At 37.5% G+C, this 135,203-nt stretch overlaps 5 protein-coding genes across 7 annotated transcripts; 2 read left to right on the forward strand and 3 right to left on the reverse strand.

The window, feature by feature from the left end:
* Positions 1 to 36,823: 36,823 nt before the first annotated feature.
* Positions 36,824 to 38,992, forward strand: LOC129249791 (RNA polymerase II-associated factor 1 homolog). Its single transcript, XM_054889433.1, has 3 exons — positions 36,824 to 37,038; positions 37,107 to 38,073; positions 38,138 to 38,992. Exons 1-3 carry the CDS (start codon positions 36,971 to 36,973, stop codon positions 38,867 to 38,869), a joined length of 1,767 nt encoding a protein of 588 aa, XP_054745408.1. The 5' UTR covers positions 36,824 to 36,970; the 3' UTR covers positions 38,870 to 38,992.
* On the reverse strand, positions 38,917 to 51,651 carry LOC129249785 (coiled-coil domain-containing protein 39). Its single transcript, XM_054889421.1, has 10 exons — positions 51,284 to 51,651; positions 51,072 to 51,219; positions 50,421 to 50,992; positions 50,020 to 50,349; positions 48,236 to 48,337; positions 47,926 to 48,153; positions 47,291 to 47,861; positions 39,592 to 39,757; positions 39,170 to 39,522; positions 38,917 to 39,104 (listed from the first exon to the last, which is right to left on the reverse strand). The coding sequence occupies exons 1-10, from the start codon at positions 51,530 to 51,532 to the stop codon at positions 39,010 to 39,012; spliced, it is 2,814 nt and encodes a 937-aa protein (XP_054745396.1). The 5' UTR covers positions 51,533 to 51,651; the 3' UTR covers positions 38,917 to 39,009.
* Positions 51,652 to 53,107: 1,456 nt separating this feature from the next.
* On the reverse strand, positions 53,108 to 60,807 carry LOC129235707 (zinc finger protein ZFP2). Of its 2 annotated transcripts, XM_054869700.1 has the most exons (5): positions 60,416 to 60,435; positions 60,281 to 60,364; positions 58,937 to 60,228; positions 53,898 to 54,095; positions 53,108 to 53,841 (listed from the first exon to the last, which is right to left on the reverse strand). In XM_054869700.1, exons 3-5 carry the CDS (start codon positions 60,222 to 60,224, stop codon positions 53,207 to 53,209), a joined length of 2,121 nt encoding a protein of 706 aa, XP_054725675.1. In that variant the 5' UTR covers positions 60,225 to 60,228; positions 60,281 to 60,364; positions 60,416 to 60,435; the 3' UTR covers positions 53,108 to 53,206. The 2 variants fall into 2 exon arrangements, with proteins under 2 accessions (XP_054725675.1, XP_054725674.1); XM_054869699.1 differs by having other exon boundaries at positions 58,937 to 60,807.
* On the forward strand, positions 56,727 to 58,863 carry LOC129235708 (Bardet-Biedl syndrome 5 protein homolog). The gene is made up of 5 exons (XM_054869701.1): positions 56,727 to 56,814; positions 56,882 to 57,030; positions 57,112 to 57,301; positions 57,364 to 57,601; positions 58,392 to 58,863. The coding sequence occupies exons 1-5, from the start codon at positions 56,750 to 56,752 to the stop codon at positions 58,839 to 58,841; spliced, it is 1,092 nt and encodes a 363-aa protein (XP_054725676.1). The 5' UTR covers positions 56,727 to 56,749; the 3' UTR covers positions 58,842 to 58,863.
* A 6,885-nt stretch (positions 60,808 to 67,692) lies between the features above and the next one.
* On the reverse strand, positions 67,693 to 113,028 carry LOC129236022 (uncharacterized). Of its 2 annotated transcripts, none has more exons than XM_054870187.1 (12): positions 112,752 to 113,028; positions 95,169 to 96,210; positions 93,199 to 94,824; positions 82,915 to 85,122; positions 79,753 to 79,836; positions 76,231 to 79,290; positions 75,264 to 76,162; positions 73,930 to 75,105; positions 73,086 to 73,862; positions 69,780 to 69,968; positions 69,500 to 69,701; positions 67,693 to 69,411 (listed from the first exon to the last, which is right to left on the reverse strand). In XM_054870187.1, exons 2-12 carry the CDS (start codon positions 95,815 to 95,817, stop codon positions 68,954 to 68,956), a joined length of 11,328 nt encoding a protein of 3,775 aa, XP_054726162.1. In that variant the 5' UTR covers positions 95,818 to 96,210; positions 112,752 to 113,028; the 3' UTR covers positions 67,693 to 68,953. The 2 variants fall into 2 exon arrangements, with proteins under 2 accessions (XP_054726162.1, XP_054726161.1); XM_054870186.1 differs by having other exon boundaries at positions 112,459 to 113,028.
* Between the last annotated feature and the right edge of the window lie 22,175 nt (positions 113,029 to 135,203).

The following is a 135,203-nucleotide window of genomic DNA, read 5'->3' on the forward strand; positions in this document are numbered from 1 at the left end:
GAAGCATCGACAGCACCGACTGATAAAAAAACGAACACGCGGACAAAACCACAGGACAAGCAAACATATGTATGTATATGCAGGAGAAAGAGACGGCGCACTTAAAACACAGTCGGACAAATGGACAAGACGTACGAGCAAGGATGAACTGAGGATGACTGAGTCAAGGTCTAGGATCAGGGTGCAGTTGCCTCCAAACTTATGAAGTGGCACGGTTTAGTGAGTTGGCACGGGACCATCTTCAAATGGCATTGGTAGATGAAACCTCTAACCGCGGAAAACCAGTGCTTGACAAGTGGTCAGAGATTGAGGCATGGTTGTCTCGCATAGTCGTTGACCATGTCATGGCGAATCCGGAGGGCCAAACACCAGGTTTCGACTCGGTCGAGGTAGTCCGTGGTTACCGTGTCATTGAATGCGATGACCAATTCTCACTGCATTTTCTGACAAACGTGATTGGTAAAATCCAGAACAGCTGGAAGGCTTGAAATTCAAGCTAATTCCGGCTAGCGAGATTCCACGAAGGCCGAGGGCTCGCATCTGGGTATCAAACACGGAGTTTGAAGCCAATCAATTAATCCCCTGTCCTCAGGCGCATAATCGCTCGGTGCCGATGATCGATTGGTCGATCATCAAAGCAGAGGCTCGGCAAAGGCATAGCATGTCTTTCCTCCTTCTAATTACAGAAGAGAGTATGGGACCACTGGAGTAAGTGGAAAACAAACTTCGATTTGGCATAAGGATGGCACAGCTGAAGATATTCCGTTCTGCGAACCCGGAAGAGCAGCGCGATGAGGTCGATGGTGCCAACGAACTGACTGGCATGCTGCTAGATGACATTGAGTCCGAAAAAGGAAACCAATAAACATGGGTTTAAAGGTTGTCCAAATTAATCTGCAGCATTTACAGACTGCAACGGACAACCTAACCGTTCTCCTGGCGGAAGAGGACGCGGAGCACCGATGTGAAAGGGTTCACTGGAAAAAACTACAATATCTACTATAAACGGATAGAAGGTAATCACAGAAGATGTATTGTAGCTAAAAAACACTTAAACACATTTTTAATTCCATTATACAGTTCACAGGATGTGACGGCTGTTGAGGTGGAAGCCACTAACGAAGTCAGAATAACACTTGCCTCTATATACATGGCACATGACAGACCAGCTCCGCCTGAAGAGGCCCGTAAACTTGTGTAGGAAAACCCAAACAGAACCCTGCTTTTCGGATGCGTATAGTACAGATGCCATCCAACGGGCGTTGATAGACTTAGAGGTGGGCAATTGCATCAGTAATTGGGCCATCTCTATACTAGAAACCAGGATCATCAAAGCTAATATGGGCATAACCAAGAAGGTTCACAAGGGCATCTCCACTTCTCTGCTTATGCGTTATTAGCAAAGTCTTAACAAAACTTAGTAGAGATGGGGTAAAAGCGTTGGCTTACGCTGATGATGTGGTGTTAATGGCGTCAATACTGTGTCCTAATACGATCAGTGGGATCATCCAAAGGAGCTTAATTATTGGGCCACAGGCTGTGGCCTAAGTTTGCACCCACGTAAAACAGAGCTTTTGCTTTTCACCACCAGATATAAGGTACCAACGTTTGCCCTACCAAGTATTAACGGACAAACTATCTCACTATCACCCAGCGCGAAATACTTAGGAGTAATTCTGGACTCCAAACTTAGCTGGAAATTAAATGTCGAAGAACGGGTAAGGAAGGCTGAAATTGCTTTATATGCTTGTAAACGTATGCTTGGAAGAAGATGGGGTCTTCGTAGTTTGGTGGAAAGCTCTAGGGAGAGGGTATAATACCACATTACTCGGCACAATGCAAAGATCAGCCTGTTCAATAACGGTCGGTGCAATCCGATCATGTCCTAGAGAAACTCTCAATGCACTGACACACGTTATTCCAATAGAACAACGCTAGAAAGAAAAAACTTATGGTCATGCTAGTCTATTATTGCGACAAACTCAGTTAATCTCGGTGACAACTGACTACATCGTCCCGACGGTAACATTCAATAGGAATTTTGCCACTCTCTTTTCATCTAAGGAAGAATGGAATAAGGGATTCTCTCTAAAAAACTTCGACACTACAGTCTATACGGATGGCAGTAAAATGGACTTCGGTGTTGGAGCTGATATATCTTCTCACATACTTAAAATTGAGAAATCTGTGCGTCTCCCTAATACCAGCAGTGTCTTCCAGGCGGAAGTACTGCCAATTGGGGAAGCCTGTAGGCTACTAGCCTCCCCACCTTGAGTGAAACCCATAAAGTTACCTTAATCTGGGTCCCGGGGCATCGGAACATTGAAGGTAATGAAAAAGCAGATGAACAGGCAAGAAGGGGATCTGCCATGAATAACGCTCTTGCAGAATCGGTATTCACACCATTGCACCAAAATTAGCAAAACGTTATGGCCCACCTATAACCTCAAGCAATCGTCGGCACTAATAAGAATGAAACGACGGGACGCCTGGAGACTAACGGCAGTCATAACTGGCTTTTGGTCTATCGGAAAACAAGCAGCCAAAATGGGTATCCCTCACAATACATACTGTCACAGTTGTAAACAACCGGAGAAAAAGGAAACAATCATCCATTTCCTATGTGAATGCCCTGCCCTATAGAAGGACAGAATGTTAACCCTGGGCAAACCGCCCAGTGATAGTTCTATTCTATGAAATTGACTTATGACCTTTTAAAACGGTCTTGAAAGCTGATTGCCAATTTTGCAGCTAATCTGAATCAGCAGAATTGGGATTGCTAAACCAGAAAGGCTTGTGAGTTTGATAAATCTCTCCCCTTCGTCGCTTTAAACTATCTACGAGCCACTAAAATTGTTCCATTAAAAATTTTAAATTCGATGTTTAAATCAACAAATCACTTTAATTAAAAATAGGGTGGATATTTGTATGTATTTTTATTTATATATATAATATATATATTATAATTGGCGCGTACCCCCTTTTTGGGTGTTTGGCCGAGCTCCTCCTGCTATTTGTGGTGTGCGTCTTGATGTTGTTCCACAAATGGAGGGACCTACAGTTTTAAGCCGTGTTAGAAATATCCTCGGAGATACTATTGCCTGCCGAGGGGTGACCGCTATTAGGAAAAAACTTTTTCTTAATTTTGGTGTTTCACCGTGATTCGAATCTACGTTGTCTCTGAATTTTACAATAAATGGTAGTCACGCACCAACCCATTCGGCTACGGCGCCCGTTTATTTGCACTCATAAAATATCTCACGCTTTAAATTTACATAGCCATTTACCACATTTATTCAGGTCAATCTACTGTTAAATATTTATGAATTCAAATATAAATGTATTACTGGTAATAATACAAACGTTAAAGACATTAAAAATCACGTATTATTTCCTCTTTAAAATATTTACTTTTATTTTTTGTTTTCCTTGCTTCCTCTTTAAAATTTAACCAAACTCAGTTTGAAACATACTTGTTCCTTCAACCAGATCAGGGTTTTATGTGCATACATACATATGTATGGTGGAACACTTGCGAAATATATCACCCTGCAGGAAATTCACTACTACCGAACTGGTTCCCTTTTAGCAATATGACTAGTTCCTACTGCTTCTCTTTTCCAGGTAGGCAACTAGCGAATTTTATTTTTAGATAGTCCATCGCTGAATGGTTTTTCCCAATAGTGGTACGAAATTCCACAGAAGAGATCTAGGATAAAATTGTTATTAATAAATTCATGGCGCCATGTTTTGGAAAACTTTCGTTGCGATCGGTTTTAGTTATTGCAAGTGGCAACGCATAAAACTATGGCAATGAAATAAAAGCTTCGTTGCCAATTAACAACACGGGATTTACCACGGCTTTTTCGAAAACGGTAATGTTGTGGAGTATCAAGAGCGAGTTATACAAAAACACAAATTTACACTTTTAAGGAGCATTTTTTCGTAATTGATGAATTTCTTCGACACCTCGATTCCTCAAGTTTGTGGGGTCGCTGAACTCAAATCTGAGACTGGAATTGTAAAACTGAAAATAGAGGACCCAATATGAAGGGCAAAATTTATTGAAATGGAACAAATCTCAATGGAAAGGTTTTAGGTTTTGTTTCGAACGAGCTTTAGGTATTACCGATATCAAATCTGACATCTAAATTATTCGTAATCTAAAATTTGTAATGATGGATCCAATAATTTAGACGAGAAAAGTTTACAACAAGACGCACTTTTCAGGTGTCCTTAAGTAAGTGTCCTTTTTTATAAGTATATTAAAACTTAATTTTATATTCTGACTACACTTATAATAATTCATAGGAAGTGTTTTACAAATATTTGAATTCTTTAAGAAAGTGGCATTTATTAAAGGCTTATTTCCTATGAAATATCCTTTCTAGTAAACAAATTTAACATTTTATAGGTCGCTGTTAGATGAACTGTATTGGTATTGTACTTTTCAACCTTAAAAAGACACGCAATGGTGACATGAGAGTAGAGGTCAGTTTATGTGGGTGCGATTGAAGACGATCTTGGTATTTACTGGTTAAATTTTTATTTCATCTTTTATTAAAGGGATTTTTTCCCGATGAATTTGATCATATATGTACATATTTAAATGTAAGCACATAATTCCAATCTCAGATTTGAGTTCAGTGACCCTATAAGCCAGGGGTGGGCAAATACTTTAAAGCGCGGGCCAAAATGAAATTTTCAAAATGTCTCCCGGGCCGGAGGACTATACCGCATATGCTTTGCACAAGCGGATGTTTTGGATGGAGTTTTTTCCCTGCCAATTTTTTTTTGACAAAAACACTAAGTATCATTTCAATTTGAATAAAATATGTCACGTAATTTTTAAAGAAATATTTTTATAAATAAATGCCTATTAGATAAACCAGTCAATGAAACATTTTATTTTGTTACTTATTTATGTCTTAATGATACAAATTATTTTATATTGACACATAGTTATTACAATTTAACATTTATATTGCATTTCGTAAATATAATAGTAAATAGAATTCAAAAAAGAAAAGAAAAACATCAAACGGTAAAATAAATATTTAAAGTTAATGCGAAACGTGAAATCTCGAATGTTCATCTGACATTATTTCTTCAAAATTGGGTTCCAAATCACTTGCAGCAATCCTTAATACCGAGTGTAGATTTTCGTCAGTAATTTATGATCGATATTTATTTTTCGTGGAAACCATTAAAGAAAAAGTTCTTTCACAAATATATGTCGAACCAAATAAAACAAGGTATTTTTGAACATAGTTCAAAAAATGTTTGAAATGTTCATCATTCAAAGCGCCATAGAAAGCACTCAATTCGTTTGAGTGAAAATTTTCTTTTAGTAAAATATTTGATTGTAAGTCAATTAGTTCTAGTTGAATTTCAACAGGGGCTTCTTGCACATCGAAATTGAAAGGTTGGCTAATTAATGATAAAGGTTTTTCAATAGCTTTGAAATCTTGAAATCTTCTTTGGAATTCAGAATGCAGGTCTTGTGTTATTGTACTATATTTAAAAAAATCTGTATTTTTCAATGATTCTCGCCGTGCTTGCAATGAGGGGAAATGATTTAATAATTTATTATTAAAGTTTTCAGCAAATAAACTTAGTTTTGTCATAAATGCTTTGACGTTTGAGTGCATATTGAAAGCGAATTGTTTTTTCCCTTGTAGATTTATATTTAGTTCATTCAAATATTTTACGATATCTACTAAAAATGAGAAATCGTTTAGCCAAGCTCTATTTTGCAATTCAGGAAAATCATGTAGTTTTTCTTTTATCGACAAAAAGGATACTATTTCATCAAGCAAATATTGAAATCTGTCCAAAACTTTACCAATGCTAAGCCATCTCACTTCAGTGTAATAAGGAATTTCATAGAAGTCACTTTCAATTTCTTTCAAAAATTCAACAAACTGTCGATGGTTTACGGCACGTCCTCGAATAAAATTCACAACTTTGGTCACAACAGTCACGACGTGATTCAGTTTTAAAACCTTTCTGCATAGCACTTCTTGATGAATAATGCAGTGCAAAAATAATATATCGTGTTCTGGTTGTAACTTTTTTACTTTGTCGCGAATTCGTGATTCGCAATGCTGATGTCAACAAAATCTCATAAAAGAGTTTAAAAAAATTTATGTGCGGAATTTTTCAACGGGCCGGATAAAATTAGCAAGAGGGCCGGATCCGGCCCGCGGGCCGGCTTTTGCCCACCCCTGCTATAAGCTTTAGGAAGCTATGAAAAAAATATGGCAATTACTATAAATGTTAATTGAAAGAGTTGTAGTTTTTCATCCGCCATGTTGACTTAAGCTGTTGAACCATAAATTTTAACAATGGCATCTACTTTCTACAGAAATTCCATACATATATCATTTAGCTCTCAAGTTCAGCCTGCAATAAGCAAATAATGCCAATACTGCCTCTCGCCCTAGACTGAGATGAACTTTTAAGTATTTTTTTTTAAATCACGCATTTTCCTTGTTAAGATAAAATCGCTCAACCAGTTCGGTTGAGTGTATTAAGTTTCGTGATTGCTAACGTACAATCTTTTGTTTTTACCGTTTCTCTTTCTGAAGACAAATACTGCTACTTGCTACATCAATAGCGAAGCGATTCACACTAGTTCGGAACCAGTAAATTATTTCACTGCTTCAAATTTTTCCTGTAGGGATTATACAAACTTGGGCGCTAATGAATGTACAGGAATTCGTAAACACGTTTCTCGTTGGTTAACCAGTTCTAATTTTAAAAGGGCGCGCTTTCTTCCGCTCGCTGTTGCTTCAATAAGAGTGTGCATCTTTTTTTCCCATATCTAAAAATCTCTTTAAACTTAAAACATAAACATCTAGCGAAACGCTAGGGTGATCCACAGATACTGAATATTTTTTATTATTTATTACTTTATTTTTTATTAATGTATCCATTATATACCTATAATTTTGGATATTTTTTTTTTTTTTTTTTGAATTTGCGTGAGCGAACCAAAAATGCTTTGCGCCGCTCTAAGCAGACACATAACTGCTCAACTCAATAATAGCAAGTTTTTCAATACTCCAATACTCCAATAAATGAGATGCCTATGACATTATTGAGTTCGCTCAAGCATCACGCAATTGATGTATTCATAACATAATTGAATTTGTCCGATTGTTCATGGAACATTTGAAAATTGCACAAGTTCTTGACAGCATTATCAATAAGTAGTCCTTTTTTCGAAAGATTTTACGCACGAAGGAACAGGATTTGCCTGTTTATTTAAGCAATTTTTGATTTAAAAAATATTCTTTGTTTTGACAAAGGTAAACATATCTCCCCCCCCCCCCCCCCCAATGAAAACATACACAAAGCCTCGGATGAGAACTTCCAACACTGATGACGACCCCTTCAAACGAACTAAGGACTATGATTTGAGGGCATGCACCTGGAATGTCCGGTCCCTTAATGGGGAAGGTGCCTCTCTCCGGCTGGTTGATGTCCACGTGAGAGTAAAGGCTGACATCACTGCCATTCAAGAAATGCGATGAACGGGACAAGGCAAGAAAAGTGTAGGACCTTGTGACGTCTATTACAGCTGCCATGTAAAGGAGCGCAAATTCAGTGTCGGATTTGTTGTGGGAGAGAGACTTCGTCGCCAAGTACCGTCGTTCACTCCGGTGGACGAGCGTCTCGCAACAATCCGCATCAAAGCCCGTTTCTTTAACATATCGCTTATTTGCGCCCACGCCCTGACGGAAGAGAAGGACGATGCGACCAAAGATTCCTTCTATGAGCGCTTGGAACGTTCCTATGAGCGATGCCCCTGCCATGTCAACGCCCGGGTGGGCAAGGAGGGAATTTTTGGTCCCACAGTCGGAAAATTCAGCCTGCACAACGAAACATCCGGTAAGAGACAGAGGCTGATCGACTTCGCCGGGGCCCGAAACATGGTAGTCTGCAGCACCAGATTCCAGCATAAGAAAATACACCAAGCAACGTGGCTGTCTCCTGATCGGAAAACGCGAAACCAAATCGATCATGTTGTGATAGATGGTAGACACGCTTCTAATGTTTTAGATGTACGTACGATCCGAGGACCCAACATCGACTCGGATCATTACCTTGTTGCAGCCAAACTACGCACACGCCTCAGTGCAGCGAAAAGCGTACATCTAACTACACAAAAAATGTTCGACATCGAAAAGCTGCAATCACAACAGACAGCCAGAAGATTCGCCACTCGACTCTCACTCCTGCTCTCAGAGAATACTGCCCAAGAAACCAGCATGCACGGACAACATTTCTCGTTCTCTACCTACCGTCGCCGAAGAAGAAATCGGATTCCGGGGAGCTCGGGGGCGCAACGCGAGCCATCTGGGATCGCTACAGAGAGCTAAGAAAGGAAGAGTGACGTATTATCCGACAGAAAAAATTAGAGGCCGAAATATGTGAGTGCGAGGAGCTTGAGATGCTGGCCAATAGGAACATCGCCCGAAAATTCTACCAGAAAGTTCGGCGGCTTACAGATAGTTTTAAGACCGGGCCGTTTTTCTGTAAGAACAAAGACGGCGATCTAGTGACTGACATCCAGAGCATTCTTAAATTATGGAGGGAGCACTTCTCGAACCTATTAAATAGTGACAGCTGCGCATGTCAAAGAGAATTTGAAGATCTCGATACCCCAATCGTTGACGACGGAATTGTCGTTTCGCTACCCGATCATGAGGAGAAAATAGCGATAACGCGTCTAAAGAACAACAAAGACGCGGGCGCCGACAGACTGCCGGCTGAGCTATTCAAACATGGCGGTGAGGAGCTGGTAAGGTTCATGCATCAGCTTCTATGCAAAATATGGTCGGATGAAAGCATGCCTGCCGATTGGAATTTAAGTGTGCTCTGCCCAATCCATAAGAAGGGCGATCCTGCAATCTGTGCCAATTATCGCGGGATTAGTCTTCTCAATATCGTCAATAGGGTTTTAGCGAGCGTATTATGTGAAAGGCTGAAGCCCACCGTCAACCAACTGATTGGACCTTATCAGTGTGGCTTTAGACCTGGAAAGTCTACCATCGACCAAATATTTACAATACGCCAAGTCTTGGAAAAGACCCGTGAAAAGAGAATCGACACACACCATCTTTTCGTCGATTTCAAAGCTGCATTCGACAGTACGGAAAGGAATTACTTGTATGCCGCGATGTCTGAATTTGGTATCCCCGCAAAACTAATACGGCTAAGCAAGATGACGTTGCTCTACACCAACAGCGCCGTCAGAATTGGGAAGGACCTCTCCGAGCCGTTTGATACCAAACGAGGTTTCAGACAGGGTGACTCGCTGTCGTGTGACTTCTTCAACCTGATGTTGAAGAGGATCGTACGAGCCGTAGAACTCAATCGCTCAGGCACAATTTTTTATAAAAGCGTACAATTGTTGGCGTATGCCGATGATATTGACATCATCGGCCTTAACAACCGCGCTGTTAGTTCTGCCTTCTCCAAACTGGATAAAGAGGCAAAGCGAATGGGTTTGGTGGTGAACGAGGACAAAACGAAGTACCTCCTGTCTTCAAACAAACAGTCGGCGCACTCGCGTATCGGCACCCACGTCACTGTTGACAGTTATAATTTTGAGGTTGTAAAGGACTTCGTATACTTAGGAACCAGCATTAACACCGATAACAATGTCAGCCTTGAAATCCAACGTAGAATCTCTCTTGCCAACAAGTGCTACTTTGGACTAAGTAGGCAATTGAGTAGTAAAGTCTCTCATCACGTCCGTCCTAACGTATGGCGCAGAAGCGTGGAGTGTTTAAGAGAAAGATTGTGCGTAAGATTTTTGGACCTTTGCACGTTGGCAACGGCGAATATCGCAGGCGATGGAACGATGAGCTGTATGAGCTTTACGACGACATAGACATAGCACAGCGAATAAAGAAGTAATTGAAAGTATTCGATGCGGTACCAGCTGGTGGTAGTAGAGGAAGAGGAAGGCCTCCTCTGCGTTGGAAAGATCAGGTGGAGAAGGGCTTGGCTGCACTTGGTGTGTCCGATTGGCGCCGGTTAGCACGAGAAAGAAGCGACTGGCGCGCTTTGTTGAACCGCGTAAGCGGTTATCGTGCAATATAAATACATTTTAATGGTTGACTTGGCGGACCCTGTAGAAGGACATCCTGTGAACCCAACATTGTACAACATTTTCGAAGGTTTCAGCAACTTTTTTCGGCGATAGAGCGAATAAAATTATGTGTTTGTGCCTGAATCATTTCTGAATATTCATCATCTAGAAGTCATCGATCTTTGATGACAACTTAAAAAAAGTTTAGCCTAGTACCCAAAGTTTTGGTTTTCGAAACTCATACTCAGAAGCAATACCTAAGCGGATATGCATTTGCCTTCATAAGTTAGTAAATTAAACCTTTCGAAAATTAAACTACCTTAGTCTTGTTCTCGAGAAAATGGAAATTGCATGGACTTAGTCTTCCAGCACTGAAAGGTGTGACGATCAGACTTTCTGACGAATTTAAATATCTAGAAGTAATCTTGGATAAGAAACTGACTTGGAAGACATAGGTATGTTTCGCTGAAAGTAGAACGCGCAGTACAGATTTTTCAGCAATACCGTAGAGCTTTTGGTAAAACCTGGGCTCCGAAAAGTGCATACAGCAGATTTCAGGCCAATCATCACTTATGCTTCTGTAGTTTTGTTTCAGCAGACCATGATTAAGTCACACTCGTACGGAACTATACAAACTGCAAGGATGTATATGTTTATGCATTACAAGTGCCATCAGTACAACCTCCGGCGATACCCTAAATACTATGCTTGATTTGCTCCCCTTGGATATTAAAATACAGCAGAAAACAATAAAAACGATATGTAGTGTTCATAAATATGATTTCTGGCACGAAAACGAAACTTCGAGACACAGGAAATCTTTAAGATACTATCTGAGCAGTATCCACTTTTTTGGCATCCAAGGATGATTTCAAATGCATTCCAAGAAATTTAATGGATATTTTATTTACCAATGAGTCCAAGAATAAAATAGGTTCTGCAGCCAGATGGTACTTAAACGATAGTAATAAGTATAATTACGCTATGGGAGGAATGGCAACTGTTTTCCAAACGAAAATTTTGGGCATTTTGAAAGAAACAGAATGGATAATTGAGAGGAAATGAAGCAGGAAACAGATTGAAGTCTTCAAAGGTTGTTCAAGAATGTAAGAAGAAACCCATTCTTACTTATATGAGAACCAGGACCCTGCGGTGTTCAATGAAATTAAATTGTCCATGAATTGGCCAACTGCAGATCAGCGGTTACCCCACAGAGACCAGAGCTAGTAATGGGAATAAGTTCTACAAGAATCATGAATTAAATCAGCGAGTAAGTATGTATGCAATTTACATAAAGATCGTTTGGTGTCAAATATTCTATCTTATCTCTTTCATTCTTCTCTTTGATACTGCTCTCCTTTCTTATCTTATCTACCCTTTAACTTTCCAGAGCTTTGAACACAAGGGAATTTTTAGTCCGAGTGTTTCAGGAGTTACCTATCTCTCGGGGCTTCTTGGCTAGCATTTTTCAAATTTCCAAACTTTTGTGTAAGCTAAAAGAGCCAGCAGATTTTCTTGGTTGAGTAGAAGGAAAGAACACAAAGATGAATGATGTTATCAACAATCATCCGAGCCTCTCGAACTTCCTTCTTTTTTCGTAATATTTTTCAAGCATAGAGTGATCCGCGTACCGCGAAGATACAAAACTGAGTTTATCATATACGAGTATCTTGCGTGGACAGTGGCCGCCAGTGTCAAATGATTTGAAGATAATCAAAATTTACTTACCGAAATAAGAAAAATACTTGCTTTAAAAGGCAAATACTAACACTCACTATCTCAAAATTGTTCAACAGCACTTTGTCCTTAAAAGATTTACTAAACTCATAAAAATCTGCTCAAATATCTTTCACGAAATTTTGCACAATTCCACACCGCGCCGTTGTGCAACACCAGTTTGAGACTGAACGCTTCCAACCCGTATCGTAACGATTAACTTAAGCTTAAAATTCAAACTAAATTGGAAAGCTGAAAAGCGCTTCCCTCACAGTTTCGCGCGGCTACATCTGCCAACAACAGATGTAATAACAACACAAACTTGACAACAGCAATTACTACTCCATCGTCAGCACATAAGAATACATAATAACAAACAACGGTAACGACAATGTTAACAAGAATAATAAAATACAACAACCACAGCCACAAACTGGTCGAAAAAAATACAACAAAACACAAAAATATGAACGTCGCAGATACTGGTAACAAGCGAAATATCCGTACAATGCGAGAAAACTCAAATTTTAAGCAAATCAAAACAATTGGCAAATAAAGGTGCGGGTGGGGAGCTGCAGCAGCTCAGTCGCATCATCGGAAGATCGGCACGACGCACTACCATACAATACCAAAGGTGGCAATGTCGTTCATTTCGACGTCCGTTGTTCGTTGTCGCCAATGTTTGTTTAATTTGTTCGCCAGTTGTTGTTAAAAAATTGCTTATCAATATTTTTGCTCAACGATTAGCGGGTGATTTCACGTTAGAGATAGCGGTAGTGTTGACAGGGAAGGATTGAAGGGATGTACATTGATTTCAGATAATAATATTAAATGCCACTGCAGCTTAAGCTCGTTCGACTTAATTCATAAAAACATGTTTAGCTGAGTGTATCGAAGATGACGAGGGGATGGTGTAACGTTCGTTAACTTATGCCCCGAAAAAAGCATGAATTCTGAAATAAATTTTTGGGTTATGTTCTCATAAGCCCAAATTGAATATGTAGAATGAATAAAATTAAGGTCAGAGATCCCGATCAGTTAGCTCTTGAATTTCGTACAAAGAATGATTTCTTATAGATATGAAATTTTTTCAGTTAAACCGGCAAAATAAAAATTTAAAACTAAATATTTGGATACCACTAAAGCATATTGATCCATTCCTAGTAAAAATTAAAAACAAATAAACAATATGACCAATATTTTGACTTAATAGCTTACAAATTGAATGGCACAACTGTGTGCCACCTAATCAACGTAACATTCCTTAATCGTATGTGTCGAATGGCGGCTTTTAAGGCATCCAGCTTAGCTGATTTAACCTACAGTAGACCAATGATTTGCTATATCATAGCCAGACGACCCATTTCTTGAGTTGATTCGGTCACCTAAAGGCTGTCCCGGAAAAGTAGTGGTTTTGTACGCTGCATAACACAATACACCACCCTCTGCAGCGTTCATCATTGAGGGTACTGCGTTTTCATGTGCAGTTTAAATGACGCAGGTGTATGATTATATTTGTATGTTTTAAATGAATTTGTGCAAAGGAATTTTAAGCGCTCGCTTTTTACTTGTTGGCTATTAAATTTACATACATAAATACGTACATTCGATGCCGACTACAGATGATACTTAATCATTCCATAATACGCATATGCTCGTATGTATGTTCATAAACACGCATTCCTACATAAATACCTTCAATTGATAATATTTGTTTCTCATGTTTACCTCTTTACAAATATTTTGCGCTCCGATTATATGCAACTGTTTTCCTCTCATCCTCGTGTGCGTTAACTTAATTATTCAAATTTAATTATATTTGAGTTATTTCGTTTACGAGTTTATGTATACTTATATACTTCAGGTTAATAACGCATTAAAACATATTTGATATGAAATGATCTTATTTTGGTGTTTTCAACAGCATTTTCGGAAAAAATTAGCTAATTATGCCACTACTACAAGATTCGAACCGAAGGGGGGTTTCGATCTCCAAATGCGGCAATTTTATTTTTTAACATTGCTGTCGAAATAACATTGCTCCTCACCGAAGAAGTTTACTTTTGGGTAATATTCCACATCCGATAGGAAACACTTTAAAATCTGAGCTTAAGTCCTGTTACTGAAGTGGATAGGCATTTAACTTCAATCGGCTACAATGTTGGGTTGCTGATATTTCTCTTACGTTTTTCCCTCCTCCAATTCGCGTAAAATTAACATACCAGGGATAAGGAACAATAGTCATACCTCCATCTTGAATGGATGTTGAACATAAAAGTAGTTACTATTACGGGAAGGCTGAGGATCTGACTTTTCAAAAATGAATATTGGAGCAGTTTCAGCATCTTCTGCCAGTAACTCTCACTGGGGTAAGCTTAGAAACATTCAAGCAACTTTTGTATTCTCAAATCGTGATCTGTATTATTGACATGGCAGCGAAACTCGTGAGCAATATAGACTTCTCTCCTTTAAAACTCGGCTTCTAAATAGACAGTAGTCAGTGCGTGGAAGAATTTCGGTCTAATGTCTTCGGCAACACAACGTAATAATATTATATATAGGTACACAAATGGATTAAAGCGGGACTACCATTCGAATCTCCATACATGAAACACCAAATAATAAAAAAAGTTTTTTCTAATAGCGGTCGCCCCTCGGCATTTGGGGTGTTCGTCTTGATGTTGTTCCACAAATGAAGGGACCTACTGTTTTACGCCGACTCCGAACGGCAAATGGTTTTTTCTGGCGAGGGTTTTTCACAGTAGAACTACTCACGGAGGTTTTGTCATTGCCTGTTAGGGGCGGCAGCTACTAGGAAAACCTTTTTTTCTGATTATTCGATGACTCATGCCCGCAGTGGTTGCCGAACCCATTTCCCAAAGGGTAGTCACGCACAAATCCAATCGACAACGACGGTCGCCAATCTATACTTAAATCTTGGAATTAATGATGTTCGCCGAAACAAGAGAGTATACATGAAGAGGATCTTAGGGGGATCAAGTCCAAGCATGGAAGTTTCTCCATATTTTCAGCCAGTAACAGTAGACTGACTGGGTTGGTTGTGCTAATATCGCTTATCACGAAAAATACAAGCTAATTTTCTACTTGCCAATATTTGAACAATAAACTCACGAAATTAGCACCAAATTTGTTATTAAATAGACGCTTATGAAAACGACTAATAGCAACAATAAATGTACTGAATAATAATTTGAAAATAATTAATTTGGCATATATTTTTGTAAATAATTAAAAAGGTGTATACTCGTATGAGTGCACACATCCAGTTTGCTCCGGGCTAAAAGAGATGTCAATGAAATTATAATAGCAGAAGTATTTGTTTTTGTATTATATTATATTATTTATGTGTGCAGTTGGGCACTCTTTTCTCTCTTCTTCCTCATTGGCGTAGTAACCACTTAAGCAAATTTCGCTGAATTCAACAGAATGTTCCAGACGGCAATTAAAGGCACCAAATGAGGCTTAGGTCTTCCTCATTTACTTTTGCTTCTTTCTCTTACACCAGATGGTACAAAGATGCTTCATGAATTACATAGTCCTGCGAGGGTGAGTTTCTAGAATGGCTGTACTTGTTTCTTGTAGTTTTTTATGCGCTGAAAACGAATCTGACTTTCAAAATGCTCCATCACGTCAGGATTTTTGGTAAATGAAGCCTAAAAGGTCAAAAAATGGACATTTTAGCCATTTTTGATAATTTTTTTTGGGATAGAAAATTTTTTTTTTTCAATTTTCGACGAAAGGGTTGCATAGTACAACTCTTTAGCTTTAAACCCCATTTTTTTAAATTATTGTACGATTTTTAAAAAAAAAGTTATGACATTTTGAAATTAACAGTTTCAGTTACGTATACGTTGGGTATAACGTCTATTGGCGTAACTGAAACTGTTAATTTCAAAATGTCATAACTTTTTTTTAAAAAATCGTACAATAATTTAAAAAAATTTTCTATTCCAAAAAAAATTATCAAAAATGGCTAAAATGGTCATTTTTTGACCTTTTAGGCTTCATTTACCAAAAATCCTGACGTGATGGAGCATTTTGAAGGTCAGATTCGTTTTCAGCGCATAAAAAACTACAAGAAACAAGTACAGCCATTCTAGAAACTGAAAAAAGTTAAATTTCGCAGGCCTGTGTTATCTTTTCCAACATCATATTGAAGAAATTACGTGATTTCGCAAATATCGTGCGATATCAAATGGCCAAAGAGAAGTTTTTCCCACAACCGAATAGCCACAAAATGCGGGGATACAAAATTTGTACTCTCATGGCATATAGAGTAGTAGTTTTTTTGTTGTCCAAAGTAGGTTTTTTCTAACATCTGGTGCATAGTGAATATCTGGCCCATGGAATACAAGGTACAAGCAAATAAACTGGTACTACAAAATAGTTATAGTTCACTTTCGACCATATTCTCAACAAAAGTTGATGCATACTGCTTACCAGATTCTCGCCGAGTGTTTGCATAGATCAATTTACATTCCAACAGTTCATGTGAATTTTTGTTTCTTAGCTGCGTTATTCGAATTCGCACTTTATTATGGTCAGTTAAGTAATCGTCGGCTCCACGGTCCCCAAATTGTGGTTTTGGGATCTTCACTATCGCTCAAGCTTTTCCCATTTACGCTTTTCTATCCCGCTCTCTAAAATTGCGCTCTGAGACCAACAGTGACTTAATGAATGAATGAATTATAGAATATGATACTACAGCCTACCGTATTTCAGCATTCGGCGAGCCGAAATTTTTCGATGGTTCGGTTTTACTTGTCCGCCCAAGCATTAAAATCGCCAAGCGCGGCTTTTATACCACCAAAAATGTGGTACTTATAAGTGCAGTCAAAAATGGGTGGAAATGAGGTAGACATTTAAGAATTTTCTCAAATGAGTTACATTTTCAACTCGTCGGCTACGTTAACTACAAAAATTGTTATATTTCGGGATAGGAAGCCCACCCGCGTTTATACGTTTTCTGTGAATGCCGTCATTTTGAAAGCTTAAATTTTCGAAAAGTTGACCACTGTACAGTGCGGCATAAAAGTTCCATAAAAATGTAAAAAGTTGTGTATTATAAAAAAATCAATTATTATCAATACCAACAATACCAGCATACCAAAGCCAAAAGCGAATTTGTTTAAAAGTGCTAAAACCACAACTTGGTTCTAAGCTACGCATTTCAATAGTTAACAATGAAAGAGATGCTTTTATGTTATGTGATATTTTTACCATAAACTTACAAATACGTTTTCACTTACGACTTTTTTCAGTAAGTTGAAAACTTCATCTCGTCTAAAAGATGGAATTAACTCGTGAAAATGTTCGTGCGATGATTTACTACGTTTTTAAACGTGGATTATCGAGGCAGGATTGCATGAATCAACTTACTTTGACTTCTGGCGTTGAAGCATCACAATTAGCCAACGTGAAACTCTGGTACAAGGAGTTCCAAAGGAGACGTCGATCCTTGCAGGGTGAATTTCGTGAAGGTAGTCCACGGTTTTCTTTTTTTTTAGTCCACGGTTGTTGTACTACAAACAAACGACGCTGTGCGTCAATCGATAACGTAAGATCGTCGTGTGACATATCGCCAGACAGAGGCATCGGTGGACATTAGTGGGCTCAGCATACAATTAATATTTGATGAACATTTGGTGGTTAGGAAGATTTGTTCGCGTTGGATACCGCATAACTTGACAAAAAAGGACTCGTGTCGGTAGGTATAAATAGATGTTAAAGAAATTCAGCCACAGTGGTTCAAAGCTTACGTGGGTTAACATCTTTACTGGTAATTAATCTTGGATCTATGCACATGAGCCGGAAACAAAACAGCAATCGCATAGTTTGGATGTTCCAAGATGAGCTTAATCCAACAAAACTTGTTCTTGGAAGAAGCACCTCAAAGCAAATGATCGCTTGTTTTTTCAAAAACTCTGGTCATGTCGCACTGTACCACTACAGAAAATTAAATTAGTCAATTTTTAGTGGTACACAACAATTTGTTTGCCAGAGTTTTCGTAGAATTAAGAGAAAGTAACCGGCAAATGCGAATCATCCTTCCCAAAACAATGCGTGCTCTCACACAAGAGAGGTTTTGAGCACTCAAATGATCGAGTTAATGGGTCATCCACCTTGCAGCCCTGATTTTGTACTTAATGATTTATTTTTGTTCAGCACACCAAAAAAACCTGCGGGGTCAAAGTCTTTCAACGCCTTAAAAAGCTGTTAAAGCCTTTAAACCACTAGCTTTGGAGGTATCTTTTATCTTCAGATGCAGAAGTGTACTGATTTCCAACTAGAATATTGGGAAAAAAATAAAGCCATTTTCATCAATGCAACTTGTTCATCAATGTATAACCATATGAACCAAACTGACCCTTCCCGATTAAGTTTTTTTCGTATTTCTTAACAGACTTTGCTCTTCTAAAAATGTTTTCTTTAGCTACAACTCGATTGTTTTTTCGACATCCCTTTAAAATCTTACTTGTAAGAACGATGTTTGTGGCTTCTGAAACGATAAAGCGTCTGTCTATGCGGCAAACAGCTGGGGATAGCTTCTGCGGTCAACGAAGTCTGAGAGCCTTATTTTTCCATAATTACTCGGCAAGAGATAACATTTCGTAAATCTTCCATTACTTTTTTCTTCAAATCCGTATATATTTTTTATTTCACCATAAAATAGCTTATATACTCTTTCTCTTTTCATCGGTAAACAATTAAATAGAATCATATACATACATATATTTACTTATTGGGTATGGGAATAAAGTTCCGACCTTTCTTAGCCAAAGTTAGTTATGTGAAGTATGTGTCTTTGGAAGCTACAACTTTCCTCCATCTTTCAGGCAGCATACGGATTCCTCTGACGAACCGCTCTCCAATAAGGGCTGACTGCATTGATCGGAACAGAAGGTAATCCGAAGGTGCAATGACTGCGGAATCAGTCTCTCTAAATATTTCTGGACCGATTTAGCAACGTGTGGCCTGGCAAAATCAGTTTGTAGTATCAGCAGCGAGTAGTATACGAGGGGCTGAAACTTATTCCCATACCCAATACATTCCGCGTAGTTGACTGAAAATTGAAATAAAGTATTGAAAAAAAAAAACGTGAAGCGGTCAGTGCTGTTTACACGTGCACAAAATGGGAAAACTGCTGTTAGTTTGAAAAAGAATTTCCAGATGATCGAATATAATATAATATATAATAGCGTTCACTAGACAAATGATGTCAGACAGTTTTTATGTGGATTAAATAATATGCAAATGTAAATTTCGTATATTTGTGAGCATATTCTCCCGTACTGTACCTAAGTGTTTTCATCCAAGTATTTTGTTTGTTTGTATTTGCTACTGAGAAACTGTAGCACAACACAATTAAATAGATCGCTAATTTAAAATGTAAATTCATTTATTTAATGCGATAACTCAATCGGCTGAATAAATATGTTACCGTAATACATATAAGTAGTATGAGGTGCACGGCTGGATCCCTCACCGAGCAAGGTGCGGTGGACCGGGGAAGGGACACTCGGAAGCGCTAAACAAGAATACTAGTATTTTTCAAGCGGAAGTCTACGCAATATAAACTTATGGTTTTTTGTGAAAACTTTCATAAACAAGGAAGAAATACGAAATAAATCAAAGAGGAGTTAAACAAATTAAATTAATTACGTTACGAATTGCTTCTGTTTTCTCCAGAATGGCTCCGTATTTCGAAATTTTCGACAAATGAAGATGTAAGTGATCTATTTTTTATAGAGTTTAAGAGAGAATATAGTATTTTTCGAAAGACATAAAAAATGAAAACGCTTTTGAAACACAAGATATGTACTTACTAGTCTACCATTAGTTACAGAGTAAGGAAGACTAAATTCGGTCCGGACCGAACTTTATATACTGGCTGTTCATTTTTGGAAGCAAATAAACTCATTGACAATGAGAGCTATAGTTTGTAACACAAAACGGACAGAAGTATAGTCTTGACATATAAAAAGTGAGTGTGGGTTTAGCCGATCACAACAATAATTATATTGGATCTAAATGAGGTAGGAAGCAATAGTTGTATCAAAATTTGAATAATTTTTCTTTATTTATAACAGAGATATCACGTTTTCTTTATTTTTTAATTACCGTTATATGGAAGGTGGAGAAATTATCCACCCATTTTTCAATACAATGTCTATCTACTTATATATCTACCTTCATTTCTTTATGCTATCATATAAAACCATTCTGCGAACAAAGTTATAATGACCTTGTGCACACACAAGTGCACGCCGGTATAAATATTAATATCGTTGATTTATATCTACATATGTATGTGCGTACTTATGCTTCATTGTAAATACCTAAAATTTTTATTATTATTTAACATTTTTTACTCCTAAATATTGCATATGCAGGGTCCTCCGAGTTCGAATTTAAACACATTCACTCCCTATTTATAGGCATAGGTATGTACGTAGTAGAAAATATACATACTTACTCCTGCCATAATGAAGTTAGTTTTATTTAATCATATAAATATAAAAAAAAAATACCAGTCTAACGGTTAGACGCGATAGAAGTGAAACCTTCCGTAAAACAAACTGAGAGAGAATGAGACGAAAGCAGCATTAGGAGCGGAATAATTATAGGTTCATTATAATATTGCTATAAAGTTCATATTTTATTTTCTTCATTTTATTATTATTCATCCTCAATGTTTTCAATTTCAACAAATGATACGAGTGGCTTATGATAGCTAAAATATGGTACAAATGCTTTGGTTTCGATGTTGTCAACATATCTTTGAAATACCGCGTCAATGGTTGTTTTTGATCGTATTGTCGATTCAGTGCGATTGTTACACATTTTTAAATTGAATGTTGTATTGAGAACGTCAATTAAAGGAACCGCTATGTCTAATGCAAAATTTACGTTAAAATCGCCACTTAAAATCATTGGAACTTTATTGTAATCTTTTCTAAGTATCCGCGATACTTCTGGTGTATACTTTATTAAATTTTCGTGAATGAATTCCGTGATGCTATTTATTGATTTTTTTTCTGTCGATATTCACGACACTTTTCTGCATTATTTTTCGGAATAATTGAGGTAAATATTTAAAAATGAAAATATTTACGAATATAAAAATACACACGCGGTTGCTATTATGAGCGTCCCCAGCAAAACCTGCGTGACCGAAACTCTAACACAATTACATTTTTTTGAATGTTACAAACACATATGCACGCAGGTTTTGCTGGGGCGTGACCGAAACTCTAACACAATTACACATATGCACTCGTATTTGTTTGAAAATCGACTTTTTTTCGGTTCTCCGTCACCTTTGGAAAATGTGTAAACAGTAAGCAAACTTTATTCATATATTTTTCCTCATTTTTGCATCAGTAAAATTAAACAAAGGCCGTAGCCGAATGGGTTGGTGCGTGACTACTATTCAGAATTCACAGAGAGAACGTCAGTTCGAATCTCGGTGAAAACACCAAAATTAAGGAAAACTATTTTTCTAATAGCGCTCACCCCTCAGCAGGCAATGGCAAAACACCGAGTGTATTTCTGCCATGAAAAAAAGCTCCTCATAACATATCATAAAATAAAATAAAATAACTGTATAAAAAAAAAATTTTTCTTGTGATTCGAACCAAGGATTTTGGATCGCAAGCTCACATTGCTAGCCGCTCGGCTATCGCGCCATGCTGTCGGCGCTGGCCTAAAAGTTATTTAGTTCGTCGCTACGTTTATATGTAATATTAGTAGCCAAGAGTGTCGCTTTTTTCGTTTCACTTTTTCTCAAATCACTCCCAACGATTCTAAAGAAGTTTTCACTTCAAAATTAACATTTTTATTCGAAATGGTCACCATACGATGATTGATAAATAATATTTTCCAAGTGTCTTCTACGTTCAGGCTTACAGATGTTGATTATTTTGGTGAAATTTCCGATGGCATTCACGCACTCACAAGGCTTTATCTCGAATTTTGCGCGGACTTTTATGTTTCAAAGTTTCATATACTTCTGTTTACACACATAGGTATGGTAAAATCTATCTTTGATGTGATTCTACAGAAAGTAGTCCAAAGGCGTTGAATTGGGTGAATTTTCCACCTAAAATACAACAGAATATGGGAAAATTTGCTACCCGGAAATTTTATTTGCAATAATTTGATTATTTCGTTGGTTAATGTGATATCAGCTCCATATATCCAACAGGAGAAAAAAATGTTAACATCCAGCGGTGACCACATACAGTGAAACCTCTCCTAACAGACACCTCTATTAGATGGGCATCTCCCTTGGAAGCAGATATTTTCCTATACCAAGTTTTAAGAATAAATTTCGGAGCAAACTACTCTCTCTTAAGCGGACACTCTCTTGGCCGCTCTGTTGAGCGGACGCGAATGCCTCATAGGCGGACAAAATATAAAAAATGTGAGTGAACAATTACTTGCATACATACTTACTAAAAGAGGAAAAAGAGGACTTCCCTGATAAGGTGTGATGATGCAGTGATTTATTAACGCTTGCGAAAAAATATTTCTCCATACCTTTATCCGTTAAAAAAACGCAAAGTTACTGTAAGCGAGTCAGTAGAAACTCTACCGTCATCACGGCAAGGCACTCAGTTTACCAGCGTATACTGAAAATATTATATTTACAGAGTGCTACATAAATGTCGTATAGAACAAATGTTCCATAGCATCAAAGTTTAGTGAAGGTCGCATAAAATCTTCGAGAAACTACTTATCTAAATATAGTTCCAGTGAAATCCAGCATTGTCAAAAGCTCAATATTGGGCCAGGGAATTATTGTCAAGAAAATGTACTTAGATTCAAACGATGTTTCGCAAATATATTTTTATAACCAACAGGGATTCATCCCTTGTTTATTTCCACTGGAAGTAATCTTTCAAAGGAATTTGTCCATTTGTTTAGCCCTTTGGGTAAAAAAAAATTGTTGTAAACTCTCGTCGAATGTGGCGAACTGAAGAGTTAAGCGTAAAAGATATTTCCCTTATAATATAACAATGATTATGATATAACTGATTAATACATGGACTGAAAAGTCCCTGGCCCATCAAAGAAAAGACTTGAATTGTTTTTTTTTTCAATTTTGTTTAAATTTTACTATAAAATATTACATTTTATTTACCTTTTCGGCATTTGGAAGTACAAAACCAAGAACAAAATACACACTGTTTGTAGTTTGTGGTTTTTGCTCGGCCGCAGTGACCCGTTTAATATGGCTTGCTGGGTTTTTTAAATTTTTTCTTCGCAACAAGTTTGCTCTGTTCTTTATATGTATTTTTTTATATTTTGTTTTTTTAATACATATGTAAAATACAGTAAACTCAACGAAAATTGTTGAGTTTATTGAAAACAAGCTAAAAGAATAGGTACGGAAACCAGGCGAAAAAGAAGACTTAATCACACCAGACCGCCAATATAATGGAAATTTTTGAAAATGCATTTCAACATCCTTTCGTCGATTTCACCATTGTAGGAGTGATATGCCACGAGAAATTGAGGACTGGAAGAAGAAGAAAAATGCCGTGAGCAAGCAATTAAAGTATATTAAAATTCATACCCATCCAACTACCCCATATATGGTATTCGTCCAAATATTATTCTTTTGCGATATTTTTCAATGGAATTAAATTTTTTTTCAATCTATGTATGTATCTATGTATATTTTGCTATGCATGTATATTTAATTATAATTGTATTAATTTAATTTTTTTATTTTCACCTCGTTTGATGATTTTGCCATAAAATTGTTTTATTTTTGCTAAACATTATATCCATTGGGGGGGAAATGGTCACATCACAAAAAGAGGCGTTGCATATTTAAGCAATTTTACTCAGGTATCCTTGCGGCTGCCGTAGCCGAATGGGTTGGTGCGTGACTACCATTCGGAATTCAGAGGGAGAACGTCGGTTCGAATCACGGCGAAACACCAAAATTAAGAAAAACATTTTTCTAATAGCGGTTGCCCCTCGGCAGGCAGTGGCAAGCCTCCGAGAGTATTTCTGCCATGAAAAAGCTCCTCATAAAAATATGTGCCGTTCGGAGTCGGCTTCAAACTCTAGGCCCCCCAATTTGTGGAACAACATCAAGGCGCACACCACAAATAGGAGGAGGAGCTCGGCCAAACACCCAAAAAGGGTGTACGCGCCAATTATACATGATGGAAAGAATAATGAGATGGTGCCTATCGTGGTCCCGTTACTTTGCGCTCAGCGAATTTGACAACTAGTTACGTGATTTTAGCTCCAGTATAGCCAGATTACCATTTTCGTTACTTGATTTAGCATTTTTTTTTTTGTTACAATATTTTTATTATTTTGTCTCGGAGTTTTAGTTCTTTCTTCATCACATTTTTCTAGCTGTTCTAATTAAAATGGCATGTTTATAATTTTGTAAAATATACATTTTTTAATAATTATTTAAATAATTCACTCAGTTTTATTTAGCTTTACTTTTTTTTAACATCTGGTGGCATTGCCCGCGATTGCAGGTGTTGTTGGTGTTCTTCTGCTTTCGGCAGTCAAATCTCTCTCTCGCTACTGCAGTGTTGCCTAGCTTTGGATATAAAAACGCACTAAAATGCCTATTTAAAGAAAATAAAACACCAAAGTTTTATTGAATTACTTAAAGAACTTTGTATGCGTGACAAATTGTCTTTAAAATGTGCGTTTTCTTAAATACAATAAATGTGTTATGCTTATGTACAATTTAATTTATGAGGTTTTTTTGTTAAGCGAAACTCTTTTGTTAAGGGAACGACTTTTTTGCTATATTTGAAGTTATGTAACTAGATAAGGTACTCTTTTTGTAAAAATGTCAGTATGGTTTCTTTAGTACTTTCTGGTATTTTCTTGTTTATTTTTACAATGAATATAACTCTTAATGTCCTATGTCTCACTAAGGATTGATGACCGGAAGCAACGATTACACCTCTATGGTTTTAATTCACATTCAATAAATTCAAAGGCTTTTTAAAATGTGTAAAAAGGTTTTCAATCTTAAGAAGAGTTGAGAGAGGGGCATTTAATAATTTTGCATAACCTTAAATGGAGCCAAAAATTAAATTTGCACTTTGAAATTATCAAATTTTATAAGAGTAATAAAATTTTCATTAGCACTAAAATCTTCTCAGAGTGACCTTTTTTAACCTTTTTTTGTTTAATAATATAGTTTGTTTTTTAACCTAAAGTTTCGGTAGCTTTAAATTAAAAAAAAGAAGCAAACACGAAACTTCGCATTTTCGGTATAAAAAAGCACTAAATTTATTGCGAAGAGCAAATGGTTGGCAATACTGCACAACTCAGCAAACGTGACGTCACGTACGTTCTGATGGGCGCAATCTTCTTTCTATCATTCTTGCCAATTATATATATCCTTGCACATATAATTTTGTTTTCTTTTTATTATTTTATTAAAAAGACTGTTTTTTCCTTTTTTATCTTTTGTTTGATTTTTTTTTAAGTACTTGCAAAATTATTTATTTATTGTAGCTGGTAGCTTAATTAAAATGAAGATGTCATAATGCCAGCAAAAGTCAAATGGGTAACACGGTAACCAATTCCTACCTATCAATCTCGCTTGCTTTTGATCAATCTAAAGTCTTTAGAAGTAAGTAGATCAGTCCTCTCGCTTTCATTTCATTGACTGTTCATTTCTTTTGGAAAGAATTAACTTTAATATACCCCAGTGTAAACTTCGTAGCTCTTTACCTTTCTATGGTTCTAAATGTAAAACGGAGTTTTCGCGTAATGCTTGTTCGAGCTGTAAGTGAATTTAATTCGATCTCGGATGCGATCCAACTGGATTTTTCCTCCGAAGAGTGTATTTTTAATTACTTTATACTCTCTTTTTTAGATATTTAAATCACGTTCAATATTTATTCTACTTATGGTTGTAATTAGTCTGCAAGAAGCTTGCGTTCATAAACTAAATAAATAAATAAAATCATTGAGTGGAACTACCTTTTATTTTTCCAATTTTTTTTAACATAATTTACTGCCTTTTTTGAAGCTCGCGATTATAGGCCTCTTATATTCACCATTTCCCCACTCGCTATCCCTATGCATGCGAAAGCAACAACAAAGCTATCGAGCATGATTCGCCGCTAGCGAGTATGGTTATACCTCATTAAACTGGTATAACTCACTGCCTTACAAGCACATGTAATATAAGGCAGCTCTATTCCAGCATTGCCAATATATATTCATTTATACCAGTTGTTTCATCTATTCGCCACTTGCTAACTTTTGGCAAAAAGAAGAGGCCTTATGTCGCTAAATTCAGATTTTCGTATTCAAAATGGCGGATATATTCCGCGAAGACCACGAAGAATCGTTTCGATTTTCTATTTCTGAAGCTTGATATTCACGTTTTATATCGGAAATGATTTTGAAATATTAAAAGAATTAATATTTACACATTAAGATATATATTTATTTATATGTACTTATATGCATGTACCTATATACGACGAATTGAATATTCGAAATTTACAATATATTGAATATTACTTTATTTGATATGTAATTGAGTATGTTCTTATGCACAGATGGTGTAAAATTATTACCAGAAACAATAATAAATAATATATTATGATTCATGAACTGATGGTAGCTCCTGTTACTAAGAACTATTTGAATCTGGTACTAAGAACTATTTAAATCACAAGGAATACGAGTGCAAATAAAAATTATTCTTGGATTTTTAACCACCTTCTTTTAATTTTAAGCCTCCGTGTGCTTGTATATGTAAGGGATTTCATTTCACAAACTATTTTCATACAATTTTCTTACCTTCTCAATCAAACGTCCAATAATTTCACCACCACACATAGTTGACTCCATATTTTTGTTCTTTCACTGCACGAGTTAAACCCCGTTAGCATTTGTATGTGAATAATAAATTCAGTTTAAGTCTATCTTTTTTCAAAATATTGGCTTCATGTAGTTTATTTCAATTTAAAAGAAACACTTCTTTCTTACTAAACACTCTATCCAACTCGATTGATGCCTAATACACTAATAGTGGACTTAACAATAAAGTGAAATTGAATCAGCTGATCATCTAATGGTGATTTTTCTAATATTTGCATATAAAAATTACATACTGACAAATTAACATAAATATCAAAACCACAGGCGAACATAAATCACGATTTCCTGAAAAAGCTGATTGATGTTATAATAATAATAATAATATAATATTATATTTGGGGCTTTCAGCCGTTGTTAGGTGTTGGGCTGAGCGGGGTCTCGAGCACCAACCCATTCGACTACGCCGGCCGACAGATATTATTATGGTCAATTAAATAAAATGTAAATATTTATATACATATATAAGTAATATGTATGTGCATATATATGTACAAGTATACTCGTATACTAGATGGGTAGGCCTAAAAATTGTCACATTGTTAGATGACATGGTGTAAATCTCAACTTCAACTGTGAAAGCTCTTTTTATACTATATTGAGTATTCATAAGGTTTTATATAAAACAAGTGAGCAAAGTTAAAACCTTTTTAACACACTTTTATTAGCTCGGGTTGTATGTATGTAACGGAATTTTTGAGCTTAATTTTCACTGGCTTCTAAAAATCTGATCGACTTGGAATTTTGCACACCTATCAAGGACCGATGACAATGCAATAATTTGATAAAAGTTTTCCATTATCCTTATTAGGATTGCCAAGATTAATATTTTCTTTTTTTTACTGTGGGCAAAAAGTAAGGTGAATTTGGTTGTAAAATGAAAAATCTTTATTTATTCTTGTAAATCACTTTCATCCCCTTCAAAATAATCCCCTCTCGATGAAATACACTTATGCCAACGATTTTTCCAATCCCCGAAACATGCCAAATAGTCCATTTCCGGTATAGCCATCAGCACCTTCTTCGATTCAGCTTTTATCTCCTCAATCGACTCGAAACGCGTTCCCCGGAGTGGTCTCTTGAGTTTTGGGAATAGCCAGAAGTCACACGGAGCCAAATCAGGCGAATACGGTGGTTGCGGAACGATATGCGTGGAATTTTTGGCGAAATGGTCACGAAGAACGAGTGCAGTGTGAGACGGTGCATTATCGTGATGCAAAAACCAAGAGTTGTTGGCCCATAATTCTGGTCTTTTTAGACGAATTGCTTCACGTAAACGAAGCATAACGCTCAAATAATATTCCTTATTAACAGTGTGGCCAGGTGGAAGGAATTCATAGTGCACCACACCACGAAAATCGAAAAAAACTGTAATCATGACCTTTATTTTTGAACGACTTTGACGTGCTCTTTTCGGTCTGGCCTCGCCTTTAGCACGATATTCGCTTGATTGGTCAGTTGTTTCAGGGTCGTTAGCATAAATCCAAGTCTCATCTCCCGTAATGATGCATTTGAGCTTGTCCTGATAGTCTAAAAGCATTGTTTCACACACATCAACGCGTGTGCTTCACTTTCATAACCTTCTGTACATAGGTAGTTGCCAATATTTACTATACCAACATCCCACGCTTTTAACTCTAATTTGAATTATTCTATTTGTACCTTAATTTTTGTTATAATTCTGTTCTGAGGTAGTTGACTATGACTGATCGTTCGATTTGCTATTACTTCATTATAGGTCTCTTTGTCATTAAAATTTATTTTCTACTTTTTAGTTCGATTAGCAATAAAAGCGTGTTTTTTAGTTTTTTTTAACTATTTTTTATTTTATTTATAATGTGCTTAAATCGGAAAAGTAGCTACATACATATGTACACTTAAGGGGACCTGGTGATCTAGAAATTTCAAAAAATCGATTTTTCGTTTTAATTATAGTATCTTAAGAATATAGTGTAAAATTTTCATACGGAAATTCCCAATATTATAGCTTCTACAGCCCATTAACTAGGTAAAGAGCGGTCCGCGCTCAAACTTTATCTTGAAATGACTTTTTTCGGCTTGATGTGGTAAAAAAACAAAACTATTAAACCGAATCGTCTGAAATTTTAATATCTTGTTCACAACATCAATCACTATAATCATATTATTTTTTCAATTATTTCGTATTTTTTTGGTTAAAAAACTGAAAACCCCCGATTTTTAGAGTGTCAAATTCAAAACTGCGCCATTTTTTCAATTTTTTGTTTTTATTCTGGTAGCGGGAAATGGCTACAGTCGTGCTGATTAATAATTTTTTTGGTTTTTGTGTTTCAGATGAATAGAAGAGCCAAAATAGAAACACCGTTGAGGTCCAATTTTTCGGGAGAGTCAACTTCAGCGCCATTTTTAAAATTATTAAAACTAAAAACATTTTTTTTTTCAGTTTTGTATGTAGAAGAAGTTAAATAAAAAATTTAAATATTGTTTTTCATTTATTTATTATTAAAAACAATTCTTGAAAATACCCTAAATTTTCGAGCTCTAGAACGCGGGAACCCTTCATCAAGGTACTCGCACAGTATCTTAATATAAAAAAAGAAAAATGTTGTTATGTGGCAGCAATGAAAACGTGTACGGCATAACGAACCGCTGTTTGTTTTATTAAAATTTATTATCTCGCTTGTGAAACTCATTGCATTTGGTAAGTTTTGCTAATGATTGCTAACAATTTTAAAGATATATTTCAGACTTAAAAATGGATATATAGGGTGGGTAAAATTTGCTTTTTGAATCGGCTAAAACTAATCAATATTTTTTCAAACTTTTTTTTTTATTTTGAAGATTGAACATTGTCATTTATGAATAAAAAATAATATCGTTCAAATTATCATCAACCCAATTTTTAAGCACATTTTCGATTGTTTGGGCTCCAATTTCATGAATGGCAACTTCGATTTCGTGTTTTAAAGCATCAATTGTCTCTGGATGGTTCGCATAGCATTTGTCCTTAACGGCTCCCCACAAAAAATAGTCCAACGGGCTTAAATCATAGCTCCGAGGCGGCCAATTGATATCGGAATTCAAAAACGGTAGCCAAAAGTTCGAGTGTAACTTTGGCAGTATGACAAGTTTCACCGTCCTGTTGAAACCAAATATCGTCCATGTCAGCCTCTTCAATTTTTGGAAACAAAAACTCGTTGGGTATGTCACGGTAACGCTCGCCATTCACTGTAACTGCGGAAGAAGAAGAAGATTCACCACTTTGGAAATAGGTTTTCAATATTTCCCAATTTTGTTCAAGCGTATAGCGTCCCATTTCGTAAATGTCAAACCTTGAAGTAAATTATGAACTCATTTGTCATGTCATTTGTGTTACCATTCTAAAAAAAAATTGGTGGCTCAAAAAGCAAACGCTATATGGCCCACCCTGTAGATGGAGTTTTGTTGGAGGAAGTACGCAGTCGTCTACTGAGAAATTATTTTTCCTCCCGAGTCATTTTAACAGGCCGTCCCTCCAATCTACGCTTGCTTCCATTGAGCTTATTCTACGCTTCGTATGTTGGGTTTGGTATATATGCAATTTATTAATCGTTGGTGCGAAATTGGTTACAGTTTATGTTCGTTCATGTTTAGTTTCTTCTTTTCCAAACATAAATGCTCGCCACATAAATTTTGAATTAATGAAATCCCACAACCTCCAAATAAGCTGTTTTGTTTGTAGCTACCGCTTGGAAAATATTTATAAAACTAACCTTAAGACGGCATTGCCGGAAGTGCGTAGGCTCGAATCTCCGCGCCTAAAACACCAAAATTATGGACAACATTTTTCTAACAGCATTCGTCCCTCGGCAGCCAATGGAAAACCTCCGAGTGTATTTCTGCCATGAAAAAGCCTCTCATAAAAAATATCTCCCGTTCGGTGTCGGCTTCAAACTGTGAATCCCTCCATTTGTAGAACAATGTCATAATGCACGCCACAAATTTATTTATTGTATTATAATTATAATTACGAGGGGTGCCTTTTATATGTCGGGATTTGGCAACCCTGGTGTTGCAATCTGGCAACTGACAGCTGTATAGCAAAGTTTGACATTTTTTGGCTTTTACGTACTCAGAACGTTTTGAAATACCAGCGCTATTTGTGTTGTTTACAGTAACTTAAAAGATTCATCTCGATCCAAAAATGGAATTAGATCGTGAACATTTTCGTGCGATTATTTTTTACAACTTTCGACGTGGATTAACTCAGCAACATTGCATGGATGAACTTAATTCATTTTTTGGCGATGAAGCTCCATCAAGGACCAGTGTTTATCGATGGTATGGTGGATTCAATCGTGGTCGTAGTTCACTCCAAGACGAATTTCGTGAAGGTCGTCCAAAATCAGCTGTTGTTCCGAAAACCATTGATGCTGTGCGCGAACTGATATTGCAAGATCGTCATGTGACCTATCGTGAGATTGAGACAATCTTAGGCATTAGTGGGACCAGCATACATTCAATATTGCATAAACATTTGACTGTCAAAAAAATTTGTTCGCATTGGATCCCACACAATTTGTTTATCGCTCAAAAAAAGGCTCGTGTCGATTGGTCGAAGGAAATGCTCAAAAAATACGATTGCGGGGCTTCGAAACACGTCTATGACATCGTGACAGGTGATGAATCATGGACTTACGCGTATGAACCCGAAAGTAAACAGCAGTCGACTGTATGGGTGTTTCAAGATGAGCCAAATCCAACAAAAGTTGTTCGCGCACGAAGCACTTCCAAGCAAATGGTCGCTTGTTTTTTCGGAAAAACTGGACATGTCGCAACCGTACCACTAGAACAACGCAAAACAGTAAATTCTGAGTGGTACACAACCATTTGTTTGCCAGTTGTCTTCCAAGAAATTAGGAAAACCAATCCACAGACGGATCACTCTTCACCAGGACAATACGAGCTCTCACACATCGGCTCAAACAACTGCATTTTTGAGCACCCAAAACATCGAATTAATGGGTCATCCGCCGTATAGTCCTGACTTGGCACCGAATGACTTCTTTTTATTCCCGTACGTAAAAAACAAACTGAGAGATCAACGTTTTTCGACACCTGAAGAAGCGGTTGCGGCATTCAGAATGCATGTTTTGGAGGTACCTCATTCAGAGTGGCAAAAGTGCTTCGACAATTGACTCAAACGCATGCAAAAGTGTATAGATCTTCATGAAGAATATTTTGAAAAACAATAAAGTGATGTTCGATGATTAAAATTTGTTTTTGTTCTCTAATCCCGACATATAAAACGCACCCCTCGTATTAGTGCTAGTCACAAGAGGTAACAATTTTCGTGGTAAAATTAACATGAGTTTCAAAGAAAACAAATCAAGTTAGCATTAATTATGAATTAAATACTTATGATTAAAATTAAAATTATATCTCTGAAGTTCGCATCTAAATGTGTTCATGTTACTTATAGATACTAAATTCCAAAGTCGAGTCACATGCACCAAGAACTGTCTTTCCAATATTCATGTTTTGTATCTAGCAGCAACAAGTTTTTAGTTTTTCACTGACTTCGTGGCAGTTATTCTGAGGGCGAGGTACACAGGTACTTCCGAGTATTCGATTTTGTGAAAAGTAAGAGGGATTTGAAGAAGAGAAAAAGCTTATCTCAGGACATGGAGAAACGTAGTTTCTTGGCTTGATCCCGAACACATAACGAGTAATATTATTAAACAATACATTAAGCTTGTTTTTACGCGCATAACCACAATTTATAAAGATTTCACAACCATACAATAAATAGGAGGAGGAGCTCGGCCAAACAGTCAAGAAGGGTGGTAACACTGGTGTGGATGTAGGCAGGCCAAACTTTCTCATTTTTCCGGATGGATATGCTTGTGTATAATCTACCCTTATTTACAAAACAACAGCTAAAACTGATGTCTACCTTCTTACAAGGGGAAATAAATAGTTAATAATAAAAAACCATTGAAATTGTAAACCGAACAGCTTCTTAGGGAATCTTAGGAACATAGCACTTAAAGTAAAAATATAGAACTAAACTATGTATTGAGCGCACAACTTGACCTAGACATAATTTTTATTCAGGCTTGCTCGGAAGCTCACCTGAAATATTATTTTTCGTATAAATGTTTGTAATTACTATTCTGTTATCTGTTTAAATATAACCCATTCTATAGAGTTATAATTTCATTCTGAAATTATTTGATTTCGTACATATTCATATTTTATTTGGCTCATCGTAATTTACCCCAAATACTTTTCCGTTTTTTATTGCTTAATTTGACATTTTTGTCAGGGACGAATGAGTTTTAACCTTTAATTATTTAGAAAAATCATCCCTGATACAATCCCACAATACATCCCTGATACTTTACACCCTGCTTGGACGAGTGGACGCTGATCCCATGCAAATCGAGACCATTCATCGCAGACCTAATGGGATAAATCGCAGAGCTTATGGCATGAGGTTTATCTCATACTATGAACTGACACTTTGACTTTTTGACAGCTATATTTTCTTTATACGAAATATTTTTATTGACAGCATTATAAAATCAGAGGAACATTTAAGGGGTTATATACCTTGTGTTTTTCAAAAAAATCAAAATAAATTTTATTTCTTTATCGTAAAGTACAATCCCTTGAGAACATTTTCCAAAAATTTCATAGAGATCTGAGCAATAGATCGAAAGTTACAGCGTTTTAAATTGTGCGTCGTCACGTCCTGAGCGTACGGCCTCATGCGGCGCTTGAAACTTTAAACGCGATTATCTCAAAAACGTGTTTTTCCAAAAATGCTTTTGCGGTGGACGCGATTGCAAAAAAAGTATTCAACCGATTTTTATAATTTTTTTTTTAAATTGTTCGTAATTGATGTCGCCTCTTAGTGAACGATCAACTTTTTATGTATAAATTTTTATTTTGCAGATATGAATTTTTTAATGCCAATTTTAGGACTGTAGAAGTGGAGTTTTTTAAAAACATGTTCCTATTTTCACAAAAATCAAAATATTTAATATATGATCGTTCACTAAGAAGATATAACCCTATACTAATGAAATCTTTTCGATTTTTTGATTTCAGTTGACTTGGTGGACTTGAATCGCGTCCACCGCAAGCCTCTTCCAAAAAAAGGGTCTTGGGGGAAAACGCCATAACTCCGCCATTTTTAAATATTTTTACACAAACAAAGCCTTTTTTTTCTTTAAACATTGTAATATCCAATAATAAAAACTTTTATACAGTAAAATTATTGCTACATATCTTTAAAAAAAACCCAACTTTCGCTAATTTCACCGGACCACAAGGTATATAACCCCTTAAGGAAGATGATGTGTCGTCTAATTCCATTAGATTATTTAATCTTTTCATCGTATAAAGGCAGCGAATAGATTGGTTTCCCGCATTTTTGAAGGGAAATTTCTTAGACGTCGATGGACGAGCGAGAATGGAGAGTAAAATTTCAAGGCAATCCAACGTTTTGGGCATTTTCGTTCCGTAAGAGAGACAAAAGATATAACGTAGAGGAAAAGGAGAGAGAGAGCTATACCTTACCATATATATATCTTATAATACGTTCACATATGCATTAATCATCTATAAATCCACCAAATTAATCTACCCGTTCACATATGGCAGATTACCTGCAAAATTGACAATTAGCTGCCAATACTGCTTTGAGAGGTTTTTCTGCATAGAAATTATTTTGGTGAAATATTCGGTGTTTTTGGTTTCTTTAATTATTATTAATGAAATGAAGAAAATTCAAGGAGAAGGAATAGCTAATTTAATTTCGCAATTGGCTGCTAATAATAAACAGTTGTTGGAGGAAATCCGTATGCGACGTTTACTGAGGTAGCAAAAAATTATGGCGGCAATGCGCATGGGATATTCTATATTACATTTTATAGTAAGTAATAAGAGGAAAAAACGTTTATGGACACACGTTTTTTTCTGTAAAATGAATCCATAATTAATAATATTTAACAAAAATGTTATTACAATTATATTTACCTGTTTTCTTTGCCGGCATCCATTTTATTCATTTAATTTTTATTCTGATGTTTCTCCTTACATTCGTAATAATAATTATCGATAACACAGAAAACACAGGGTTGTATGTGAAAACGTATCATTATTATCTAGGATTATTTTATAATCTCAGAAATTTGGGTGGGAAATTTTGTATTGGAAATCGCGATTTTTAATTACGGACTTTGAGTTAAGCGCGAAAAAGTAGATCATCTACTTATATGTGAACGTATTATTAGATACACTTTAGGCTATTTTTCCTGAGTTTTTCCTTGAGGTTGCTAATTTCTAGTTAGAAATAACACTGCCTACTTTTTGGCGCTTGTTTGTTGGTGCAAACTTGTAGAAAACATATTTTTGGTGCCTATTTTTTGGCGTTATATTTCCTTGGTACCTACTGCTTGGGGCGTTTTTTGGTCCCAATTTATTTGGCGTTTTTTTCTTTGGTGTTTACTTTTTGGCGCTCTTTTCCCTTTCCTGGCTAGTGCTTGTGCGTACTATAAAGTGCTATCCATTCCGATGTCGGATTTATTGGTATTGCCTTGCGGTAATTTGTGCCGTTGCTGCGGTCCTGGAATCGCTGCGCTTGTGCGGGAGTAGTGCGCGTTGTTGCCACGGTTTGTGTCCGGCGATTACCTACACCGGTCGACCCTTCTTTGTTTTTTTGTAAATTTTGTCTATTTGTATTCTCTGCAAATGTTATACATTTATTTCGATATATAGTATTTCTCTCTCCCTCTCTCTCTCATTCTCTCTCGGGTATCTCCCTCTTTCTTTGTCTGCCCTGAAAGTTTCACTTCTGTTGTGTGTACTACGCTACACGTACTTTTTTTAACTTTCATTCAATAAAATGTTGCCTTTTGCTCGAAAAGCAATGAGTGTTTTGTACGGAATTTGAAATGAATGAAAAATTATTGATAATTGATAGTTCATATTAATATCTTGTCGAAATTGTTAGTTTGCGTTCCAGACATCTCTAATGCTATGATCTCACGCCATGTAATTTATTCCCTCATTTGTTATTCACTTCCAAAATAACACCTCCGAATTACGTATGAATTAGGTATTTCGCCATACAAAGTGAATTACCTCATTTAAAAGTAATTCAGTCTCAATTACCTTGCGATTAGAAAAAAATCGTTGTCTTCTTTAATTATGTCTTATCTAATTGATCGGAAATTTATTGACATCAAGGCGCGTTCATTAAAAGTTGTGGCACTAGAGCATCAACAATGTTTTGTACGTTTGATTGTCAAAGAAAAGTATTGGCAAAGTAGAAAACAAAAAATTAATTCGCCTTGTTTCACTCTGGGCTGACAGTCACATAAACACGGCGAAAGAAAAAAATCAAAACAGGTGAATTACCGATAACACCTTTAATAGATTCGCATTGATTGAATTTTTCTGTCCAATAAAACGAAAATAAAATTCACAAACACTAATTCAATTTTTGATAATGCAAGCAAAATCAGATATTATGAAAAAATATTATGTCGCGAAACTTGTTGAACACCTTAAGAATTATGTTTTCTGAGGAAATGCTCCACTTCTATAAGGAGTAGTTACAACTATTGTAGCAAGAGCATCTTCCAGGAACTGTGAAGTTATAATCTGAAAATTTGTATGAACTGCTGAATATTTTCATAAAATGTCTTATTACAAATACTTTAGGAATAACGCCAATCCTTCTGGGAGACAGACAGTCAGCACCGATGAACTTTCCTTTAAAAATGAATTTCGGATGAATCGACGAATTTTTTATAAATTGTGCGAATTATAAGGTAAAATGAAATTTTAGTTTTAAATTACTTTTGATTTAAAAATAATAAAAATTAAGGAAGAAGAAAGAGATCTACCAAAGTGAATTATAAATGCGTCGTGGAAACAGGGTAAACGCGTATTACGCGTCATTTGAATATAGCATAATATATTTGTATTTTCTATTTCAGTCAAATACAAAAATATAATCTATGCAAATGCGCATATTCAAAATCAATAACAGTACTGCCAACTCAATGAGTTCCAACAATCGATTAATCGTTGGGCAGCATGCCATCCACATGAGATTTCATTTTGACATTTCTACCTTGCTTCGCGTTAAATTAATTGTCACCAACTTCGCATTCATTTACTATTTTCGTTTGTGAAGTTTTCTTCGTTTGTAATTTTTATTTAAACAATAAACTGTGAAAGGTTTGAACAATATTTCCCATAATGCCGCCGACTATCATCAATACGACGACAAATGCCGAAAAGCGACCTGTTAGGCCTGCGGAACGCAAGTGGGTGTAAAAGCAACGTGCCAAAATCTTTAGAAATTGTCCGCATTAATAATACTTTCTTTTATTAGATCTGAACTGATTTGCCGCGTGAAATATGGCAATAGTCTGCCGGACATACCCTTTGACTTGAAATTTCTACAGTACCCGTTTGACAGTAATCGATTTGTGCAATATAATCCAACTTCCTTGGAGCGCAACTATAAATACGAAGTACTTACTGAGCATGACTTGGGTGTGACAATCGACTTAATTAACCGCGATCTATATCAAGCCGACCCATATGCTCAACTTGACCCAGGCGATGAAAAGCTTCTGGAAGAAGATGTGCACACCCCTCATGATTCAATGCGTTCACGCCAGCATTCACGAAGTGTTTCGTGGTTGCGAAAATCGGAATATATTTCGACAGAACAGACGCGCTTCCAACCGCAAAATCTTGAGAATATTGAAGCCAAAGTGGGTTATAATGTTAAGAAGTCGTTGCGCGAGGAAACGCTGTATCTTGATCGTGACGCACAAATCAAGGCTATTGAGAAAACATTTAATGACTCGAAACAAGAAATCAGCAAGCACTACTCTAAACCTAATGTGGTACCTGTGGAGATACTTCCGGTGTATCCAGATTTCAAGAATTGGAAGTATCCATGCGCTCAAGTAATATTCGATAGTGATCCTGCGCCTGCCGGCAAAAACGTACCAGCACAACTGGAAGAGATGTCGCAGGCCATGATTCGTGGTGTAATGGACGAGAGTGGCGAACAGTTTGTTGCTTATTTCCTGCCTACTGAAGAAACTTTAGATAAAAGACGCAACGACTTTGCCGAAAGTATTCTATACAAGGATGATGAAGACTACGAGTACAAGATCGCTCGTGAATATAACTGGAATGTTAAAAGTAAAGCTTCTAAAGGATACGAAGAAAATTACTTTTTTGTTGTGCGCCAAGATGGTGTATTCTATAATGAGTTGGAGACACGTGTACGTCTAAATAAGCGGCGTGTAAAAGCTGGACAACAGCCCAGTAACACTAAATTGGTAAGATTGTACATTGGAAAAATTATATACATATATATGCAAATATTGCTATTTAATTTTTTAGGTTGTTAAACATCGTCCCCTGGACTCCAATGAGCATCGTATGCAGCGCTACCGTGAAAGGCAATTGGAGCCAACCGGTGATGAAGAAGATGAAGAAATGGAAGAAGAGGAAGAGATTGAAACCCCCCCTCAAGTTTCAAATGAGAAAGACAATAATAAAGCCCCTGAAGTCGGTGATGCAGACGAATCTGAAAATGAAAATGCTGAAGCTGCTCAAAGTGCCAGAGATCGCCAATCTCGTTCGCGTTCTAAATCGCATGCAAAATCAAAATCTCGTTCACGTTCAAATTCTGGTTCCGGATCACGTTCAGGTTCAGGTTCTCGTGCTTCCCGTTCTCGTTCGCGCTCCAAATCAGGCAGCCGCAGTCGCAGTGGTTCCCGTTCTACAGCACATTCAGGTTCGCGTTCGCGTTCTCGTTCTGCATCTAAATCACCGTCACGATCTCGCTCAGCCACACCCGCCGGTTCCCATAAATCGGGTTCGCATTCACGATCCGCTTCACGTTCACCATCGCGCTCGGTCAGCCGTTCTCGCTCACGCTCACGCTCCGGCTCCCGATCGCGTTCGCCATCAAAAACACCTGCACGGTCACGGTCTCACTCCGGATCACGTTCGGGCAGCGCGTCAGGTTCACGTTCTGGTTCAGCATCACGTACACCATCACGTTCAGGTAGCGCTACACCGAGCGGTTCCGGCAGCGGCTCGGGCAGTGGCTCAGAAGCCGAAGAATAAATATCTAAAAACTAACAATGAAAAATATGTTTTAAATTAGCGACCTTCTGACAGAGTATGCTATCTGTAAAATTATAATTGATGCAAAATTTTATTGAATAAAAATCAAGCGGACAAAAAATAGATTATTGAAAGCAATATTAAGGTTGGGAGAAATCAATCGATACAACTGAAGGTTGTATCGCGAGGCTGGTGCTTTCCGATGTAGATGAACGAGTGGTGGAGATGGGCATATCTGTAAGTTAAAAAAAGAAGTATAAAATGAACTATTTAAGAAATTGGTTGGCTAGCTTTCCACACCTCTGGAAGAAGAAGTTTCGGACAAATCGCTACGCCAGGAGGCAAAGCTACGCGTCTTCTGAAGCAGATGTGGCATTTTCAAGCCTTTCTCTAACATTATGCGTATGACTTTGGGACCGATGCCATCATCGTTCTCTGCCATGTCGGCCAGTTGATTAAGTGCGCTGGAGTTGCGGTATTCGAGTTCACGCAAGTCTAATTCACGTTCATAGCATGCGATAAACTCTTTACCCAAATTACGTTCTTTTACCCTCTTTAAAGAGTTTTTTACTTCACGCTCGGCGCGCTGTAATTTTATCCTCTGATCGTCAAGTTCCTTTTGCAGTTTCTCCAATATTTCGACATTTTCGACACTGAAAAAAGTAAAAAAAACAAAAACATTTTAAAATTGTACGAAGATCTTTAAAATCTATTTGCTATACTTTTTGCCCGTGGAAATTTCCAATTGGCGTTGCAGGTCTTCGCATACTCTAAGATTTTTGTCATTATCTTTTTCTATTTGTCGATGCTTGCTACGCAGGGCCTTAAGTTGATTCAAAGCTTGGCAATAGTTGGATTGCAATTCTTTCATTTCTTCCAAAACTTGGTCTGAGGCGATATAAACACAAATTTATTCAGAAATCTATTTGTCCTAAGAGTTCGGTAACGAAGTTGTTTAAAGTTAAAATATTTTTTTATTGCACTTTATAGAACCGTCATTTTGATGGATGATCTTTTGTCATTCTTCAAGCTGAGCCATTATTCTGTCAGTGTAAAGTTCTATACATTCAAAGTATTTCGGAGGCTCGTATTAAATATTCCAGTACTCCATTTAGAGAGTTTTGCAATTAGCGAAACCAAGGATACTCTGAGAGCGTAAATATTTTGGAATACTATTGGTTGAAAAACTGAACCAGACACAAATGCACCTAGCATTTACGGAAGTAATGCACCTCCTATTGAACTTTTTACTCTAAGACATTCAGGTTTCAGGCGTATAGTCATACGACCAGGAGGTTTCTAAACTACGCTGCGCTTGTCTGGTCACGCCACTTCCCAGGCACGTCAAGAGATGCCTCTTCAACTACTCCGACGAGATCCAGGACAAAACAGACCGACAATTACTGGACCGAACAGTGTTTAAACAGACAACAACATTCATCGGGAGACACTTACCACCTTCTTAAGCTCCCGACCCCCGAATGCCGTAATCGGAGTCCAAGCACCACTCACAGCAGATGAAGAGCTCCAGACACCCCGAGAGAGCCGCGTAACCTTGGCACAACTACGTTCTAGATATTCTAGCAGGTTAAACTCCTACTTGCCCAAAATTGACCCAGACATACCAAACGTATGTCCAGCATACGAATGCACAACACACGACACTACCGACCTTTTTACATGCACCTTCAAACCCATTCATCTAACACCCCTCTCCCTCTGTACCCAACCTGTCGAAACAGCAAGTTTCCTAGACCAAGACGACCGGTAATTTTCATTGCACTGACAGGGTTCACTGTGCTGCTACAACAACAACGAGGAGTTTTCTGGACCTAGCGACGCTATTCGGCTTACACCGATATTGCCGTTGAGCTTAGTTAATGGCCTTTCATGAATCTTTGAAATGTACGACCAAGAGTAGTTACAAAACTACAGCAAATATAGCCAAATAACTTCGAAAGCATTTCCCTATGTCTCAAGAAACTGTGTAACTGTAGTGATTTGAAGTAGATCCTTACAAACGGTCTCTACACAGTTCGCTTGCTCTTTGCCTGGCTCGGGTCGTGTCACAGCATATCAGACGAGTTTGCCAAAAAGGTCACCTCTGTTGCATGGTAAGGATTAGGAATGCCCATAGCGGGTATACGATTTAAATAGATCTCGCTATAATAACTATATTAGCAACATGGAGTTAAACATTAAAGCAAATCCCAAAACCTTCTGGAAATACATAAAATCTAGAAGGATTAGTGCTGGTGTTCCCAGTGGTATCTTTTCCGATAATAGTCAAGCGAAGCCCAAGTTAAGCGGCAAACTTATTTGCTGAGATTTTTAAATCTAATTTTGTTGACGAAGAACTTGATCCTCCGTGCAACTTTTCTTCTGACTTAGTTTAGCCCTAAACTTTGGAGCTCTTTGCTTCTCTGCTGAGGATATTAGTAATGCTCATCCTCTCAAGCTGATGCTGATGTGACTGTCAGCAGTTTTGATAAAAAATTATCAGACCTTGGTCTATCCTCCGAAAATTATTTTCAACAAATCTTTATCGTCGGAATGTTTCTTTGACGCATGGAAGTCTCTTTCATTGCGCCCTTCTTTAAGAGTGGCAATAAAAATGGCGTTAGAAATTATAGGCCGGTCAATGCTAAGCTGAGCTTTTCGCTTAAATCTTTAACCCTTTCGCTACATCTTTTTATTACGCCATCCAAAAAATCCAAATTTTTGTCTGAGTATTTATTTTAGGACCAATAACAATACAAATAAATTTTTTTTTTTTAATTTTTTTTTGTTAAGTGCTTTTTTTTTAATGTTGCCATATGGCAACAAATGTTTTGTATGGTAAAGAAAAACAGTTTATTTTTGGTTTTTGCATAAAGGTTCGTACATTTATTAAAATTTGGTTTGACATCAAAATATCAATTTATTTATAAATCAAGATTTCTAAACTAAAGTTCCAACAAAAACAAAATATTTAAAATAAAAAAATCCATTCAATACTATAAATATACACGTACATACATATAAAAAAGTGAACAAGGATATAAACTAAAAACATAAAATATTAGCATAAAAAGTATTATAGAAAACTATAGCTATAAAAATTACTTAAAATAATACAAAGGAAAGAAGTATCTTACCAAGAATTTAGTCGCTGCAGTGATAATCCTTAAAGCAATCGCGATCTCCGTTGGGTAGACACAAGTGAACCGAACACTTTGAACATTTGTATCTGGAAAATCCTGAGCATCCTTTTAATTTGCATCTGTTTTTTTTCGCAGTGTACTCCACCCAATGTTGATTTCCATCATATCGGACAGAAACTGATGGTGCTGTTTCATATCTCTTTCGAGAAGTTGATGGGCTGTCGATGTTTTCATTGCAAGAGGCTTTTGGCCGTCCAAGTGTGCGAGAAAATTCGTCCTTATTTGCTTGCGCTAGCAGACCATCAGCAATGTCGTTGCGGAACTCAAGCAGATCCATGTGTTTCTGCTTTTGACCTTCATTATTACCCTCATGATCCTTCCTGTACTCCAGCCATAAGTTGCATATGGCCAGGTCAACAAAGTGGTCAAATATTTTAAGTGTCCATTTTCTTGACCGTATCGATATTCCATACAATGAAAGGAAGTCTATTTTATCAACTCCTCCCATATTCTTGTTGTACACAGCCACAATGTAGGGCTGAGTTATTTCAACTTTCGTCTTTTTTTCAACTAAAAATCTTTGCACATTTTTAAGCGGCTCTTCGCCATATATTGATGAAATCAATTGGAAAAACATCTCCATCAAGCCATCTTATGACATAAAGATTGTCCTCCCATTCGATGTGGTAATTAAAACTACCTCTACCTTCCTTTTTTAGTTCCTTTTTAGATTGCAAAGACACTTTACTACACCTATTTCCTCTAATTGTACCCGTAGCCCAAATACCTTTTTTCTGTAAGTACAGTATCAAATTAAGTGTAGAAAAAAAGTTGTCAAAAAATAGCTTGAAGTTTTTGTTTTCGGGAATAGTTCTTGTGAGATGAACTACAATATCGGAGCAAAACCCTAGTTTTGGTTTATAGGCATGTATTGTCTAAGGACAGTCTTTCCTTTGAAAGGTACCATCATTTCATCCACACAAAGATTCTCTTCTTTGGGGATAGTATACAAATTTTTAGTAAAGATATTTATTAATGGACGAATCCTGAAAAGTTTGTCATTGCCTGGACCACTTGTTGTGAACTTCAAGTTGTTTCGCAAGGAATGAAATCTATTCTTTGTCATATTTTGACGAAATGCCGGAATATCTGTGGGCGCTGTCCAGTACATAGACAATCTGAAATAACCAATTGTCCCAATCATAACCTCCAAAGCAAGAAACTTAAAAAATTCTTCTTTCGTTAAGTTAAATGATCGACCGTATTTTAAAAGAGAGGCTTGGTTTGTCGACTGCACTACTTCTTCAAAAAAATTCTACAGTAAAATATTCCAAAACGTACTGCACTGGAAGTTTTACAGCGTTACTTGAATAACACTCAGAAAACTCAGCTTGAGGAGGAGCCCACGAAGTCTTTTTCCATCGAAATTCATTAACTTGTTTTGGTTGATAGTTCGAAGTACCAGCTTTTGAGCTAGAGCCATTTTCATCCAAAACTACAATAGTTCGTCATTACATTCCCCGTTGATATTTGTAACGCTTATATGTATATATCATACGGACCTTGACGACTAAGCTCCTCCATCACAAAAGTTTTATTATTGTCAAATGCCTCAAATAAATCCTCTAATATTTCTTCCGATTCCGAATTCTCAAGGTCTGAGAGATCTGAGTCCTCGATATTCTATAAAATCTTTTCTATAACACTGTCGCTAATTTTTCTTGCCATATTTGAAAATAATATTCCGCAAACAACACGTCTCTCTGCTACCAGTTTCAATCGCAAATAAACTTATTCTGCAATCTAATGCAAGTTAACACCTTACGAGAAATTTGTTGCCATATGTTAGTTGCCATATTAGTTTTAAAAATTAGCACAGCTTTTAAAGCTGCGAGCGAAAAACTATTTATATGCCAAATGACAGAGTGAACATTTTTCTATAAACTTTATTCAAAAATTGTTGAAAACATTTGCCCAAAATGCCTCAAAAATCTAAAAATGCAAAATACAAATTTCAGAGTGAAGTGCTATATGCCAGAAGGCTTTCTTTAAAAGTGCTGTATTACCGATATATAATAGGCGTTTATTATTTATTTTATTTCTGTTTAACCATTAAACTTCAATTTTTGAAAATATGTAACAAAAAAGTTGATATTTTTTACAAGAGAGTGTTGACGGCCTTTTAAAGTTTACTGTTGCCATATGGCAACAATATCGCGAAAGAGTTAATTTGCCTGCATCAGCATGGTTTTGTTGCTAACAGATATACTGTGATTAATTCTTTCTCCCCTGGTTTCCAGGTCGACTGTATTTACACTAACTTTTCGAAATAAAAAAATTAGCTTGTTTGGGTTTTTATTCTGCATTTCTGCAATGGATAAACTCTTAATTGAGTAATAGACGTTGTGTTGTAACGATCGAGGGTATTTCATCTACTCCCTTTGCTGGGATCGCTTGGGACCGCTTTTATTTGCTTATCATTTGCTAAATATTTGCTTCATGCTGATGACCTTAAGATCTTTTTAGCGATCACAACTCAAGAAGATGACATTAAAATGCAAGCCAATGTCGATAGGATTTACTTGTGGTGCCAAAATTCACGTCTTTCGCTGAACTTATCTAAGTGCTTTCAAATATCTTACTCGAAAACATCTAACATTTTGTGCACTAAGTATAGTATCTCGACATGTGACCTGCTGGGTGTTAGAGAGTTTAAGGACTTTGGCGTTATCTTTGATAACAAATTTTCTTTTAATAACTATTATATGTACATATATAAATTATATTACTTCAAAATCTTTCTCGATGTTGGTCTTCGTCAGACGTAACACCACTAAGTTCTCTGATCCCTATACCATTAAGTTACTCTATACATCTTTTGTTAGATCTCATTTAGAATATGCTGTTTTTATTTGGAGAGCTTGTAGTCAGCAAGCTACTGAATTTTATTGATCCCATGCCATCATATTGTAATATGAGTCATTGATTGTCCCTACTTGTTGAAACGGACTCGATTTAATGTTCCCCAGCGATCTCTTAGGAACTTCTACCCTTTTTATGGGGGAAACTTTAAAACTAAGTATGCCAATAAACACCATTCATATTAATGTGTTCTCGATTTTTCGCTTTCAAGAGTAGCATTTTTAAATATCTTGAATTCTGTGTTATAGTTGCTTTTAAATAATGTATGTAATATATCAATAGTTTAATCTAAGCAACTTTTGTATCATAGTCTGTAAGGATTTTAATTCATAGACTTAAATAAAAAAATAAAGATGGAAACTCATTAGTCGTGCTCGGCAGCACAAAATTGTAATATTAATACATATTTCCAATTTTTGCAAGTGGGCGCTGGTTGGCGCCGAAACATTATCCATCACTCAAAAATTGAGAGAGCAAAGTGACAGCTCAATAGAGGAGAGACGCTCATTTTGTGCTGAAGCCTGTTAAAAAAAGCATATGGAATCTATTCGAGGCACGTAACAAAATCGGAAGTAATACATCGCTTACAAAAGTTAGCAACCCTGTTGCAAATGCTAAGCTGATACTTTTCGATGTGCGGCACTTATTTTGCATAGACAGAGAATTTGAATACATACATATATGTAAATAAAAATAATGGAGTTTTCTATAAATATTTAATTTCGATATTTATAATAGTAGACAATTGTTACAAATTATCACATTTTGATTTTCATGTACCCAAAAAATTTCACAAAGTAGGAGAAAGTGAGAGAAAAAAATTATTTTATTTATTTTAATTTCATTTCGAGGGAAAGCTGCAAGTTTTTACTAGATAAATATTTACTTGTAAGAAATTGCAAGTGAGAAAAACAGCTGATCTTCTTCTTCTTCTTAATTGGCGCGATAACCGCTTACGCGATTTTGGCCGAGTTTAACAAAGCACGCCAGTTGTTTCTTGAAGGCAAGTCCTTCTCCACCTGATCTTTCTAACGCAGAGGAGGCCTTCAAAGGGAAAAATATCAAAAAAAGTACATGAACACAAAACCAGTAACAATTTGCAAGTTTGCCGAACAGCTGATTAAATTGTTGGCAGGAAAAATTACAAAAATTAAAATTTTTTTCACTTGAGCTACCTCGTATTAAATAAAAAAAAGCAAATAAAATGCAAAATTATTTCTTCCACTTCATCATCGCTGTTTTGCAATTCGCCATTTTAATTCGTGTTTACTTTTACTTTGCGATCAGCTGTTTTCCTTACCTTCAATTTCTTTCAAGTAAAAATTTATCCAATAAAAACTTGCAATTTCCCCGCAAAATGGAATGACATTTTGCTCTCTCACTTTCCACTACTGTGCAACTGTTTTGGATACATGAACACCAAAACGTGATAATTTGTAACAATTGTTACAAACTATTTACTTCATGAACAGACCTGAAGTATGAAATAATGGGCAATGAGCAAAATATTTTGCTGTCGGTAGTTTGGTAAAATTCAAATATGGTTAAAAGCTTTATATAGTCTGATTAACACGTTCCCGCCGGCGCTGTTATTCATGGTCTTCGCCCACAGACGGCAATGTTTAAGTCTTTTCGCTCTATCGGAAGCGATTGCAGGTCATAAAACGAAATTTTTTCATAAGGGTAGTCGTTTGTGGCATCTCATCTCATAGGTACCGTTTAATAAAGTACCATTGGTAGTACGCGCTGCCTAAAGACGCAATCTTGTGCGGGCCACCGCTGGTACACGCCGCCTCATGAAGCAATCTTGTGCGAGCCACCGCTGGTACGCGCCGGAGTGAACGTGTTAAATGTTATGAAAATTGTAACAGTAATATGTTAGATAAAAAAATTAAGTTCCAATTCAAATTTTCATTTCGTTTTCCGAACGACGCGGATTTGGCCAGGGGCAACACTTAAGCAGTATTATGCAAAAAACTTTATTTGGAATGTTAGTTAGATGGATATATGTATGGATTAAGATTTGTAATTCGACCCCTGCTTCACAATACCTCAGCCAGACTCCATTCTTTCAATAAATCTAGAATGGCAATGGGTTTGGTTGAGCGCGTGTGCCTATTTTCTCTATGTAAATGTTTTGCAAAAACGTTCAAAATGCCTACGTTATAGCTATACAAAAGCTAACTTTTCCAAATGACACGGCACTGCATCCTACATCGTAGTCTCACTGTACATTACATGAGATATTCGCGTTCGAAGCCACTTATCGGCAATTAATATATGTACATTCAATTCCTGTGTTCTAAATATCACCTATTGAATAATTCTGATTCAGATTTCTGTATTTTCCACTCACCTTCATCTACTTTCTTATTTAAATTTCTTCGATAGGAATCATTCGAATTATTGAGCAACATCAAAGTATTTTCCATTGCTTTAATATCCTCTTCCGCTTTGATTACCTTTTCGTTCAAGTTATTACCCTCATCCAATAGCATTTGCTTCTCTTGCGCTGCTTCCACCTTCAATTGTGTAGCCGTAACCAAGGTGCCGTCCTCATTGATACCCATTAGCTTGGAGGTCAATTCGAAGCGTGCCCGTATCACATCAATGTGTTTCGTACGTTCTCCGATATCCGCCAACAAAGTGCTTCTCTCATCATTCAAATGTTTACGCTTCAGATTTAATAAATCCATTTGACTTTTTATCTCCACCAAACGATCCTTCATTGTCCGATTTAATTGCAACCGGTGTTTACCCAAATGATAGGTATTCGTTTGGCATGCAACTATTTCATTATCGAACTCTTTTATGCGCATCTTCAAAAGGCTCAACTCGACTATCTTCTGTTGATTCTTATTCTTCTCGATGTTGAGACGTTTAACACCACCCTCGCAGTACATTTGCGCTTCTTTGATATCGAAAAGCTGCAAATCAAAATTAAATGTAAAATTTTTATTTTTGTCTTGAGGTAATCCATTAAACTCTCACCATGGTTTGCAAATTCTTGTGATCGGCATTGTAAACATCGGTTAAGCTACGCATGTTGTGATCCAGTTTTTTGTTCTGTGATTCCGTGGCTTGCAATCGTCTCTGTAGTAAATTATTTTGAGTCTCCAACTTAGCCAAATATTTCTCTGTCTCCTCCTCTTCCATCGGATCAAACTCCCCACCTTGCAATACAATAATTTTCCTTTCCATTTGCAGACATTTAAACGACTAAACAAATGATTTGGAGCATAGTTAAAAGAAAACGGGTGCTGTAACTGAACATTCAATTAAAAAGTAATGCAATACGCACGGCTTCGTAGTACACTTCAGTTAAGCGGTTGAGCTCCTTTTCCATTTTTTTCGTGTTTCGGATGACACTAGCGGTGCTTGCTGACAAACCGTTGTTAGAAATCTAAAATGATATTGAAATTTGAAAACTATTGGGTTAGGTTAGACGAATAGTGCATTGAACCCATTGGAAAGCGGAAGAAAGACCTGTCCAATCATATTCCCACATATCGCTAAGGTATTCCGATAGGCGTATTGAATCAACCTCCACATCCGGGAAGAAATGATTACTTAGAAATCTAAAGCGCTTTATTCAAAATAATGCAGAGTTTTCGCACGGGAAGTTTATCATTTTTAGGGGATAAGAAATTCATCTGCAGAACGATGGCGTCGAATGAGTATATCAAAACCCCAAAGGGTTCAACCTATATAGGTCCACATTTTTTTTGTTGGTCAAATTTCATATTTGTAACTAAGGTTGTTTCAGAAATCAGAAATAATGGTTAAAGTATCAACCTTGAACACATGAAATAAAACTTTAAGAGAAAATTTTTCGTTAAACATTTTAACCCACTACTGCCTTTCATAGTGGGTCTTATTGACCCTAAATTGTACCTAAAATGTTATATTAAAAAAGAAAAGAAACACATTTTCACAATAGACCTTAATTCTACTCCTACTTACAGCTCGTATAGACAACATTTTAATCCTTTACAACTAACGTTCCCCCACCCCGCCCGTAAGACTTAATCATTAATAAATTCGACGAACAGTTTTAGGATGTTGCTTAGTAAGGCATTAGACCGGCAGATGTTTTTAGTAAGGCACTAGACCGACGAAGACTAGTAGCTAGTGTTAAGTGACTCCGAATCTGACAGTCATACGGTCAATTATCCAGTGCCTCAATAGTATTTATTACTATTATTATTATTACTCAATAATCGTATTTTGACTTTTGAGAGTTGTTGTTCTTGTAGCAACATACTTAACCCTGTCAGTGTATTGTTTCGACAGGTTGGGTCCAGAGGGTGTTAGATGAGTGGGTTTGAAGGGGCATGTGAAAAGGTGGTTAGTGTCGTGTGGGGTGCCTTCACATTCCGTACTTCACTTTTGAGAGTCTTTGAGATTGCCTTAATTTTCGCTCGTCAGACTAATGAACTAATTTAGTACCTCGTCTAGCGCTTTCTTCAGCTTGTGAGTATATGAATTCAATTCATCAAATTCTCTCTCAGACTTTTCGGGTGCCTTGGTAATAGCTTGTGAAAGTTTGAGCTGAATTATTGTACAGCTTTTTGATAGTCCGTTAGATAACAAGGCTTTCAAAGTTACGTATGTTTATTTAGTTAAATAACAAAGTGAATCAAGAGCATTACAATAGTAACAAAAAGGGAACGATAAAGAAAAAAAAAAAAACAAAATAACAGTACATAATAAACTCAATATATTAATATAGCTTTGCAATTTAATCCATATATGTATAACAGAGAGAAGGATGATCTGTATAGTGAGGCAGAAAATCGATTAAATATAACTGAAGGATGAGGAGACGTCTCAACATATTTTATGTAAGTCTCCAGGCCTTGCTGGATCTATACCGATTTTCCGCAATAAATTTATGTGCTCCTATTTCTGTTAGGAGTGCGGCAACCAAGAACCTTTTGGCCTTCAGTAGGGAGTCTGAAGGTGGCTTGGATATGGGGAGCTTTAAATACAAAAGAGCTTTGGACTCTCTTTGGATTAATCAATATCCGAACCGTTTATTATCTTACACCCTCAGATTTTGGTAAATTATAATGTTTTACTTACTTCCAAACTTTTACTTTCATCCTTTAAATCTTGCAATTGTTGCTGACTCCGATAGACCAAGCTATTAAAACGGATTTTGTCCTTATTTATTTCATTCTGCGCCTTCTCTTCTGTATCATTCATCTCTTCTAACATTTGCAGCCGCTGTTCAGCACTCATATGCTTATTCGCCGTATGGTTCAAACGACTTTCCAGCTTCAGAAGTAATGATTTGAAATCCTCCAACACTTTATTACGCTTATCTTTTTCTTTAGACATTTTGCGGTTTTCCATACGTTGCTGTTGAACTTTATTTGAAAGATTTTGTAGATCTCTCTGCAGTAGTTCCACCTTTGAGAAAGAGAAGTGAAAAAGTATTTATATAATTTACCGTTTACCGTTAATTCTATTGAAGTACAAACCTCAGCTTCTTTTAAAATAGTCATATCTATGAATTTTTGAATTTGTTCTTTAACCTCCGAGGTTTCCTCATTCAATACAGATATGGTACGTTCCACTTCACGATTATTATGGATAATATTATCCAATTTTTCATCACAACGTTTACTCTCTTTTAACATTCGTTCTGCCTCGCGCTCCAAATAGTACAGCTCATCCTCATTGCTCTCTATCTCGCGTTCTCGCTGCAACATTTGTTTCACAGCCAGCTTCCAGGTATCTATCATTTGGCGACGTTCTAAATGTGCTGCGCGATATAGTGTAGCCGTAGATTCAATATTCTGTTCGAGTGATTTTTGTTCATCATATAATTTCACCAAATCCTTGCGCAGCTTCTCCACCTCGTTATGCAGAAACTGGCGACGTGCGTCCTTCTGCCGAGCCAGCACTTCGTCTTCTTTAAAGTACTTATCAATCAATTTGTATCCCTTGTTGGTGTCCTCCATGGCGTCGCGCCACTCCAATAGCACCGTTTTGGCCCACTTGACGCGCGAAGTCAAATCGTCGATTGCATTTTTGCGTCTACACAGCTCCTCTGGAAAAGAAAGTGGTGGAAAAGAAGGAGCATAAACGGTTTTAAAAAAGTTTTCCATAACATTGTCGATGTATCTTACTCTCTGTAGTACTCAGATACTCAGTGTAGCTTTCAGTCTCCTTATTTATACGTTTAATGTCGGTTTTCAGTTTCGATTGCACTCGTTCGGCTACTTTGAAGAGGTGTACCTCAGTATGAACTTCAGTTTGATGGGCTTGCAGGAGTTTCTGCAATCACAATATATGCAAAGATGTGTAAAGTGCATGCTAATGCATTTGAAGGCATTCTTACCATATTCTGATTCATGCACATTTCAGCATTTTTTGAATGCTGCAGCAATTTCTCCAAACGATCTTCGGATTGTATATTGGATTCCAACAACTGTATCTTCTCTTCAACCATCTGCTCCATTTCGGCTAGTATACACAAATTTTCTTTACTGGCCATGGGTATCTCCGAATTGGGGTCCCAACCCATGGCCAACATTGCCTTTTGTATTATTTCTTCTTGTACTGTATGAGGTTCCTCCGTAGGCGCCATTGCTCTTCTCTGGGATTGAACTTACAATACTTTACAATACAAATAATAATTATTTTATTTTTATGAGTACTCAATAGAAATATAAGTGAAGAAAGTTTTAATTTTGCTTCAAACGTTGACTATCAAAACTTGAATAAGTTTGAAAATGAAATCAATTCTGAGTCGATTCATGTTTTCATTGCGTCTCTACGTTTTATCAATAACATGCTATGTCACTCGTATAGCAACATGTTTTGTAACCGCACACAAATATTTGGATGTATCAATAAAGCAACCCCAATTTGCATACTCTCACAGTCGCTTGTGATTTCAAAGTGTTAGGGGTCAACACAAACAAAAACCAGAAGAGCACGCAACAAGGGGTGGTAAAGGCATAAAATATGCAACTTAGAAAAATATTGGTAAACAAATATAAATCAAGATTGGATCAAAAGGTCTTTCTAAATAAGAACCGTTTCATTTGTCACCATGTCTCCTTTTTAACTCGATACAGTTTCTCGATACACCCAATGTTTCTCCAATTTTTTCACGTCTTTCAAATAATGCATGTAATTGTTCTCTAGTCCCTAATAATATGCGTTTGTTCTATCAATAACCTGTACATTCGAACTAATTCACTTATTGTCGAGAAATTTCCTCGAATTAGAAACAAGAAGTAGTCAATGGGGGCTTTATCTAAGGCAGTAATTTGGAACCTCATTCATCCAATTTTGCCATTGAGGCAGGGGGCTTGTACACTGTACCTATGTGGTGGCCATTGAAGTGTTTGAAAGAAGACTCCGCAAGCATGAGCGTTTGTGTCGCTAATGTAACGATCATTAGCAGAAGATTTTCGATTAGTTTGAGGGCCACGACAACTTCTATAGAAGCTACAAGAATGAAGACTGGTCAGATACCTTAAGGTACATGCTTTGTAAATGCCACACACTCTGCAGGAGAAGACGAAAATAAAAGGTATCGGATTTGTTTTTTTGGTTTTGGGCAAAACCCTTGAGTTCAGAATACAGCGATTGACACCATACGCTAGTTCCAATAGGAGGGCGACATGATTCCTGCAGCCACGATAGAACAGATGGTCTAAAAGTATTTGGTGCAGTACTTGCTGTTGGCAGCCAAAGTTCTTACTATTGAATAAACGATGATGATTTGCTTGATCTCTGGCCTACTTACTTACAACCCAACCGGAAATGGTAATATGGTTTATGGTTTAACTGGTTTAAATAAGCAGCCATTTTATAATATAACATGAAGTTCTCACCTCTCTTCCCTACAACCGACCTCGTGTTTCCTAAGTATAAGGTATAAGTATATTCATACATTCCCATTCACATGCGAGTCAGTTTTCAGTCGCAGCGGACAGACCCAGTCGATTGTGAGCGATGAGCTAACCTAACGGCTCTACTAAATTGATTTACGTCATTCCAACTAAAGAAGTATTCAAAAAGTGTTTTCTCCCCGAGGCCTACAATGCACTCCAGTACATTCAACCATAATACAATATTAAAACGATTACGAATCAATTGCAGTTAAAATGGTTTATATAATATATATTACTTTAAAGTACAAAATTTACAATATTGACAGTACCTCTTAGCGCATATATCAGAATTGAGTTAAAAAATAGGAGCTTGGAAAGGAAAAAGTGGGCCCTTTTTTGGCACACATTTCCCGCGTTCACAGCATACTGTTTCCCACATCGTCTAGGAGAAATCTAGGAAATATATTATCTGCGCTATCACTGTCGCCGTTGCTCAGACCCGTCACCGGCAGCTGTGGAGAATACAATCGCATATTTTGGAGTTTCTGTGTTGGAGAATGGCAATCATCACTGCAGGCTATCGATGACTCCCCGGTGCGAGGCAAATTTGTTGGCGACAAGTGTTGACTGCCAACGTGATGATTACCAATACCCATTTTATTACAAGATTCCACAACTATATCATCAATAGCTTTGGTGAGCAGCGCCTCGTCGACATTGCCAGTGATAGCTGAAATCTCAGCGCTGGCCGGGGAATTGTGAGCCTCATTTATATGCGCTTTCGTATTCTCTAGAAATTCTTTGATGAAACATTCCGATATATCATCGGCAGTATGGTCAAGTGTATGGTTATTCGTGCTATTTCCAATTTCATTTTCAGGCGTACGACTTTCAGCTTCATCTGGAAAACTCGGTAGTGGCTGACATTTGTGCGTTCGCTGTGAGACCTTATAGCGAAAGCTCTTTTGACACACATCACATTTGTAGGGCATGATGCCGGTGTGGATGCGCGTATGTACCAGAAAAGAAACCCGTTGTCGAAAACATTTGCCTAGAGGTATCAGAGAACTTAGAGCTTGTCTTTTAAGTAAATGCCTAGAAACTTACCACACACTTCACACTTGAACGGTTTTTCTCCGCTATGTATTCGTTCGTGATTGTGTAGAGTCGAAAGCTCCTTGAAAGCTCGGCCACAAGTTGAACACACATGTGGTTTTTCATTGCTATGATAGAGCAAGTGCTTGTGATACGATTGCTGGAAGGTAAAGGTGCGCGCACAAATCACACAAGTGTAAGGCATCTCGCCTGAAAGTAAGTGAGTGCATATGAAGCGTTATTACTAAAATGTAGAAAGTCGCAAATTATATACATATATTACTGATTTTAGCTTAACGTTAATATGTTTTGTAACGTACTTTGAAAAATCTAGATTAAATAGCACATTAGGTAAAGGTTGAAATTTTGCGATTACGGAATCGATTCTGACGTCAAATACAAGTTCACCGGTGAGCGAAAGGATTGCTTGATAACCTTAAAGGAGGACCGGATCCAGCCTCAATAGGATTAATAAACCGGCAACGGGTTCAGAGAAAACTCGTATGATGTGAATATTATCTTTAGAGGGCACCCGATATGTTACTGAATCTCAGGTCTGACGCTACGAAGCTACCACACAAGACAGGGAATATCTAATAATTATTACTCGTAGTTTCTTTATCACGACAATGAACCGACTCATACGTCTTAACTTATACGCGACCATTTGATTAAAAACAAAGACCTGTTCCCCATTATATGTCACCACTTGGCGGAACGCCTTTTGAGATGATTGAGGTTATAAGAGAGAATTGCGAAGAACTAACATGTTCTCGAAAGTTACCGCGCACAAAAACTCACTATTTGGTATACTTTATTCTTCGGTAGAATCAATTGCTCACATTTTTTCAAAGATGATGCCGGTTAAAACGTCTATGGTGAGCGCTTGAATGCCCAGCATACCATATATCACGCCATATATCCTTTTACTACAGAAAACCTTCAATGACCTCATAACTTCATGTATTAGACTTTTCAATTGGCCCTCTCGGTCGTTTGATAAAACTCCTATGGCTGGAACCATCTGAGGCCAACATTTGTTACATTATTCCCGATATACAGTTCCCTCAGCTCGTAAAAGTGTTTCAGAATCGGACCTCCAGGTTATGCTTCATTCAAGAAAGCCTCAACACCCATGTACCCAAAAATATAAATCTATACTCTATACTAATACTATAAAGAGGAAAACTTTGTTTGTTTGTTTGTTTGTTTGTAACGAATAGGCTCAAAAACTACTGGACCGATTTTAAAAATTCTTTCACCATTCGAAAACTACATTATCCAAGAGTAACATGGATTACATTTTATTTTGGAAAAAAATAGGGTTCCGTAAGATATTTGGATTTTTCGGACACAAACTGAAAAAAATCTTATATATAAAATAAAGTCAACTTTTTGTGTGTGTTCGCTAACCGGCCGTGTCTGCACCGAATCAAACCAAACTTACACACATTGCTAAGAAGGTATTGAAGATGGTTTCCGTATAGTTTGGATACCTATTGGTTGATAGGGCTCGAGATATAGGTCAAAACGTGGACCCAGGTAACCTTGGGATGTGTATGTACAATATAGGTATCAAATGGAAGCTGTTGGTGAATGCTTTAGTTCAGAGTATTTTTCATGCCGCTCCGTGACTAGGGTCTCGAGATAGAGATCAAAACGTGGAGCCTAGAATGTGTTTGTACAATATGGATATCAAATGAAAGCTGTTGATAAGTGCTTTAATACGGGGTAATTTTCATACCTATTGATGACTAGGGTCTCGAAATATATGCCAAAACGTGGACCCGCCGTGTCTTTGCACCGAATTAAACCAAACTTACACACATTGTTAAGTAGGTATTAAAAATGGGTTTCGTAAAGTTTGGTTGTAATTCGGAACACTGGCAACGGGTACAGCGTTCTTTTGAACCAGCCATAATGTCGTTTGCTTTTTTAACGCTTGGGGCGGAACTGAACTGTCAAATTGACAGTGTGAGTTACAATGTGTCAATATTTCTTTTTGATTTGGATGCCATAAGGAGAAGACGTAAGTGCAAAGTGTAAAAATTCTTTGTGAATTTTTTTGGAGTGGATTTTGGAACAGTGAATAATTTCTTACGAAATTTGAGAATTTAATGTGAAATTCGAATGTTCACATGAAATTATGTGTTCGTGGAAAAAAAAAATTTTTCGTTTTTTTTTTTGAAAAATATAAATGGATAATGGTTAAAAAAGCTCCAATGCTTAATAAAACATATAAATTGAAACGAAAAATTCATGGATGATCAGGAAAAAAGACGATTGTTTATTCTTATGCGTTGATTTGAAATTTAAAAACAATCTTCTTTTTTCCTGATTTTCAATTTATATTTTATATTTACTCAAAAACAAATAGAAAAACAAAAAATATTGTTTATGCCAAAGCGCTTGAATAAAGAATAAAGAAATAAATAATATGAAAATCATTTATTTTCTGTTCTAAACCATATCTATTCTATTTTAGTGTGCCCAGCGAAGCGGGCCGGGTGTGCTAGTAATATATATAAAAGTAAGTAAGTAAAAGTAAGTAAATACAATCACCGTTACTGTCATTTCATTGCAATGCCTTGTATACTCTTTGAATTGGAAAATCATAGTGAGATATGAAAGTACAACAGAGAATAGATTTTTTAGTCTTACCGCTACAATTCCGGCTGTTTGACGATTTTACTAAGATAGATTTTTAGTTTTGTATTTGGAAAGAGCGAACCATTAGAATATGCAACAGTTGATTTCTGTTGACTGTATTACTCAACCTGGTATCCTAGTAACGCTACCTTCAAAGTTCGAAAGAGCTTCATAACAAATAAAAGCGGACTGATGAATTAATTCTCATTTATACCATGGACTCTTTAACTGAAAATTTACTTTGGGAAGACAAAGAAATTAGATTCGACACACCAAATGTGTAAGTGCTCGTTAAATTAATTTACTAATTAAAATAGTAAAAAAGTTCTTCATAAATATCAATTCAGACAAAACCAGCTACGTAAAGGCGAAAAAGTTTTGGACACCATTTACCATATTGAGGATACCAAAGGCAATCCCGGTAATACAGGTCGCCTCTTAGCAACCAATTTGCGCATTATTTGGTATTCCTTATCGCACAAGAAATATAATTTGTGTTAGTCAGTGAGAAGCGAAAATATTTATATAAAAAAATTAAGTACTTAATCACGTTCAATCGATTTTTCCCACAATTTAGCTATCGGATTTGGCCGCTTTGTCAATACCAACACACGTTCGGTGGTGTCAAAAGTGGGTGGCCCTACACAAGCTCTCTACATACTGGCCACCGGCAGTAATACGCGCTTTGAATTCCTCTTCACCGATGTCTCTGGAGATACGGCGCGTAGGAATGCGCCAATTTTTCAAGGCATTTTCGAAATCTATCAGTATTACAACATTTATTTGTATACATAATATTTATTCGCGTAACTGTACCCTTTATCTTCAGATTATATCAACGCACATACCTGTATAGGGATTTGAAATTACGTGGCGCCATCCTACTATCGGGACAATTGATAATTATGCCAGATGAGTTGGTCTACAGTAATGTCAATGGGGTTTGGAATTTATCGAGCGATCAAGGCAACTTAGGTTCATTTGTGGTGACGAATATACGTTTAGTATGGTTTGCTGATGCAAATGATACCTTCAATATTAGCTTGCCATATTTGCAAATCGCGAACGTAAGTGTTTCATCAAGAATAAACTTGTTTTTGTTTATATTCTATTATATATTTATAAATTTCCACTTATTTCTCATTTATACTATCGATATTCCATGACAAGTAAAGCGGAATAGGTAGGAATTTTGCTCCACTTTAAATACAGTCTATGAAAAGGCTTCGATGCCAGGCTGGCCGCAATAACTGAGTGGGTTTCCATAACTACATAGGTACATATGTGACTGTCACTCAATTGCTCTGACAGCAGACGATAGAAAAAGTTCCTCTTATAGTAGTCGGTCCTCGATAAGCAGTTGTTGTTACTCAAGTGTATTTCTACCATTGAAAAGATTCTCATAAAAACTACTCGCCATTCGAAAGCGATATAAAACTATATGTAGGTCCCTCTATAAAGGCACACGCCACAAATTAGAAGAAATTTTCGGCTAAAAGATCTAACAATATATGTTATTCTTCTAAGTCGGAACTTGCATGCAGTATATCTTTTGCACTAACTCCGCCTCTAACTGAAGTTGAAGGACTAAGTTCGCCAATAGCTGAATTAACCGTACATAAACAAAACAGCTCCAAGAACCGTTATTGTTTCGGCTCAGTCCAGTCGCCGTCACCGCTGAATTAAATCTAATGGTCTCAGTCCCAATCATGTGTGATGTCTCAGCATTTATTCCTCGACTGTCCTGCTTTGTGAAGTAACCTAACCCTTAGTTTTTGATCGGTGTAAAAACCTCTTTAATTTTTTGTTCAATTATTTAATTTCGCTGCCGATATCTACACCTTATACTTTCTATAGATCCGCATTCGTGAATCGAAATATGGACCTGCACTTGTTATACAGACTGCCGAGACCGGGGGTGGATATGTACTCGGTTTTCGCATAGATCCCGCTGAACGTCTCAATGAAGTCTACAAGGAACTCATTTCGCTGCATGCCATCTATTCGGAGAACCCAAACTTTGGTGTACGTTACGACTCAGCCGAAGCCCAAAAACGTCTAGCCATCATTAAAGAGGCCGAGGAGTTCAAAACCGATGAATTTCAGGAGATCGATGAGCGCCAAGAACGTGAGGTTAACTCGAAGCTTAATACCTACTTGGCCGAGGGCACAGTAGTAGCCGGTACTGAAGCACCTGTACGAGAACCTGTCTATTGCAAGGAGTTGGGCTTTGCTATGGAACGTATACGTGAAGGCTACAAACTGCAAGATTTGTGGGATGTTTTGCCAAGAGTAGAGGGAGACTAAGAAGAAAATATGTAGTCAAGCGCAATATAGGTACGCTTCAAATAAAGAATGAAAAATATTTAAATAAGTTTTTTTTTACTCGATTTACTTCTCACCCGTATGCAAACGCTTGTGCTTTTTCAGAAAATATTTTGTAGTAAAGGTTTTCGCGCATTCATTACACTTCCACATTTTTGCACTTTCGACTGTGCTTTTACTTTGCAACTCCACAGTCGTACCACTAGGAGCTGCAGTCACTGTCTCTGATCCTTGTCCAACAGTTGGATTTGTATTGATTACTAATAGAACATTTGAATTCAACGGCGCCCCATCCACAGTATGCACAAAATCGCCGTTACTATTCAAATTTAACAAACTACCCGTTGCATTAGCCGTAACAGTCGTCGGCGCCGGTAACAACGTCAATGTGCCAAACGTGAATCCATTAGGTACTTGTGCCGGCACTTGAGTTGTATTCGCGGCCAATGTTATTTGATGTTGCTGCAATGACGGTTGTGCGGCAGATGGCGGCTGCAATATTTGTGTGCCACTATTTTCCCCCTTCAATGGCGTAGGCTGCGCTATACTAGGCATACCCTTGCTGGCAGTGGTCCCAACCTTGGTTTCTTTGTGTCGTATGCGATCACATATGTTCAGCTTGGGACTGTTGCCCGTGTAGGGCAAACACATTAGGTGGACCACTTTTAAATGTACACGTAGTGAACCCTTCATTTTGAATGTTTTCGAACAAAGATGGCATTTGAAATCGGGTTCTGAAGCGGAAGCGGTGGTGGGATTCGTTGTGAGATCGTTGCTGGTATGACTGACATTCTGATGGACTAGGCGAAAGTGCATATCACGCAGTTGCTCATCACGAAAGGTAAATTCGCAAATATCACATTGGGAAAGGGTGACCGCTGGTGCATTGCTGGTTTTGTCATTGTTACCCTCAGCAATTTGTGTATTACATGAAGCACTGACATTTGCCATTTCCACTATTTTTGGCATATCTACGACGATTTGTCGCGACTTTTTAGCGTTTTTCCCCCTATTTATTCGTTTCGTTGCCGCTGGTGAAGAGATCGCCACATCTTCCGTTTCTAATTTAACCTCTGGCTTTACCGTTGCTGTCTTTTTCACTGTTTGACTTGTACATGGACGATTAGTATCTTTCGCTTCGGCAGCTGCTGCTGCAGTTGCTGCTTCAGTTGATCCGGTCATCATGTCGGTGGTGTGACTAAACAGGTGAATGGTCAACTTGTCCAAACCCAAAAACAGCTCATGACAAATCGGGCAGACCAGCGGTCCGTTGGCGGCCTTTATTAGACTGACACGTAGGGCGTCAATGTTCGGAAAATTTGTTTGCGCACATAGCGGACACTTCAACGCCAACAATGAACACATTTTGCTGAAATTTCACAATATCACTTTTGGCTGTAAAATTAGACAAAATCTCTCACTTGAAGTCTGATGCATTCACAGAAGGTTTCCAAACGTGCTACATATATACATGCCACATCCGTTATTCTTTTATAGTAAATTAACTGTAATTTTAAGTTTTAATAAACTATTTTATTAAATATCACAATCGGTACCGAAAAACAATTCGACTGAACAAGAACACGTCTTTCGTACACGTGAAAGAATTTCTTTTTAAGAAAGCGGCCCAAAGAAATATATGCATATTTGAGTTTTCTAAAAATAAACTAAAATTCTGTATTAAAAATGAAAAACGAAAATTTTCTCTCTTTCGGCCTATAAAATTTTCATTTGGCCATTCGTTGTCGATCCTACAGCAGCTGTTGGTGCCGTTGTTTTCATCGCTATCGATCCTCCTCATCTCATGCTGTTTGCACACATTCTCACATGTGTAATAATGGATATGTTTGCATTTTCCGAGCAACTTTATTCGTTACTTCCAAATTCTACTCAGCTATACTCTTTTGAAATGATTTTGTTGTGGTTAATTTTAACCTGATTCCAACTATGTAGCCACTATTTCTTTTTACCTTAACTTTTGTAAACAATTTAATTTAATGTTAGGCTCTGAGAGCTACGAAAATTCATGTATAGGGAATTTTTAAAATGTTTTCGAAAGAGCAGCAGCCGAGCAATGCTATGTACATATATGATTACACTGGTCGACATGGTTTTTGCCACTCGGATTACGTATGCTAATTACTTTACCGCATACTCTCATTATAAAGCAGAAATAATTTTTTTATATCACCCAGATAGCTACTTATTATATTACTCGATTTTCTTATAATTTACCGTACTTAGTGTCAAATTGTAATCGTGGTTAGTAACTTATCATGCAAAAGAAGTGCATCAATCATTGAACGAAAAGTTTTTGCTGTGGATTTCGTGAACTAAATTCAAAGGATAAAAATCGATTTTTTTTTTGCATGTTATTGTAGTAAAACATTTCAAAAATACCGTGTTAAAATTTTAAGTCAATCCGAGCAAAACTTTTTAAGTTATAGAGCATAAAGCCGAGCCGCCTCAAACATCTGCCGAGACGCAGCAGTTGCGCGCGTAATCCGTTACAAACTTTAAACGCGGTTTTCTCGAACCTTTTTTTTTAAAGTGCGTAGTCATTGGCATTTGAAAACTACTCAACCGATCCTTTTGAAATTTTGCACACATATTTTACATATAAAAAACCTCCCCCCAACGTTTTTTTTCGCCATTTTTTTTATATTAAGGTGGTTTTACACCTACAAAATGGCGGCATTTTTTCGTCAAAAATCACTTTTTACTTCAAACGACTACCAAATGGCTGAAAATGAAAATAAATCGTCAAAATAAACGTTGGGGGGGGGAAGTTTAACTCATACTTTAACTAAATTATTCGACTTTTTTGATTTCAGATGATTCTACGCTGAGATATGCTGACTACTGCAAAATGTATTCTTGAAATGTTACTTTATAATATGCAACAACTTTTAATAAACTGACTTGAACCGTTTCGCTACAATAAATTCATGAAAAAAGTGTTTTTTTAGCGTTTATCCCTTACCCCCCCTCCTTAATTGGTTGTATAGATATATTGATTTTCATATTTTGATCAATATGTCAATAAGTTATTTCCTTCAAATCGGTGCATATTTCATTGGGATCGGGCAAGCGATACACTCAGTAAAGGGGATTAAATATTTTAGTGTGGCATATTTATATAATTATGACAAAGAAAACTGTATAAATACTAATGGGATGAAAAATCCCGGGTCTAACATGTTTTTTGTTCAAAATTAGCTTTATTCATCAACGTAATTTCCATCAAGAACAACGCAATCATTACAGAGCCGGTCAAACATTTCAATACCACTTTTGAAGAACGATTTAACTTTTGCCTCGAAATAGGCTTCAGTTTCAGCGATAACCTCTTCATTCGAACCAAAATTTTTTACCGGCGAGCATTTTTTAGGTCTGCGAACAGGCAGCAGTCGCTGGAAGCCAAATCTGGCGAATATGGTGGACGCGGGAGCAATTCGACGTTCAATTCACGTAGTTTTGACATTGTTTTGATTAAGTTGTGACACATTGCGTTGTCTTGGTAAAACAAAATGATGATCAAGTGCACCCACTTTGAACAGAGCTTTCTCATAGTCAAATGCTCATGCAATATAAAGTCAACACATTCTTTAGATATCTTTAAGATGTCAGCTAACTCACTCAATTTCTTTTTTTGATTATTCAAAACGATTTTGTGGGTTTTTTTGATGTTTTTTCATGTAAACGTCCACTGCATCGGTTCCACCATCATCTACGGCCACGTTAGAAGTCAGCAAACCATCGTTTTATTGTTGTTTTGGATGAAGAAGAGTCCCCATAACGCTTTTCAAGCCATGGCTTCGCTTGAACGGTATTTTTCCCATCATTGATTCATTTAAAATTGACTAATAGTAAACGCGAATAAAACAAAGTGTCTTCCGCCGGCAACCAAGTAGAAAATAGTATTAGGAATCGGCTCTAACACCAATAATCATGTATGCAGGTAAGGCCTAAAAATCCCACAGGAAATCACTCTTGCTAATAAGTGGTAAATTGGACTTTGAGGTTTCTGATCATGCCGTATATGGCTCAGAAGCATGGACGATGGCATCCAAATAAGAATAATATTAGAATTAGACGACATTAGAATTTCCGAGAGAATATTTCACGTAGTATCCGCCGGCAGAAAAAGAGAACCTCATCTGCCTTGGAAAGACCAAGTGGAGAAAAGCTTGCGCTTGACCGTAGGGACAGCACCTTAGAATGTCACGGTATAGCTGTCCGGTTAGGCGATGCCGAGCTCGAAATTTACAATATACATATATATACCCCCGTCACCTGCTGCCCAGCAGGATATCATCCTGAAATTGGTGGGCTCATCAAAGGCGAAAACTGATTGGTAATAGGTGACGAGGATCCCCCAGCCCCCAGAGGGAGTCTCCCTGGTCTCCTACGCTGACGATTCCACGATAATGGCGTCGGGTAGTTACATTGGTGGCCTGTGCGCCAAAGTGAACGATTACCTTACCAGTCTTTCTCACTTTTTCACTGCGAGTAATCTACAACTTTCCCTGCTAAGTTCACGGCGACCCTCTTCACCACCTGGACTCAATTACAGCTCGAAGTCAAAGTCGACGAAACACCAGCACCGACTGTGAACAACCCCAAAGTTTTGGTAGTAGCCCCTAGACTGTTTGCTCTCCTTCTCTGCTATTGCTACCTAAGCCAAAAACCGAAACAAATCGTTAGCCGGCAGTACTTGGGGCAAAGTCAAAGAAATTTTGCTGGCGACATTTAAAGCAATTGGCCGGCCGGTTCTAAATAACGCTGCTCCTGTCTGGTCGCCTAGAACTAGTGATACGCAGTGAACAAAACTACACACATGCCAAAATACTGCTATTCGGACAGCGACGGGATGCTTACTGATGTGCCCTCTACAACACCTACATAATGAATCACAGATGCTTCCTGTAAAAGAGCACATCAAACTGCTCAGCAAACAGTTTATACTAGGGTGCTAACGCAGGTTGGACCAGAGCCGCCTCCCAGGTACGTCAAGAAGCGCCTCTTCAACTACTCCGACGAGATCCAGGACAAAACAGACCGACAATTACTGGACCGGACAGTGTTTAAACAGACAATTAACAACATTCATCAGGAGACACTTACCACCTTCTTAAGCTCCCGACCCCCAAATGCCGTAATCGGAGTCCAACCACCACTTTTTCATATCCCCCAATAAACGCACTCATCTTACACCCCTCTCTTTGTGGACCCAACCTGTCGAAACAGCAAGTTTCTTGGGTCTACCGTTAGATGTGCTAGACGAAGACGACCCGTAATCTAGATTGCACTGACAGGGTTTAGTATGCTACTACATGCTGCTACAGGTCGGCAATTACTGGACCGGACGGTGTATAGATAGACTATAAACGACATTCGTCGGGAGACTTATCTTCTTAAAGCCCCTAAACCTTCTTAAGCTCCCGAGCCCCGAATGCCGTTGTCGGAGTCCAACCACCACACATACCAGACGAAGAGCTCCAGCTATCCCGAGACTCCCGCGTAACCTTGGTACAATTACGTTCTGGATATTGTAGCAGGTTAAATTCCTACTTGTCCAAAATTGACCCCGACATACCAAACGTATGACCGGCATGCGAAAGCACAACACACGACACTATTACCTTTTCACATGGCCCTTCAAACCCATTCATCTAACACCCCTCTCCCTCTGTACCCAACCTGTCGAAACAGCAAGTTTTTTGGGCCCATCGTTAGATGAACTAGACGAAGACGACCGGTGATCTACTTAACACTGACAGGGATGCTACAACAACAATATTAATTAATGTTCCATTTGTTGCTATTAGAAAAAACGTTTTCTTCATTTTCGTGTTTCACCGAGATTCGAACTTACGTTCTCTCTGAATTCCGAATGGTAGTCACGCACCAACCCATTCGGCTACGGCGACCGCTCCTACATTAACTTCAACAAAACTAATTGGGTCGGCTTCGCGGAATTCACCGAGGACACCTTCACCGACCGATGTGCGCGTAAGCAAAGACGCATTCCGCAAGGCGAAGTAGCCGTTCTAGCAAATGCGCGTGACAACCTACACCAGCCTGATCCCGGAAACCCGGAGATTCGGCAAACCCGTCAGCCACAGAAGTGGAAAAAATTGGCTGAGTACCTGAAAACCTGCAATGAGAGTAAGCTCTGATCCACCGTAAGACCGCAGCACTCACAGTTAGCCACTGCACCTTGCCAGATAATATCCAATAGTCCACCCTCCCGCCGGTATTGAAAATGTGGTTCGCGATCCCTTGCACTCAAACATTTCATATTAAACCAAGGGCTTTTGAAAACGACTTTGTCTTCGACACAGACATTTTTATTACACTGTCAAGTTTTTCAAGATTTGTCATTTCTCCTCGTTGTTTAGGTTTAATAGATATTTTGATTTTTCTTTTTCTTTAAGCATTACTTTTGCGAGCAGGTTTATATTTTCTTTTTCATTCAGCGCTCTATCTGTGTTTAATATCTGTTTAATTGGCATATGATCAGACCATACTTTCGATTCGATTTCAAATCTTTCAACATAGCTCAACCCTTCGTGCGAAACTACACAGATGTCATTTACAGAGTTGCCTACTGCTCTTATAAGCGTAAAATTGCCTTCCTCATCATCAACTGTTCTGTCATTCAAAAGAGGTCCTTTTGCCGATGTCTGCTTTGAAAGTGGTTATGTACATGTCCTCGATCTCTTGTTGTCTATTTCCAATTCTGACATTCAAGTCACCCATAACAACTGCAATTTTCTCTGGAGTTTTCTGGAAAATGCCTTCACAAGTAATGTTTTTATTGTTGTAGCAGCATAAACATTCCCCATACTTACATACTGGGATTGCTGCTGAAGTGACAGTCCTTGGCCGGATAAAAATCCAGGTCGTTCCGGTTACGTAGAACCGACTGTCGTGGGAACGAAAAATAATGTTGTTCCCCTTTACGTTAAATCTTCGACTATATCGACGAGAGCCAGGACCAAATACAACAGCAACTAACATGCCCTCTTAAACCCACCCATTCCCCTAACACCCTCTCCGACTGGACCCAACCCATCGAAACATCATGTCTCGTGGGACTACCGTTACTATCCGCACAACAACAAAACAAACCGTATTTTCAAATATCAACTGAAGCCAACTCAATTAACTTTTCGCCTTGGCACGATCTTGTCGAAGCGCTAAATTTCCTAGCCCGACCGTTAGATAGCTTCGTTAACCAAACTTAATAGGACACAAATCTAGGCGGGGCTTAACAAAGCCATTAAAACAAAAACAATAATAAGAAGCGAAAGTAAATAAAAACCATTTGCTTTATTATTGAATTCAATATTGATTATATTTGTTATTGAGTTCTTTTATGTATTTTTATTTTCCGTTTAATACATTTCACTTTTTTGATTTGTTTAAACTAATGTTTAAATGTTATGCAATAGTTTACAACTAAATTACGAGTAAATATATTTCAAATATTCCATACATATATTTTTAAGTAATATTAATAATATTTGTATTTATATATATATGTATATATTGAATGCATGTATGTATAGTTTACGCGAATTTTCATGTTTCAATTATCGATATTTCACTTATTAAACATTTAACTGATAAATAGAAGTAAATATATGTATTTAGGTATAGAAATATGAATGTTAAATATGTATTTTTCAGCTTTTTCCATGAAAAGTGTATAGCAAAGGGCGAGCAGTAAAATCAAACATATACGTGTGGTACAAATAACAAACAAAAAAACCTATAAGATACGCTGAGAGAAACCTAAAAAAGCCTATGATACGATAAGATAAAAAAAGATAAATAAAAATCTAAAACATTGTTAACACCAACTTCAATTGTACGGAATTTTTGCAAGGGGGAGGGAAAATTTGGCGTCACGGCTAATATGGCGCAGGTGGGGAATTAAAGTAACAGCAATTAATTTGTGAATTTTTCCAATTGATTTGTGCTAAACTAACAAATCTGCGCTATTCATCAAGCCGGCAATCTGGTTTATGCGCGTTTTAGCTGTTTACAGTACACTTTGAGCATGGAGCTTTGAAACGTTGCACAAAATCCTTGTATTCGCTTAGCCTAACCTATTAAATTTTTTGTATGTATGCTATACGACTATGTATGTTTGTATATTTTTTGTATAACTATGCGTATGTTCCTTTACTGAATAACAACTCTCCCTCCTCCCCACTTATTAATAGTTTCACTTTGCTTTGAGTTATGCTTAACAAATTGAAAAAATCTGTCTTCTTCTAAAGAATTTTGTTGCTGGTTGGTGGAAGTAAGAGCAGATAGATATTATCCACACATACAATTATATATATAATTGTATAGGGATGTAAACTAAGCAAATTGGAGTTTCTCTACTCTATGCTAGTACATATTCGGGTAACTGCTTTTAGAATAAGCAAGTGGGCTTAGAATTATGCTGACTTCTTTATTCAGCTATTAAGATTATATAGGTATATTTTTTTTATTTAAGCATTACTGGCAGACATTACAAAGCCTAGAATCGCGTGCTTGCAACAGTTGCAAGATTTTTCGTTTTGCTCTTGTATATGTAAGTATAAGTATATGTGTCAGACTACCACTACTTGTAAGCATGTACATGCACGTACCTGAAAAGAGTTGCACAAGAATATCTGTATTAACAAAACGGCTACATAACATAAAACTTAGTAAAAAGAAATTAATTAACTAATCATAAAATAGTAAACATAACTACCTAGATGCGTTTTAAACAAAAGTAAAGCACTTCGCCATAATAACAACATATTCACATCTTCATTATTTTCAACAAAAAAAAAAAACATGAATTGTATAATCTAATTATTAATAAGTTTGATTATCTATGAAATTTTCATTTTCTTTTATTACTCTGTTCCTCTCTTCTATTTCTAACTTCGGGTGTGTTCGACGAGCTGTAACAATTGCGGCCGTGTCACTTTTTATGAGATGCTAGCATTACGCGTTGCGTCAGTAAAATGTTGACAATCTGATGGTCATCCCCAGCTGATCAAGTGCAATATGAAAGTTTGCAATGCGGAATTGAAATTAATGAGGAACATTTAGTTTTATTTAATAAATACTACCTCGAAGTATGATATTGTTTATTTATTATTATTTTAGCGCAAATTTTATTTCGAATAAAACGAAGTTTTTGACGCATATTTCGATATTTTTAAGCAACACGTTCGACGCGAAATAACTTCTGCAATCTTGTGGCGGCTACTGAGTCGAGTATCAGGAACAGACAACAGAAAAAGTAACAAGGTCGCAATATTGCTGTATTTATTGAGAGCGACGAACACATCCTTTACTCTGCATATTAATTTGCTTCAAAATGTTGCTGTCACATTTTAATTGATTTTAATTTATTTTTTATATACTTCTTACATTTCCTGTTTTTTTTCTGCATAAAAAATGTTTTCATCACAATATTAATAAAAATGTTAATTTATATGTATTTGCAATGCACATGGAAGTGCTACGAATTTACAACGGTGATAAGCACAATTACTGCCTAATTCTCTAGTAGGCTGCACTTGAGTTTCCTTCTCCTTATTCAAACTTTCATTCAAAACCTTTGCCCATATACATACGCAGTTTACGAGCGCCTACAATTTTCGCAAACCTATAACATCACAATATCTTACCTCGTAATATCTATGCAGTATATATATTTATGTCGGGCGATTATACTTGTGCGTTACTCGCTGTTTTAATTCTATAACTTTGTAGCTCAAATTATGCTTGCAAGCTTTTTTGCTCAATTAATATTTTATTTATTCTTTTTCCGTTAAATTAATTTCATATTAAATACAGTAATTAAGAATATGTTTTAAATGTGTGTGAGTGTGTGTAGATGCGAATGTGTATTGTTTTACTATACATATAACGGTTTTTGCCTTTAAAATATTTCCTTTGCTTTCTGAATAATAATTCTACATAGTTTTCCAGTTTCTTCCAGTTTCATTTATATTAAACTAAAGTTTAACGATATCACCCTGCCATTCGAACTGATTTTCACAATTTTCATTTTCGATACATTCCTGTACTTACGATAAATGGAATGACATACTACCCTCATTTGCGGCGACTTTGAGTTTCTGTCGCATCACTTCTCGACTTGAATAATCGGGTAATTTTAAATAGTTCACACATGTCATCACCGATGGCAAATAATCGTTTGGATTTTGATTACCGTCTAGTGTTTTACGCACAATTGTTAGCGGTGGTGTTAGAGATTTAAAGCCGCCCGTTGGTAGGCGCGGCGAGCCGGTGACAAATTGCAAAAACAGTCGTTGCTCGTCGCGGTTATACGATGAGAGTATATCGTATAGATATTGTATAGCTTGTGAATCTTGTGTAAACCCGTGATCAGTGCGGCAACAATCTTGTAGCATTTTGATATCCCAACGTTGATAGTTGCTAGCACCAGAACCGCAAAAGACATTCTCCAACTCTTCAGGATAGAACATGCGCAGACGTTGTGTGGAAAACACTGAGTCGAAACCTATTAAGAAACGCGTAGGAAATACACAAATGATTAGATGAATGTTAAAACTTATGTTATTGCCATATTTTTTAAGCCGCGAATTTACCTTCGCGCAATGCCTCAAATTGTTTCTGCACGCCTTCGACGAGGAACCAATATGTCACTAATGAGATATACTGGTGTAGATTATGTATTGTGACTGGTGTATCACGACCACCCCGACACAGTTCAATGTTTGCATAGCCGGGTAAAACAAAGTCTAGGCCCAAATCGGCTATAGGACAGCCATCCAAGTCCAATGATTCAATCTGAGAGTAGCGAAAAAATTAGAGCATACAAATTTATATAATAATTACCTATTTTAACATGTAATTGTGTTTTCTTACCTTTTCAGTCTTTTCCATTGCATCGAGATTGGTATCGGTTAGTATGACTTCGCGTTCATGTACTACGTCCTGCAGCCGTACTAACGTGCTTTGTACTTCGGGCGCAACACGTGCTAAATCAGCTAGACCTACTGAGTGCTCCTCATTCAATAGCCAACGATAGAACGGTATTGAGAACGGTAAATCCAGCTGAAAGCGAAATAAAATATTTTGAGTTAGTTAAATACAATAAAAAAAAATTGATTGTATTGTATTAAGAGCAGTTCGTTTGAAGGAGATACGGTCGAAAAATATTAAAAATGTTTGAATACGATTTTTTTATTATATAGATACATATATATAATTATATATGTAAGCGCTACACCCTTTTTGGGTGTTTGGCCGAGCTCCTCTCCTCCTCCTATTTGTGGCGTGTGTCTTGATGTTGTTCCACAAATGAAATGCAATTTTTTTAATACGATTTGTTTTTGTAGAGAAAGGTTCATATCAACAAAAAAAAATTAGATAAGTGCCATTTAGGTTGACATATTTCTAAGTTATTCATTGCGTTTGCTTATAGGATGCCGCCCAAGATTTTTCAGTTCAATTATTGCAAACACCCATTATATGCACAAATTTACAAAGTTTCTCTTGGTTCAAAAATTGTTATTCTAATGACAGTTGTCGCGCTCGCGTAAACCGGTGGATTAGAATAAAATAATATAAAATAAATTTTACCCCATGGTCTTTTGTGCCCTCTAACAGTACCCATACAAACCTCATCAAATTTAAAATAGATAAGAGAGCTAGGTTGGGCTGAGCGTATGTTTTTCTTCTGGCTGCAATTGGCCGAGATGATTCAACCTTATCTACGGTATGGCGCCACATTCAAGGAGAAGGAGAATCTGCAATGGCCTGTGAGAATGCCCGTGAGCAGTTATTGTCGACAAATGACCAGGTTGTTGTAGTAGCAGCATAAACATTCCCCATACTTACATACGGGGAATGCTGCTGGAGTGACAGTCCTTGGCCGGATATAAATGCGGGTCGTTTCAGTAACGTAGAACCGACTGTCGTGGAAACGTCAGGTAATATTAGGGAAATTAAAATCGCCAAATACGCAAGCGTTGCAGCCAGAATGAATACGCACAAGGGTTGTTATATTATCAATGATTTCCCATGTGCTAGAATGCAAAGCTGATCCAGAATTGAGTTCTCCTTGTCTAAGTGCACGAACGATGATCGATACTGACAACAAATAGCTATTAAAACGCCTCCACCCCTTGACAGTCCTGTTTTTTTGGCAATCTCGGTCTTTCCGGTATACATTAAAAAGATTCGAGTCAAAGTATACATTAAAGTGGTGCACAAATGACTTGCTTATTACAAAGCAACAAGTCACACATTGCATGTGACACTGTTTGTGAAGACAAAAAGCAATGTAGACACACAACTTGAACAGCAACGAAGAAAAACTGTCTTCAACAAGCAATACTACTTCGGCTCTATCGACAGTGCACGACGCTGCTTATATGCTTGCATGGCAATGGTAGAAAAATATTCTCATACAAGCTTTGCCGAAAGACATCAAGTACAATATATGAATTGGTGTCATATGTATGTATGTACGTAGTGTGTATTAGCACACCTTCGAGATGTATGAAAATTGCAAACATACACATTTCTTCGTTCCCCGCGCACTTTTGCGTATTAAGGGGAGAATATTAATAAATAACGGTAAACTTTCGATAAATAATTTTTAAAGCTATTGAAGTTATGAAATAAGACAGCTTTTAGTAAACTAAAAGTCCAATAAAGTGCGCAGAATAATATTTGCAGGCAAAGTGTAAGTTACATTCAAATATTAATCAGAATTTAATTTTTATTCTACAAAACCATCATACCAAACATTAACTGCCTATTTGATTTTAAAATATCAGGAATTCATGTAAGTAAATAATCCACATTTGACACAATTCACTTGTTTGAATTGAATTGTTTTTCATTGCCTTTCAGTGTCATTGCTTTTCTTGCTATCTTGCCGAAATATGTGTGTTGTGATAATGCTGAGAGAGAAACAAGTCATACAAAAGCATGATTTAGTTTTCTCTCTAGCTGCTATTGCCTGTTACTGTTAGTTGAGAACAAAACACTGCATTGTTGTGTGAATTTAGCAAATGACTTGAAAGCACATATATGTCGACTTGTGCACCACTTTAGTATACATTGTCATTAAATTAAGCGTTTAACCAAGTTTCAACAAGAACATACATATATGTCATAGTCCAAGTGAGCACTCAGATTAAGTAGAGTCTTAGACTTAGTTCTGATTCCGGAAACATTTTGGAAATAAATTCTTAGAGACTTAGAAAGAATTTCTTTGGGAACGGAATCTATTATAGTTTTACTGGTACAGAAGCTTCTTTCCGAAAAAAACTTGAACGGGCGAACAATCACATCAGTAGGCCATAATGTTGAATTCAGAAGAATATCACTCCCTACTGCGCCTGGCGTATCTCCATTATTTGGTGCCAGCTAACATCTCTTAACCTTAACTCTTCACTACTAAGCTTCTCTTTGATGATATGTTGTCCCATAGTGAGAAAGGGTTCGAGTCATATTGGTAACGAGGCCGCAGCCTACCTAGCCGATACATCCGCTACTTCGTTCCCAGTTACACTCCTGTGTCCTGAAACCAATATGAGTCGCATGCGATTGTGCGTTCCTAACAAACTCTCGATACATTCAAGGACTAGTGAGTGTCTCAGAATGGCAATCCGCTTATTCCGGAGGCTTCTCTCTAAGTTGATCTCTTCACATGGAGAGATGGCCTACACCTCCGCTTAGAAGATGCTTGGAAAACTACCCATCGGCACAAAATGCCTTATTTGGGAACCATGTATTCCATTATGGTCGATCTTTAGCTCTTCGCCGATGTCAATTTGGACCATTTCTTTGATTTTGTCGACATTTTCGACGACGGGTCTGCCTAGGCGAGATGCATCTTTAACATCAAAAAATGCCTGAACGAAATCGACATTTGCACGACAGTCGGTTACGTTACCGAAACGACCCGGATTTATATCCGGCCAAGGACTGTCACTCCAGCAGCATTCCCCGTATGTAAGTACGGAATCGCCGAAACCCAAACGATATATCGATCACTACAGCCATCTACCGAGAAAATAATGGATTTATGTTTCCCCAAACTAATATATTAGTTATAATAACTAATTTAGTTTAATCTGCTTTAGCTTCCACCAATTTTTCTAACGTTATCTAATTTGTGTAAAGTTTCTTATATTCATGCTTGGGCAATTTACTTACCATTCGACTGTCCATCACAGCTTTACCCATAAATTTGCCGAGGAATTTGAATTTCGCCTTGGATTTTGATACATGTGGCAGCTTCGATGATTTGCCCAACGGCATTGGGAAAAGTCCATGTGGCGAATTTACATAGGACACCGATGTGCTTGTCGTTATTGTGGCAGCAGATGAGACACTATCACCGATTTCAGGCGGTGAGCTATCGCCAGCGTCGGAGGGCGTTAGATGTGGCTGTTGTGACTGTTGCGTTTGATGTTCCAATTCATCCCCGCCAATTTGTTGCTCAATTATCATATTCAAAGCATTCTCGTTTGATGTTGAGGTGCCAACAACATGATCCATTGACTGTTGGTATTGTTGTTGTTGCTGTTGCTGCAAATGTTGGTGGTGACTGCGAGTAGACACACCCATGCCACTGCCACTGCTGCTACCGCCGATGCTGACAGCGCTATTATTAGCATGTTGACCATCCCCACTACGATGAGTTCTAGTACTTGACCGCGTAACGGTGGTAGTACTTGCAGTCGTTGTGCTATTCGCATGCACAATTGTATTTGTTGCCACTGCCACAGCAACAGCGTCATCTTGCCGCGCTGTCGTAACTTCATTAACTTCATCGATGTGGACGCTGCTGCTTGATTTCACTACATCAGCTATGGTTGAGGAATTTTGCTTATAACTATCACTGCCATTCCAAAGTCCCAGATCACAACGCTGCAACTCAGCTGACACCAAAGCATAAAACTCCAATGTTGGACCAAGTCCAGTACCAACCTATATACGGTAATTATTAGTAAATGAATTAAAACACCTTGGCGCAATTCTATCTGGTACAACTTACCTCGTTCTCATATTGAATTTCCAGTAGTGCTTTCGAATGGCCGACATCTTGAATAATATGCTCCGCCTGTTTTAGTATATCCTCACGTGATATAGCACGTTTCCGTCTATCCAAACGTGGTGCCACACGCTCCGACGATTCAGCCGCATTTAAATCGGGCGTCGTATCCAAAAGCCGTTGCAAAGCACGATCGCGGTCAAAGCTTGTCGCATAGAAGAGCAGATGACGTGTTTCGAAGGGGAAGAGGAACGCGCATGCCATACCAATTTGTGGCAACCACGGTGGCAAATTGCCAGTCATTATAACAAGTGGATCTTGCAGTTGACGATTGGCTTTAGCTGTGATTTTGGGATGCACAAACTCCGATTGCGGTATGATATGCTGTCGGTGTACGCATCCGTATAGCTGTTCCCAATGACGATTTAGCGCATTTATGATACGTAGCATACAGAGCGCGTCTAAAGAAGCGTCTTGCACTGTTACCACATCGAGCGGTAGTGTGCTAGTAAGGAATGCTTTCAGCGCCGATACTGTACTGGGCGCTATGCCTTCATGCCACAATTCGGTCTTCTTGCGCAACAACTTGGACGATAATTTACTGCTTTTCTTTGCAGAAGAGGGTGTGGCCGACGATGAAGTGCCACATATAGGTGCATGCAGTCCCGAGCCAGAAGCGCCAGCGGCAGTTGAAGATGACGCCCCTGATACACCGCCATGTTTGCCAATACTTAGGCTAGTTGTAGAACTGGTTGTCGCACTGACACTACTGCTGTTCGCCTCATCCTCTACAGGTCGGTAGTAAATTGTGTGTTGTTGTACCCAAACACTGGCATTGCCCAAAGGCGTTTCGGTATCGGTGTCAGTTTCCGACTGATCATTGACCAAAGGCGAGAACTGTTTAACTGCCTGGTAAACAGTCATGTTGTAGGGCAAGGCGTGATCACCGATCATGAACTGTAATTTGTGCTTAAAGCCACTTTGTGACATCACAACAGCGGCCACGTTATCATCCATATCCTCCTCTGAGTCATCATCTGAGTCTCCGCGTATACCACCGTAGCCACGTACAACCAAATAGCGCTCGATCGCTTGTACCATGGCAAGAGGGTCGATCTTGACGGTGCCACCTTTCCATTGTCTGAGATTAGTGCAGTCGGGGTGACGTTGCAAGTTGCACTTTAAAAAATAAAAAAAGCAAAAACAGCAAGAATAGTGAATTAAAAAATGTTTTTGAACGGATACGATACTACTTTAAAGGAATTAAATATTTTGGATATAATGCAACAATTAACAACATAAAATTACAATTTCTTCATTCATTACTCTGAACTCACCTTTAGTTGGTGTGTATTAAAGAATTTAAGCGCGCTCGTGTTAGAACGTCCGCCTGGCCCAGAGGGAAAGTCGTGCACCTTTACAGGGAATTGTTCCAATTGAGTGACGCAACCATTTAACTTCGCAACGAATGCGTTGAATGCTACAGCATCTATGTTTGGCATTTGCCCAACCTTCTTTAATGGTTCTAATGGTAAACCCGCAAACACATGCATAAACGCTCGCAGGCGTCCATCTCGGTCCACGATGCCATCTTCACATGTCATGAAATTCAGCATTGCCTTAATCAAACCTGAATGATTCACCTCAAATGGTGATATATCACTTTCCAGTAAAATAGTTTTCAGTTCAAGCAACGCATCTAAGCAATCTTGGAAGCTTCCACTTAGCTTAAAGATAATGGTGGATAAACGGTGCAGCACATTGGTGCCTCCGCTAAGGGTGCCAGCTGAACTACTGCCACTGGCACCCCCTTCAGCCTTAGCGCTTTCTTGTTCGGCATAACGTTTCACAAATGAAATGGCTTGTTCCCGCACCCATTGACGTGCCTTCTCACGATTGCCTGCAGCAATAAGATTCGCATTGGATATACTTTTGCTGATACTATTTGCTGCACTGTTCGCACTGTGGCTTGCAGCGTGCGCCGCGTTCACGGCGCTGCCGCTGGTGTTGCTCCCACTGCCGGCATGATTTGAGCTGGCCGCATCTTTGGTAAATGAACTGTGGTGAGATCCTTGACGTCCCCAACGTGCGGGATTCAGCGATGCGAGGAATGAAGTTTTCGTCGAACTACTTCCATTACTACTAGTTCCCGCGCTATTGGCAGTCCCGCCGCTACTGAAGCGTGATTTGCCGCTGCTTGCGCTGGGTGTACTGCGACCAGTGCTACTGCCAAGACCTAGAAAGTATACAAATATAGCATAAATACTCGCGGTAATGAATTTAAATGCAATCAAAGGTATTCACTTGTAGCACGACTGAGCAGATCATGCATCGAAGACGTGGAGGAGCCGCTTTCATCCTGACGTGATTTCGAGCGACTGCTCGATTGTGATTTTCGTTTCGGTGGGACCTTTCGTTTCAACATGTCGGACATTTTGTGCTGCAACGCTGACGCGGACGAAGATGAAGGTGTGGATGAGCCTGTGCTTGTGACAGCTACACCACTATTACCACTGCTACCGTGATAGTGCGGATCACAAACGCTTGGCGTTGGCGCGAACACCACTTGTGACAAATGCTGCTGAGGTGGCGGATGTGCCATCACAGTTGGTGAATTGACACTAATGGCTGCACTAGATGATGACGGCAGTAATTCAACATGGTGTGTTGACGGTGGTGGTGCATGAGGTTGGAAGTGCGGTGGCGGATGATGAAAGTGACCATGCACGTATTGCCGTGGATCGCCGGGGGGTAATGGTGGCGCCGCTGCGCTAGTAGAGTAAACAAAAAAATTGGGTGCCTGTGCAAGATGCGTGTGCGTGGGTGGTCCTGCAGCAGGCGGTGCAGAACTGCTGTAGTGATATTGCAATTCGGCGGCTGTGCCTGCAGCACCAATCACTGTGACCGGTGGAGTGATTCCAGCGCTGGAGTTAATAGTAAGCGCAAGTGAACCAGCAGATTGCTGACGTGGCTGCACACTTCCAGCAGGCAATTGTGGCATTAGCAGTGGACCAGTGCTTGGCGGCATAGCCAAGGTCACTTTTTGGCCATTGCCCGTACCCTGCGCATTGGCAGTTAAAGCATTCATTGCGTGTGAAAAGCTCTTAACTGTGTATTGGTGATGATTGCCTTGACTTGCACCTGGCTTTGATGTATTGGGCGTAGAGTTGCCTGCAGTTGAACAGCCTGCTAACGGAGCATTGTCCATGAAGAATGGATTCACTTGCAAGCCTGATGCGGATGGCGGTGCACTCTGCGAACCACTAGCTCCTGGTAGAGCTTTCGGTGAGGGATTGGCACATATAGGATTGCTGGGATCAGTGAGCTGTGTTATTTGATAAATTACACCCTCGCGTCGGAAATGTGTGCCAAACACGTCTGGCAGTTTTTGCATTAAAATCTCGGCCATTTGCAATGCACCGACTACAATGCGTAAGTCGTTGCTGCCCATCATGCCAGCAATGTGACTGGAGACCAACTGATTTTTAAGCACATCTCTCAGCAATTCGGGTGTGGCATAGTACACCATCCTTAAAAGTGCGCGCAAGCATTTATAGCGAACATTTGGTCCAGCAGATGAACTATAAACTTCGTACAGTACATTGAAGAGGTTCTTGATGAACTCTGCTGCCAAACCGCGTTCCTCTTTAAGACAAGCAATACGTGCATCCACCGAGGCTCGACGGCGCTGCTGAGCGCTATTTGTTGCTGGCGTATTGGGCGTAGTACTGGGCGTACTAGATTGCGCTGATGTACTTGCCGATGTATTCGCTACTGTACTAGTTAGAGCTGTAATTGCTGTGGCCACCGCAGATGCCGACAAATCCTGGCCAGTTGATGCTGCAGATGCAGTCGGTGGTGGTGGCGGAGGCACGTAATTTGGATTTATCTTACGCTGCACTGGGCGCGTAGTGCCAGTGTCCTCGTTTATCTGCTGCATTGAATGAAAATCGACTGTGTATGTGCGACCCAGTGTACTCAAACTGAACTCATCATCTGAATTTAGGTGTGCTGCTTCAATCATTCGCGAATCAATGGTCGAATAGTTGTGCCAAGTGCCGCGATCGTCACGCCACTGCCATTGTACTTGGTCCTGAGTGTTGAGTGTTGGACGATCCAACAGTGCGTCCACAGTGAAAATACCATCTGTCGGTAGCCGTGGCATTAATTCACCTATCAGGCAAGTAATCTCGTACAGCTCAGATGGTGAGCGTGTGATAAGCTCTACATGCGATGTGGTCGATGTGTTGGGCTCTGCATTGCCGGTAAGCAAGTAAAGCAGTGTAGATGCAATATCGTTCTTCAGCAACGAAATGGCCAGGTCAGGGCAGTTGCCGCACATCAGACTCAGCATGCGTACGACGGATGTAAACGTGCCACTGTTGAGTATGGTCGGCGTAACAACCAACAATTGCTGGCAATTTTTTAGCAACTCCTTGCTGGCAATATCTTGCAGACGCTTCGGATCATGCTGGAAACTTTCTACCAAACGGCAAAATGCCGAGCAAACACTCTCCACGCACTTCTTGTCCTGCTGTGACAGCAAACGAGCCAATAGTGACAGACTCTCCGCAGCGAAATGAAACTCCTCTGGGTGCAGGTTTAAGCAACAGTTCGCCGTTATTGCAAGAGCCGCACGCTGTGCATTGATCGAGAAGAAATCGAGAAAAGTCAGACATGCTGAAACACCATTGGCTTGTAGAATTGCTTTATTGTGGCGACGCGATAAAATTTCAAGCGCTGTCAAACTCTGCTCCGCAACATCCATACATTGAATAGCTTCCAGTTTTTCGAGGAATACCGGGACCGCTTCTACCACAGTGCCCGACGAGCGCGGCAGAGCTTCCAACATGTAGGCGAGAGCACGACATGCATTGTTCATAATATCGAAATTATTTTCCATACGCAGCAGCGTTATAAGCGCCGGTACCACCTGTTTAATTGGAAAACCAGCTAGCGTGTCTTCATTGCCCATTACCAACATTTGGCACATCTCGATGGCGGCCTGTAGTTGTTGGCTCTCATCGTGTGATTGCAAGCCTTGCAGCAGTTGTTGTGCCTTCGACGAGCTGCTATTGCCAATGGTGCGATGCAGAATGTGCGTCATGCGTGGCCCCAAAGCGCCGAAAAGATGCGGCGGTAGACCACGCGCCTCCAATAACGCCTGCAGACGCCCCACTTCGCTGTCATCGCTCTCCGAATCGGCGTGCGAAGTGGCGGCGGTAGTGGCGCCCGTTCCGGTGTTTGTGGCCGTCGCGATAGAGGAAGCGGTGCCCACACCGGCACCCGCACCAACTGCCGCGCTTGCGTTATTTGCTAGATTTGTGTTGGCGGCGCCCAAGGCGGTAGAGACGCTGAGGTTTGCTGCAATACAAACAAATGAGAAAATTAATTCGATAAGTACATATGGACGAGTGCGCACATATGCATGTAAAGTACAAATGAATTTTAAATAAAATAGAAATAAATTAAAGAGTAAGTCTACAGTGCTGTCACCGCTTAGCAGAGCATGCGGTTCAGTCGAAGGAAACGGTTAGCGAGGATGAAAAAGAGGTGTTGTCATATAAAATAAAGAAATCAATCTAAATACTGATTGTATTTTTGTGAGCAACCAAAGTTAGAATAATTACAAAGAATAAAAACTCAAAAATATGCATATGTGCATGCGTGCATACATACAAACATATATATGGTACATTATCGAAAAGAAAAGGTAAGTAAAACTTGTTGATAATGTGGATGATGAGAGGAGTTGGTTACAAGTATTCGGTTAGCACACGACTTATCGTCATCTGTTGTTGTTTTTTCCTTTCTTTTTTAATTTACCTGTGGTCGATTGTCCACCAGTATTCGGCGGTCCGATCGGCGGTTGTTGTGCCATTAAATTATAACTTAACGCATCCGCAGAAGCTGTTGTGTACATACATATATGCGTGCGTGGTGGTGTGGTGGTAGTGGGTGGAAGAGCAGAATACGCCATGAAAGTAGAGAATATTTCTAGGTTCTTATTAAAATCATTTAATATACTTATAAATTACTACACAAAGCTTAAAATAACTTCAAAAGCACCCATTTCCACACTCTGACCACGCCCATTCCCATTTCCTCTACCGTACTACGCCATACCTACGCTTGCCAGCCTTAAAACAAATATTACCACACTAACTCCCTATACATACATATTACAGTGTTTACAAGCCATCGTAAATCGTACATACCTGTACATAATTGTATGTATTTGTTTTTCTGCCAAAGGCACTGCTAATGCGCCTAAAAATATCTAACGGTTTTTTCCTACATGTTGGCGGGGCACTGAGCACCACGTTTTGAGTGATGGGTTATATGTTGATAAATCTAACACATACACACTAGCAATTTAACAATTTTTTCAAAAGGATTTGTGTTTTATGTATCCATCTTGCAGCATATTTACGTGTTTATGCAAATATCAGGTGAAGTAAAAAGTTCCGACCATTTTCTATAAGCCACATTTCCCGACGTAGTACTATACAGCGATTAAAGGTGACATTACACTTCAAAAAAGTTCTTTACAGTTTTGTATTTCCTAAAGACAGTTGTGTGTCACACATTCTGATAAGTCAATCATCTAAAATGTCGATAAAATCATGAAAATCGTGAAGTGTGACCGGCATCTGAACATTTGTGTCATTACCCAGAAGCTGAGGTTACAAAACCATTTGGAACCATTTACACAAAGTTAGTCCGCAAAACATTATATATATGTATATTATTGGCGCGTACACCCTTTTTTGGGTGTTTGGCCGAGCTCCTCCTCCTATTTGTGGTGTGCCTCTTGATGTTGTTCCAGTTTTAAGCCGACTCCGAACGGCAGATATTTTTTGTGAAGAGCTTTTTACATGGCAGAAATACACAAATACAGTCGAACGTTTGCCATTGCCTTCAGCGGGGCGACCGCTATTAGAAAAAACTTTTTCTTCATTTTGTGATTATTAGGTAATTAGGTGATAATCACAGTTATTAAGATTATTAAGCGCAAAATAACCAACAATGAAAAATAGATCAAGAATAGCAGCCAAAAAAAATTATGGCTTAAACAAAGTCATGGCTGTGCGTTTTATGAGATTGGATGGGAATCATCCATACAAATTACCAGATTGAAGCATTTCTCCAAATATGTATGGGGAATGTTTATGCTGCTACAAGAAGAACAATGTCATCATCAGAACAACCAGATTTAGAAATTGGGAAAGGTGTTGTGTTTCACAAAGGCAAAGGGTGTCTTCAATTATAACGGCAAATAAGAAAAGTTTGCAATAAGTGTTATTTTAATGCTCAATATGTAAATATTTGTACGGTTTCTATCGAAAAATTTACTTCGACTGGAACTGGAAGTTGTTGGTCTGCTGTCGATTGGACTTTAAAGACGCACTTAATATGAAAAAGATATTTTTTATTTAAGAGAAATTATTGGGCAAAATGAAAATGAATGGCAAAGACTTTTATAAGAAATATCGTATTTTTCATTACCTTTCTGCATTACCAGTTCAGTTATTAAGATGAGAATTGCTACAATTTTTTTTATGAACCTAACTCCAGCAGCTCTTAGAATTTGGATGGAGGAGAGGTTCCATCATATAACGCAGTACTGACGACAACGGAATAAATAACTCCTGTTCAAGCAATTGCAACATTTTCATGATGGTACCAAACTGGCTTCAACCGGCTCTATCCCTTATAACATATTTCCTATCTCTTGATTCGCGGAATTATGAACTTGTCGTCAAATATGGCAAATGTTATTGAACAGACGATAATCTTAACTATGTTAATTTTGTAGTCGAAAATATGGTCAGAAACTTTTCCCTTGACCTAACATAATTGGCATATAAGCCTATTCAGTCAAACAAGCGGTCGTACAAACGAAGGCGCCTACAGCTTTATACCAGTACCGAAACGCAGCTGCTTATTAGAAGCTTTTTTACAGAAATACACGGACGCTTGCCTTTGCCAGCCGAAAAATGTTGGGCTCAAGCAACATTCAACATCAAATGTTCGTGTAAAGCACAAACAAACTTGTGCCTATGGTAAAGTACAAACCCAGTTCGATTCCCCAACAGACGATTCTACATTACCAGAACGACCTGGATTTAAATCCGGCCAAAGACTTCAGGAGTATTTCTCTAAAAGATATGGAAAAAGCATTAAGCTATTACAACAAATAGCAATATAAACACAGTAAGGAATGATTTCCGTCGCATTAGTGAACAATAAAAGTCCATTCATTTTTTGTGCTCAATTTGTTCAATTAGTTTAACAATTTTGATCAGAATTGTCATTTTGACACCGGCACATTTTACTTCGGAAGTAAAAAAAAAAAATTAAATACGATGGACGCCAAGAGACTACATACAACGTTTTAAAACACTTTTCTTTTTTCTCCTGTATTTGTATATAATTGTTATAGAGGAGCCCCCACCTGTAAAAAAAATATTAGGGCAATTCACAATTGAGTGCAAATAAACTGGCATCATGGACTTTACGAATTGATAGCAAATATATATTTTGTTGTTGTATTGTCATTGTAACTTGTAAATATTATGCTACCTGGTTGTTTTCTCTTAATTGTGTACTGTCATACTGTATTCTACAGGGTCGAACATTTTTGGACCTCAGATGATTGGTATAACTTCACCGTGTAAAAAATGGCGGGGTATACTACAAATATTGATGCTGACTCTACAAAATATTCCAATTCTTACTCATTTTATATTTGAATACTTTATACACCAACACCTTTAAATTCCCTTTTATCATTATTTACAGTTATAAATAATGCAACATAAATTACAATAAATAAGAGAGCAGAAATGTACTGTGGTTTAAAAGGAACCGCCTATGACATCTAAACTCTGAACAGGCACTGGTGGCAAGGCAAAGTGACAACAAAACAAACAAAAATAAACGAAAACCAAAAACATCAACCCCGCATTCGCTGCACACACTTACCGCTCGCTTTATTATGCGTATTCATATTTATGTGGCTACTATTCGTTGCGACAGTGGCGACGCTAGCGGTGGCGGTGTTGGCAGCAGCGGTGGTAGTGTTGGTATTAGCGTTGACGATGGCGGCAGCGCTTGCAGACGACGCACCAACGAGATGGCTCGACGGCATCGCATTCAAATGCGCATTGGCAGCAGTGGTGCGATAATTATAGAGGAAACCAGGCTGTACAATAGTGGTGCGATGATGGACTTGTTGTTGTTGTTGCTGATGTTGATACATCAGCGTAGGGGTGGTTTGTGTTTGTTGTGATGTAGCGATGGCAACAACAACAGCGCCACCAGGCGCGGCTACCGAATGATGAAGCATATGATGATGCTGTTGTTGTTGCAGTTGCGGTGGCGGTAGCGTTTGATGATGATGGTGGTGATGAGTAGCATGCGCGGGGGCGTGTGGATTTTGCGGGTGGTGGATATGATATTGATGGTGGGGTCCGATAGCAGCGGCGGCTGTTAACGGGGTACTACCACCGATACCTCCGCCGCTGTTATTCCCACCGCTCGTTGATGCTAATAGCGTTGGTGCTGATACGACTGCAGCGTTTTGTACGCCCTGACCGCAGCTACCGCCACCACTGCCACTGGTGCTTCCACTCCCGCTGCCACTGCCGTTTTGCGCTGCTGAGCTGACGCAAGAACCCGTTTTGCTTCGTGAACTTCGCCTTAGCGAATGTAAAGAATGTTGTGACGGTATCGCGCCCGAGGCTAAAGTTACTGTCGATGAGCTGGAGCCTCCCACTCCTGCAGCGACTGCTGGGCGCCCGTGCCCGTAACTGTGTTGCTGCGGTATTTGTGGGTTCAAATGTGGTGTGAAAGATGGTGTGACAGCAGATGAACGATCAACAACCAAGCTGGCTCCTATCCCAATGTCAATTGTCGCCGGGTGTATTTGGTGAGGATGTATAGATCCTGTTGCTGTAAGCGGTGGCGTTGGATGTGGAATGCGATGTAAAGGCTGCGCTTGAATATGTGCCAAGGGCAACGGTAACGCTGAAACAGGCGGTGGCTGCTGCTGCTGCTGATGTAAATGAGGATTTGAATGATGATAGCGACCACCGAGTTGTGTATGCAGCGAGTGTTGCGCTATTTGTTGATGCTGCTGCTGCTGCTGCTGTTGCTGTAATTGTTGCGGTAGCGGTGGCGGCGGCGGCGGCACTTGATGCTGCTGTTGTTGCTGATATATAAGCGGTGCAGCAGCTATGGGGACTGTGCCAGCAACGTTTCCTGTTGGTTGATAGTGATTGAGATTTAAATTTAATATGGCAGAAGTTGAGGCGGCAACTAAACCAGTTGTGGCTGTTGTTGCTGCTAGTGTGCTATTGCTGGGGTATGTCGCGTGATAGAAATGCACGGGTTGTTGCTGTTGTTGCTTTTGCGCTTGCGCGTGTTGTTGTTGTTGTGGATGCGCTTGCAATTGTTGCAGGCGCGATTGTTGTTGATGATGATGTTGGTGTAAATTATGGTTTTGCGACTGCAACTGCGACTGATAGTGCGCCTGCGAATTGTAATAATGATGAGCACCGGCAGCTGGCTGCACGTGCAAATAATGAGATTGCTGCTGCAACTGATGAGGCAGCACAACCTGTGGTGTCACTTGCTGTTGACCGGCCGGCTGGTTGAAGTGTCCAATTAGCGGGTATGGTAAGTGTGTATGGTGTGACAATGGTTGCTGAAGCTGTGACTGTGCTTGTGGTTGTGGTTGTGGCTGTGGCCTTTGTCCAACTGTTGTAGCTACTGCTACACCCGATATGGACGCGCCACCTCTGTCACTACCCGCTATTGTGGCTGTGCCAGTTAAACCGCCAGCAACAAAATCTATGCTGCCACCACTGCTGCGCGTCTGTCGTGCCCCCAGATTTGGGGCTCTGTTGTAACCCGTCGCCGTAGCTGTGGTTGTGACTGCGGACTCAGTAATACCAATCTTCTTATTGTTATTCCGCTCTCTATCGACGTTCCTACCGCTGCTGCTATTGCTGTTACTACTACTGTGGTTATTCTTACTGTTACTATTCTGGATTTGGAATTGGACTTGCCTTTGCCGTTGGCGTTGCCGCTGACGTCGTTTTTTCTTATTGTTGCTATTTTTCTGCTTATTGCTTTTATTATTACTCCTCTTCACAAGGCCTAGAAAACCAAGAGCTTTTGTCTGGTTACCTTTGGAACGCGTCGAAAGGAATGCAAACAGAAGAAAAGTTTTGTTGTAGTTGTTGTTGAAGCAACTGATACTATTTTGTTTTGGATTTCGATTTATTCGATTATAAATAAATTTAAGTTTATTTCCTGAATTAAAGGTGGTAGAGCGTGTTTGGCGTATTGTATTTGTTGTAAGTGATGCTGCTAATGAATTAAAAGAAGAATGGATGTGTTGTTTGTTGATGACTGTGATGGCTTGTGGGGCGTGGGCCGTTTGATTTTGCTTGATAACTGATTATCGGTGGCAATGAGTTCAATCGGTGGTTGATTTAAATTGCTGCTGCTTTGTGACGACGACGATGATGTTGTTGTTGCTGACGCACGTTCCGCGTCGCAACCAAGCTGGTATGTAAATTGAAATGTACTCTCTCCTTCGCATATTTCGCACGGGAGGCTTTCTCTTTCACTCTCTCACCTGCGTTTCAAGCTGCACTATATGTATGTATGTATGCAAGTATGTTTGGGGTCTTATTGCGTTCTTCTCGTAAATAATTAATTAGTTCTTTGCCATTTAATTCATTATGTCTTTTTTTTTGGTTCGCATTAGCCTTTCGCGTTATTATTATTGATGCTGTTGTTTTGCTTGTGATCTTGAAATGGTTAGTTATTGCACGGATTACACACGCGAGAATGTCTGTAACAGAAACCTTGATGACGACGCAGACGCCGCTGACGACACCAACAAAACAACAACAACATCATCATCATCATCCACAACAACAAATTATAATTTTTGACGCCGAATAATTAATGTTTTTTATGGAAATTGTTTTTTGTTCTTCTTAAAAAACTTTTTGGTTAATATTTCTTTATTTTTTATATCAAAATTTTGTTTTGAAAACACAAAAAAAAAAACAAAAAAAAAAAGGATTGAAAGCTCAAATCGAAATTTTTTAACGTACAAAAACAGAAAACATAAGCAAATTATAGTTTAAAAGAGACAACACCAAGTAATAATCTTCTCAACAACTACAACTGCAACAACAGCAACGTGCAAAAATTAACCCTCGATTTATTTTCCTTTATAGTTATTTTATTTATTAATTATTTAATTTTGAATTAAATTATTTTCTTATTTAATTTTCTTTGGAGAGTTGGCGCATTAGAGCGCTACTTCTTCAACAATAACCCACTGTTCTTCTGCTCTGCTCTTCTGTTGTATATTAGGTTTTTTTCTTTTGCTGCCTTATATTTTTTCTCTACAGCACTGAATATAGTAGCAGCATTTTGAATCTCACATTTCATTTTAAACTAATATTTATTTGTTCTCTGTCTTGAAATCAATTTTGAATTTTCGTAATAGCTAATCCACTGTGTACATATATCACATTTTTGTGGGCTACAGCTAAGATTTTAATAGGAAATACGACTGGTCTTGCACTTTTGAGATGCCTAAAATTATAATTTTTTCTTTGCTTTGTTTCGTTTGTCGCCATCGTTGTAGTCATCTGCCAGAGCTGCCACCTCCATTCGCTATCAATTCCTTGTTCTCAGTAAACAGAACTTTAAAAATAAACCTACCTTCATATGAATCCCCTTTGTTTCGTAAACAAAGTGAGTTATTAAATGATTAACTAGACTCAGAGAGTGTGCCTTATTTATATACATATGTATGTAACAAGAAGAAAACTTAAAATATAAGAAAAAACCAACAACAAAAAATAAAAAATTAAAAGTTCTTCACCCTCCCACACGATTATTCCAAAAATATAGATAAAAAGCCATGTAAGTTATGGACAAAAGCTCGTGTTAAATGTAAGTAAGTAGTTCGGGTGTACAAGAGATGTTTGATCAATTGCAGTGGTTAGTAAACAGTGAATATATTATATTAACGGTTTGTTGCATTAGTATATAATCTTTGTATTGATAGCTGCTCAGCCCTGTTAAAATGTGACAGCACTGTTTTGTTTTTTTTTTTTTTTTTCTATGCTTCTTTATAAAGTTTCATTTGCACTTATTTATAAGAAAATCGTTAAACCGTAAAGGTTTAAAACACATCTTTTTTACAAATATGTATATACAGTAGGTTCTGTTTTTATGCGGCTTTTTTTTATGCGGTTTTGAAATAGTGCGGTTTTTTTTTTAAATTACAAAATGCATGTCGACCTATGGGGAATTGTACATATAAACAAGATTCTAAACCAGCTAAGCAAAAACTCATCACAGATTGCATCAGAAATGCTAACCCTACAAGTATGGAAGATATATAAAGATATAATTTTCAAAGATACAATATTTTGTTTATGCGATTTTATTTAATTATTTCAGATTCATGCGGTTTATGGAACGTATCTATAGTAATAATATGGGACTAGTGCCCTTTTTTATGCGATTATTTCAGATTTATGCGGTTTTAGCATTTGAAACGTATCTATAGTTTTACTATAGAACTAGTAGCTTTTTTTATACTGTTTTTTCTTTATGCTGTTTCTTGCGGAACGTATCTACCGCATAAAAACAGAACCTACTGTACAACACAAAATAAAACATGATATGTACGCATGTAGTCTGAGCCAAATATACCATATTCACTAAAGAATACAATACGTGTATTTACAAAACGAATGAGTTGAAATTTACAACAAAAAATAGAGTTTTGGTTAAAACACCATGCAATGGACATTGAGCCTTGGTATCTGAAAAATAAAATGTTCTATCTAATGAATGTATAATAAGCAAGCGATTTAGTATAATATTTTTTACCATTAAACAACGAATTACTTTCAAGAACTATTGTTTTCAGCGTGTCGTCTCGCCTATCGATCACTATAAAACCTAAGCCCAGCAAATTTAAACGCAAACAATTCTGAGATTTTTTCCCCCTCAGACATTGGCAGGACTAACCAAAAATATAAGATATTCGGACTTGTTCTATAATTCATTTGGATTACAGTACCTGGCAGTATAGCCCAAAACACTTCACTTTATTTCGCTTTAAAACTTACTCGTACTACAAATTATAAAAAGTATATCAAATCAACCATAGTTTAAATATATCGGCAATATCAAGTGTGTTGTCATAATAAAGATTAGTTCAGAAAAGGGCCTTAGCCGTATTTTCAGAATCATGACAAATTAATATTTATCAACTTCAAGCATCCTTTCTTTTATGTCAATTTCAAAAGTCCTCACGAAATGTCTAACATTTTTATTTCTCCCTCTTGGATTTTTCCTTCTTTGCTTTTTTGGAGTACGTCAACAGATATGTCAGATATTGCTAAACTGTAATAATTGTAAAAAAAATCGCAGCTATGCAAAAATACCCTGCTAAGTAAATTTCCATGCAAAGTTGCTTTTTAGTATTAAATATTATATACAATTTTGTCGTCCAAGGGATTAAATACACTTCGTCAAACAACAAAAAAAAGACATCATGGCATTCCAAATTGTGATGGCAAATATGTTATTTTTGCATTGCCATCGTAATTTGTTAGTGCGATGATTTCGAGTTACTTGCTCTTATGTAGTTGTGAACTGCAATATTATATATTTTTGATAGTAAATTTGTAAGGACTCTTTTTAATAGTAACGCTAATTTAAACGTTTTAAACTAATTAAATAAGTTTGAATAATAAAATTTAAGAAATGCAAGTATTATTATTATTATTATTTATTACAATAATATAAAATATTACACTAACTTAAAAGAAACAAAAGCACACTAGCTGCTTGGGCCTTCGGTGCTTGGTAATTATAAGGGTATGTTTAAGTTTTCAGGTATAGGATAAATGACAATTTTACAAGCTTTCAATTAGGCCGATTACCTTAATAAAGTTAGGTATTAGGACAGATTTAGACCCGTCTGTAAATATGTGAGTTCTATCAGCGAACTCTTCTCTGTTGACTAGTTCGCCGTAAAGTTGTTTGAGCAGTTCGAAACTAGTGTTATTTTTATAGAATTTGTGGAGGTCAGAGTTTATTGAGGTGGGGGAGAAGGTCCAGGGGGCCTGTTGACACAATTTAAGCGATGTTTTTGGGATTTGAATTCCCAAGGTATATGTACATTGATGAACTGCACTCTCATATAGCGGACTTTATCTTGTATGTTCGTTTGTGTTTGGAAGCAGTCTTCAAGGTATTAAAAATAAGTCTATTGGTGGTGGTCAAAAGCTTCGGGGTTAGCCTAAAGTTGAGAATTCTGTATCTATCAGGCATAGAGGGTAGACCAGCCTCGGAAAGTATGCACTTAGTAGATGTTGAAAAAGCGTTAAGGCTTCTACGAACTGCGGTATGGTAAGGCTTGTTTAGTAATTTTAAGTTCGAGATTGCGCAATTTCCATAAATAGGTAGTCCATAGTCTATTTTTGATACTAATAAAGCTCTAGTTATGTTAATGCGGGTGTTTTTTGTGGATATGAAGGTGCTTAGATGAGATGTATTTGATGATGTTTAGTCGGCTAGTAAGGCTATTCCTGAGGTACAGACAATGTTCTCTAAAAGTGTATTTGTTGTCGAATACAATACCAAGTATCTTCAGGGCATTAACCTGAGCTACAGGGTGGGCCATATAGCGTTTGCTTTTTGAAACCACCTATTTTTTTGAGAATGGTAACACAAATGACATGTCAAATGTGTTCATAATTTACTTAAAGGTTTGACATTTACGAAATGTGGAGCCCAAACAATCGAAAATGTGCTTAAAAATTGGGTTGATCGAATAGCCTACTGTAAAGCCAGTCGTGGCAGTCATTTGAACGATATTATTTTTAATTCATAAATGACAATGTTCAATCTTCAAAATAAAAAAAAAGTTTGAAAAAATATTGATAAGGTTTTTTTTATAGTCGATTCAAAAAGCAAATTTTACATGGCCCACCCTATATAGCATATTTGTATTTTGATGATTAATTTGTATTTGTGGACATCGTTTCTTCCTGCAGATATGTAGTGTCATGCATTTGCTGTAAGATAAAATTGTTCCTGAATGTTTGCTCCAGGAGCTAATATCGTCAAGCAGCTTTTCGAATATTGATTGTACTTTATTGATGTCTTCGACTTTTGTGTAAAAGAAAGCATCGTCAGCATATATCCGAAATCTAAACTTTTTTGTTTGGAGGCAATTTTATTTATTTCCTCGAAGGCTATAATAAAGAGTACCACTGAGAGAGGAGAGCCTTGGGGTATACCGTTTTCAAGGCGGTGCATTGAGGAAGGTACACCATTGAATTTGACTTGAAATGTACGATTCGTTAAGAGCGACTTCACCAACTGGTAAATTTTCGGGCTAATATGCCACGCTGCCAGTTGTTGAAGAACAACATGGACCCCAATGTGGTCAAAAGCCTTTTCAAAATCTGTCGACAGTAATGTTACGTGATTTATTGATGAAAGAGCATCTGCTATGTAGTGTTGCAGGGAAATAAGACCTTCCATGGTGGTGAGGTGTTTTTTAAAGGCAACTTGATTAGGACTCACAAACCCGTTTTTTGTTATGAACCACATAAGCCGTTTTGCTATCATTTTTTCAAATGTTTTGCCTAAGCAAGAGAGAAGTGATATTGGTCTGTAGTTATCGAGGTGATTTGTAGGCTTATTCGGTTTGGAAATTGGTATCACGTCGGCAGACAGCCAAGTGTGAGGGTATTTACCAATTTTGAACATGTCGTTGTAGAGTGATAGAAGAGTGCTTTTGCAGGAACTGGGAAGGTTCCGTAGCAAGGGGTAAGATATCCTGTCTCTGCCTGGGGTTTTCCCTTTTGCATGCTGGAGTGAAGTTTTTAGTTCAATATGGCTAAAATCGATTTCCAATGCAAGAGCATCGCTTGTTAGCTTTCTCGGAAGGTATGACTGTTGCAGAATTTTTCTTTTTTTATTAAGATATTCTGGAGGGAAATTAAAGTCACTTGAATATTCTGACCAAGTTTTGGCGAACATGTTAGCAATGTCCAGGGAATTGGTTATTAATCCGGATGAGAGTTCTATGGATTTGATAGGTGCTGAAGGGATACCCGTAAGAGCTTTGATAGAGGACCAAATTTTGTTTGGTTAATTTCTTTTGTGAAAGTTTCTATTGATGCTCTTTTGGCTTCTTTGACACGTTTTTTAAAAAGGGCGTTAGCTATCTTATAGGCAATTAGAGTACGGTTGGAAGGCAAAGATTTGTAGGTTTGCCAAAGGGATTGTTTACTGGTTCGAAGATTGTTAAGGTCTTGGTTCCACCATGCAGAATATTTTTTTAACTGGGAAGTATTGCTCTGAGGTATAGCTTCATTGGCTGCTGATTTAATAGCTTTAGTGAGTTTTGCTGCGAATTGATGAACGTTGGTGGAGCTACAATCAGAGACATTTTTTTCACACAAAAGTTGATATCGATTCCAGTCTGATCAGATCACTGCCATATAAGTCTTTTAGAGTATACCAATTACACCTGGGGCTTAACTGTGCATCCACTAGTGTAAGATCAATACGTGTGAATGAATTGTGTGAAGAAAAGTGCGTTGGCGACCCATTGTTCAAAATAATGAGATTTTTTGCTGAAAGTAATCGAGTAGTATTAAATAAAAATACTTCAGTTGTCAAATATCTTTAATAAAATATATAAAACTAAGGAACTTGCAGTTTACACTATTTATAAATAGGATTACCATGGATTCAATTTAAAAACTTTACAGCTCTGGCCATTGTCATGCAAATGTAAAATAATATATATTAAAAATACTTCTTTCTAATTAAGTTTTGTATCAAAAATTAAAAAAATGTATTAGACAGAGTTGCTAAATACCTTTTAAAAAATAATAAGCTAATACAGTTTTATGACAACAATAAAAAATGATTTAATGCTTATTACTCTTTCTTGGAAACAGGGTTGAAATAATTTTCAAGTTTGTAAATTTTTCAGTGTGTATATTTGAAATTAACTGAAAACTCTCTACGGTTCATGTTCAACGAAATCTCGATAATTAACTAAAAAAATAAATAAGCAGAAAGAAATTAAATAAAAAGCAAACAAAAATTTAGTGGTCCAAATTTCTTAAAAACAAAAGTTGTCTATATCTCCACAACGCAAATTATTATTCAATATTTTCTTACAAAGTGCAACTATTGGTTTCATTTACGAATAGGATGTTTCGGTTACATCAAGGACCAAACATTTTGTGGATTGCCCAGCATAGTGAATATTTGATATTACCTGCCGAGAGACGGCCGCTGGTAAAAAGGTTATTCAATCAATTCGTTGCTTACTGCTTGCTATAGGAAACGAACATAAGGCCTACTGTGGGTATGACGGATTTCTATCCAACGACCAAGTATTGTCACTTCAGCAGAATATCACAACCTTTTTAGCGATCGTTTTGTGATATTACAGAATCACATAAAAAATTGGCTGGAATTGATATTTGGCCGATTAAGTTAGGTTAGACCCACAACAACTAAGCTTGTTATAAGACGGGTATAGCCTCTACCAAATAAGTGCTCGATAAACTGACGGAAAGATTGTTCTTTTTTTCTTTCATTTAAACCCATTAGTTTTGTGTCATAATAACTCGTCCAAGTAGAAACCAAGTGTCATTTTTAAATCTATTTGGAACTTTATCAATTTAATTAGTTATTGGAATTCCAACTCAAACTGTCCTCTTTTGCGTCTCTTTTTAATTAAATTGAAGCTTCTAAAGCCTTTTGAGCCATACACATTGCAAATGTTAACCAAAACTCATATTTTTATAACCACAACCGCAATAAACAAATAATTGTGTTTGTATGTATTCAAGTTTGCGCTTTCACATTCTACAAATGTACGTTGTACAAGTCAATTTAAACAATACAGCTACGTTTATATTAAAGGTTAAAAATAAATCGGTGCCAAGTTGATATATTGTACATTTGTGTGTATGTTTATATAATTTATATTGTTGTAGCAGCTTATTTAGCCGAATAAAGAAGAAAATCTTATGACAATCCACTTTCGTTCGAGCTAATTATCGTATAACTCTGCTTTCGTACACATTGTCTCGTCTCCCGTGTTTGTTTTTGTTGATCAATTTATTAAGACACTTTTTATTTCATTTGCCACTATAAAAACTCTAAGGAAAAACTCACCTTCAACAGCTTCCTCAGAATCCTCTGTAGCTAGTTCTTCGTCTTCTTCCTCTTCTTCAACGATATCGTCGTCGTCTTCCTCCTCGTCGTCGATATCGTCGTCTTCCTCGTCGACGTCTTCCTCTTCTTCGTCTTCGTCCTCTTCGTCGACGTCACCGTCGCCGCGTATAACAACGTCACCGTCGGCTACGATCGAATCGCCCTCTAGGTCAGCCGCTTCGTTATCGTCTTCTTCCTCGTCGTCCTCGTAAATCTCAACGTTATCTTCAGAATTTTCGTCCTCTTCCTCGCTGGCGTCAATAACACCAACAGCAATAACACCACCACCGTTTACAACACTCTCGTCAACTGAATTTTTGTTCGTTGCGTTCGATGCGTTGGAGGCGTTGTTAGCGGTAGACGAACTGCCGCTTGCGGTTGTATTGGTAGTGTTGCTTTCGATTGCAGTATTTACGTCGTTCGAAAACGCAATTAACTGATGATAGTTGCGTAAACTCTTACGATATTTACAATATTTGTCAACACTGGATAAAGCACCAGTGGTCGTTGATGTTCGACTTAACGACTGTCCGGCTGAAGTGCTGGCAACAGCCGTAGCAGATGCAGCTGTACTATGGCTTTGAATTGAATTTGTTTGGGAGTGTAAATGCGTATTCGCTGATGTATTGGTAGTTGTTGACTCAATTGACACACCAGTTACTGTTGGCGTTGATTTCGTATTAAATTTGATACGACTGCCTACAACAGATAAGAAATTTCGAGTGTTGAGCTGTTGAGACGGCTGTTGTTGTCTCTTATCACCACTACCACACTCACTTTTGCGTGTTCCAGACAACGATGTTGTAGCTGTATTGGTGCTACTCTGAAGACTCTTACTTTGCCTTGAGTTTGATTTGTTATTCTTCCCCTCTGCGGTTGTGTTGAGCTTTCGATTTTGTTTTTCTTGTTTTTCTTGTTGTTGCTGTCGATGATGATGATGATGGTGGTGGTGGTGGTGGTGCTGCTGCTGTTCTCGTTGGTTGTTATCGCTGCTATTATCGGCACTGTCGTCTGCGAAAGTAGCTATTACTCGTTTGTTGAGCTCTACAGTACGACTATAACTGATTTTACGTGTTTTGCGAAAATAATTTAGTAAGTTACTTTTTGTATTGCCGCTGCTGCTGCTGCTGCCGCTGCTACTAAAACTGATGCGTTGTGCTACTGTTGCCGAGGCCGAAGTCGAAGTCGGTTCTACAGCTACTGATGCTGTCGCTGATTCACTCAAGTGGCTTCTATTAGTTTTGGGTTTGTTTAGGCTACTCCCAGTGCTAAGATCACCACTGCGACGCGTGCGTCTCTTTGACAATAGTAGTGGAAAAGAATGCCTGTTGCTTCGATTTGATGAACCGCAACCAAAATTATGTATATCTTCAGTGGAAAGTGTTTTCGAACGTGTTCGCTGTGCAACACAATCGTTTTGATTAATAAGCGTTGAGGTGGAGTTTGCTGATGTTGTTGGTCCTGATTCGACAGCTGATGGAGTTATACAGTTTTTGTTGCGCGCAGCTGTATTTGTGGGTGCTGACGTTGATGCGGTCGGAGATATGTTATTATGATAACGTCGCTTCTTAAGAGGTGAACTTGAATCTGTTAAATGATTCACAACCAGTGTTATTCGGAGAAACGAATAAAAAATATTCATGAGAATATCGACTGTATGGAAAATTTAATAATGGTATACAGGGTTTGACAATTGTGCATCTTAAAACAAATCTATCAAATAACTTATACCAAATTATAAGCTAATATCTAATATGCTTCTGATGAGCAACAAATGTAATTAAACATCGCTGTTTCACAGTGTGCCCATAAAAAGCACGACAACCCTGGCACACCTCCCGCACAAAGTCAATAATATCTATCCATCTAAAGTCTTTCACAGTGCCTTTGAGTTCAAAACAATTGTCAAACCTTAATAGACCACTTCTTACCGTTATAGTCTTTCTGCTGTTGCTGTACAGTAGATTTTGTAGCTGCAGTTGAGACGACTGCAGATGTATGTGAAGTTGAGGATCCTGATGCTGTTGTGTTTAGTGGATGATGCTGATCGTAGTGGCGTTTGCGATCACTGCGTGTGACACCAATCTGGGCTCTGGACGAAGCAACTTCAGTTATAGTACTGCTATTATTATTTAAAGCTCCCCGTTTTCCCGAATGGCTGCTACTTGTTTTATGGCCGGTTGCACTTGCAGTTGTTTTTGAACGACTTTTACTATGGCCACGTTTACTTCCACTACTTACACTTGCTGCTGATTTGCTTGACGTTGCTGATGTGTGGGATAACTGTTGCGGATGTTGCTGTTGAGATAGAGATTTTATAGAACTGATATTGCCGCCACCGAAGTCACTTCCGCCACTATTGGATATGTTTTGCTGCTGGTTATTATTTTTATTGGCGTTTTGTTGTAATTTGATTTGTTTATGCTGCTGAGGATACTCGGTTTGCTGCGGTTGCTTCTTTTTCAATTGTCTACTGCGACGGGTTGTTGTATTTGCAAGCGCTGTAGTAGCTATTGTGGTGCTGTCGTCGTGCCCCTCCGTCACTGCAGAGAGCGATTGACTGTTAACGGATTCGGCCATAGACGACACTTAACCGCTCTTTCGATCACACTAAACATGCCCTCGCAACACTTGTATCCTTTCGTGTTATAGCCAATTTAATATTTCCTTACACGATATCAAAGCAAAAATAAAATCAAATAAACCGCGTGTTATTTGAGCTTTTGTTTTGAATTTTTTTTTTCTATTATGGCTGTTGTTATGCTTTGCCTTCTTGAGCTTCACAATATGTAAAGTTTCTTAGTCAACTTTTATACGCCACAATGAAATATGTATATTGACGACGCCAATCTACCGGACAAGACTGTAGTGTATTTGCGACAGCCTACAGCTTTTGTCTAGTTTTTGACTACAAGTTCCTGTGCCACTTTTCACCTCTCCTTTTTTGGTTTGCTGCTCAGCTGCTTAGGGAATCTGGAAATCGTAAAAATTGGATTTATTATTGTAGTAAATTCAATTATTTTTGTATGAAATAAAACTGCATCAATTTTTTATACACAATAAATTTTATCAAAATTTCCATAAAAAATCAAAATAAAAAATAAAAAGACTTTATGGCAGATATTTTTGATTTAAAAAGCATTGCATGAATACGCCAATATCTGGACTAAAAAACTTAGAGGATGAACATATGTACATATATACATAAATTAAGAATGAATAGTAATTAGCAATATGTGAAAAAATATTAACATTTAAAAGTAAGTTGCCATTTCCCGATTATGAATTCTAAGGTAAATTCTATTCATTTAGATAACAGAGCCTATGCCGAAAATTCGGCTTCCCGTCGTGATTAAGTTTATCTTTAAGAAATGAAAATCACCACAGGTAGATTATTACGAATGAGATGTCATCTGCTTGCGGACACTTTTACACAGGAAAACACGTCATCTTAATATGCATAATAACTCGTAGATAGTTAAAAGATTTTTAGAGGTTAGCGCAATTTGAGGCGTTAATTTAAGGCAGACCACATTTTTATTTTTGAATAGTACTCATGAGATCGTCTTGTCTAGATTTGAATGTTTTTTTCCTCGAGTCTAGCCACATTCTTGAAATAATGACGTCTAAGTCGTTTGACGCATTGAGTAAGTAATAATATAATACTTACTCCACGTCTGCAGTTAATTTCGCTATCGCCATTTCCTATTTGGAGTATAAATGTATCAACCACGAGAAAACCACCTCATAGATTTTTTTAAACTACCTATTACATATATGTATATAATACATACATATGTACGTACATCAATACCGAGGAACAAAGGAGCGAACTCGGAACACGACGTATACATTTGCAATTATATTGTAGCAGATATGCGCAGATAAGAGCCAACAAAAACTCAACGAGAAGTCAAAGTTAGAAAATCAAGACAACCACGCTGCGTGGGCCACGCAATAAAAGCACACTTACTGGTCCCATAAACTCCAATGCAGTTTTCAAAAACAATATAAGATAGGACGTCCAAGAAGATAAAGAGTGAACATTCAAAGAACATTCATAAAAGAAATGATGATATACGAAGTTGCAGAATGTAAGCAATCAATGAAGTAGAATTACGCACTTTTGATATCAAACGAGAATGATTTCAGCTGCTTATTGACAGCTGAGCTGTTACAAAGGTGGATAGAAATTGGCAGAGTACAATTAAAAAATTATGAAGTAAATAGGGTTGATCGTATGGATGGACTGTGAGATGTTTGTTGCTAAGGATTGAAACTTATAAAAAACAGGGTTACAAGGACCATTAAAAGAAATTGTAAAAGCCTGAATTTAGGATCAATAATAAAAGGCACGCAGTCTAGAAACAGCAATTTTTTCTCATCCACAGAATATAATCACGTATACAGCGTGAAGGAATGAAATTGAACTGACAGTTAAAATATCTCATAAAGTACAGAAAAGAGACAAAACCCCTTAGAACAAAAAAAAACATCAAGAATGCACGTTCCGTAAGCAGTAACCTCCTTAATGTGTACATAGGTATATACCATGTACATACCCGATTATTTTGATAGCATACAAAGATGAGAGAATTAATTAAGTGAGCCAGAACGCTTTGAGTGCAATAGTAAATGAGTGATTGAGCAAGTTTTTATCAGTACACCCCGTGGTCGAGCGGTTTCGTACTCTTCCGAGTATCTGCAGCTGGTTGGGTACATATATATGACTATTAGTGACGGAGGATTTACACTGGCCACAAACAAAAAAAAAACGAATAACAAGAGAAAAAAAGCAACGTAACACAAACAAACAAACAAACACAAAAACTCGCTACACACCCATACAATGTACTGCGAGAACAGCTGTTTCGAGTTTGTTTATATTTTGTTTTTCCATTTCTGCTTTGCTTATCGCTTTCGTGGCAAATGACAAAACGACGGAACGAACGAGTTTAGCACTAAAACAACAACAAATACGGATAATGCAAACAGTAATTTATCTATGAAGCTAAGTAAGCATGTATATATATGTATTCGCTCTTTTTGTTAAGAGATTTGTAGAAATTGAAGCGCAAATTAGTATACCTTATATACAGAAATATTTATATAAATATACATATGTATATACCTATATATATATATATATATATATATATAATTATATATACCTATATAAATATAATATATATAAATATAAATATATATATGTATATGTGTGTATACGTATGCATATAAACATTTTTTATTGCATATAACACCATTTGCTCGTTATTGAGACGTTTAACACTCAAAAATTGCATGACGTCAACGAATTATTGTATTATTATAAAAAAAAATAAAATAAAAAGGGGCACACAATCAAGGTAAGAATAAACATATTTAAACATGTAGTAGCTAAAAATCAAAAGTAACAAAGGTACATACATAAGTGTGTGATTTTCCTTTTTGATTATGCAGCAAAACAAGTTTGACGCGTCATCCGAGCAAACTGGTAGATCGGGTGTATTGTATGTAGCAAGTTCAAACATGGCAAGTATGCCCTTTTGCTCACGAGCCGTAGCGTTTGGCGTTACCTCCAGACAAGTTGTTAGACGGGTTGGCAGGCACTCAGCTTAACAGCCAAGTAACTCTGAAGCTCTGACAAGGGTCGTAAGTCGGTTCGTCTGTCCACACTAGTCGCTTAATGTTTGCCTACTTACAAACCCAACTATGTATGCTCTTATTTACCTCTGAGCAAGACAAAAAAGCACAAGCAAAAGCAGCCAGAGCGCAGCACTTGTGCTCTGCCGAGAAGACAAGTTGCTATCTACAATATAGAGTGCGCTACACTCAGTCATCGTTATTGGTATACACATACATCTAAGTATGTAGTACACACATTGATGATCACGAATTAAGTACTCTATGCTAGGTAACATTCTCTCTTCTTTTTATCAAACTAAATGGATACTAAATAGAGTAGGGGCAAAAACCGCTATAATCGTCTGATATAATCGTCTGATATATTCGTCTCTTCCTCACAACTTTCCTCTCAAAAAGTGCGAGTGAAAGCTGGGCACGTATTTAGCGCGAATAAGAGTATCATATATTAATTGAAATAACAGCAAATTACAAGAAAAAACTTAAATATAGTTGGATATCCCTTAATTTTAATGACATCATCACATCACCGAGGCAAACTCTTCACCAGTTCTACACATCGTTCCTGGAGTATTGCGTCCCAGACGTTTTGAATTTTTGTTATTCAAATTGCAGGATTTTACTGCTTTAATGTACTGTTCAATATCACATCAAAGTTTCTCAATGGGATTGATATCCGGTGATTGAGCAGGCCACTTTATAACATCAATATTATGTTCTTCCAAGTAACACTTCGCCAAGCGTGAAGTGGGTTTGGATCATGATAAGGCATGAAACGCCAAAGGCCAAATTTTCGACCACATATGGTATCATTATGACTGTTATGATGGGTTTTTAAAGGTGTTGGTCTATATGGATGTCTATTTTAGGAATTGAAAAGATGTCAATACCATAGCATTAGCTGAAGTGACAGTCATTTGGCCGGATATAAATCCTGGTCGTTCCGGTTAAGTAAAACCGACTGTCGTGGGAACGCATATCAACTATATTTGAATGGTTTTTCGTGCTCTAAGTGTTACTTCACATTTTTTACGTTACCATATTTCTGCATATGAATTTGTTTAGAACAACGCTGATGCTTTACTTTTTGTTTTTATTCACAACTAATAGAAATAATCTAATGTTAAAAATTACCAAAGAATTTTAATCAGCTAAATTATAGGACATGAAAAGATGTTATCTTCGTGCAGTGAATGAACAAACGGTCCTTCAATACAAGCGTTTGCATACTTTATTAAAATCATAGTGAGACGGAAATTGGAATAATATCCCACTCATTATTTTCAATCCTAATTTGTTCGGAGGTTTGACTATTACACTTAGGCATAGTTCCCCACCAGGAAGATGAATACTTTTGTTAAAAATATTGTCTAAAATAAAATTCGTTAGATAAAAAGCGCTTTGCTCGTTTAATTTGTTGTTGCTTCTTTCATACAAGTGTTTCGCTAAGCAAGCAGAATCGACCCATATATGTATGGGGAATGTTTATGCTGCTATAACAGCAACAACAACCATTTCAAAGAAGCAGAGAGGGAAGTTGCTGCTGCATTCGCATTTCCCACAAACTTGGGGAGATTCTGCGAAAGTGACACTCCTTGGCCAGATTTAAATACGGGTCGTTCCAGTAACTCAAAACCGCCTATCAGGGCACGAGAGAAGTGGCGGCTTTATGTATATCAAATTTTCTAACAAAATTGATTTGAGAAAACTTGCACATACAATAAATATTTATTTCGATTATATATGTACTTACATATGTGCCTACATATAATAAATGTAGTGACAAAACACAACAAGGAAAGAGCGCCAAATTATATTCTCAAAGCAATTTTATTATATTTATATATCAATAGAAAAATTACCGTATCATCATGCGACCCCGCTTTCAATGCTCGATCATTAATGCCGTCTTGTTGTATTTTCTTTTTGCTTTATTTTTTATATTTACTTTCGTACGTTCGAGTGCAAAACTGCTGACTGCCGCAAACAGTTGGCAAGAAAATGAGTTCAAGGCCGTTAAAATGAAACATGTACGCGATTTCTCAACGCAAAGCATGAATAATGAAAATATGTATGTACATACATACATACATGCCTATTTTTATGTATGTTTATATACGTACCTATATGCAATATGTATGGCAGGAAAGAACACCACAAAATGCCACGATTTAACAAAACTTGTAGCAACAAAAACAGAACACACGTGAATATTAGAAAATTTTCTCAACTCATGAGAAGTCAATTTTATTTAACGATTTACTAATAAACGACAATCAATTGCAAATATTTTCAAAACCTCTAAGTGCACACACACACCAACAACAACTACAATTACGTCAGTTTCATCGATTGTGTAGTTATTCAGCAATTAAGTGCCAAAAAGGAAGAAAAAACAATAAGCATAACATAGCAAACTGGAAAAGGAAGCTGACTGAATATTTTGTGGGTACAATGCATGTCAGTACACAAATGAAAAATCAATTGAAGTGCTACAGTGTGTATATTTATTAGAAGATTAGCATTTTGAAAGTTTTGTACTAGCTAATACCATACATGTATTGCTACGCTTCATATAGTAAGTAAACATTTGAATTTTTAGTTTGTTGAAAACTTAAAACCAAAATTTTTATCAATTCATATTATAAATTTTATTATTCGATGTGTTTAAAGTTAAGTGTGAACCGATTGAGCGTAGGTGGGTGTCACATGTGCAGAGAAAATACTGAAAAGCTCAAGTTTAGAACAACTAAAAGTGCGCAATGAATTAAAATTTTCAAATTTATATTAAAATAGGTGGCAATTTAAAAGTTTCTGAATTAATATTAAATTAGCTGAAATAAAATAAGTTGTTTTTTAAATATTTTTCGGACAGCGAATTTAATACTTAAAATTAAAGAAAATAAATAAAAATAAGAGTGGCAGCCCTATTCGATAATATTCCTACAATAAAGTGTAATAAAGGTACTTAACCTCTCGTTTAGTACTCATATTGCAATATATATTTTACATAACTTTAATCAATTTTGGTTTAAGATTTGTGCAAACCTTATTCACAAATATTTTACTTATACATATACATACTTATTTGAATTACAGCTTGTGATTAAATCAAATTAATTTTTGATTGTAAATAGAAAAGCTGAGAATATTAAACGATTCGTATACATAGTCAAATCGAACCTGATGGTCAATTTTTACATTATTTACTTAAAATTTAAAATTTTTCCTGCAAAACAGAAGGAAACTGTAATTTTTTAATTATTAATTCATTTATCCATAGATCACTAAACTTAAATTTTTTATTTTATTTAATATTTTTGTTTTATTTATATATTTGTTTTATTTCAAACAAACGAGGGTAAATTAAGAGAAGTATTATATTATTTCTATTTAACTACATACATACATACAGTGGCACAGTAAAGTCTACAAACCCCATTGAAAAGCGAGGTTTGGAGATTTCTGTGAACATTGTAGCATTAGAACATATTCCAAACAAATCCAATCTAACAACAAACAATAAATTTTAACAAAAAAATTTTAATCCAAAAATATTTATTGACAAAAACAAATAAAATTCATTTTCCAAACACAGAAAAGTCTGCATACTTTGTAAAAAGAATGTGTTTCACTTAAAAGGAAATAAAAAGACAACAGAATTAATACTTGGTGGGTCCGCCACGACTTTCTAGAACAGCATTTAATCTATTTTGCATGGAATTTACCAATACTTTTGTGTAATTATTCGAAATTAAATTCAACTCTTCAAGTAAAGCATTTTTGAGGTCCTGTTTATTTTTAATTGTCCTTTTCCTAATGCGACGATCCAATTCATCCCATAAATTCTCTATGGGGTTCAAATGAAGTTGATGGGCACATTATATAGTAGCCATTCTTTGACAACACCAGCGGTATGTTTTGGGTCGTTACCTTGCTGAAAGTACCAACCCGCCGTAAGACCCAGTTTACTCGCGGATTGCTTCAAATTATCTTTGAGAATGTCCAAATACACCATGCGATCCATATTAATATCATTAAATGTTAAATTACCTACCCCAGCCGCTAACATGCAGCCCCAAACCATTATGGAGCCACCACCGTGCTTCACCGTAGGAAGCAAGTTTTTGGGCAATAATGCTTCATTATTTCGACGCCATACTTTTTGTTGGCCATTATAGCCAAACAAGTTGAACTTGCTTTCGTCACTAAATAAAACATTAGCCCAAAAATCTTCGTATACATCAATATATTTCTTAGCAAATTCGACTCGTTTCTCCATATTTATTTTGCTGATGAATGGCTTCTTTCGAGGCACACGGTTGTGGATTCCATTGCTTCTCAATAAATGTCTCACCGTTTCTGGATGCACTGAAGCAATATCCTGATTTTTCAGGGTTTTTGCAATTTCTATTGCTGTTATTCTTGGATTTTCTTGCACGTCTAACAATATTTTTCGCTTAGCACGAGGAGTCAGTTTAGGTGGGCGACCACTTCTTGGTTTGTTTTCTACACTATTAGTGTGATTATATTTCCTAATAATTGTTTGAATGCTTGATTTTGGATGTCCGACCAGTTCTCCAATCTCTCTTAAAGATTTTTTTTCCTTATACAATTTCACAATTAGCTCACATACTTTAACACAGATTTCTAATATCGGAGAACTAAACTTCTTTCTAACTAACGGTATCTAGTAAATACGCCTGAAGTGATTGGTAGCACTGTTTGAGTACAGAACTGCATTTTGTGTACTCCACTACAAAGCCGTATGCAGACTTTTCTGTGTTTGGAAAATGAATTTTATTTGTTTTTGTCAATAAATATTTTTGGATTAAAATTTTTTTGTTAAAATTTATTGTTTGTTGTTAGATTGGATTTGTTTGGAATATATTCTAATGCTACAATGTTCACAGAAATCTCCAAACCTCGCTTTTCAATGGGGTATGTAGACTTTACTGTGCCACTGTATATATTTATGAAAGTTCTGTTAGTGTCGATTTACATACGGAAACATCTGTCCGGTCACACGGACAAAATTATTTCCAGCAGCATTCTTTCTTTTGGCGTTTACTTATTTAGCATATTTTGGTTGATCGAACATACGAGATCTGTTCAAAAAATATGATGAGTTTTCAAATTTCGAAGGCTACGTACATTCGACTTTCGATTATTATTATTTTTTATGTGGGTACACTCGTCTTGAAGATATGTTCACGGTTGTAGAAATATAGTATGTTTAGTTTGTTTGTGAGAGGCATAAATAAGACAAATGTTTTGCGTGTTCGGCGATTTTCGGCTATCGAAATGAATAATTTGTTGCTTTTTTATTTACATATATATGTATGTAAATTTTTGTACTTGAATAAAAAAAATTTAATTAAAAATACTTATATAAAGGGTTTTTCAATAAGGGCGGGTAGATGTTGAAATGGAATAAAATGGCGTTTGCTGTGTGGCACGTAGCGCCGTCCTGCTGGAACCACATGTCGTCTAGGTCCATATGGTTCAATATGGGCCATAAGAAATTGGAAGGGCCACGACGTCTACCGAAAAATGGGCGCAATGCGCGCAACGTTTGCGTTAATGAACACTCATTTTGGTAATAAAGTTTTATCATTTGAACGTGCTGTTCAATCGTGTAACTTGCCATGATGATTTGGCATAAACAACTGAATAATAAACAAAAGATTTGACAGATGTCACCAAAACAAAATGGCTGCCACAGGGCGCCAAAATCGACCCGCGCCAATTGAAAAACCCTTTATTTATTTATTTATTTAACAAACGCCAATCGGCAATATACATACAAATAAAAAGAGGGTACAGAAACAGAACATATAGAGGGCTGATATGTAATACAATGATAAAGAAAATGGGCCGGACGGTTCTTGAGAAAAAATCTATAGGATGATATTTTTGGCATTTCGCAGAAAAGTATCGTAGGTTCCACCATAGAAGTCGAGAACACCATGAAGTGAGTTGACACTGATGGCTATTCTATTGCACGGGCCGTGATAGACGTAGCTTTTGTAAGTAGCGACTGTTTTCAGTAGACGGCTATTCCTAAGTGTGAGACCAGCCGGGGCAGGCTCGAAGGAGCTGCGTACTTCCGGGGCATCAATAATACCATTTACCACTTTATAGAAGAATGCCAGATCAGTTATGCGACGGCGAGCCCGCAGACTGTTGATGTTGTACCGAATGTAGATATCTTCTGTAGCTGAAGCGGTTGATGATGAATGTCGGAAGGCTAAGGTCTTGCAGAGCTTACGCTGCACTCTTTCAAGTCTAGTAACGCCTGCTTCAGTGTATGGAGACCAGATTATGGATCCGTACTCCAGTATTGGAAGAACTTGAGTTTTGAAAAGACGAATCAGGGAGTAGGGATTCTTGAAGTCCTTGCTATTCCTAGTTATAAAACCGAGTATCTTGAAAGCTCTCTGAGTTATTCCGTCTATATGCTTGTGGAAAGTTAGTTTTGTGTCAATCGTGACACCGAGGTCTTTGATGTCATCCACCTCCCTTATTTTATCACCATTGAGTGTGTACACTGCAGGTAAGGGAGTGCGCGATCTCGAGAAGCACATCACAGCACACTTTTTAAAGTTGAGATCCAGTTTGTTCCTTGCACACCAGCCAGAGAGATTATCGACGTCCTGTTGTAGTAGATGACTATCCAGCACACTAGTGATTGATCGATAAACTTTAAGATCGTCTGCAAAAAGTAGGTATTCCGAGTTGAAGTCGTTACCAATGTCATATGTCAATTCTATTAATTTATTGTCACAAACTTAAATTCTTGTTGTAAGTGCAGACAATTTTTTTTAAATATTACGATTAGTATAAACGACAATGTGCAAAATTGACAAGCGCAAATTATTGGCAACAATCCTACAACAAACACCTAAAACTGAGAAACGTAAATTGAGGGTTTTTTATATTTTTTACTGCACCTGGGAATAGAGGCGTATTAAAATTTAAGATATTCGATTTATTTAGTTTACCTAATTTGGTAGTTTGGAACATATTCAACGAAGTTGATATTACAAGAAAAAATCGCAAAAACAAAAATACAATGGGAAATATTTATAATACTATATAAATCAATTGTTAATTTGTGTTTCACATATTCGGAATATAAACTTTTTATGCTATTTCCAGTATTATGTATACATTATTTTATCATATCGTTTCCACGACAGTCGGTTCTACGTTACCGAAACGACCCGGATTTATATCCGGCCAAGGACTGTCACGCCAGCAGCATTCTCGGTATGTAAATATGGGGAATGTTTATGATGCTACAACAACAACAGGTTGGGTCCAGAGGGAGAGGGGTGTTAGATGAGTGGGTTTGATGGGGCATGTGAAAAGGTGAGCAGTGTCATGCGGGGTTCCTTCACATGCCGGGCATATGTTTAGTATGTCGGGGTCAATTCTGGATAAGTAAGAGTTTAACCTGCTACAGTATCCAGAACGTGGCAATGATCACCATAGTATTCATATTCATATCGGATATACATATGTATGGTTTTGTTGGATGTAAGTTCTCAGGCATACTTTCTTTTTGTAGTCTTTGCAGCCTTGGTCGTCCTGATATGACATGTATTTCCACAATTCACGTTCTCGTTAGTCTTAATAACAAATATATTCCTACTTTGAATTATTTTTGAAAACGCCCAAATATAAAAATTTAAATGCTCAATTTTATAATGAAATAATTGCAATGTAAGTTTCTTTCTTCCTAATTCTTCTTCACAACTCATTCCTCTAACTTCGACACATTAGCTTGACGAAGTTCAAAATATGAGAACGGGAAAGGAGTAAGCATCAAAAACTCATAAACCACTCATTACGACGTCTGTTCTTTTTAATAGCAATAAACCAAAGACAAACTTTTCTCCGGGTGCTTTTCACTCCGCCGCATGAGTACTTACACTTTGATAGCTTTGTAAATAAACAAGCTCATCGGTATTCGAGCAAAGTTACCCTCATATCAAGCAGTAGATAAAAAGCCAGCCTAACCTAAAAATAAGCGAAATGAGTTGCGATGCTAAGCCAACTTCCAATACCGCATCGAGTGCATGCCACTCGCTTGATAACTGCGAAACCCCCTTAAATATAAAGCGTACATAGGTGAAACATTTATATGTATAAATAAATATATCTTGATATGTGCTAAACATTTACAAATATGCTATGTACTAAAATATACATACAACAATAATGTGGTCTATCCACAATACTGTATAGATATACAAGAGAACTCAGCAAATGAAATAAATAGACAGATATAGGACTGATAGACATACGAGTGTATGGCTTTGAGTGGCGTATGATACCATGAAGGAGTGCACAATAAAAATGTACAGAAGAGGAAATAAATAAGCAATGCATTGAAACCACGAAAACTACAAGGCACCGTGAAATGCAAGATAGTGTGCGCGATACGGAATTAAAATGCCTACATACATACTTTTACATACATGTGACTAAAAATACACAAAGGTATTTAATAAAGTTTTATTTTTGATTCAAAAATTCGTATGAGATTGTTCATGTGTTTACTATGTACATAGCATGTACATTCGTGCGTAAGCTAATTCCGAAATGTTATTTAGAATAGTCGACTGAACCGATGAAAACATAACTAGAATGTTATTTCTCGAGTTTTCCAATTTCTGCGTTTTTTTTTTCAAAAATTTCAGCTAAATCTCAGCTGCTTTAAGACCTATTGTGAAGCCCAAGGTAGATGGAGAAATACTTAAATTTACAACTATAATACTTAATAAGTATTTCGCAAGATACCAAGTGAATATCGGAGGTAGCATAAGTATTCGCGCATTTCTTATATTCTAACATACAAGGGTATATACATATATTATGTTCAAATACGGTCAGCATCAAGGAATCGAGATAGACTGACTCATCTTTAGGGGCGTCGATGTAAAGCGAAAATTTAACGGGAAAGTATTCTGGAGGTTGCTTTGAAGATTTCGCTGGCAGACCATGGACGTTTCAACAGGACTCGGCACCGTCTCACAAAACTCGAGTGAACCAAGAATGGGTAAAAAACAACGTTCCGAACTTCATAACGTCCACACACAACGGCTCTCAAATTCACCAGACGCGAATCCGAGAGATTATTTTCTTTGGGTCATTTCGGAGAGCAAGGTGCGAACTAAAAGATTCACCAGTCTCGAGGCGCTGAAAAAAGCTATTGTTTCCGAGTGGGCCAAAATACCTGCTGTTGTTGTTGTTGTAGCAGTATCTTCGCCCTGTCAGTGTAGTGTAATCACCGGTCGTCTTCGTCTAGCTCATCTAACGGTAGACCCAAGAAACTAGCTGTTTCGACGGGTTGGGTCCAGAGGGAGAGAGGTGTTAGATGAGTGGGTTTGATAGGTCACATGCTAGACATATGTTTAGTATGTCGGGGTCGATTCTGGATAAGTAGGAGTTTAACCTGCTACAGTATCCAGAACGTAATTGTCTGGCCTGTCTGTACACTGTCTGATCCTGGAGTGGTCTGTCTGTTTCGTCTTGGATCTCGTCCACGTAGTTGAGGAAGTGTCTCCTGATGTGCCTGGGAGGTGGCTCAGGCTCAAGCAGGTGTCTGCAAGGGCCTACGGTGACACACTAGCAGAAACTGCTTGCCGAGCATTTTATTGTTCCTTTACAGGAAGCATGTAAGCTTCGTCATGCAGGTGTTGAATCGGGGACATCAGGAGACATCCTGTCGCGGTCCTAATAGCAGTATTTTGGCAGGTCTGGAGCTTCGTCCACTGCGTATCACTGGTTCCGGGCGACCAAACAGGCGCAGCATAGTTAAGAACCGGTCGGCCTATTGCTTTGAAAGTCGACGGCGAGCGACTTGAGGACCTTGTTGCGATTCTGTACTCTCGTTGCAATAGCGGTTGTGTGCGCTGAGAAGGAGAGCAAGCTGTCAAAGGTGACTCCCAATATTCTGGGGTTGTTTACCGTCGGTACTGGGGTATCATGAAAGGACACCACCCTGCGGTACTCCCTGCTTTATTTTTCTCTGTTTTGAAGTTGGGTAGTTCGCGGTCCACCTCTTCAGCCCTGGCGGGAGTGTCGTCTGTAAAGTGTCATCTAGTAGCGTGGCGTGGCTGACTGTATCGAAAGCCTTTTGTAGGTCCAACGCTACTAAGACAGTCCTCTCGCAGGGGCGGTTTTGGATTAGTCCACGGTTTAACTGGGTGTTTATGATGGTGAGTGCCGTGGTGGTGCTGTGCACTCTTCGGAAACCATGCTGGTGTGAGGCTGGAGTCAGGTGTTCTGAGAGGAGTGGGAGTAGAAGAGCTTCAAGCGTCTTCACTACTGGGGAAAGGACAGTTATCGGACGATAAGACTCCCCTTGGTTGGCGGGTTTCCCAGGCTTCAGTAATGGGACCACTCTCCCTAATTTCCACTTATCAGGAATGATGAGAGTGGCCATAGAGAGGTTGAAGACCTTGGTGAGGAATTCTACTCCCAATGGGCCCAGCTTTTTCAACATCAGCATGTTTAGTCCGTCACGGCCAATGGCTTTAGATGGTTTCATGTGTTTGATGGCCCCCTGAACCTCGTCGCTGGTGAAAGCAAGTGGTGCACTGTTGTATGGCAGTTTGTGCAGCCGTCTGGTGGCACAACGTTTGGATCTGTCGACCGGAGGATGCAGTATAAATTTCCGGCTAAAGTAGCTCGCGCATCTTTTCGGATCCGACGAAGTACGATCGTTGAAAGCGATATCCACCTTGTCATTGTGCTTCGTCGGGTTCGACAGGGACCTTACGGTGGACCAGAGCTTGCTCACACCAGAGGTGAAGTTACAGGACTTCAGATGCTCTACCCATTTGGTCCGCTTGCGTTGGGTTACCAGTTGCCGGATCTCTGAATTGAGGTCCGACCACGCTCGTTCGCCAGAACAGCTGCTTCAGCTGGGAAATTGGGACGTAAGTCCCGGATCCGTCCAGCGGCGGCTGTGATCGCCTTGCGGAATGCGCGTTCGCCTGCGCGCACATCGGTGGAGTGGGTAGGGCTGCGAAGATGTCCTCAGTAAATTCCGCGAATCTGGTCCAATCAGCTTTGTTAAAGTTGATGTATGACCGGTGATCCGCGGAAACAAAGTCGGCAGGTTTCTCGATCGAGATGATAATGCAAAATACCTGCTAGTCACATTCGGGCACATTGCGATTCGTTTCTGAACCGTCTCAAGGCCATAGTCAAGGCAAATACATTTGTGCTATTTATCTGTCCATGGCTGTATGTGTAACGCGCGCTTTTTAAATGAACAATGCCCGATATTTTTTTGACAGAATGTAAGCCCGTTATAGATATGAAATTAAAATATTTTTTGGATAAAGTTAGTTTTATTTAATCATGTAAATATTAAAAAAGAATTTTAATTTTTATTTAAAATGGTCACAATTTGCTTTGACACAAGCCTTCAAATGATTATGGCATTCAGCTATTGGAGCATGCACGGTTTCCATGAATATTGACGTCGCTGCTGGAACCAATGATTGCTTGAGGCTCTACATATTTCTGTGAGGTCTTCGACATGCCATGTTCTCCAATCCCCCACCAAACCATTACGGTAGCTGGATGGTAGTCACACTGAACCCTTGCAACAACATTTTTTGCGGATTTAGAAGTTTTACTATAGATTTTGTCGTTTTTCTTGTTAAAAACTTGTTTAACAGTAAACATTTTCTCATCTGTAAAAATAATTTTTTCATGAGCAGCCAACGTGCTAGTTGAGTTAGGGTTATATTGTAGATATCTCCATTAAAAAATAATAATAATATTTTCATGGCTGTTGACCGCGTACCGCCAAAGAAGCCTCCTGCATCTGTGAAGTATAATTTTCTTTAAGCGTGTTGTCAACAGATAACCAGTTGAGCGACGAAAGGCTTTCATGTGACATGTGATTTCACATGATTTTCTGCTTTCTAAGGGGATTTCTGCGAATTCTTTCTCTAACGGTTTTTATGGTTACACTGGTTCGAGCCACGCGAGGACGATTACTTCTTTTTTTAGGCTGTCACCTCAAAAAAAAAAAAGTTTTTTCAGCAATTCGTAAATCTCAGTTGCACTTTTACCACACTTACGTAATGCAATCACTGCAAAGCGATTTTCCTTAGCTCCCAACTCTATTGTTCACAAACGAAATTTGCCATGAAACTGAGTATAATTTAGGAGTAGACAATGCATACGAACAAAAACAAAAATAACTGAATTTCTTTCTTTCACGGAATTTGTGGCAAGACTAAGTACTGATGACCTTAGGATTTAAGGGTCAGCCAGATCAATGGATTTGCACTTAAAAACAAAATGGTTTAACGAGGAAAATTGTCCGACTGTCCGTGAGACCGACCGCTACTTCTACCTGCTGTACCGTATTTTGTTTCTTTGTAATCAAGTTTTTTTTCTACTTTGATTTCTATAACTACAGCCATAGACAGCAGGCCAAAATACCTATATCTTTAAATTTACATGGCAGCTAGTTCTACGTACGGGATGACTCGTATTTTTCCTCGACCAAGGGCTGCCGCCTCAGTAAATAGCTCTAAAGTACTGTCACTCCAGCAGCATTCCTCAAAATAAACATTTATTTCCGTCCGTCCATCACGGAAGTGCAAATTTCAATATAAATAGATTGCGAACACTTTTTTTTATATTAATTCACATTTTAGTGATTTTGCACACGATTGTAATTACGTTACATGGTGAAAAAGGGAAAATTTTCTACTAAATATAAAATCGATGTTCAAGTAATACAGCTGCGCACCCCAAAGCAAAGAAAAATTAAATAAAATAGAAAACGATGTCTGGCGCTCTGTTGCTGGTAATGTCGAACGAAAACACTGACAACAGCAACACACACAGCAAGCAATAAAAACGAAAATGTAGTCTTGTTGAGGGAGGAGAGGAGAGACGAGCGACTGGCTCGGCACAACAAAATGTCGTGTTTATGTTATGTACAACAACAATAGTCACATTGTAGCAACAGTAAATATATAACACAAATATGTACAATATATATGCACATATTTAGCTAGATGTGTGTATATGTACGCACATGCACACATACACATTTTCAATTATTTACTTATCTCACCTCATAACGTCTGCCTTCCAACCAACTTATAGTCAATACACAGAACAGTACAGTTTAATATTGTTGCAACGTTATTTTTCCTTCAATATATATTTTATATACATACCTGTGGTCAAATCAATATCTGCCTAAGTCAACTTACGAAATAATTGAATTACATATGTATATGTATATGCGCTATCGCTATCGCCCACTAACAACACTATACATTTGAGAAATCCCTACCTTTGAAACATTTAAAAAACGTTATTAATAAAAACATACAAGCTCGACGCATTCGCATTTGTAATATATAATATATGTATACATACATATAGTATATTATATACATATATAAAGTGATTTTTCTCAAAAGTATATTTTTCGACTTAGGCGATTATTGCTGGTGAGTACAGATATATTATTTATTCTCGACGAGTTTCTAACTCATTTATTTCATTATTTTAATATTCTCTTACTTTTTCACTTAAAATCGCCTTGTAGTGTTCGACGTTGTCTGCTCCTTTGTAGAATTTTACGCAATTACCCAAGAAACTGCTACAGTTTTATATTAATTACGAAACAATATTGGATTTAATATATTTAGCCTTATGTTTTCTTGTGAATTCATTTTTAATAAGATATTCCCGCATCGTACGTGTTCACTTAAAATTTCTCAAACTTTTGTGCTGATATATTTTATCCATATACTACATTGTTACATTTAGTATACGTGCATGTGTGTATGTATGTATTGAATTTGCTTCACTACCTTCGTTGCTCTCCTCCACTGTTGTTTTATTGTTGCCTTTAGCTTTATCGACAATCATTTCTTTTTACAGATGGCGAGAGTGAGGAGTTTGCTTTTTCTATATACAACAACATACTCTTGGTTTCTACGTCTACCGTTTATATCCCCTTGCACTGCCACCACTAACTGCTTCCAAACACAAAAACAGCCACAGCCACAACAACAAAGAGTGAAAAGTTTTATGTAAATTATAATACAAGAGACACGTCTTTCATGTCGTTACCGCACTGAATTCAAAATAGAGACTGAAGGCAAAATTGTACTGTGCTGGCAGCCTCACAAACGTAGGCCATTCACACGAGTTGGACTCACGAGCTTGTGCATGCGACTCGACTCTCCCTTTTAATATTTGGCTCGGCTCATACAGTGAGTAGGAAAGTTAGTAGCACTACAGTTTATCAGTTCACTCAACTCTCCAACCACACTTGTGAGACACTCGAATATATTCATACTCAGGAACATGTTCGTGCTCGGGGTTTCCGTATATGTAAAGTTGTGTATACGTACATAAATATGTATAAACATATCAATATAATCGTATCCTACAACTTGGTACTACATACTATCGGTACTAAATACTGCACGGTCAGTTCTGGTTTTGTTAGCCTTTGTCACCGGAATGCCCACATGCACCTTTTTACCTCTGCCACCATCGCCATCTCACCATGTGTGAGTTTTTGTTTGCGTTCATACTGCATACTGACGAGTGTGTAATAATTATATTGAGCAGAGAACAGTGCCTTTAAGTACATGGATGGAACGGTGTATTGAAGGGGAGAATCATTTGGCCTGAGCGTAAAAGCAAGCACATGACAGCGTTGCTGCAATAGTCACCAACAACCTTGCAACCAGCAATTCATGGGCGAATATAACAACCAAGCTAGTAGATATGTTTATATGTAAAATGGTTACATATGGATGCTTTGCTAAGCAAATATTATATTCACATTTGTTTTCATTTGGTTGGCCAAGTAACCAAAGTGATTTATCAAAACGATCGCTTCTTTTTAACATTTTGTTTCTCTCTATTCTTCGGCCGACTGCCTGCGCCGTAGGTTTGGCATATTTTAATACTTTACACTGCACATATTCATTAGGTGCGTAAATCGTATATGTCGAATTCACCCTTCGCGTCTTCATCCATCACTCCACTACTACGTCGCCGCATATGGTCTCACCCCGGGCACGACCCCGAAACACATTGAGTCGCTTCTCATTTTCAGAATGGGGTCAACAAACTGCGTTTCAAGTCACTTTAATATTTTCGACCAATAACTTGTCATTGTTTGCCGCCGTTTGGTGAAAAGCGACGTCTTGCTGAAAGTACGCAGTACTTCATAGTTCCTAAAAACGCAGCAGCATGTGCTGATAACCAAGTAATATTTATTATACAGAAATATTTATTATACAGTAAACTGCGTAGGCTAGCTCATATGGTCCACAAAGTTACATGTAGTGAAATCCGGACAGGTAGTCGGAAAAACTGAAAGGGAAAAATTAACATTTAAACTCGCTGAAATAATATTGAGTGTACAGGAAACTGAAATTTCCTTATTAGACTGGCCCAAAGTAAACTCCAATGAGAATCTTGCTAAATCTTGACAATAAAATTTTAGTTAAAATACGCTCCAGTGGCCTTGCCAGATGTTATAGGGTGGTCAAGTGCTACATACCAGCGATGTGAGGGCTTTGTTGCGGTTTTGGACCATAATTGTCGAAGTCTGTAGAGATAGTCGTTTATTTTTGAACACGAGCCATGGATGTCATTGCCGGACACTAATATCGAGCAATCGTCAGAGTTTCAGATCAGTGAAACTCCCTCTAGTTTCTAAGAAAGCTTTGAGATATAAAAGTAGAAAAACAAGAAAGAAAAGACGCCACCCCTTCCTTTATCCTCCTCTGCTTTGAAGTTTGGTCTCGAAATCCGAATGTTGTTGTTGTAGCAGCATAAACATTCCCCATACTTACATACGGGGAATACTGCTGGAGTGACAGTTCTTGGCCGGATATAAATCCGGGTCGTTTCGTTAACGTAGAACCGACTGTCGTGGAAACGTATCACCTCTTCAGACCCGGTGGGAGAGTTGTAGTGTGGAATGGCTAACTGTATCGAAAGCCTTTCATAGGCCCAAGGCTGGGATTTGCTATAATGTAGCATGGGCAGTTTTAGGCAACTATAGCGTCTTATTTAATTAAACTTGATAGAGATGTTAGGGAGTGGTTCAGGAACAACCTTTATAACTCCCAATTATTCCGGAAATAACAGTTTGGTAATTATTTACCTTCAAAGTGCCCTCGCGAACTTCACTACAGTTTGACAGATCATAATACATATTTTTCTAAACTTATACACTCACACGCGTGTTTTTACTTATTTTTATACTTGTATTCGAAATGTTTCAATGAAAATTAAATGCAAATGCATTTACCCATATCATCACTTTCCAATTTTAAATGCGAATAAGAATTAATTGGAATTGACAACAGTTAGTGTTGCCGGATGCCTGCAAATAAAAATAAATATAAACAAAAGCGAAGTATTTCAGTTCAATTTCTGTGATGGAAATGGGGGTTATTGTGCCTCCTTACTACACACACGCATATGACGTTTCCATTTTGGGTTCATTGGTTTTAACGTAGAAAGGAGTTATATGCAAAAATACTGTGGATGGCGTAGCCGGAGTTGTACTGATTAGGGTCATTCTTTTGAAGCGCGTCCGAAGGCCACCCACGCGGAAAAGAGTTCTATGCAAAAATACTGTGAATGGCGTAGCCGAAGTAGGACTGATGAGCGATATTATATTGAAGCGCGGCCGAAGGCCGCCCACGCGAAAAAAGTTCTATAAATTTACAAAAACCCTTCTGGTACGCTCCCGTAAAATTCAATTTTATGTTTCTCATGTCTAAACTAAAGCAAAAAATATTGCATATTTACAAACTGAACGTGTCTGTCAAACTTCGTTCTTATTTCAGGTGTCTGGCAACACCAACTTTTCGCTAAATTACACAACTTTAACAATAAATTACTTAAAAACTATAAGCCTCCGAAAGGTACGGTTTGCAGTTTTAAGACGGGGATACACCCCTCTATCCCCACTTACAACCTTTTTTGAAAGCATGTTACATTAATACTAAATTTTTGCCAGGCCCAACTCTACTAGGATTGTTCTTTCGCACAGGCGGTTTCGAAAAGTTCAGCGTTTATCTGTGTTTTTAATTCGTTAAATGCTAGGATGATATTGTACTGTATTGGTGTACTGTATCAGGTGTTTCATGAAGATGGGCTCCTACTTCCCTACTGCTCAAACGTCTTCACTACTGGGGAAAATAGTTATCGGGCGATAATATTTCGCTTGGTTGTCGGGTTTCCCATGTTTCAGCAGTGGGATCACTCTCCCTCTTTCAACTTATCAGGAATGATGAAAGTATCCCCAAATTGAGATCTTTTATCCGAGGATCCTGGGCATCGGCCAGTCGTAGGTGGTTTTGTACAGTTGTTTCCACTTGAAATTAGTGAAAAGACCTTGCGGAATGCATGTTCACCTACGCGTCCTCAGTGGATTCCGCGTAGCTGACCCAATCAACTTTACTAAAATTAATATAAGAAATAAAATCGGCTAATCTATCGATCGAGACAACGGAAAATGGTTTGAAGCCAGAGATAGCATAGGGCGGCGTTTTATGCTATTAATCAGACCAGCGCTAACAATTGGTAGGTTGTTGTAGATGCTTACTAAACCCAGTCAGTGCGGTGTAGTTACCGGTGGCTTCGACTAACTCATCTAACGGTAGACCCAGAAAATGTGCTGTTTCGACAGGTTGGGTCCAGAGGGGGAGGGGTGCTAGGTTTTTTTTTTGTATTTATTTAGATTTTACGGTCTTAAAACCTAATTTATACATTTATGTGCTTATATTCTAAGTAGTACAATAATAATATTCCTATGTGTAAAGTAAAACAAATTATAGTTCTGTCTCTGGTAACTCGTTAAAACATTTTAATCCTTTATAGAAAATATTTTTCTTATCAACTTCTGTTCTAAACAGTGGTAGGTCTAAAACTATTACTTTCCCTGAGTATATATGAATGGGTTTCATTTATGTATCTAAGATTATGGCTCAGATAATACCGTAACTTGCCCTGCTTTATATTAAAAACGAATTTCATAGCGCGGTAAAATATTTGCTGTCTCACGCTCACCCAATTCCAATCATTTCTTGTATGGGTGTATCATAACGCTTATTCAAAATGAATCGCATAGCTCTGTTCTGCATTTTTTGGAGCTTCTCAACTTGTGTGTCGCTAGCCATGAAAAAAAAATCGTTGGACAGTATATAAAATGCGGCTCAACTATTGATCTATAAACCAGACTTTATATCTCTTTCCTATGTATTTGCATGATCTTTTCACCAGCCCGATTTTTTTCGCAATCTTAATAACTGTATATTCAACGGGGTCTTCAAATTTTAACTTATTATCTATATAAATTCCAAGATATTTAATTACTTTTACTTCTTCAATTCTCTCATTTTTTATTTGTAAGCTATGGTCCCCGAAGTTAGCACTCATTGCTCTAGAAAGAATCATAAACTTTGTTTTTGTCACATTTAATTTAAGTTTATTTACGCACAACCAATTGTATAAGGAGTCAAGACCTTCTTGCATTTTTGTTACTGCTTTATGCAGATTTCTATCGCTGACTGTTAAGAGAGTATCGTCAGCGAATAGATTTATCTTGCAATATTTCAATGGTCTATTAATTTCATTAATATAAACATTAAAAAGTATGGGAGCTAGGACCGACGCATGCGATAAGCCAATTTCCACTCCTACCTTTTTTAACATAGATGAGTTTATAAGCGTTTGTTGCTTCCGGTCTGACAAGAAACTACGGAACCATTCAAGTTCAGTGTTCTCCACACCAATATATTCCAATTTTTTTAACATTATTTCCCGATCAATCGTCTCGAAAGCTCTTTTAAGGTCAATAAATACTGCTACTATATTCATTTTGGAATTGAGGTCTTCCTTCCACTGCGACAGTACCAAGTTAAGTGCAGTTTCGCATGAATGTTTTACCCTGAAACCGGATTGCTCCTTTATGAAAATATTATTGGACTCAATATAGAATATTAGTTGGTTTTTAACCACCGTTTCTAATATTTTTTCCAAATTAGTAAGGGTGTTTATAGGTCTTATAGGTCTAAGTTCCTCAGCTTTTATAGTATTTTTCACCTTCTTTACTGGTACTATGGTGGAAGTTTTCCATTCCACAAGTACTGTTGTTGACCTAAGACTACTATTTACTAGTAAAAGTGACCCATATATTCCACTGAATCCTCAATTACCCCTTCTTCTAGTTATCTCCACCCAATTTCCTCTTTGATTTCCTAACAATATGAACGATCTCGTCTGTGTTAATTTCTTCAAACTTAAACGTAGTTGAGAGTTTTTCCTGCCTTGTCAATTCAGAATCAACATTTTCAATGTTGCTATTTATGTCAATAATACTATCCACAAAGAATTCGTTTAATTTGTTACCCATCTCGCTATTATTTCTATATATTTTCCCGTTGATAATCACCTCTTTAATGTTTTCTTTGTTATCTGTGTTATTAATAACGTTTTTTAAATATTTCCACATTAAACGACTATCATATCTATTTGTTTCAACCTTGTGTTCCATATACTGAATTTTTTTAACTTTAACCATTTTCTTGTATATTTTCTTTATTTCGTTGTATTCTACCCAATCTCCTGTCATAATGGCTTTTTGATAAAATGTATACTTTATTGGTTTCGACTAATTCTCTATCATACCATTTATTTCTAAGGTCTATGAATAAGTTCTTGCGGTTTTTTTTCGAAATTTGAATTTCGGATCATTCCCATGGCTTTTAAACGTTTGGAAATGGTTGATTGATCAACTCCCAAAGTTTTTGCAACCTCTTCTTGCGTTTGAGCCGGATCTTGATCGAGCAATTCCTCCAATTCGGTATCCATGAACTTTGGCGGCGCACCCTCGCGTTCTTCGTCTTCCAAGCCAAAATCACCACTTTTAAAGCGTGCAAACCACTTCTGGCACGTTCGCTCAGCTAGAGCATGCTCACCATAAACTTCCACCAAGATACGATGACTTTCGGCTGCTTTTTTCTTCATATTAAAGAGTTCCCCGCAAAAACACATTATTTGGCACGAAATTCGACATTTTCAAGTGTGGTAAAAATATTGTTGTTTACGCTTCAAATAAAAAACTTATACTGACGTTTGTGCCTTACGACAGTAGCTCTCCAATGAATGTTTGGAAATGTGGATCGATATTAATTTTAATGTAAATTTGCTTTTTAGTAGTTAACTGTTTCGTTATGGACATCAGACAACTGCTATTACTGTATTATCTATGAACACGAGCTTTCCGACACCAGATGCCGCGAAACACCCCCAAACCAAGTCTTTTGTGCTCCATCTGACCCAAGCAAATTAAATTTTGATTCATCACTAAATATGATGGTGTTCCAAAAAGCGTCAGGCTTATTTAAATGTTTAGCAAATTCTGGCCTCTTTTCCTTTTCGTCGAGGACCCCGACCATGACGCCCAGCCTTACATAGGGTATTCCGAACAGTTTGGGGGTTGAAATAAATTTCAAGTGAATTTTGCAGGGTCTCGCACAATATGACAGCCGAAGTTTTTGGATTTTGTGCCACCGTGGACACCACAATTCGCTCCTGTTGTTCGGTTAATTTTTATGGGCGGCCAGATCTGCTCTCCGGGGCTATTTTGCCAGTATTGCAATAATGCATAACGATGTTTCGAACGCTGGACCATAATTTATCGACAAGTTTGCCAATTTAGCGATAGTATTTTTTTTTCTAAATACAGTTTTATCATTAATTGATAATTAATAATTCTAGGGAAATTTCAACACCACGTCCCATTTTGGCCTATGTCCGTTGAAATCGCGATCAAAAGTGATTGCGACCGTATGCAATTCCTAAAACGTACGAATAAGTAAAAAAGCAAGAGTGAAAATAACGGGAGTTTACCGTTACGACACCAAAAGCATGAGCTAACATAGAGAATGTGCCAATACTTTTTTGATGTGAATTTGTGCCTTATTTCACCTTACAAGGTTGAGCTTGTAAATCTATGTTGATATTAATTTTTTTTTTTTTTTTTTGTTCAGATACGTAATAAATAAATACATTTAGAAAACACCGTTTTCTGTTTTTTTTATATCATACTTTTATTAGAAGAAAAGTTATAGCACTGAGAAATTTGATTTTTTGAGTGTGCCAATACTTTTTTGACTCACTGTATACCAAGATAGTAGTATTTTTAAATTTTACGTTCTCCTGATCTAAACGCACCAGTTGTCATAGAAAATTACAAAGTATGTGCAATGTCTTCAGAAGCACTTACACGACTTTCAAAGTCAGCAAAAAGTAAAAAAAAGTGAGCCGTTTTCCTTCAAAGTGGTGTAAGTCCATTTTCACAAAAATACTTGTCGAATACGTGGTAATTCTTAAAAGTACAAATCCACGTCGTCTATGGTGTCGTAAAAATTCTTCTACAAGGACCGGGTCCAGTCAACTATTTATCAACTTAACTTGGGTTAATCGTTTCAGAAAAAGGTGTATACCTTAAGGAACTTGGCTCCGAGTAATTCCGGTAAATTAAACACAAATGTGGTGGAACGGAAACATTCCAGCTTTATCTCGCCCTTCTCCCTAGTGGCTTCAACCCTCGCTTTTCAGTATAACATTAATTTATTATGGTCATAATGGTTACACACCACGTGTATTCAGTATGCATACATACATATGTTTCTGATGATTATCTTGTAATCTTGTTGTTGTATTTTTACTATTATTGTGGTAGATTTACTTTTTATCGCTACGCTATTTTGTTCAAAACCATTTAGATATTCGAAAGCAAGCATATATCTATACAAAAACCATTGCAAAACATAATAACAATATATGTATAAATATAAACCACCAAAATATCTAAGCTTCGGAATACACATGCATGGGTATAAATGCATACATAGGTGACCAAAACAAACGAGTTAAATGCGAATACGATGAATATGAAATTAGCAACAAAAAATGAAAAAAAAAAAAGTTATAAAAGACCAAGCTCTATAAAATCAAAATGAACGCCAACGAATAAGGAAGCTTTAAAAGCGAAACGGAGAAGCAAAATAGGCCCCACACGAAACACATTTGGAGAGCAGTTACTGTATTTTGTCAGAGAAGAGTACACAGTGAGACCACTCAATTACTCAAGGCAATCGGGCAGACCAGTTACTTGCTTACACACACATGTATGTAAGTGCAACAAAACAAAATTCTCTAAAAGAGCAAGTAAATTCTTACATATAAATCCATGCATATACTTATGTATGTATGTACATTAGGGCGAAACAATTTTTTTACTAAGACTTTTAGTATATTCGGACTCCACATGAAATTCTAGGTGTATGTCAGATGTTCAATATATATACAGTGCTGTGCATATGCTAAACAACTCGCACCAAGTTTCAATAAAGTGACTATTTATTCTGAAAAAAATATTCAAACGGTAAGTATTATAATTTTTATTTATTACTTATATGAGTACAAAAAAAAATATATGATGACCAAAATAACAACTTCTTTCTCAATTAAATAGAACAACAAAACAAAATAAACTCAATTTTAAGCTGTGCATAACTTAAGCAACTGTAAAGAAAACATAGAAGCATATTCTTTTTCTCAAGTAGATAACGGTACTTTTCAATTCATTTTGCGTTGCTTGTTCGCACTTCAATTATATCAATGCAATTTAGTCGTCTAAAGGTTACAATTGTGCCAAAACTGTGAAATTAAAATATGCAGCCTGTTAAGGGGGGACCCTCATTTATCGGGTCAAAAAAATCGATTTTTTGGAAATAATTTTAATCTATTCTACAACTATTTAAGAATATACTTTCAAAATTTCAAGTCGATATCTGTATTTTTGAAGGAGTGACAAAATTTTTAACAGGACGCGACGGGTGGCCTGATCGCCTGTATCCAAAACTTTAAACGCGTTTTTCTCGAAACATCATTTTTCGATTTTGTGTACACAATTGAGAACGCTGTATTGAACCAATCAGGCTTTACAATAGCTCATTTTAAAGATAATTAAATTGTTTTCAATGTGACATTAAGTGTTTTTTTTTTTAAAAAGATTTTCATATTTTTTTGTAATTTTAAAGTCAATTTTTATGCATGAAAAATCACTTTTAACATAAAACTGGGTAAAAAATATCAATTTCGACATTTTTTTTTTAAATCAAAATGTCACATCGAAGGTATTATCCTAAAGTTTTAAAAAAAATTTGGTTTTTTTATTTCAGAAAAAAATTCAGAGCGCTAGAATGTAGGGGAGATCGGGGGGTTATGAGACGGGTTTTGTTTTTTGACCATAAACATAATATAACCTATCCATTTTTCTGCACATTAAAATTTTTTAATTGTGATTAAGTATAACAACACTTTGACAAAAGATTAATTTCTTAAAATTATAGAAAAATCTCTAAGTTTTGCCTGCCTGCTCAAAAATCATTTTTTTCGGATTTTCGCATGTTCGGGGGGTTGTGAGACACAAATTTCATCAGAAAGAAAACGGCCTGATTTTATAAAAATTTTTTATTTCAATCGTTAAAAAGGCATATATTGGCTTCTACAATATAATTGATATGAACAATATGAATAATATACCTAATCAATCAAGTCAATGAATATCCGAAAAAGAAAATATTAGATTAATCAGATTCACAATGGATGCAGGTGTAATAGCCGGCTGTTAAATTTGCACATTTCAAGTGAACAGGTCTATCGCAAGTATTACAGTGAATCGAATTGTTTCGGTTTAATTTTTTGGGCATTACACCTTTGCAGATAATACAAAAGTCTTCATCTTCAGAGTAGAATACTATTAAATGTTCCTAGATTACGGAAATAGCATGTCTCATGACCCCCCGAATACGCTGTCTCACGACCCCCCAATTGCTTTATTTTCAATGTGGCCACTGTTTTATGGATGCATTTAATATTTACGCAAAACTCTTGTTGTGGGTCAAAAGGCTACTCACCAAGGAAGGTTTTGATGCATGCACTTTTATAATTAGCTTGTTCAACAAAGTGTAAGAAACAACAAAAACGATTATCAGCAAAACTTTCAATCACACAAGTGGAGTCGCGGTATGAGGACACACAAATAACCTGCATGAACAAAATATTTGTCATGTAAATATTATGATTGAAAGCTAGCAAGAAGTTACGCAGATACCAGACAGATGCCGCGCTCTTCAGTTCAGGGCTGTGAGCGTGTCTCATGACCCCCCGTGTCTCACGACCCCCCGATCTCCCCTACACAGATAGAATGAGGTGCCATGGACGAGGTGTATATTTCCATACTTAAAATGTTTTTTTTCTTCTCCGAAAATTTTTGTAGACAGTCAAGACATTTATTAAAGTACTTTATGAATTACAAAACGTGTGAAGTTATTTTACCTGAGAAAAAAATTCCCAAAAATGATGCATTTTTCGACCGTCTAAATGAGGGTCCCCCCTTAAATACGATAATAGCTTTCAATCTTATGTTATTTCATTGTACCAGGCTGACAAAAGTCAATCTGATACTTCAAAATCATTGAAAATTAATAAATCCATGGTTTCTAGATGGATTCATAAATTTAACACTACTGGTAATGTTACAACATTAAGAAGTGGCGGGCCTTTCGTGACGATATTCAAATTAAAAAAATTATTAAAAAAAACCGTTTATTTCTTCAAAAGAAATACAGGGTGGGCCATATAGCGTATGCTTTTTGAACCACCTATTTTTTTGAGAATGGCAACACAAATGACATGTCAAATGTGTTCATAATTTACTTAAAGGTTTGACATTTACGAAACGGGACGCTATACGTTTGAACAAAATTGGGAAATATTGAAAAAATATTTCCAAAGTGGTGAGTCTTCTTCGTGTTTTCTGATTTTCACAGCGGTGGCTACGTCAATAAGCAAAATTGTCGGACTTGGGGCTCAGAAAATCCACACGTTACTGTAGAGAAGCAAATGCATCCACAACGAGTTACTGTTTGGTGCGGTTTTTGGTCTGGCGGCATCATCGGGCCATTTTTTTTTTTTCGAAAATGAGCGAGGAGCCGCGGTTACAGTAAATGGCGAGCGTTACCGATACATGCTCAACGAGTTGTTTCCAAAAATTGAAGAGGATGACATGGACGACATTTGGTTTGAACAGGACGGTGCAAATTGTCACACTCCCAAAGTTACACTCGAACTTTTGGCTACCGTTTTTGAAAACCGAATAATCAGCCGAAATTCCGATATCAATTGGGCGCCTCGGACTATTTTTTGTGGGGAGCCGTTAAGGACAAATGCTATGCGAACCATCCAGAGACAATTGATGCTTTAAGGGGGGACCCTCATTTAGACGGTCGAAAAATGCATCATTTTTGGGAATTTTTTTCTCAGGTAAAATAACTTCAAACGTTTTGTAATTCATAAAGTACTTTAATAAATGTCTCGACTGTCTACAAAAATTTTCGGAGAAGAAAAAAAACATTTTAAGTATGGAAATATACACCTCGTCCATGGCACCTCATTCTATCTGTGTACATTCTAGCGCTCTGAATTTTTTTCTGAAATAAAAAAACCAAATTTTTTTTAAAACTTTAGGATAATACCTTCGATGTGACATTTTGATTTAAAAAAAAAATGTCGAAATTGATATTTTTTACCCAGTTTTATGTTAAAAGTGATTTTTCATGCATAAAAATTGACTTTAAAATTACAAAAAAATATGAAAATCTTTTTTTTTTTAAAAAACACTTAATGTCACATTGAAAACAATTTAATTATCTTTAAAATGAGCTATTGTAAAGCCTGATTGGTTCAATACAGCGTTCTCAATTGTGTACACAAAATCGAAAAATGATGTTTCGAGAAAAACGCGTTTAAAGTTTTGGATACAGGCGATCAGGCCACCCGTCGCGTCCTGTTAAAAATTTTGTCACTCCTTCAAAAATACAGATATCGACTTGAAATTTTGAAAGTATATTCTTAAATAGTTGTAGAATAGATTAAAATTATTTCCAAAAAATCGATTTTTTTGACCCGATAAATGAGGGCCCCCCTTAAAACACGAAATCGAAGTTGCCATTCATGAAATTGGAGCCCAAACAATCGAAAATATGCTTAAAAATTGGCTTGATCGAATGCCCTACTGTAAAGCCAGTCGTGGCAGTAATTTGAACGATATTATTTTTCATTCATAAATAACAATGTTCAATCTTCAAAATAAGAAAAAAAGTTTGAAAAAATATTGATCAGTTTTTTTTTTATATAGCCGATTCAAAAAGCAAATTTTACATGACCCAGCCTATAGTTAAAACTCTTAATTTGAATGTTGATTCAAGTACAATACGAAGACATGCAATCAAACTTGGATTAAAAAGTTATAAAGCATGTAGTAAGCCAATGTTGACAAAGAAGCATATGAAGAAACGGTTTGTTATTTTTAAGTTGCTAATAGAGTAATTTTAAGTCTTTAATTCGCCAAAAAATATATTGATTGGGGGGTTGAGAAATGGAATACGGTTCTATTAAGCGATGAGGTTAAAGTCAACCCTTTTGATTCGGACGGTATGTGCACAGTAAGACATCAGAAGGGTAACAGACTAAATCCACGTTATTGTAAGCAGAATGTGAAACCTGGTGGAGGTAATGTCATGGTGTGGGCATGCTTCTCCGGAAATCGGCTTTGTCCTGTTCATCAAATTGTGGATAAAATGGACCATTTTATGTATAGGGACATTTTAGAAACAAAAATGCTTCCTTTTGCAGGATGGCATATGCCACTTCGTTGGGTGTTTCAGCAGGATAATGATCCGAAAAACACATCGAAGTTCGTTAAAGATTGGTTCAATGCGAATAGGATTCAATTACTTGATTGGTCGGCACAATCACCCGACTTGAATCCGATCGAGAACTTGTTTGCTATTGTAAAACGGCGAATGGGGCCGTATCGATATACGAACAAAAAGGCCTTGGTTAAAGTATTTAAAAAGGAGTGAAAAAGCATCCCAAAAGTTATTTTAAAAAATTCAATTACCTCAATGCTAAAAAGATGTGCTACAGTCATAAAAAATGCAGGTTCATATACAAAATATCGAAAAGTTGCTTAAGTTATGCACAGCTTAAAATTGAATTAATTTTGTTTTGTTGTTGTATTTAATTGAGAAAGAAGTTGTTATTTTGGTCATTATATATATTTTTGTACTTATATAAGTAATAAATAAAAATTATATTATTTACCGTTTGACTATTTTTTTTCACAGTAGATAGTCAGTTTATTAAAATTTGGTGCGAGTTGCTTAGCATATGCACAGCACTGTATATATAAAGGGTGGTTAAATTTCAAGGGCCGATGTTGAATGTGAACCACACCTAAACGTCAACGACACCGTTGGACTTCTTTCTTTGGGGTTATTTGAAAGAAAAGGTGTACGTCGATAACCCAGCAACAATCAATTCAAGAGCTAAAGGATGAGATATTTCACACATTAATGGCTTAGAACCTCAATTATGTCTCAGCGTCATCGAAAATTTGGACCATCGGATGGAGGTGTGCCGCCGAGGCCGCGGCGGCCATTTGGCCGATATTTTGTTCCATACGTAATTGAGCCATACCTATATTATCATAATAAAGAGAAATTACAATAATTTCCTAAAAAATGTATTTTATTCAAAATAACACCGGCACATATTCACCCCTCTCACTTTGGACCCACCCCGTCGAAACAACATGTTTCTTGGACCTACCGTTAGATGAGATCGACGAAGACGACTGGCAATTTCATCTTGTATGTTTGGGTGTTTTTTTAGAGGTTAGGTTTTCAAGTTGGCACTACTTTTTTCGTAGATGGTCTTTTTGACAGCTGTCACTTGATTTATGCTCAGTTTGGTTTGCCATTTCATAATGAATAGACTTACACCTGAACAACGTTTGCAAATCGTGCAAATTTATTACGAAAATAATGGTTCGGTTCGCGCGACGCATCACAAGAAAATTTTGTTCAGCGATGAAGCTCACTTTTGGTTGAATGGGTATGTCAATAAGCAAAATTGTCGCATTTGGAGTGAACATAATCCACAAGCCATTGCTGAGACGCCGTTACATCCTCAAAAATTCACTGTTTGGTGTGCTCTATGGGCAGAGGGAATCATTGGTCCATATTTCTTTAAAAATGAAGCCGGCCATAATGTTACAGTCAATGGAGAGCGCTATAGAGCCATGATTAATGACTTTTTCGTGCCTGAATTGGATGATGTTGATGTGGACGACCTTTGGTTCCAACAAGACGGCGCTACATGCCATACAGCCAACGCAACAATCGATTTATTGAAGGAAACTTTTGGTGAGCGCATTATCTCGCGCCGTGGACCTGTGGCGTGGCCTCCAAGATCGTGCGATATAACACCGCTGGACTATTTCTTGTGGGGCTATGTGAAGTCGCTTGTCTACGCAGATAAGCCCGAGACGATTGACGTCTTGGAAGAGAATATTCGGCGCGTTATTGCTGACATACGGCCCCAATTGCTGCAAAAAGTGGTCGCAAATTGGGTCTCTCGGCTGGAATTTATTCGAGCCAGCCGCGGCGGCCACTTACCCGAAATCATTTTTAAAACATAATGGCAAACCCTTATCTTTATAATAAAGCTAAATTCTTGGCCATAACATTAAATTATATACGTTTTATTTCATCTTGAAAACCTAACCTCTAAAAAAACACCCTTTACATACAATGGGGGAAATTAAAACAAAAGGCTAATTGAATTCCATTAAAAAGGACAAGTTTTGAAAACTGCCTTCATACATTATTAAAAAAAAACACAAAGACCGTGTTATTTTAGCGGCATCAAGTATGCCTACCTACCTACGTATGCCGAAACACCATAGTAAGTGACTTTTTGACATGGATTAGCCACGAAGATCATGTGTCCTTGCTACATTTTTTCTTGCTCAAATTTAGATGGTTCAATGCAGCAGTCATTGAAAATCGGACCTCTTGAATTCATGCACCATTAGGAGCCACTGTGGACGTGCTAACGATGACATATTCTTTACATGCCAATATGTAATATGGGCCCTTCAATAATTCACAAATAGTTTTTTTATTCCATTCCGGCTCGTCCTTATTGAAAACCCCTATATACTAAATTAGGTGGTTACTATTCTCCAAAAGGGTGTAGAGGGGGCACACTTAGGCCTCCTTTCATAATTTTCCTCAACGCTTTTGTCTACCACTGTACGTACGAAAGTGAATGAGAATGAAACACAAAAATACTGAAAAACAGGAACACGGTGGAATTACTATATGTAGATGGGGCCTGGAACCAGATTCTGAAGGCGGTAGCAGCCACAACAATTGAAATGTTGATCCGGACTTCCAAAATAAAACTGGATTTACATCTATGTTAAGTGTATGTACAATTGGAAACAAATCTACATAAATAAAATAAATAAATATGAACATATGGTTGCTGCCTTCGTGGAGACATCGTTTACACAATCATAATAAAGTTTTGCTTTGTACTGTTCCTGCGGCCATGATTTCTTTATTACTCCTTGTTATTTTGAAAATGGCTGCAAAATGAATCATAAACAACCATACCTACCTAAATCTACCTACATGCATGTGATAGAAACATACGAGTATGTGTATGAATATAAATTCAGTGTGAGTAGAAATGAGTTTATCGAAGGCAACCTTCGCAATTTTCGAGTGTGAATACATAGAGTGAGCGCAAAGACACTTGCGGAGGAAGCTCATAAACAAAACCATATTGCTACTCAATAAACGACAACCGACAAGGAGTAATTTATTTATACCTGTAAATTCAAAATGCTCTACTAGAACTAATCCCTTTCAACAAGAGTGACCAGCTAATAGGGGTTGAGCGGATGCTGACTTTTTATTAAATCTATATACAGTGCACTCGCGATAACTCGAACTAATTAAAACAGGCGCTGTTCGATTTATCGAATTTGTTCGGCTTATCAATTGAGTGTGCTATGTTAAAAAAACAGTCATCGATATCGATTTTTCGATCGATTGTTGAAAATGGAAGCCAGTAGAAAATTTCTGTAGTATAGTTTCGTTATACGAATTACATTTTGGTCCATTGGCTGGATCAATGGTGTCGCATTCGGCGGCATAAACATAGTTAAAATTAAACCATCCTCGGACTTTAATTCGATTTCGTTGGGATGTGATGGGGCATTATCAATTAGAAGAAGAGCCTTCTCAGGTAGTCCCCCATCTTTCAAATATTTTCTTACCTAAATATTAAAGTCATTTAACTTGGTTAAAAAAATTGTTTTAATGAATCTGGATTTTACCTGCGGCACGAACGAATTATGAAACCAGTCTTTGAAAATCGCCGAAGTCATCCAGGCTGATTTGGAATTTTTGTACTCCACCGGACAGTTAAAATTTTTGAAAACACGAGGATTTCTTGCTTTGTCAATAACGAGAAGTTTAAGCTTATGGTTGCCGGTAGCGTTAGTGCAAGCCATAAATTGCCTTATCTTTCTTTTTTATAAGACTTATGGTGGACTTGGCTACCCCATATTCCTTCGCTAGAGAAGTAACACTACGTCCACGTTTAATTTTGTTAAGGACTTTAGCCCTCTCTTTTAATGTTAAACACTTCAACCTTTTACGATCCATTACTCACGTGCACTGATACACTACAAATGACAAATTTAAAGCAATTTGGTCAATGCAAGATGTTGTTCCCAGAAAACTAACGGGATATTAACGTCGAAATATTCATATGGACAATACACTAGTATACATATAATTTATATACATATAATATTACATATGTATCTATGTACAAAATGTACATGTTTGAAAAGAATGTGTGTACAAATAAATTTGTTTTTTTGTTCGAGTTATAGCGCTTTTTTATTGTTCGAGTTACAAAGAAGTCAATAGGGGAAAAAATGTGTTCGAGTTAGCACGTCGTTCGACTTAGCGGCTATTCGAGTTACCGCGAGTGCACTGTATGTACTTACGTGTCATTTAATGCAATATATCGATGCAATTTTCAATAACTATTACACAAGCTGTAATAGCTGTAAACACAGGCAACAAAATTCCCCCCAATTCGAATGTTATGCAGGTTTTTTTACGGTGCTATTACTCATAAGTGGCAATGAAATACCAGTAAGTTAGTAGAAAGATAAGATATAGAGCTTCTAATACTCACTTATATTGTATTTATTGGCATATACTCCGATTACACTGTGGAACAAATTCAGGTGAGCAAAAATTAGGTCCATTCTGAGAGTGGCGGGTGAAAATAGAGGCGAAATTAAAAGACCCGTATCGCGCCGTTTTTTTTATGTTAGTTCGAATTTTTTTTTAATCGGCCTTCGAAGTTCGAAATCGGAGCAAAATTGTTTATATGGTTTTTTGGCTATAACTCGTCGACTAATTGATATTTTTTCAATCTGTAAAAGCCAAATTATTCCTAGAGACCTGTGGAACAATTACAATTTTTGAAAAAATTGGTTTCGAAAATTTTTGTGGTACTTATGAAACAATATACCGAAAATCGGCTCCGATTTCGAACTTCGAAAGCCGATTAAAAAAAAATTCGAACTAACATAAAAAAACGGCGCGATACGGGTCTTCTAATTTCGTCTCTATTTTCACCCGCCACTCTCAGAATGGACCTAATTTTTGCTCACCTGAATTTGTTCCACAGTGTTATCATACAGTGATATTTCGATGATTTTTAATGCTTTGAAATATTTTCCTGAGTATAAAATAGCGGAAAACGTTGCCAGAAAAAGAAAAGCGTGAAAGACTACTAGCCACATTGATCGTTCGCACGACAGTCGATTCTACGTAACCGGAATGACCCCGTATATGTATGAGATATGTTAAAGCTACTGCAACAACAAAACCAACTAGCCACATGGATAAGATGATCGTTAGATTGTCAAAAGAGGATCCCAAGAAGAGTGCTGCTGATATCCATTGAAAAATCACAGAGTGATGTGGGACTGCTTTTCGTGGGGCTGCTTTTCTTCGTATTAAAGTTAATATGGGTGCGCTCAAGCACGTTCAGACACTTCTAAATGTAATGCTACCTTACACGGAGGAGAATTTACCGGTGTTGGATGATTTCAACAAGACAATGATCCGAAGTACACTTCTCAGAAGGGAAAAAGCTTTCGAAGACAATTTGAATACTTTTATGGATTGGGCATCTTCGAGTGCCGACTGCAAGCCAACAGACCATCTTTGGAAGGACGTACGTACGTAATAATGTCAATGCAAACGCAATGCGCAGAAGAAATAAAGCAAGAACAACATGTTAATAATTAATTTTCCCTTTCGCCTGCCTTTACTATTATTTTTCTTCGTTCTTAAGTATATTATTTTTCTCAAAGGATTTTCGAATTGAATTAACTTTTGTACATGAAGTGAAAAAAAAAATTCTTAGATAAATTTTACTAGAAAATTGATACACACAATGCCAAATCGGTTGGAAGAAGTCATAAATCCAAAGGAATACAAATTAAATATTAAATACTAAATACACTCTGCGACAGTGATATTATACTTTTATGGAGACCTAGTACAACTTGTAGGTATAGTGAAACTAAGAAAAATGGTATAGGAGAAATTTCCAATACACCCCCAAAATCTCATTTTATGGCCATAAAACCGTTTTTCAGTAGGTTGATGTGAAGAATCACTCCTAACTTCGCCAATTTCCATCCGATTTCGAATTGTTCGAATGAACAAAAACAAGCCTTTTTGACAGTGTGTTGACAATTTTTCTGAAATGACAACTGACGAGACTGTAGACAGAAGTATTTGGAATTTTTTTTATTTTTTCTCTATTTTTTCAACTTTGACATAATTTTTACGATATTATCCGATATTGAGGATTTTTTTTTAGTGCACTACTGTTATAGAAAATTTAATTTTGCCATTCGACGCAATATATTTGACTGTAATTGAATTAAAATTAAAAGAGTTGTGTGAGTTTTAAGATTTTATTTTTTTTTTACTAATTTGGTATGTAGGTATAACTTACGGTAAATGGGAATAAGGGCACGTTTCGAAGCATGAAAATGATAACAAGTGTCATTATAAACACATAATATTTATTGGAGTATTGTTCAGTGCAGCACTGTACGATATGTTACGGTGCGGTACGGTGCAGTACACAACGGAACTGGTACCAAACTTAAAAATGCATTGGAAACGGCCCTTTGGAGTTTAGTATGGTAGGGTACATTTGTCATTCTCTCCATCAGTTTTGAATACTTCTCTGTAAGAAATTCGATCATCATCATTCATCTGAAGTCGTCATCAACTAAATTCCATTGTTTAAATCGAGAAGCGAGCGTTTCAGATTGTCTTCCCGATAGAAGTAAATCACGAGAAAGATCCTGAAAATCTGAATTTGATACAATGTGTCGTTCTGAAGACTTAGAACCAGGCGGAAAGTACTCTTCATCATCAGGTTTATTGTTATCAGTTTGATCATCATCAGCAATGAGTTGAACTTCCTTCAGTTCATGACTCAACTGCAGAGTCAATCATATCGTCCAAGACTACTGGGTTCTCAACAGTTGCAACATCGGCATACTTTATGTGCTTTCGAGTTTTATAATGATGACCGTTTACGTCCGTTTTACAAAAATAACAATCATCTGGTTTATGATAAGGCTGATGATGCCACATCATCGGAGAATATAAAGAAATTCGACTGGCAACGTTTTGATTTATATCTCTTGAATTTCAAAGAACACTCAGTACAAGCAAATTCCGGTTCATACCAGCGATCCGAAATATTATATGTAAGCTTAAAGAAATCGTTGTAGCAATCAACCAGAGCTTTATTACTCTGTAACTTCAAACAATGCTTTTGATCAACAAACCACATATAAACAAAACTTATTGCGATTATCGCACATTTCTTTCTCACAAATTGAAGCAAAACAATAAAACTTTGACGTTTTAATAAGGTTAAATTATAATAACAAACTTCTTTTGTTAATCAATGTACAGTGTGAACTTTGGTACACTTGGGAGCTTTTTCATATTTATATTAAAAAAAAAAAAAAAGTGTGATAATATGTCAGATATTTTCGTAAGTTCTAACCAGTTCTGTTGTAAGCAGTACAGTGTACTCTTATATATACATATATACTCCAATAAATATTACGCATCTATAAGAACGCATCAAAACACGTCCTTATTCCCATTTAGCGTAAGGTTTACCTACATACCAAATTAGTAAAAAAAAAAAAAAATCTTGGAACTCACACAACTCTTTTAATTTTAATTCAATTACAGTCAAATATAGCTCATTCGACGCAAAATTAAATTTTCTATAACAGTAGTGCACTAAAAAAAATCCTCAATATCAGATAATATCGTAAAAATTATGTCAAAGTTGAAAAAATAGAGAAAAAATAAAAAAATTCCAAATACTTCCGTCTACAGTTTCGTCAGTTGTCATTTCAGAAAAATTGTCAACACACTGTAAAAAGGCTTGTTTTTGTTCATTCGAACTAAAAAACAAATTAAAAATTCAATAAAAACAATCGGTATCAATTGAAAATCGTTTTATTCATTAGATCAATTCTTTATTTATAAAAAAAAAAATATTTTTTTCAATGACAATAATAAAAAAAATTGCTTCCCCTGACTAACACATGCCACTGTAGTAACTGATTGGGCTGTTCAGGTACGTCTGAAAAAAAAATTCGGCCGATTATTCATCAGGAGATATGTCGCTATGGTGGGTAGCAGATTTCCACAAACAAAATTTTTTTCAAAATATTTTATCTGTTTATTGAAAAAACAAAAAAAAAAACATTTTTTCACGTTCTCGCTCTTAAAAAAATAGAAAAATTGATTATAATTCTTGCGGTTGCGGAGCTCTGCAGCAGGGGGCAACGAAGTCGCGAGTCCACTCGCGGGTGGTGCGCAAGCCAGAGCATCTCCGAAAGTGACACCAGCCATTGCAAGAATTTCATTGGACTGCTGTCAGGTTCCGAGGCACTCTGGTCTGACACACGGAGCAGACTGTGTGGGGGATCAAGAGCTGCTGGTTTGTCCCCGCACTGTGGTAGGAGCAGGAGGGTTGTGGGTCGTTGGGGGAGTTGCGTTGCTCAAGGGGGCTCCTTACCGTTGAGGTGTTGTTGGTGACGGCAGTTTGAGGTGCCGGTACTAAGGGCAGCAGTGCCGTTGAGGCAGGGGCCGCCTTATGGCGAGAGCAACACATGGTCACATACCTTGTGGACCACTCCCTATGATTCTTAAGGCCTGAACAGGTCTTAAGATGGCACCACCCGTTGCACTTATTGCACATAACCGAGGTGGAGTCCGGATGAGGCGTTTGTGGCAGATGCAGCAGTAGAATACCTCTGGTCCAGGGTTGGGTTCGACGCCAGACCTGAAGAGAAGTATTCGGAGCCAACGTGCTGCTAGGGATTGCTCCTGTGACGAAAGATTTGGGCTAGTTTACTGGGGCAGCAGCCCTTGGTCGGGAAAACCCCGAGTCATTCCGGTAACGTAGAACCGGCTGCCATGGGAATGAGAAGGTAGTGGTTGTCTCCTTTACTTTGGAAGCACCTATAAACACAGTGGGAGTAATTGGGACTATCGACGGTGTATAGCCCTTCATATGCCTGCAGTAGAGGAACCTGGACGCAGGTACCTGTTGTGTCTTCGTACATAAACGCGGTTCTATCCAGAAGTTTTACTTTTGTGGTCCCAGGGTACAATTAGCCGAGGTGGAGGATTGCTATAGTATTAAAGGGAGCGTGACCCACATACCATTGATGTGACGGCACCTCTGAGATGTTTCTGACATTTTGATTCCAACCTCCTTCCAAAAACAAAAAACAAAAAAGGCAGCGTAAAACAATTTTCCATCACAGCATTTTTTAATGGCGATCCAAAAAAGGGCAACAAATTTTACGGCTGGCTACAAATTTATTAGCCATATCTACATATACTCCTACATACACATGGTAGAAAAAGTCTGCGTTCACCCACTGTTATAAAGTATTAAAATAATTTAACGTGTTTATCTTAAAACTCTCAGTTAGTTCTTTTTACTTATTTCAAAGAAAATTATTCGTAGAGGGTATGAACAAAATTTTTTGGAGTTTGAGCTGCGTCGTGTTCAGATAACGGGATTATAGTACAGTTACTTAAATAGGCTGACCAGAAAAAGTGTGCGTTCATTTCGAATAGTGACGATTATTTGCATGGCAATTACGTTAAATTTAATTTTAAATCATTCATGTAGTT

This window comes from Anastrepha obliqua, chromosome 1 (assembly GCF_027943255.1).
Source record: "Anastrepha obliqua isolate idAnaObli1 chromosome 1, idAnaObli1_1.0, whole genome shotgun sequence".
Taxonomy (NCBI): Eukaryota; Metazoa; Arthropoda; class Insecta; order Diptera; family Tephritidae; genus Anastrepha; species Anastrepha obliqua.

Excerpts from the sequence above, each read along its gene's own strand:
- LOC129249791 (XM_054889433.1), top strand. The coding sequence starts at position 36,971 with ATGCCGCCGACTATCATCAATACGACGACAAATGCCGAAAAGCGACCT. Across the intron at positions 37,039-37,106 it reads GTTAGGCCTGCGGAACGCAA|ATCTGAACTGATTTGCCGCG; the intron begins GTGGGTGTAAAA and ends TTCTTTTATTAG. Across the intron at positions 38,074-38,137 it reads AGCCCAGTAACACTAAATTG|GTTGTTAAACATCGTCCCCT; the intron begins GTAAGATTGTAC and ends TTAATTTTTTAG.
- LOC129249785 (XM_054889421.1), bottom strand. The coding sequence starts at position 51,532 with ATGGCGCCTACGGAGGAACCTCATACAGTACAAGAAGAAATAATACAA. Across the intron at positions 48,338-50,019 it reads ATGAAAGTAAAAGTTTGGAA|ATTTCTAACAACGGTTTGTC; the intron begins GTAAGTAAAACA and ends ATATCATTTTAG. Across the intron at positions 39,758-47,290 it reads AAATAAGAAAGTAGATGAAG|ACCAAGTTTTGGAAGAAATG; the intron begins GTGAGTGGAAAA and ends ATATCGCCTCAG.
- LOC129235708 (XM_054869701.1), top strand. The coding sequence starts at position 56,750 with ATGGACTCTTTAACTGAAAATTTACTTTGGGAAGACAAAGAAATTAGA. Across the intron at positions 57,302-57,363 it reads GGCATTTTCGAAATCTATCA|ATTATATCAACGCACATACC; the intron begins GTATTACAACAT and ends CTTTATCTTCAG. Across the intron at positions 57,602-58,391 it reads CATATTTGCAAATCGCGAAC|ATCCGCATTCGTGAATCGAA; the intron begins GTAAGTGTTTCA and ends TACTTTCTATAG.
- LOC129235707 (XM_054869699.1), bottom strand. The coding sequence starts at position 60,224 with ATGTGTTCATTGTTGGCGTTGAAGTGTCCGCTATGTGCGCAAACAAAT. Across the intron at positions 54,096-58,936 it reads GCACAAGCGTTTGCATACGG|GCGAGATGCCTTACACTTGT; the intron begins GTGAGAAGTAAA and ends ACTTACTTTCAG. Across the intron at positions 53,842-53,897 it reads GTTCAAGTGTGAAGTGTGTG|GCAAATGTTTTCGACAACGG; the intron begins GTAAGTTTCTAG and ends TGATACCTCTAG.
- LOC129236022 (XM_054870187.1), bottom strand. The coding sequence starts at position 95,817 with ATGGCCGAATCCGTTAACAGTCAATCGCTCTCTGCAGTGACGGAGGGG. Across the intron at positions 76,163-76,230 it reads TCTGCTCAGTCGTGCTACAA|GTCTTGGCAGTAGCACTGGT; the intron begins GTGAATACCTTT and ends TATACTTTCTAG. Across the intron at positions 75,106-75,263 it reads TTAATACACACCAACTAAAG|TGCAACTTGCAACGTCACCC; the intron begins GTGAGTTCAGAG and ends TATTTTTTAAAG.